At 49.3% G+C, this 144179-nt stretch overlaps 2 protein-coding genes across 6 annotated transcripts in view; both read right to left on the reverse strand.

Annotated features, from left to right (window-relative positions):
• The window catches only part of Tex29 (testis expressed 29), a 131818-nt gene extending 129761 nt beyond the window's left edge, over positions 1–2057 (reverse strand). Inside the window, exon 1 of the mRNA XM_057752357.1 lies at positions 2000–2057. Within this exon, the coding sequence (XP_057608340.1) occupies positions 2000–2057 (58 nt within the window). The remainder of the gene's footprint in view (positions 1–1999) is intronic.
• Positions 2058–7316: 5259 nt separating this feature from the next.
• On the reverse strand, positions 7317–113432 carry Arhgef7 (Rho guanine nucleotide exchange factor 7). 5 transcript variants are annotated; one of them, XM_057752165.1, is made up of 22 exons: positions 112916–113426; positions 86615–86701; positions 63533–63617; positions 62332–62462; positions 59135–59336; positions 53635–53723; positions 45725–45819; positions 45419–45514; positions 39750–39872; positions 35326–35464; positions 34607–34666; positions 33532–33678; positions 31332–31418; positions 29118–29196; positions 28836–28975; positions 26086–26310; positions 24352–24445; positions 21816–21905; positions 18791–18967; positions 12187–12286; positions 11882–11936; positions 7317–9534 (listed from the first exon to the last, which is right to left on the reverse strand). In XM_057752165.1, exons 1-22 carry the CDS (start codon positions 113282–113284, stop codon positions 9412–9414), a joined length of 2793 nt encoding a protein of 930 aa, XP_057608148.1. In that variant the 5' UTR covers positions 113285–113426; the 3' UTR covers positions 7317–9411. The 5 variants fall into 5 exon arrangements, with proteins under 5 accessions (XP_057608148.1, XP_057608151.1, XP_057608149.1 ...); XM_057752168.1 differs by lacking the exon at positions 26086–26310 and having other exon boundaries at positions 112916–113432; XM_057752166.1 differs by lacking the exon at positions 86615–86701.
• Positions 113433–144179: the final 30747 nt, after the last annotated feature.

Here is a 144179-nt window from a genome sequence, read left to right on the forward strand (position 1 = left end):
GAAAGATGGCTCTGTCCCTGGGTAGAGACGTGAACACCACCAAACTGTCTAGCTCCACCCATGCAGTGTACACTGATAAAAGACTCAGAATAGAGAAAGCGTCACTCCAAAACCTCACTGGGGTGAACTTGAGACAGCAGGGAACTAGGCCCATGAGCTTACAGGATACACCAGACCCAGGAAAGGGTATAACTTCCTCTCCTGCACCCCATGATGAAGATGACACCCTACACTACAGTGACCGTGGCCCACTGACCCGTCAACTGACATCAGTGTGTGTGTCAAGGACTGACAGGCTGAGAAACCCCACCTGCCAGCTTCTCTCCCTGCTGTTGATGTGGCCGACTCAGTTGGTGTCCTGTGGGTTCGGTGTCTATTCTGTGCCCAGACTCTCACCTGAACCTGGTCCTCCCCTTCCGCCTGTGCAGCCAGACAACTCCATTGCTAAGCTCTTGAGCTTGTGACCCAGGGCAGGCTGGCTCCCTGAAGCTGATTCGGGTTTGTTAGCCATACACACCCTATTTGCTATCCGTGATGCAATCCACATGTATACAACACGTAGAGCTACAGCGATCATTTCCTGAGGGATGTGTGGTACGAGGGGTATGATGAACCTGTATCCACCTCAGCCCGGTGGCCCAGGAAAGCTGGTATCTGGTAAAGGACTGCTTAGATCCACAGCTTGGAAACACCAGGAAAGCAAGACGCCAAGTGGGATCATTCCCTGCATGCAGCTCAACAGTTCATAGATAGACCGGCCTGCACCCCTAAGACAGCCTACTCCCCCAGAGCACAGCTTCCCTGTACCTGAAACCACTTCTCGCCTGACCCCACACACCTGGAGTGGGCCGTCCCAGCCCCAAGCTTATGTATTCAGGACCAATACCCAAGGGTTCTGGAAACCCCTTGAAGAAGTGGGTGGGTCCTGATCCCCACCCCATCCAGATAGCTCCCCGAGGCTCAGGGCCATTAGCAGGGCTGCTCATGAGGACCTTAAGGACAAGGTTCTCTCCTTTCTTCTAGCTACTGCTTTCCCACTGGACTGGGCGCATGCGCACGGGGCAAGGGGGGGGTGGTGAGGGGAAGGACACTCAATCCTAGCCAAGCATACAAGAGTTGGCCCAGCTGTTTCTGCTGCTTTCTGTGCTCCCAGTCTGCCTTATCTTGCTTGTTCTGAGTCAGAAATCACAAATAGTCCTCTTAGGAGTCTTCTGCCTGCAGAGGTGCCCGGCTCCAGCGTGACAGAGTGCCTCCCCAACCCCACCGTGGCTGAGCCTCCCACTAAACTCCAGGCCTATGGGGCGAGCTCAGTCCTGGGTAGACGCTGGCTTCCCTGCAAGGATTCCCTAGGAAAGCTCCCAGCCTGCCTTCCAAGGGAGACGAATGAAAGATGGACACGTTTCTTCTCTACTACCTCCACGTCATTTAGCATAACATCAATGCGTAAACACATGCACAACTGAGGCAAAAAGGTTTCAAACACGGAGACGGGGCAGGGAAGGCAGCGGTTCCGTCTCACCAGGCCCCAGCGGTCTGAGGTTCCTCTGGGAAGCCTGCAATTCTAGAAGCTCCTCCTCCTGACTTAAAGCAAATGAAATTCTACCGCGTATATTCAGTGTGCCGTCAAGAAAATCTCATTTTTTGAGCGGCTTCCATCCCCAAGGGTGAAGAGTCTAATGCCAGCTTACAGACCTAGTAGGGAGGCAAGGTGCGCTTCCTTGTTGAAAAATACGTTTGAGTAAATAAAAAACAGCTTCTGAGACAAGAATTTTAAAGTAACTGACGAGTATGGCTGGCAGAGAACCCTGTAATTCCGTTGTTCCTTAAACCAATGTGAGAGACCCCACGTGAGTTGCGCTGTACTGAAACTGAAGTCCTAAGAGATTTGCAGTGGCTCCTCGGGTCATTGGGAAACACATTTCTGTGCCTCCTGTGACCAGACAAGATAGTTAGATAAATCCTCCATATAAACAGCCCCAGCAGCCTCTCCCATGTTTACCTGCAAACTTCTTCAGGAGATGCGATGGGGACTTCTTGATTTCTGGGGAGTATCTCATGGTAGCTGCTGACAGCAGTGCAGGGATCAATTATGCCCGGAAGACAGGACACCTCAGCACGGGGGACCTCAAAGTATCCTCACCTAGAAGATGGGATACCCCAGAACAGAGGGCCCCAGAGCATCCACACCTGAAAGACAGGACACCTCAGCACACAGGGGCCTCGGAGTGTTCACACCTGAAGACAGGACAGGACACCTCAGCACACAGGGGCCTCGGAGTGTTCACACCTGAAGACAGGACAGGACACCTCAGCTCAGGGTGGTTCTGTAGCCATCTGCTGGGCATGTTGTGTCATGCTTTGAGGCCTCTTCCTGGCCCCAAAGAAGCAGGTGTGACCACCAACCTGTCCATCATTTCCAGAGCTGCGTTCTCTACACTGTCCCTCTAGGACCCTCAAGGTAGGAACAACGTTTTGGGTTGAACCAGGAACTGGCTACCTCTTCCACTCTGTCCACTGCACACAGCCAGTTGGGGGCGGGGGAGACAGAAGAAAACCAGTCCCTGCCTGTTGTGACATCATCTGGAAGCTCAGGTTACCAAGGTGTCACAGCCCTTCATTCTATGGCGTGGGTGTGGAGACAGCGAGCCATGTACACTAACAGGATGGAGAAGGATGCCGGGTGTGAGGTCCTGCCCAGAAGAAGAATCCAAGTTCCTTCTTCCCATGGGCTGCCTGTGCAGCATCCTGACCTTGGCTGCAGGATCAGACTTCTGAATCTCGCGTGTGATTCCCCCTGGGAGCGCCTGCTTTTGCAGACACTATGAGGGTATAACTGTGAACAAAACCAAGATCCCACCTGTCTGTGGAGGAGAGGGATCAAGGTGCTGTGACTTATCCCCCAGGGTGTCCCTTCTGCTTGCCACCAGTCAGATGTGTCGTCGGAAGGATCTGCAACAGTGGACAACTTCCTTTGGCCTCTCTGCTGGAAAGGGCCATGTTTCAGTGTTTTCCAGGTGTGGCGTGAATTTCAACACTGTGTAAGGCCGGGATCAGGGCTAGGGAGCGAGTGGCTGGACATGTGCCCCCCGCCCCCCGACGGCAAAGTTCTGCAAGGACCTTCTCTGCAGCACAGAACTGGAAGCTAACACAGGGCTCTGCCTGCGGGGGCCATGATGCTCTCATTACTTGCTAGCATGGATGCAGTATTTAATTAACTCGGTTTTATTTGTAAACAAATATGGTTGGCATTTAATAACCAAGAGGATGTGTAGCTCTTGCAAAAATGGCAACTTTACAAAATTAAAAGCCGGTGGCTGCACAATATGAGGGAAATTAATTACCCTGGGAGCTAGTGCTCCCCAGGGTGAGGTTGGTGATCAGCTGTCACTTAAGAAGGAAGTGCAGCCAGGTGCACAGGAACTGGCTGACTGTCTTGAGTGTGGAGGGTGGGAAAGTAGGGGTTTCCGTCAGGGATCCTCTTCTTTCAGTCTCTCTAATTGACCAAGAGCAGAACTCTGCCACAGGCAGAGCTGGGGTTGCAGAACTATCTGGGCTCTGTAGTAGAAACCCAAGTTTGAGAGAACCCAGGGCTCATGCCCCTGGCTGGCTGTGTTCAGAGGGAAGGTATATGCATGTTGTCAGTCCACAGCACCACGGGCACAGCAGGGAAACTGAGCCCATGGGGCACTCTGAGTCATTCCGCAGACTAGGTTTGTGTGGTTCCCCCATGTCTGTCCCTTTACTGGTGACTCCCCTATACCACGATGAACCAGCCCTCCTCATCTTCACAAGGTTCGAACCCATCCTTGGTCATTCCAATTCCCTCAAAATCTGCAGAACATTTGAGGTGTAGAACAGAAACAATAACAAAAACGCAGGGCTTTCAAGGCCTGGCATGAAATCAATAAGGCAGGTAGAGGAGAGCTGCCGCCCTTAGAGTCGCGTCTGCGCCATCACTAAGGGTGTCTGCTTCCACGCCGACTCCCTCCACAGCCTTCAGTTTCCAGGTGTTCATCTTTCACTCTATTTCTATTTAAGGTCGTTGTTACTATTAATAACAATTGAGTTTTTTGTCCCTGGCCTATGGGAAATGGGTTTGCATCTCACAGCATGACTTCTAACGTAGACATTTTCACATTCTGTAACAAAAAACGGTATCGACAGCAGAGGGTGTTTTGGTGGGTCTTCTGTGACCTCTGCATCCCTGCGCCTTCAAATGCCAGGTGGGTACTGGGACAGTAGGTGAATGTGGCTCTCCTTATTTCCCATAGAGAAGCTCGCCTATCCAGTGTCACTAATGTGGTATGTGTTGACAGTAAGTCCAAATCCCCGGAAGCCACACACGAACGCGCGCACACACACACACATGCATTGACTGATTTTGGTCATGTTCTCACTTGCTCCGTCCATCTCTACCACACCACTGAGCAGTGGTTTCCACCACTGGCATTCTCGAAACCCAATCCAGTGAGTAAGACTTTGCCTTCTGTAAAGGTCATGCCGAACCGTTGTACTTTGATGCCAGAGCTGGACCTTGAAATGAATGCAGCTGGGTTAGCACACAGCGACCCAGTACTTCCTTTAGCATTTTCTACATCTGTTGTTATTCATGCTCTTCACTGTTACCGTCAAGGTCAGACTAGCGTGGGAACAAAAATGTGCCCAGTGCTAGCTCCTTCCTGTCCTCTGGATTTGTCTTGAACATCACACTTGCCCTTGCTCATACCTGGGAAGGGCAGACACAGAGGAGGGGGCATCTTCAGATGGCACGATCAATCACTCGCTCATACCCAGGCCCACATGTGTGGGGGGCATCTTCAGAGGGCATGAGCAATTCCTATCATACTGCAGAAGGGCAGATGTGTCTGTGGAGGGGGGGCGGTCATCTTCAGAGGATGTCAACGTCTTTGATGAGTATTCTATTTTCAGACTGTCTTCTAGAAACACATCATTTCACCTTTACGTGCAAGCTCGCTCCTACAGAGACAGGCAGGGGACCCTGGGGCCACGCTTGCCACCTTGAGCACTGGCATGATCTCCCTCTTCATCTGACAGGGTCCTTGTCTTTTCATCTGCGCCTTGTGCTCCTGTCCTGATCTGCACTTTAGCGAGTCCTGTGGAAAACCAGATTGCACTCACCCTGATCTCTCTCTTCCCATCCCTGCCCTGAGCCACGGTCACCACTGCACTGCCACCCTGGGGACAGGGGTGGAGACCCTGTGACCTGACACAGTTACCGGAAGATGGGGAGCATCCAGACCAAAGATAAGACGTTTAGCAGCACGGGCTTGCCTGGCCATCACGGGGCCTCCCTTACAGTCTCCTGCCCTCAGGACTCCCAAAACAGCAGTGAGTCTTGGGGACAACTGTCTTCATCAGCTTCATTGGAAAGTCACTTACAGGACAGACCTGTGCCCATTTAAGGAGTGTGTTAATGGAGTGAACTCTGGCAAAGGCATCTTGAAGCCTGGCTTGGCCTGTTGTTAGCCACAAGGTAGAGAGAACAGGAACCTCAATGGGTCAATACAAACCTTCCAACAGCGTCCTAGCAAGGCTAGGAATGCAAATGCCCTTGCAAGGGAATGATAGACCAGCTGGCCTGCCCTCACCCACCGTTCTACTGTAACTAAGAGGGATGGGGAGAGGTCAGGAGGGGTGAGAGCAGAGGCAAGAGGGGAAGGAAATGAGGACTGGCTGGGCAGTTAAGGACTTCCCAGGAACAGGGACTCCCCATATCGCCGCAGGGGCAGATGCTGGGCGCAGGAGTCAGAATGGGAAGCAGGAGAGTGACTGGCTCCAGCACCTTTCCCCTCCACGTCTCCGAGAACCAAAGCCATTTCCTAGCATACTTTACCCCATAAAGCCACAGGGCATCCCTCAGGGGTGTTCATAAGCCATCAAGCCAGTGTGATCTTATCTAGGGGGGAAAGATGGCCCAATGCACACCCCAGCCTTTGCCCAGAGTGACCAGACCAGGCACTTGTGACTTGGGTTCTGACACACTGCTTATACTTCCTCCACAAGTAGGATTTCTAGAATGTAAAACCACCTCAAAAAAAGACCAAAGGTTTAATCCGCTTCAAACCAGACCAGTTCAGACTCCAAGTGTACAGAGCGCTCAGCCAATTACAACACAAGACTCCAGTCATTTTTGCCTGAAGTAATGGAAACCTTGAGATTTTAGCTTCTGACTTCCTCTGGGTTTTCTCATCTGAATGATGGCTAGCTACGTATTCTGCAAGGCTCCCTTAGTAAGACAGTACTGTCCATCTGGGTCCAGCAATAACATAGCACCCTTCTAGACAGGTCATCACCATGTCCCATCAGGGTACCCTCACTTGAGGACTTGCATTCCCCTTCTCCGCAGCCCAGCTCATGACTGGGCTGGGACTGAGGTCTGTCTCAACCCCACATATGGGGTGGGTGTCTGGCCCACATCTGTATCCACTGTGTGCAGGAATTCCTTCAGTCCGAGTTCCAGGGATGACCAGGTATGTGGGTCTAAATGAGAACGGTCCACAGTCTCAAAGGCTTGAGTATGTGGACCCCAGTTAGTGAAACTGTTTTAGAAGGGTGAGGCAGTGTGTCTTGGTGAAGGAGGCTGTTTGCTTTCCAAAGTTTCCAAAGGCGGGCAGTTTCTAGGGAGCTCTCTGCCTCCTGCTTGCGGTTAGACACGAGCTCTCGGCTGGTCCATTAGCACTGCTCCATTCTGCCCAGTTAAGCACTTTGCTCTGTGAACTTCATTGGTTCTGGTGTTTCACCAGCAAAAGAAATGTACCTGACACACTGGTGAGCTCAGTTCCCACGGGATAGAACTAGGTTTCTGAAAGAAAGATGACCCATGCAGCTTTCTAATTCTATCTGGCAGCTCCCTCTGAGCCTTCAATGTGTCTTCCGACCTCCTGGACTGGAGAGAAAGGGGCACCTTCACCAGGTACCCTCCTGGTGAGGTGTCTAAAGAGTCAGGCAGGCTCTGACAGAATGGGACAGTCATTTCCTTCTGTCCTATGGCAATTCTTATAGAGGCCCCACTGCCTTCTGTTCAAATCCACCCAGTGGACCATGTGCTAACACCAGTTATTATTCCAATGATGGATGGGGGGAGCGCTAACACTACAACTTCTTTTCCTAGAACTCTCTTCTTCCTACTCTTCCCATCCACAAATGCTCCCAGCATCAACTCAAAATGACATATTGTTTTCCTGCTTCAAACAAAACATGTCAGGATTTTCAAACCTGAACAGTCAAGACACACGGACGCGCGTGCATGCGCGCACGCACACACATGTCAAAGAAGATAAAGTGACACGTTTTATGAGATAAGAAAAATAAGTTTAATAATTCCGAGGGGATAGCACACACACTGCAGCAGTCAACGCCGGAGCTGTCCGCAACACCGGGTTTCCTGTAGTGTCTGGATGCCCTGGGCACCCCAGGGAAGTAGGAGATTGGCATGAAGAGCACACGGGCGGGCGTGAGGACAGCTGATGGAGAGTACAGTGGAGCTTCAGAGGCTGCTACATCGCAACTTGGTTCAGAACAGAAAGTGCTTCACATCTACAGGGTAGAAAATGGCTTCATCCCCCGCACCCCTTAGAGACACGGAGGAGTAACAGTTGTGAATGGTGCCCTGGGTTGCTGGTACCAAAGTCCCACCCGAAGAGACTCGAGGAGAGAGAAATGGGTGTTTACAACAGGGTCCGATTTTTTAAAAAGAACTGCTCTTGGATACAGACTCTCACTCCCTGGAGAGCCTGGAAGACGCTGGATCCACAGAAAGAAAATGTGCGCCCACACATACCCTGCAGCCACCCTGTCTGGGGTAGGGATGTTAGGGACATGAATACTCATGGAATACTCCAAGCGCATCATTAAGGCAGGTCTGTTAAGAAATTGTCCTGCGGCATGGACGGTGACCTCAGTGGTCGTGAGGCCAGTGGCAGATATGGTCTTCACTTACTCTTGGCGGAGGAGCTGCACCGCAACCCCGGACACCTGTCCCCAGCAGTGAGAGATGCAAGGAGCGTGGTTCCTGAGTTAAGATCTCCTGTGACAGCAACACTGTCTTTTGCTGCAGTGTCTTCTGCGTCAGCAGAGTGCTCGGGAAACAGGGCTTACCAAGAAGAACGAGAGCACCTCAGCTTCTCTCACTCAGCCTAGACGATGAAACGGTCTGAGTGAGGCTGGGTGGACCCAGTCAGAGTGTGGAGGGAGAAGAGACACAAAGGGCCTCTCAGCGCCTGCTCAGAAACTGCCACACAGGAGGGGCGAGGGGCCAGGTCCACACGGGATGGGAGTGGGGGGAGACAGTGCTGAAGCACCTGCAGCCACACTGCTACCCAACATCTTTCTACAGCAAAGTTCCACTGGCTTCCAAACAACCTCTTTGGAGGAAAGCAGCAGACAGCTAAGCTCCTGAGATCACTGTCACTATTGCCAAACCCTGGTTACACAGAAAACAGGGCTTCTAGTCCAGACCACCTGCCTTCCAGGGCCTGCCTGGGCCCAGGGAGGCAGCAGAGTAGGGCATGGGCACAGCAGGGCACAGCAGGGCACAGTCCTATGGGGCTTTCACTGTGCAGCTCAACTGCGGCTATGTATTGCTTTATTCTTGTTCAAGGGGGAAGGGGGGCTTTCAGTGGCCTGGACAGTGCCGACTGCAGCCAAAGCAGAGCTCATGGCTGATGCCAGCCTGCAGTCAAACCTGCCCAGCATGCACCGGCTGGAGAACATGGAATAAATAACGCATCTATATACATGGTCTAGTTCTCTCGGGGGAGGGCCACTTCTCCACACCTGTGACTAAGAGCCCAGCTAGGACAGGGCAGCAGGAAAGAGCGTCACAGGCAGATAGCAACGTCACCTTCCTAGAATCCATGACTCCTTGGGCACAGACACATGCCTGAGACTGGAATACTGCAGTTCAGAAGAGGACGGTGGCAAAAGTCACTGTGCCCCACGGGGTACTCCTGATGGCACCATGGAGCCTGCACTGCATGGAACAAGTCAGTCACCCAGGTATCTATTGCTTCACCTTGCTCCCAACACTTCGTGAACACAATTTCAAATCCCTGTGGCCAGAAAGGCTGAGAAGGAAATCCTAGCAAGAGGGTTAGCCCGGTCACATTGCAGGTATGCGTTCAAAGATCAGTATTTACAGCAAGTACACAGGTATGCTATTACAGATTCAACTCAAGTCCAAAAGCCCGAGGACTCTGGTCAGTCACTGCATGGAGAAGTCGGCAGACATTGCTCAGCCCAGGCCTCAGTGTCTGTAACTCACATGTAGTTACATCAGCCAAAGCCTGGTGAAGACCACCTGCCTTAGTCCTGAATGTCACTGTGCTTGGGCCAAAGACCCCAGCCTTGTCTGGGAACTGCTGGTCTTCGGCCTGTGAGAGTGAGGTCGGCCTAGAGATTGGTCTCGTCCCAAGCAGGGTCGTTCATGTTCTTTAGAACCTTCCTCACCAGCTTCTCCAGGTCCTTGCGGGCCCTCTGCTCCTCCTCTAAGGATTTCTTCATCTTCTTGTTATCCTGCAAGGCGAGCAGACGACAGCAGGTTCACTGCCTCGGCACCAAAAGTACCTTCATAAGCTGCATCCCCAGGTAGCCAGGTTGGAAGGAACGAGCCAACAGAGCCGAGGTAGGCTGGGCAGTCTCCACTTACACCCCCCAAAGAAACAACTTGATAAAACGTGCTAAGTCCCTTACCCAGTCAACTGCAAAGGGCAACAAGGGCACCCAATGGACCAAGTCAGGAAGGAAGAAAAGTGTGCCACCTCCAACACCCTCAGGATGGTCCTGCCCTATCCCTCTAAAGTGCCTGCATTGCACCCCCTCCTTCAAACCTGCCCACCAGCTGCTCAGATACACCACACAACAGCTCAGCAGGTGTCAGCGCTTGCAGTACGAGACAGACAATCTGAGCCTGATCCCCAGAACCTCTATACATGAGGAAGAAGAGAACCCTCTCCACACAGCTGCTCTCTGACCTCCACACATATGCCATGGCATGTGCCCCACCCCTCCCACACACAATAAATAATAAAATACAACTTGAAAGAAAAACAAAACAAAACACCATAGGGTCACACACACAGCGGGCTAGGCACCACTGTCCTGCTGTCCCGGATTTTTTAAGCCAAGTAGCCAGAGGCAACCATCAGGGTAGTGTGGTGGACAATACCATAGATTACTCCAGCACACCGTAGGTGGCTCGCACCCACAGAGCACCACAGAAACAAGTGTCTCCTGGTAGTGTGGTGGACAATACCATAGATTACTCCAGCACACCCGAGGTGGCTCGCACCCACAGAGCACCACAGAAACAAGTGTCTCCTGGTAGTGTGGTGGACAATACCATAGATTACTCCAGCACACCCGAGGTGGCTCGCACCCACAGAGCACCACAGAAACAAGTGTCTCCTGGTAGTGTGGTGGACAATACCATAGATTACTCCAGCACACCCGAGGTGGCTCGCACCCACAGAGCACCACAGAAACAAGTGTCTCCTGGTAGTGTGGTGGACAATACCATAGATTACTCCAGCACACCCGAGGTGGCTCGCACCCACAGAGCACCACAGAAACAAGTGTCTCCTGGTAGTGTGGTGGACAATACCATAGATTACTCCAGCACACCCGAGGTGGCTCGCACCCACAGAGCACCACAGAAACAAGTGTCTCCTGGTAGTGTGGTGGACAATACCATAGATTACTCCAGCACACCCGAGGTGGCTCGCACCCACAGAGCACCACAGAAACAAGTGTCTCCTGGTAGTGTGGTGGACAATACCATAGATTACTCCAGCACACCCGAGGTGGCTCGCACCCACAGAGCACCACAGAAACAAGTGTCTCCTGGTAGTGTGGTGGACAATACCATAGATTACTCCAGCACACCCGAGGTGGCTCGCACCCACAGAGCACCACAGAAACAAGTGTCTCCTGGTAGTGTGGTGGACAATACCATAGATTACTCCAGCACACCCGAGGTGGCTCGCACCCACAGAGCACCACAGAAACAAGTGTCTCCTGGTAGTGTGGTGGACAATAGCATAGATTACTCCAGCACACCGTAGGTGGCTCGCACCCACAGAGCACCACAGAAACAAGTGTCTCCTGGTAGTGTGGTGGACAATAGCATAGATTACTCCAGCACACCGTAGGTGGCTCGCACCCACAGAGCACCACAGAAACAAGTGTCTCCTGGTAGTGTGGTGGACAATAGCATAGATTACTCCAGCACACCGTAGGTGGCTCGCACCCACAGAGCACCACAGAAACAAGTGTCTCCTGGTAGTGTGGTGGACAATACCATAGATTACTCCAGCACACCCGAGGTGGCTCGCACCCACAGAGCACCACAGAAACAAGTGTCTCCTGGTAGTGTGGTGGACAATAGCATAGATTACTCCAGCACACCCGAGGTGGCTCGCACCCACAGAGCACCACAGAAACGAGTGTCTCCTGGTCTGTCACTCTTGCACTTTTACATGACAACTCAGAGAACTCTTCCAGCTTTTAGATTTGTTTTGCTCTATGTGTACGGGTGTCTCTTCCTGAATGTATGTCTGTGCATCATGTGGACACAATACCCAAAGAGGCCAGAAGAAGGCATCAGAAATCCTAGGACTGGAGTTAACGGAGGGTTGAGCTGCCATGCGGACTCTGGAAATTGAACTTGGAGCCTCAGGAAGAATAAGTGCTCTTAACTCAAGTCATCTCGAGCCCCTGCCTGCCACTCTGAAGTGAAGCTGGTGGCTTTGTCATTTGTTTTTACTCTTCAATGGACTTTATTTTTAAAACAATATTTTCCTTTTTCTCCCATTAAAACAAAACAAAAACAAACCTGACTAAAACTAAAACCTGGTTGGCATACCTGTCTTAACTCTTGAACTTCGTCCTTCAGTGCATACACCGTGTCCACAAGGCTCCTGGACAGGAGAGAGTAAGCACAGGAAAGTGGTATGTCAAGGATGCACAGGCTGGCAGGACCCCCAGGGCTACCCTGAGCAGCAGCGAGCTGAGCTCTGCCTACTGAGGGAGCTTAATTCCTAACCTCAGAGCAGCCCGCCCAGCCATCACCCATCAGTGAGAGCGCAGCCAGCCTGAAGCAGAGTTCAGGCTGCACCACCAAGGGGAGCAGGGGGAGCCAGTCAGTCATACAGAAAGGAAAATTCTTACTTTTCCTCTATCACGGTCTGCCCGTTGCTTTTGATTTCTTCGACTATAATTTTTTCTTCTTCTGGAAGCAACACTTGTGGTGCAGATTCCTTACGTGAACCTGTCATTAAAAAGGAAAGCCCCATGTGATTGCCGTGGCAGGACCAAGGAAGGGCATCTACTTTACTCCTACCACTTAGACACCCAAGGCCAGTGGCTACACATTAAAACCTTTGACTGGTTTTCTCCAGCTGTCTGTTGGGTGTAGCCAACCAAAGCATTACAGAGGAAAGAAAACAGCAACCGAAAAAAATGTAAAAGTACTCTTTTGCAACTTATTAAACTCTTTTAACTATGGAAATCTCTAACAGCAAGTACACTAAAGGTCTGACCACATCACACTTAATACACAACCAAAATTTAAACCATGCTATCATTCCAGCCCCACTGGAAAAGACCAGACCAGGAAAGAATGCGTAATTCTTGGCTTATAAATAAAAAACTCTAGAAATTACAAAAAGTTTAAGGTCTGGAGAGGTAGCTCAATGTTAAGGGCTAAAAATTAACAACCCAAACATCAAGAAAAGACTACATAAACAGTAATGTTTATAAAACTGTAACATTGTAATACATAGTTTAGAAAAAGTGGCATTTATTGTCTGGTCACAGTGAGAGTTCTATGGTCCTCTAGACATACACAGCTTTGAGTGCGAAGGAATGCACTGCCCACAGCACCAGAGGCACATGGTCCTGGCACACACGCTGACCGGTGACCACCTCATGTGACACGTACTGTGCAACAGACACTGGCCTTCAAAGGGTAGGTACCGGGAAGGAGGATTACACAACGCAGTTATGATCACTGGCTTTGGAGCAACCCCACCAGATGCAACTGGAGGACAGATGGGTCCTGCTGTGCGACAGGTGCACCTGCTCACGGCTGGGCTTGTCTGATCATGCTTCTGAGGAGAGCACGTGGCGTGAGGCAAGATGGCTGACTGTGGAAATGGGGTTAATTTGCTTCTGTGTTTCCGGGGTGCCCTTTGTGTGTCTTCCTGAAAGTACATCGGATTTTAAGGAGCACTCTTGTGCACCCTTGTTGGCATGGAAAACCCTAGAACAGTGTTTGAGAGGCGGCACTGTGAAGAGTAGCTTTGCGGGCAATTTAACCCAAGCCTGTGCTTCTCTCAACAAATCAAGGTGAACCACTGCTGTCTAAGCTGTGACTTACAAATCGAGCTAGCCATCCACCAGGGAAACTATGGGGCCTGGAAGACTGTGGCCTCGGGTCTATCTCCCTAGGCCATCTTCTGTGTATCTCCAAGTCTGTTGCACTGGAAGGTGCTGGGTCAAGTGCAGGATGACAGGAAGCTCAGGGGTGGCAATGCAGCCAGCTCTATGTCACGCAGCACAATTCTCCAGCAGAGAAGCGGTCAGAGTATGGTGAGGCAGCCCAGCCTGGGGTGGGTCCCCTGTGAGTAGCTGGAAGGCTGTCAACACCCTATGTGCTCTGAGCACACTCACAGGCCACTGTGTAAAAGATTACTCCAGAGATGGCCATCCCACTCTTGGAGGAGTCCACTGACAGGTAGACATCCCTTCTGGACGCCTCCTTGATACAGCAGGAGCCCACTCAGGCTCCTTTACTGCTGAGCAGAGAGAATCATGGATCACTTGGGGAAATATGAGAGAAGGCGCCAGGCGTGTGTGCACCTGTGCCTACCACAGGAAGGCAGGTGACAAGTGCATGCTCCCTGTGCCAAGAAAAACAAGGATCCCAACAATTCAGGTGTTTGAGCAGCTGGACCCACCCTACTTGGTGAAGAGAGGCAGCCAGGAACAGTACTTGGTTAGCTCCGCAGGTTCCCCTCTGGTATCAGCGGCCAAGCATACTTGCTGATAGCTGGTGACTGAGTTAGCACCAAATTAAGAAGCCTTGGTGACTACTCTGTCACATTAAATTCAAGAGGCCTGAAAAGGACCAGCAGGTGAGAACTGAGGCTTTAGAACCAAGTCAAGCAGCAGTCAACACACCTGCCTTCAGTTCTTTAGTCTTTTCTCACTGAACAATCTGTTTCTAGCGTTAAAGCGTCCAGACTGCGTAAGTGACACAAAGATGTCTCTACAAAGCAAGGAGAAACCATGACACCTACACCAGATCACGGAAGGGCAGCCTTCTCTACAGAGCTGCTCTTAAAGGCACAAGGTCTGACAGGCAGCTCCTACCAACAAAGTCCTAAGTACAAGTCCCCAGTTCCACTACGTAACAATGGATTTGAGGGACTAACATGTCACGGCTCCAGCTGTCAGCTGGAGACACCTGACAGGTCTAGGATGTACAACTGCTGCGCACAGGCACCCAAGAATTCGCTCCAAGTCTAAGTCTGTGGCCGTGTTCCTGGTAGGAGGTACCAACTGCTCCAGCTTTGACACAGGCAGGGGGCTGTTAATCTGCCTGTGTCAGACAGACACCTGCCAGCTCACCACGTGGCCTTTCAACAAAACAAGGAAGACAGCACAGCCACGTTTATGTTAGTAATTATTCTAAGAATTTTAAGTTTCCTAAAATACATTACTTAACACATAATATCTGAAACATTCTTAGTGGCATCACAGCATACTTCTTCTAGAATATCTGACTCAGAAAATCCTGTAACCACAGAACCAGAGAACAGTCTAGCACTTAAAAGCCCATCAGAGGAACGTTGAACCATCAGTGCACGGTGAGGGCCCTGCACAGCTGACAGCTGTGTTTTGTAAACTGCGGTCTCTGGGGAGATGGAAGTCACGATCTGCCGTCGCCATTCCCTGAAAGAAGGCTCACAGTGCACTTCTTGAACACTGTGGGTTTGGGGGAGGCCGGATTCACGCAGTCAGGCCACCCAAAGCTAACAATGTGAGAAGCCCCTGCAAAAACTACCACTCTGCCCTTACTGTTAGGATTTCCATGTGCAAGTGGAGGAAACCACACGGATAACAGAGAACAATTTACAGTCAGCCCCAACCTCCAAAACAAACCTATAGGTGTCTTAGCAACCTCAAGTCCTCTGAGGAAGGATTTTACAAGGTCACTCTTTGAGGACACTGGCATGCTGGGGATGCCAGCAGGCTCTAGGTCCTATGGCAACACTCACTCACTCACAGATGTGACTCAAGACTGGGAACATGCTCGCAGCAACAGAAAGAAACACAGGAGTCAAATGCTAGTGGTCTCTGAATCCCGCCGTGCATTGCTGAAGACCACCATGCTATGGGCCTCGATTGAGAAACACAGATCTAACCAAGGAATCCAACTCAGAGTAGACGGTGCCTAGGATGCACAACCAAGGATCACCTCACGGCACTCCTTATGCCAGGGACCATGCGGAACTACACTTGTGTGACTCGGCAATAACCATGCCGGCTGTCTACCTCATGCTGTGTGAGGTATGTGGACACGCACACTGTGTGTTTGCCTGCACTCAAAGCAATGACTAAGTCTGTCTGTCTCCAAAGAGCATCAGCCATCTGGCCAGTGCCTGACACACTGTGGCATGCTCCTGCATCATTTATACTCAACTGGCCCTCCCTGAGGATGAAACAAAGCATTGTTCTTAGAGGTCTCTTCAGTGGCATTTAAATCACATGGGCTGTACTCTACGGGTCTGAGATTTGGATTATCTTTTTCCATGCGAGGAAAGGAAGGGCTGTGGCCAGGAATGACTTTCTCTTCTGAACTAGGCATGCACTTCACAAAATGAAGGACTTCAAAGCTGAGCTGTTTTTCACCTGTGAGAAGGGCATGCTGCTTCTGAGGACAAGCTTTGCCAGAACAGGGACACAGGAAGAAAACAGCTGGGCCTGGAAGCGTGCCCTTTGGCTCCTCCCTTCTAGGGAGGAATAAGTGGGTGGAGCTGTGTGAGATCCAGGCCAGCCTGAGTTGCATAGAGAGACCCTACCTTGTGCTATTGAGAACACATCCCACCTAAGAAAGCTCCAGTCCTCTACCACAGCAGACAGAAGGCATGCCTATGGAAGATGCCAGCTTGGGAGAATGGCCATTGTACACTCAGCTTCAAACTAGGCTATTCCCCTCCCCCATGTAACAAATATAAAAGCCAAGGGCTAGCAAATGCAAAATTTATTTCAACTGTACAGAACAGATGTCTTTTTTTTTTAATATAAAACAGACACTTCATTGCCATAAGCAACCACAGACAATAAGCATACTGTACAATACAATGTAACATTCAGATATACATCCAAGTGAGTTTTCAAATGGGAGTCTTGTACTAAAATGGCTTTTCCCATTCACAGGTAAAGAGCACAATATACGGACTTCCCCAGAATCTTATACCACTATATACACATTATTGTGTTTCGGCAATGTTAGGCCAAACACAGAATTAATATAGTTTAGTAAAGACTTGTGGCAAGGATCAGTGAGACAGGAACACTGCTGGGCCACCTGCAGAAGGCCCGGGATGGCTTGGACCTACCTTCTCGCTCAGTCTGCATTCTTCCGTGAGCACACTCACTGTACACGGCTTTACAGAGCTGCAGAAACGTTAAATACTATCAGCATGACTACAGTTCCACATACGAGGAAACGATGGCCCCTCCAACGCTGTGTCCCTCTGCCACATGAGGACCATCTCCTGTGCCTGTGGCACTAACAAACTTCTAACCAGGGCACAAAACCAGGGTCAGACACTCAAAAACAAATGCAAAGAATAGTTCAGGCTGTAGTTCCACAGCATTGGCCTAGCAAAAAACAAAACAAAAAACCAACCCCGCCCAAATGGCTCTGACCGGTAAGAAAAGATGGAGGGCAAACCATGAGAACTTTGCTCATCAGTCCCGACAGTGACAGCCAGTGTCACTTCACTTGGTGACAAGAGAAAACCTCAAGTACAGCTGTGCCCCCCTGTTGTATCACACAGCTTATGACAGGCAAATCATGCTAAGGTAAGGCAGGGGCAGGCAGCCTGAGGCAGATCAGCAAAGACAACCACAGAGTGGGCTATGACAGCAAAGCTGTTTCTGTCACTGTGTGAAATCGAATAAATACTGACGTTTCGTATTTTGTTTTTCAAAAATCCCATTTGCTATCTGGATCTATGCAAACCTCCTTTCTACTGGAAATTAACACTGGGTGTAAGTTTTAAAAAGCTCGCTCCTGGACTTTCTTGTAAAAGTCCCAACTCTCACGGAGCATAAGCAGCTTTGTGGCCACTGAACAGACAGACTTGGTGTGGGGAGCTGTGCTGCCCAGCAGCTCCAGGCTGCCCTCCTGCCATGCACACGTTCCTCCATTAGCAGCAGCAGGACCCAGCTCCCAGGAAAGGGAGCAAAGGGCACACAATACTGTATACACGGGCGTGGCAAGGAGGGCTAGGGATCGGAGGTCATGACCGCTAGAGCTCCACCCCATGAAGATGGGGCGCTGTTTTTGAAGCAGATGTCAAGGAGCACTGTGAAGACAGTGCTGCCCCTTAAGCAATGGCCAGGTGTGTCTGCTGCTACAACTGAATGTGATGTCATTCAGTCTTTCTCAGTGCCAGTGAAAACTCCTTACAACAAACCCCAGGGGGCTAAGGGGTGCCTCCCAGGCCAGCGTGTGGGGACCTACTCAGTCCTCGAGACTGCATTGTAATCAAGTACAAGGTGACCTATGGGGCTGCTAGAAACGAAGCTTCACTGCAGCTGGTGTTCAGAGTAACAAGGTGCTCATGGCTCTCACAGACAGGGCAAGTCCGGACGTGGGGCAGTCAGGCTGTGGCCAAGCCAAGCACTCAACCAAGCACCCTCTGAATGCAGCTAAGCTGTACCGGCTGAGACCACAGCTTCTGCCTCCGAGTGCAGACTGGACAGTGCCTTGTACTAGCGACCACTGCAGTTGAGGGAACGGTGGTGTGTGATGGTAAGCAGATGTCTCAGTCATGGTGGTGAACTCACCTTTACAAGGAGAGCTCTCACCTCACAGCCATGCACACGGGAAAGGCACAGAGCAGTGGGTGGAGACAGATCCCAGACTCTGCTCTCAACACCCAATGGCGCCAGCCCTGGTGTGCATCTGCCAGGCACAGAGTCCATGCAGTGTTCTGCACCATTACCAAGGCAGCTATCAGCGGACTCGGTGCTTTGGTTACAGACACTCCTCTCAATCTCTCCACAGCTACTTGGTCAAGTGCATTATACAAAAAAAAAAAAAAAAAAAACTATTTATACTCCTATGTGTAAGGCTAGAGTCTCCTCCGCTGTGGCACTTGGATGCAAACCTATGCGGCTGCATAAACTAGGAAAGTATCCATACAGCTGTATCCAAAAGGAAGCCAAACAGTTGTTACATGGAGAATTAAAAAAACAAAACTTCTGGGACTTGTATAAAACACTCCCTAATGGGAAAAGGCCCTCAGGTACAGAACTCATTGGACCCACCACCTCCCTCCAACAGGCAGCAGTTGAGCCTTCCACTAGGTACAATGGGAAATACCAAGATACTCTCCAGAGTTGTTAAAATATCACATAAGAGAGACAAGGAACAGCAAGAAACGTCTAAGAAAAGCAGGCTGCGGTACAAGCATTGTTAAGAAAGGCTCAGTGCGTTAGTTCTGGTGAGAGATATATGAGCAGCAGCTCTTACGGGATGCAGAACCCATTCTGTAACTATGGGCTGTCCATATACTGTCATACTCAGAGTCTTCCGAGAGGTCTGAGGGCTCCAAACGAGAAAGGCTACTGCGACGACCCAAGGAGTCTAGACTTGATTGGTCGTCATCAGCCAAGACGTGATTATGCATCAGGTCAGTGCCTTGCCATGCTAAGACGGATGAAGTGACAGGTGCGACAGGCAGAGGGGTGAGGAGGACGGACAGGAAGAGCCACAACCAAACATGGAACAAAAGCAAAAGGTGATGGGAAGAGAAGGGAAAGAGAAAATATTGTTAAAAAATGGCAACATGTTCGTTTCTCCTTATTAACTGCTGGGTTTTTACAATGAACTTAGCACAACCCTCAGAACAAACCCAACCACTCACTTCAGTAAGCCCCATCATAGTCCTCCTTCAAAGGCTTCATTTAAAGATACCTATGTATCTTGGCTAAAAACTCCAGTACATTCATGTCCTAAATGTGATTGTAATTCTGTAACAATTGTCAATTAACCAATTCTATCAACAGTCTTATTTAGGGCATAATTTATAAAAATATACTAATTGTGTGCTTAACTAAGCATTATTCCCTATTCTGAAAATGTTACACTAAATAGAAATAACTTTCATCAGATTTTTGAGTTATTTCTTTTGTTATGTCTTTGCCGAGACAACATACATTAGCAGCAGGAGCCTAAACTTACCGTGTTGGTCTACAACCTGCCCAGGCACTGAAGTCTGAGTGCAGAGAAGGGACAGAGTAGGTCCCTGTCACCTGCCCTGATGTGGTTCTTTACCATCAGGAAGATGAAACAAACTGGCAATGCCACCATGTGGAAAGGGAGGTGACAAGAGGCAGGAGCAAGAGACCGGGGCAGAACTCCATGCATGGTTAGCAATGTGAGCATGAGCTAGTCAGCAGCTAGGTGGGCATGCAAGGCTATATGGGGCTCCTGCGGGGAGAATGCACAGGTAAGCCTCAGCAGCCAAAGCAGGCTGCGGCCCAAGTCTGTGAAGGCCATTTCCATTCCTTCTTCGAGACGGGAAACAATGCCAACTGTGTTTTGTTTGCAGCATCCTCTTGGCATCCAAACATGTGTTGAACAGAACGGAGCTTTAGGTAACAGTATATTAATTAGCCTTCTCAATATGTTTTGCTAGGCATTTAGTGTGGAAGTGTGTTCACTATGAACCCATTTCCAATGCTCTCATCAAACACGTCACCTGTCCAGCACAAACTGTGCACCTATCTTGTGTGTTAGATGCCAGGCGGTAGCCATGTATGACAGTAACTTCTGAGGCTCCAGGATGCAGGCTGGGACATAGCATATCAAAGAAAGCAAACTCAGCACAGTGACCACTGCTTTTCTTGCATGGAAAGAATGGACGTACAGAGCATCGGCCAGGCAGGAAAGAAAGGCTCTGCACAAACTACAGGTTGTCCTACTCAGGCAGCCGAGGCGGAAAGCCACAGCTCATCTCAGGGCACTGCCTTTTGCCCAGGGGGAATATGACCTGTGTCACATTCAGGAGTTCACAGACCTGCCGTTTACATCTGAGCTTGGGATACATAAGTTCATATAAAGCTTGGGAATTTCCATTTCAGTTTAAGCATTTGAAAGTGAGGTGACTAATGTAAAACCTCAAATCCGAAATCTCTGAAACTGCTGGCTTTGTTTTTAGCCTATCACAACACAATCACTGCAAATTATGAAGATGTAACACTTTAATCAACAAAATTCTATTTGTGAATTACCACTCAACCATCCCAATACACAGCCCACGACTTGCTAGGGTACCCAAACCTCCCACGGCTCTCCTCTACTATCAGTTACAATAGGTTCTTTCCCAGAGATGGCAGGGACAAAAAAGACCTCGCTGACCCTTGGCAAGACCATAATGCCATAAGCTGCAGCGGACAGTGCAGTGCTGCACTTGGAATGCTCAGCCTGCCATACGGGCTGGCACAGCAGCAGGCTACTCAACAAAAACTCAAGTGCCTGAAAAGTCCCTTCCCCACCTTCTGTCTTTTTAAGGCTGGCAAGACATGAATCTGAGCCACCCTGCAAGTGTTTTCAGAGAGCTGAAAAGGGGTCTCTCCAAAACCTGAGATGGAGAAGGGGCAAGACAGGAGATCCACAGCCACTGGTTTCTATGCCAAGCAGTCAGTTCCAAGATGAAGAGAAAAGGTGACTGCTAGGCTTCACCTGCCTCAAAGGGCAGTGGCCTCTGAGTCTGGCAGTGTCCCTGGATGCTGCCACACTGCAGATCCCACCTGTGGGGAGTTAAGAGAAACCACCTGGAATCTGCTAAAGAAATTAAACACAGCTGGGCGGTGCTGGCACATGCCTTTAATCCCAGACCCCAGGAGGCAAAAGCAAGTGTATCTCTGCGAGTTTGAGGCCAGCCTGGTTTACAAGAGCTAGTTCCAGGACAGGTACCAAAGCTACACAGAAAAACCCTGTCTCGAAAAACATCAAAAAACAAAAACAAAAGCAAAAAGAACAAAATAAAAATTTAAAAGATGATAGAAATATGACTCTAGATTTGAATTTTAGATTATTTTTAAAAGCTTTAAAAAAAAAAAAAAAAAAAGCCCAGCAATACCATCAAAGAACAAAAAAAATAGCCAGGCAGGCAGTGGTGGGACACAGCCTTCAATCTCAGTACTCAGGAAGTAGAGACAGGCAGATCTCTGAGAGTTCAAAGCCAGCCTGGTCTACAGAGCAAGTTCCAAGACAGGCTACAAACACTATAGAGAAACCCTGTCTCTAAAAACAAAACAAACAAACAAAGAAAAAGAAAAGAAAAAAAGGAAAGAAAAGAAACAAAGGAACTTCACTTCTTCTGCATGCAGCTTCACAAAGGATGGAGGCCCACAGTGGATGCTACCTAAACACAGCACCTGGGTATACTGATATGCCACTTGCTAAGCCCCCGAAACCTCCCTCCAAAGAGCAGCTAGGCCCGTGGAGCGGCTGCTGTAGACTGCCCGCCAGGGTGAAGAGTGACACTCACTTGAGTTCAGGGTCTGGCGTGTCTTCGCACTGGTGCAGTAGGCTTCGATGACCTTCAGGATCTGTGCATCTTCTTCCAGAGCAGCAGTGCCTGTTCAGAGACACGTGAGCCATCACCACCCCACACCCCAGAGCTCTGCTGGGCGGAGCAGATGCCAGCCTCACTGTCTCACTGGCTACTCTTTAAGTAGTTACAAATAGGTGCAACACAGAGTTTTGAAGGTCTGGAAACTAGCCCACTGCAAAGGGTTAGCATCACAGCTCTGCAGAGCTCTAGACCCCTCAGAAAAGCAGTCCCCACCCATACCCTGGAAACAGCATGAGACTGGATAGTAAAAAGACATCACATCTCGTGAAGACAGGAAGTGAGACTCAGAGCCAAGCACCCCAAGTTTCATAGACTGGGTCTTGGTACAGTGTGGGCAGAAGGAAAGCTGTGAGGAGTGAAGACAGGAAACTTCTAGAAAGGCACCAGTTCAGAGGCCTTCAAAGGGACATTCCTTCTGACCCAGGAATTCCCAGGCAGACACTAACATGGTAGGAAAGTCACCATGCCGAGCAGAGGTGCCTCAGAGCTCTGCCTTCAATGTGCCCTGGAGCCAGCTTCCTTTCCAGGCAGAGGCAAGAAGAACACGGGAGGGAGGCAGTGGGAGCAGCCACAGCTGCACCACCTCTGTGCTCAGAGAGGGGGACACACGGAAGAAAGCTGTTTGTTCTCGTTAGGTTTTTCTCTTCTTCAGGCTCTGTCCTAAGGTCCTTAGTTATGTTTTCTTTTGTTTGTTTGTTTTTAAATTCATCTACTCTAATAAAAACACAGAATAGAAGGCTGATATTCTCATAGCTATAAATAACTGTGCCTCAGTAACTTTTATGTATGTATTTATTTGAGACAAGGTCTCACTATGTAGCCTTGACTGGTCTAGAACTTGCTATGTAACTTACAGAGATGTGTCTGCCTCTGTCTCCTGAGCACTGGGATTAGAAGTGTGCATGCACCACCATGTCCAGTTCTCAGCAACATTGTAAGGGTGTAAACTGCATATAACGCATGTACTTCCAGACAGTGAGTAGCAGTCCTAAGAGTTGAAAGTCCTTGAAAACGCCTAAATACTTAAGAACACAGGAGGCTGCAACAAAAGCTTTGTTCCCTCTGTTTGGGCAGCAGAAGCCACCTTCAGTCAGGCGTGCTGTCTGGCTGCTGTGACCACTGCTCTGTTCACACTGGGCGAGAACATGTACACCGGACTAAGGCAGAGAGAGCATCCCTGAAGTCAGGAGCACAGGGCAGGCTCACTATGTCCTCAGCCATCCAGTCGTTCCCCTCACAGTAGCCATATTCTGCTGCCATTCGGTGTGGATTCTCACAGACTATAATCTCTGGGTCCTCCACGCTAACACAGCGTATCCAATCACAGAAGCTTTAGAGTACTGAGGTTTGCTGGGCACCAGTCAGGTCCTGGGTGCTGAGTGGGGATCATTAACATAACACTTCTTCAACCCTTGTCCTTGGTCTGGCATGTCATCCCTAACCCGTGGGGACTTCTGCCTCTCCTCTGAGCTCTGAGCACAGATGACTTTCAGTTAGCTAGCCCAGATCTTTCTCGTCATCAGGCCTACTATCCACTGTATCCTGCCTCCTGGCTATGTCTCGTAACACAGTCCACCCTGCCAACTGCACTCGCACCTGTGCACCAGCCGACAGCTGAGACCCCCTCAGCCTCCCCACCTCCTACCCACAAGGGGTGTTGCACCTAAAAGTTGGGCACTGCTGCTATCTGTGTCAACTCTTGAGCAGGATGCAGAATCCTCAGGCTCCATCAAAATACACCAGTAACACAGGCATCCGGATGCAGGATGCTCCACAGCACCCTCAGCCTCTATCAACAGGCACATATAACACAGGCATCCGGATGAAGGATGCTCAGCCTCCATCAAGAGACAACAACAACACAGGCATCTGACTGTGACAAGTAAAATGCTGTTTAGGCACCGACCCATGTCTCCTGGGGCAAATCCACCCACCTGAGGACCAGTGCTGTGGACTTGGTCTTCACAGCTTGTCTCACAGCTGGATGCTAAGCAGCATTAAACGTGTGCTAGTGACTCAAGATCTGACCGACATTCGTGTCCCAGCACCCCGTGGTGCCAATCACACAAGAGATACATGGCAAATACTTATTCAGTAAGGGTCAGCAGGCAGACCTGAGCCCAGACGTGCCATGGATGAGTGAGAGGGAGGTGGATGTGACCTGGTGGAGCAAAGGGGACAGAAATCCCGATGTGAACTGGTACTTTATGAGTTGGGGTGGGGCTGAAGACCAGGAGATGTAGGAGCAGAACTAAGGTGGGAACAGAAGTCTTACAAAGGACAGGGGGCTGGTGAGACCTGCTGTACCCTGCCACCTACTTGTCAAGGAGCAGGCCTGCTCTCCCCTGCACTCCATCAATATACACATACAGCACTCTGTGACGGTAACCTCTCCCACACGCGGCACTAGGGCCCATGAGTGGCCATGCTCACACAAGTGGGCACTTACTCTTGCGCACAGCGAACTCCTCGTCTGAAGGCTTCCGCTCAGGCTTCCGCTTCGGCAGCAGCTTCTTCATGGTCTTGGGGCTCTTACTAAGATCCTAGGAACACCATCGACAACACATGCTGACAGATTCTGTGAGCAGCCAGCCGGCCACCAACAAGCACCTCCACCCCCACCCCAGCTCTTCCACTTGTCTCTGCCAGAGGCAACACAAACCCAAACCAAGCATCACCATCCCTCCCTCTGTAACACTCCCGAGCTCTGATGAAAACCCCACCAACAGGACCAGACCCCATGAACTCCACAAGAGTAAGAGAAAGAGAAAGGACAGGTGGTCCACGCGCACACTCCCCATAGGTAGGGCAGGGCTGTCTATTCTGGGGTATGAGAGGAAAATAAGGTCACTTAAAAAGAATTTTGGAAAGTAAAGGTATTTTTGAGAAAATACACAAAATCCCAAAAATAAAAGCAAAGGGGGTAGGCAGGGAACCAATGGCTAAGCACAGACCAGTGGGAACAGGACTTGTTGGCTTCTCTGAGCAAAGTAGAGGCGGTGTTCAGCAACCACCTGAGCACCTCTATTTAAGGTATAAACGAAGTGTGCACACAGCAGGCCAGAAGAGGGCCCATCCAGGAGCACAGTAGGCATACAATCTGTCCCAGCTGCCGCCATTAAGAGTGGTGAAGCACTTCCGGGGCACAGCAGGCTCTTAGAGATACTTCTTCTGCTTTCCTGAGCTGCTGCTGCTGCTCTTTTGAGATGATCTATGTAGCCATAGCTGGCCTGGAGCTCACTGTATAATCAGGCAGGCCTCCAACTCACAGACCCTCCTGTCTGCATGTGGGGTGCTAGAATTAAAGGCATGTGCTATCACACCCTGGTTGACTTCATTTCTGAGACCTCTCTCCTGAGACCCATGCTGGCCTCAAACTTCCTATGTAACAGAGAATGACCTTAGGCAGAAATCAGTTCCAAAAGAACCATACTGGGGACGCAACAGAGCACCCCTGAAATACAGGAGCACCTACCAGAAAGACCCTGCGCATGTTCCAATCACTCTTCATCACACAAACCACCAAGCCCAGGCTTGCACCCACACGTCACCTGGCTTCTTTCTCACGCTCGCCAAAGCTGAGCCTCCACAGGTGAAAGCAGGTTAGGTGGAGCACATGAGACTGCAGACAGTGAGGACGCAAGTGCACTAGGGCTACACTTGGCATGCGGGCAAGAGCAGGAGTGGATTGAGGAAGGTTGCTGCAACTCCTCGAGGCCAAGAAGGCACTGCCTTCAAGACCACACCATTATCACTGGGGAACCTACTCTTTACCTCCAACAGCCTCAGTACTCTGGGACAGACCTTGGTCACAGCAGAATGGCACCCATAGGGTAAGGCCCTAGCAGCCAAGCGTTCACGAGCACCGCAGGCTTGGTGCCTCATGGCACCACCCCCTCAGGTATGGCACAATACATTCAGATCTGAAAGAGGTGCATGCCCATCCTATTATGTTTAAAGGTGCCTCCTGGCCCTTGCAGCAGAAGGGGATGACAGAGAGTAAGGACAGACCCTCTTCTCAGTTCTGAGGATTCACTGGGGGTCCTTGCCATAAACAAAAACATAAGACTTTCATTTCTAAACTCACTGAAATGACACGTGTAACTAAGTGCAGACCCTCACACACCCAGATGTCAAGACATGCTCACTGCAGCTGGCAGTCTGAGTGGCTGCAGGACCTCACCTCCTTGTAGCAGAGAGCAGCTGAGGGCCGGAGGGGAGGTGCAGGCCGCAGGCAGCTCAGGCTCCAAGGCTTGGGGGTCTTCGGAGGCTCCAGGGGTCCCCAGCTGATGGTGGTGTGTGGGGTGCCATGGTGAGAGGGGTGGGGGAGCGTGTGGTATGCAGGCGTCAGTGCCACAGGCTTGCTGTCCGCGTGCTTGCTGGATGGAGTGATAGGATGGGAGGGAAGCTGCCAGGCACAAAAGCAAGAGCAGAGAGCATGAGATGGGTGAGGCCACGGGAGGATGCCCTAACCACACAGCTTTAACCCTTGGCTGTACCGCGGGAGAATGCCCTAACCACACGGCTTTAACCCCTCGCCGTACGACGCTCCCAAGGGATTCTGGGCAGGACATGGGGCTGAGAGACCCACAGTCTACATAGATTACAGCTGCATGTCACAGCATGTGAGAAACTAGTGTAAGCATCATGACTTCGAAACAAACAAGTACTCCTGTACAGAAATGGTGGCTGATGGTGGGGCATCCTCTCCAGAAATACACTATCACCTGGTAACACAGGAGCAGGGCAAAACCGAGGCCTGTTCCCTGTGCAGAGAGGGGAAAGCAGGGCACAATTTTCTTGGAGCACAGCAGTCAGGCCCCTCCCATCTGGGGCTTTCCTGTTTGGGCACACTCAGTTGCCACAGAGCTGTGTGAAGGCAGGAATATGGACCACTTGGCCTTCATAAAAAGATGTTAATTTCCATAATAAAGGTTATTTTTCTCTTAAAAATCTCAAGCTTGTTTGAATAAAAATAATTTGAAATCTGATTTTTCAGTGCGGTATGTTATTAATAAGATTTATATTCTTATAAAACCCCAAATCAACCACACCGACAACGAAATGAAAATGTTAATAAAGTAAGCGTGACTCAAATGAGCCCCTGGATCTCACGCAGATGATGTAGTTAATGCACAGCTAACAGGAGCTGGCTGCGAAGCTCTGAACTGAATGCCGGGGCTGTGCCGGTTGTGGCACCACAGAGCGGAAAACAGCACCCTAAGCACCAGGTCAGCCACCAGTCGCTGGCTCATGGCACATTATCAACACTGTACCACTACAAACAAGCAGCCCACAGAGGAGAAAGCTGAACCCAGCCCCTTGTAGCAGAAACACTGGCTTATTTCTCTCTACTTGGAAAAGCGGAGTGGTGCCCGATGCTAAAATGAGAGATCACCTGGTGCCGGACCCCAGGGGAACGCAGTACTCCATACACAGCATGCCAGCCACCGCACCTTCTTCCCCCCAGGGCTGCACAGCGGTTACGGCTTCCACTACGCGTCACCAAATGCTGAGGCACCAGGCACGTACACAGCAAAGACTATGTGTCTGTCAGGTGTGGGGAGCCTGGCTTCACTTTGCTGTTCTGTACATAGTCATTCAAGCAACCTATATCCCTGAGATATACGTAACCCACAAAAAGTAAGTGGTTTTAATTTTTTTATTATGTTGGTGGCATAGGGAAATGATCCCGGCACCTTGCAACATCAGGGAAATGTTCTACCACTGAGCTACACCCCCAATTCCCAGCCTTCTCTTTAGGACCTTCTTAGTTTTTTTTTATTTAATTTTTTATATTTTTTGAGACAAGGTTTCTCTGTGTAGCTTTGGTGCCTGTCCTGGAACTCACTCTGTGAACCAGGTTGGCCTTGACTCACAAAAGATCCGCCTGCCCCTGCCTCCTGAATGCTGGGATTAAAGGCGTGTGCCACCACCACCTGACTCTCCAGGACCTTTTTGAAATAAGGAGAAAGTACAGTAGAGTTCAGCCATGGAGAGTGAAGTGCTAGCTACCACAGCAAGGCATCCAACACTCCAACTTCTGAGACAACAAAGCAAGCTCAGAAAACTGGACCCTGATGTGAGACCACGAGTGGGAGAGCTGAGCTCTTAGGTAACCATGGTGACCTCTACGTGAAGGCACTGATGAAAAAATGAGCTACCCAACAGAAGCTGTCATCATAAACTGTGTTAGCCAAGGTCATTTTTGAAAGGTTTGCTCAGGTGTTTAGTAAAAATGGTTATATTTTAAAATAACACCAACTTCTCAAGCGAAAAACATACAAAGTTTAAACACCAATGTCAACATGTTTCGAAATTTAAATCTCTAAAAAAAAAAAAAAAAGTACTGCTGAGCTTTTTTTATTAAGTAAAAAAAATAAATGTTTTTTTTTGGGGGGGGGTTGTTGTTTTCATTGTTTTATTTTATTTCTGTTTGGAGTCAGGGTCTCAAGTAGCCCAGGTTGGCCTTAACATTCAGCCAAGGATGACCTTGAACTTCAGATCCTCCCGCCCCCACCTCCCAAGTGCTAGGAATACAGTCATGTGCCACCATACCCAGATAATGCAAGGAACTGAACTTTGCACTAAGGAAGACCTCCGCAAGGGAGCCCAGGCCCAACACTGCTTGCTACTTTCTAGAGTAAGTCAGGAGTTGTGCCCAATGCCTGACTAAAACAGCTATCACTTCTCTTTTGCTTTGTCTGTTTGTGAGTAACATATGTGAAGTTTTAACTTCTCAGAAAAAGCCACTTACAACAGGGCCCGTGGCTCCTAGGTGCAGTGGGAGCTGAGCTTGCGCATGCACAGAAAGTCTGCGAGGCGCTTTGCTCTGTGATGACAGCCGCACAATTAGAACTCGTGCCACAAGGCGGGGTTTAAGACTCCTGCACCCACTGGTGGGAACCGAGAAGAGAAGCATGTGGCTCTTACTGTGTGTGACGGCACAGAGTGGGGCTTGATGGTGGGGTTGCTCACAGACGTAACCTTCGTCTGCTTCTGTAGATGGTCCACCCATTCATGCAGGTCCTGCTGGTTGTTGCAAGACACCAGAATCCGCTCGATCATGCTTCCTGAAGAGGAGGAGGTGGAATTACAAGTAAATGCACACGAGCACTATAGAAGCCCAGAGCCTGAGGCACCTTCACACAGCCTTTGAAATTGGCTGCTTCTCCTCACTGTGACACAGAGGCTGCACAAGTTGGGGCACATTACCTGATATTTCAAACGCATTCCTATGGGTCTCGCTGTCCTCAAGTTTTGTGATTGTCATTCCTGTCGTCGGTAGCTTCCCCTAAAAGAGAGCCCCCCAAAAAATTAATGCTTTTCTAATAAAGGTGCCATTAAACATTAAAAGATTTTACACATTGCAGAACCACACGTTCCAAAGAACTACCATCTTAAATAATGACCAAACCACGATGAAGAACCCAAATTGGCAATGGCAGAGTATGAAGCAAAGCGGGACTTTCATCCAGTTGGTGAGTCTGTGGAGAAGACAGGAGACAGGACGCCCCGCTTCAAAGGACGCCCCCAAGGAGAGCGCACACTGCCTTCCAGAGGCCCAACTGATGGACATGGAGACAAGAGTATACACTGAGAGGCTTTGCGCTATTCTCTGTCAAACGGAAAATACGCAGCTAGGACAGATAGCTGCCACAGGGTGCACACAGTGGTAGACATGCTGTCTGTAAAAATGGGAGGGTTCACAAGAAAAAGGAAATGTCAGCTGAGAAGTGGATAGGGATAAAGCTCATTTAAACAGCAAAGTCCAGCACCCAAAAGGTTCCTTCCAGCCACACAAACAGTGACAGCCAGTGGTCAAAGACCAAGTCTTTATAGTCTATGGCTTTGGGCACCAGGAAACAACTGTTAGCGAAAGGCAGGACTTTATCAGCAGGCAGGACAGCACCTGTGTCAACTGGACACAGCTACAGACACCTGGGAAGAGGAAAACCTAGGAGAACTGCCAACCTGCCAGTGGCCCCTGACAAGCCAGTTTGGCACTTTTCTTGATTACTGACGGATGCAGGAGCCCAGCCCGCTATGGGAAGTACTATCCTTGGGCAGGTGGTCCTGTAGTGTGTAGCAGTCAGTGCTCCACCAGCAGAGATGACTGGACGTGATGCCCATCACCAGGGCTGATCCAGGAACCATCTAGAGTACAAAGACAGCATCCTGCCGCTGAGATGCCGTCTCCAGGGACATGCGACAGCAAGAGATGATCCCAGTACAAGGACAGTCTAGGCTCAGGATCTGGGGTACAGGCACCTGTTAACAGGAGCTGACATTCTGGCCCCTCAGCTACCCAACCTCTCCTCAGGATGCCTCACCAATGGAGAGGTGAGTCTTTTCTGAGTCTTGCCACGCCTATCTGCTCGGCCATCTAGAAAGGGTCCTTCGGAACAACAGTGAGAAGCCCTCCCAGGGGCAGACCAAGCCACATCCTTCCACTCAGGACTCTACACTCCTTGTCAGAACAACATAAAACACAACACTCACATCAGAGAAAAGCCACTTGAAAGCGAAGAGCAACTGAATGAATGAATTGAACGAATGAATTGAACAAATGAATGAATGTCTCTCTTAGGTCAGTGTGGAGGCTGGACTCCAGGGCTCCTAGATCCTACCTAAATGTCTCCACCACTAGTCCCTATGGCAACAGAAAAGAGCCCCTCAAGCTTTTTCCCACAGTCAGCTCTCAAATTTTCTCTGGGAAATGATTAAAAAGTAATACATTAAATGATAGGTTACAAAAGGTCAAACGATCAGTGACACACCCAGTCTATTTATTTGGGATGTTCTACGCCTTACAACAAACAGCCCACAGCCCACAATACCTCGCTGAGCCTAGGCTGTGCACGACAGAACATGAGAGCCCAGAGAAGCACCGCTTTGCAGGGACAAAGCAGCCAGTGAGAGACTGACGTGCACTGCTCACAAATGCACACTTCTCTCCAGACACACTGAAAGGTGCAACAGAGGTGAGCACACAGAGTGAGCTAACCCAGACCCAGAAAGACAAATGTGTACTCACTCATAAGTGGCTTTTAGACAAAGAAAAACTAGACTACAGTTCACAATCGCAGAGAACCTAGACAACAAAGAGAAACCTAAGAGAGACACACATGGATCTAATCTACATGGGAAGTAGAAAAAGACAGTATCTCCTGAGTAAATTGGGAGCATTGAGACCATGGGAGAGGGTAAAAGGGGAAGGGGAAGGAAGGGGGAGAATGGAGAAAATATACAGCTCAATAAAATCAATAAAAAAACAAAGTCACAGATAAAAACAGAGTTATCACATTATGGTATCACATACTGTGCATATACAGGCATGTCCAATATGAATACATAAATTCAAAGGCATCCTGGAAGCAATTCTGACATCCACGATACGCCAAAAAGTGTCATTGTAACTGTGCTTACCTGATAGATGAAACCACTCATCCTGGGACTGGCAGACAACATGAGCAGAAGACTTGGGAAGAGCAGGAGGTATCGCTCATTCTTTTCCTAATAGCAAAAAGAATCTGTTCATAAATGTGTACACAAATCTTCATACAAGCCTCTATGAAACCATAGACTGTGTTTCCTAACTGACATTTCTACCAAATTATGCTAGCAGTATTGAATGCTGACCAAGTATAACCAAGTCTCCATTAGACACAAGCACTGAGTCTACATCAGACCTCAGCACTCAGAGAACTATAACCAGTGAAAACAACCACACACTATTAGATTTTTCAAGGCAGAAAGTAATGAAATGATTCAAGAGCCCTGGCTTGCAAGTTCCTGTAAGACTTTCTTTTTTTCTTTTATTAAGGTTTATTTAACCAGGTGTGGTGGCACCTTTGATCCCAGCACTCCTAAGGCAAAGACAAGAAGATCTCTGTGCTCCAAGCCAGCCAGGTACCTATACTGAGTCCTAGGATAGTCAGAGCTACACAACTGAGAGACCCTGTCTAAGAAAAACTACAGGTTTATTTATTTACTTATTTATACTGTTTATATGTATGAATGTCTTTCTGTATTGCATGTCTGTCTGTGTATCACATGAGTACAGAGCCTAAAGAGGGTGCTGGATCCCCTGAACCTAGAGTTATAGATGGCTGGGAGCTGCCATGTGTGCTTGGAATCAAACCTTGGGAAGAACATTAAGTGTTCTTAACCACTGAGTCATTTCTCCAGCCCTGTGTGGAGTACCTTTGAAAACTATTTTGTAACTTTCTGTTCATGGCCCGGAGGGGAAAAAAACTAGAAAATTTTAATGAGGGATGGAGACAGGTTGATTCTTCAAGATTCTACAAGAAAAATAGGGCAAAAATTAAGTAAATATTGCTACCATCTATCTGATTAACCTTTTGTGGTTTATATGGAAAACTTATTTCTTGTACATTAAATACCATTTGCTTCAAGGTAACGAAAGTCATGGAAAACACACACATCTAAAAGACAAAGGTCAAAGCAGCAGGCATGAGTCCTCCAGCATTTGAGCCACTGGCAAGTACAGCAAACAGCTTTCCCAAGAATGTTCTTCACAATGTCACACCCATCCACGGGGCAGCAGGGATGGGGAGGAGTGTGTGTCCTGAAGAAGGTGCAGAAACAGCCTGCTACTTCTCCTGGAGGCACACAGGCTGGGGAGTGCCAGCAGGAGACCTCTTCCCTCAGGGCAGGACAGCACCGATTGTCTTTGGAGGAGTAGCCACCACTGTTAGGGAGACAGCGCTTTGGGAAATGTTGCAAAGTTATCTAAAACAAAACTTAAAAATCACGAGGGTAAGGGGCTGAGGAGGGCTCTGAGTTTAAGAACATTGGCTGCTCTTCTAGAAGAACCAGGTTTGATTCCCAGCATTCACATGGCAGTTCACAACTGTCTGTAACTCCATTTCCAGGGATCAGACAACCTCTTCTGGCCTCTGTGGATTCTGCGCAAACATTATACAAAAACATGCATGGAGGCAACATACCTACACATATAAAATCATTTGATTAAGTGACAAATTTTCAAAAGATCTGAGTGTTTCAGGTCAGTGCAGTCAAAGAAGAAAGTGACAATTTCTTACAATACCCACACTACAATGTGGTGGGGATACTCACACAAGTTCTGCTTCCTCTCTCTCCAAATGGCTGTGTGTGTGGAGGGTGAAGCTCAAGTTTGCTCCACCATCAAATGGACTACTCCCATGATGACCCATCAACAGCCAACTGTCACTGTGGAAGGATGTCACTGAACAAGCCAGCAACAAAGCTAGACTCCCAGAAGTAGGCACCAGAATACACACATGCCAGTGCCATAAACACCAGGCTCCCTAAAATGTGCTCTGATGAGAAGCCTGAGCTCGGCCAGGCAAGTGTCCCTAGATGATACCTGTATAGGTGAGACACAGTCTTGGGTGGACGCCCTCTCAGTTCAGAGCTCTGGACCAAGCTGACCCTAGGTGGGTATGAACTGACAAGCCTGTCTGTTCTGAGCTTTCCACCCACACCGTAAGCTCTCCACATCTGTCAAGGGTAGAGAGTGGCCACACGTGTGAGACTCCTGTGCGCTAACGCAGCACATGCCATTATTCTAGGCCTGAATACAAAACTTGAGTGGGACAGGTGGGGGAGCGGGGCCCAGTACCTCGCTTCCTGCGCACTGGATCGTGACTTGGGACATGTACGTGACAGTGCCCAACGTCTTTATGTCATCCCCCTCCCAGCTGCGGATCGGCTCCGTCAGAATCTGCAGCTCCAGCTCTTTCCTTTTCCGAACCTCTTGACACTGGGCCTGTGGGACACAGCAAACAACTGTTTACAGACACAAACTCTCAGAATCTTGTTTTCACCACACCACTTGTGTTTTTACGATTACTGTTCTGTCCAGTCGAATAATGAATGGTTAACTGTACGGAGTTGCTGGAATCAAGGCAACAAAACACGCACGTGCTCCGGCACCTTCCACTCCCTAGGCAGTTGTCAGTTTCAGGAAGCCATGTTCAGAGTGGACTAGAAGAACATTTCCTTCTGGCTTCATCAGTGTCTGCCAGCAGGCAAGCCCCAGAGGAGGAAGTAGCATGTGCTATAATATAATACATGGAACATGTGTCTAAACCACAGCTGGGCAGTATGACAAGTGAGGACCTGTGTCCTGGGTGGACTTGGAGGCAGGGAGTTAAATGACTTCATCTACAGCAACAACTACGCCGTGTCCTTTCTAAATTTCATTCGTCCCAGTTCTGACTCTGGTGCTCAGGGTGCACTTAAGGAGGAGAGCTCACTGGTCATGGAGTGTTGCTACACACAGCCTCTACCTCATCCCAATACACAGTGCGTTCACTTCACAAGTCACTTGTTTACTGCGTCTTTTCCAGTAGGCTTTAATTCAACATGCATTTGTGGTGATAGTATCTGAGAGAAAATATAACAAGCATGTTGCATGAACCCACAAGAGTCTGTTAAAGGGCCTCAAGAATTTGCTTACATGAAAGGAGTAAACAACACTCATTGACATAGGGTAGATGCCACCTTGATCCAGCTGCTGTGTGAATCAGGGGGGCTGAGGTCCAACCACCCGAGGAAGAAAACAAGAGTGTGACCCCTCCCACTCAGCTTATTAAGGGTCACATAGGCAGACAAGACCATACCCTAGGGCTTCCTGCCCTAAAGGTCATTGGCTAAACAAATCGAAATCCTACAACATAAGCAAAATCACTCACTGAAAGGTTTTTGAAGGCAGTCATGGACTTTTGAATATCTTGTCTATCAGGATGATAATCCTGTGGATAAAAGACATGACAGTCACACTGGAAACATCCTGGAGACTATCCTAAAACTTCTGATACTGTTCAGCCCTTATTAGCTTCTCAGTGGCTGGGGGCTGCTCATCTTTTAAGGGATCATGGCACCAACAGATTTGAGGAAAATTAATTTGGAACAAAACTGCCAAGAGGGGTCAGCAGGCAATGCTGTTCTGTAAATAAAGCCTCATGAGAGCATGGCCCCACGCCTGCTTACAGCCATCTCTGACTGCCCTGTCCTCTAAGGGCAGAGCTGATCTCAACAGTTCCAAGGAAGGTCCACAGGGTCCCTGTCAGCTCTGTGAGCTGCTATCCCAGACAACAACAGACGTTCCCATTACCACCCTGCAACTCGAGCTCCTACTGCTTGTAGCTCAACTCTGACACAACACCCAGCACTACTTGAACATGACACTCTGCAGCTTCTGGAGCACTTGGGGAGCAGATGGGTACATGAGGGTGTTGGAGAAAAGAAAAAGACGATACTTTCTTCTAGAGCTGGATGAGGAGAAAACCTCCACACTTAACAAAGTCCCTCTGAAAACCACTAAGTTACAGACTCTAGACGAGCTCTGGGGTAACCTCACGGACATGAGGCCTGACAAGGCTCAGGGTCTCAGGTCAGGGAGCAGCAGCACCTCCATGTGTCTCTCCAGCTCCTTCAGCAGTGTTGGGTACTTGTCCAGGCGCATGAAGGGCTTGCTGAGGCCAGTGGTCAGCACCAGGATCCCAGGACTGCTGGCACCTTTTGATTCCATGAACTCACCCAGGTCCTCACTGAGCAGCAGGGGTAAAGAGGGAAAAAGAAGAGGCTCCAGTTAGGGACACAGGGCCAGGGCTTGTGTCACAGACAGAAAAGTCCAATGGCGATGGCTGCAGCTTTACATCCACAGATGCGCCATTACCACGCAATGTGAAAAGTCCCCGGCAGCACTCTCACCTCCACCCCACTGACAAAGGGCCCTGGGCATGCTGGCTTCGTGGAGCTTTCACCAGTCCTCAGAGGTATCCAGAGTACAAACTGGTAACAGCATCCTTCCATAAGCTGTCTCTGAACCTCAGAGATCTGTGGGAGGGGGCCACACCCTGATGTGAGGTGTGCCCCGAGTCCTAGTGAACTGACCTCATTCTCTAGGAGCAGCAGTGGTATGCAGAGCACAGCACAGGGCCGGGCAAAGGCTCTGGCATGGGGAGACTGCCACAGCATCACCCCACAGAATATGCAGAAAGCAGGTGGGGACTTACGGCATTCCCAAAATTTAGAGTGCATTAAACCAAGTCTTAAACACTCCCCCTTCACAGTGTTCTCACTGCTCAGCAATGTTTCCTATGACGAGTCCCTGGCGACAAGCAGGGTCTAGGGTCCTCAGTTTCCACTGGGCCCTCGACTGGGGTCAGTTTTCTCACGGCCCACATGCTGGGTTTGCTCTAGGTTCAGAGTCATGCTAAGAACAGTATCTCCACCCTTATCTGCTCTCCATAAAGCACCACGGTGAGTAAGAGAGACGCCCATTTTACCAGCTTTCTCTGAAACAAGCAGCTGATGAGGTACAGCCCATAAATCCATCGAATTCAGAGCCCTTCTCCACCAAGGTGTTCCAGGGTTTAGTGAGGTTGTCATAACACAATTCACAGCACCCTGCTCAGAAGTCTTAAGAACAAAGTAGACTTTAAACACGCCATGTGATCTGTACACAGCATTCTGCTGCTGCCAGAAAGACAACCACAGCCAAGAAAGGAAACAGAACTACACAAAACTTCCCAGGCAGTTTCACTTTGTAGCTTCTTAACATCATGATTAAGAAAATAATTCATTACATAATTCTGACAGAATGATGGTAACAAACCAGTGAAAAATGTGTTCTTAGAGAATAACTTAAAAACCTCCCTCAGAACACGTGGACCCTAGGATCCTGTGTCTACCATCAACACAACAAAGGAAAGGTTCCCATGGGCATACACATCAGATATACAGACAGGGCTAGGGCTAGGCTAGACTGCTTGCTGAGGGCCAAGTCTGACAGCTAAGAACACAGAACCGAAACCCAGTGTTTGCACATTCCCACCAGTGAACTACACCCCAGCTTACAAAAGCAAAGCTTTCAGATAGCTCAGGCATCAAAACACAACCTACTGGCCATGGTGTGGCAGCTGAACAGCCATCAGAGCTACAGGGAAGCAAAGACTAGCTAGCTGGCCCGGCAACTCAGTAGAGAGAACAAAGCAGAAACAAGTGATCAGACATGAGAGTGCATGGCTCTAAGCACCAACTTACGCCTCAGGAGGGTGATGGGATCTGTGGCAGACTGAGGGGGACCGCTCACAGCTCAGGTACCTCAGAAGAGCACACAAACACCACATTCTGCTATATCTGCTGGCTCAGAAGGACTCTCCTCTTTACAGCTCAGGATCCCACACCCAGTTGCTCCAGGCTGTTCAGAGCAGACCCCAAGGTCCCCACTCCACAGCCAGCATGCCACGTTGAACAGCAGCTAGGACACTCCCCAGCCAAACACCTCATCTGTGTCCTTCCCCCCTGCTATTTTGAGATACTGTGTTTGCCTTTCAGACGAGACCCAAATAGTCATTGGGGTAATAGCAGAGAGGAGGTGCACAACACTGCCCACTGCATTTCTCCTCAGCCCTGCTACTTTAACCCCCTCCTCCCACAAGAAGGACGTTAGACCAGACACTCTCCTGTGTGCGGGGGTGGGGATAGAACACCTCACTAGCTCTACATCTCCTGTCCCACTACATCATTAATTCTTACAGAACATTTACAGACACAAACTTGATACCTGGGTTTTGCTTTCGTAAAATTTATCATTTCTAAGCTCTAAGGGGTCAATGTAGCAAGTAACTGAATATAAGCTTCACACTAAAGAGAACAAGAGGCTGGCCCCATCCTACCCGGGGAGGAAGAAGGAGAACACGGGGCAGGCTTCTACTTTCCCTCTGACTATGAAGCACTCCAGCTCCTTCCCTTCCACTCAGAACTACAGGTGTTAAACAGACGGGGTCAGCAACACTGTGATCCTTGCATACCTGAGCACACCAATGAGCAGAAAACATCCAGGCCACTTAGTCTTCTTACCCAGTTCAGACAACAAAATCACAAGCCTCAGTGTGTGCTCTGGCTGACTAAGGCATGCGTGGTCCTCTACTACTTATCACAACTCCACAAACAAGGGCTCTGCCACGCTGGCCTCTGCTGCATTTCTAGGAGGCCTGCCAGGCTGGTTCACCCAAAGGGTTACTTGTTGTGCTCCACTATTTTAAAGCAGATCCAGTCGGGAACCCACGCTGGCCTCTGCTGCATTTCTACGGAAGCCAGGTCGGTCCACCCAAGCTATTACTTGCTGTGCTCCAGTTTTAAAGCAGAGTCCAGACGGGAACCACTAAAGCCGCTGGGATAAAAAGCGCACACATCTTGATGCTGATGCACACTTTCCAGTAACAGCTCTGAACACACTGAACTGCCGTTCACAACAGAAACCACATCATTTCTTTCGATAACAACAAAGTTGCCGTGATAACAAAAATAGAAATGTAGAGCCTCTTCAAGCAAAAGAAGCCAGTCTTGAGTTTGCTAGACATTTGCTCGGTCTCCTGGCATGATACCAGCACTCACCATGAGACAGCTCAGAACACCTGAAATACTCAGCAGTCTTTCCTCCCGACTCTGTAAAGAGGGGAACCCTGCACGTTAACTCTGTGTAGACTGGAAGGCTCAAGACACGGTTGCAACCGAATGCTCTGCCCGCAGACAGTCCTCACCTCCGGCAGCCGCTGCTCCCACAACTGCCCAACCCAATCCAGTCTCCAGCACTCCCACCAGCCCAAGAGAAAGCTAATTTCTGAAGCCTCTAGGTGGCCGGCAGCAACTTCCTAAGCACTTACCAGTTCCCTTCAATGCTAAGGAAACTTCAGAAGGACCCTCTTCTGTTCTGTTTCTCTGTTTAGTTGTTTGGTTTGGGGTGTGTGCGTACATACGTGTCTGGAGATGAGCACACAGGCAGGCACACATGAACAGTCCAGGGAAGGATGGTGGCTGCCCTGCTCTATTACCTCCACCATAATCTTGGGACACAAGGTCGCTCATTTAACCTACAGCCAACCTGGCAGTCAGCAAGCTCTAGCAATCCTCCTGTTTCTGTCATACCCATCTGCTCCCCAAGTGCTCCAGAAGCTGCAGAGTGTCATGTTCAAGTAGTGCTGGGTGTTGTGTCAGAGTTGAGCTACAAGCAGTAGGAGCTCGAGTTGCAGGGTGGTAATGGGAACGTCTGTTGTTGTCTGGGATAGCAGCTCACAGAGCTGACAGGGACCCTGTGGACCTTCCTTGGAACTGTTGAGATCAGCTCTGCCCTTAGAGCAATGGGGCTCCAGAGTTAAACATGTGGCCACGTTGAGCATTTTTAACATGGGTGCTGAAGTCTACACCCAAGCCCTCGTGCTGTATAGCAGCACTGTTACCCATGAACCACCTGTCCAGCCTGTGGTGGCCTGGATGAATATGGTCCCCATAGACACATAGGGAGCAGCATTATTGGAGGTATATCCTTGTTGGGGTAGGGGTGGCCTTGCTGGAGGAGGGAGAAGGAGAGACAGAGACAGAGACAGAGACAGAGTGTGTGTATGTAGGGCTTTGAGGTCTCAGAAGCTTAAGCCAGGATAAGTGGTTCAAGTCTCTTCCTGTTGTTTGCCAATCCAGATGCAGAATCCTCAGCTCCTTCTCCAGCACCATGTCTACCTGCACACACCACGTTTCCTGCCATGGTGATCATAGACTAATCCTCTGAACTGTAAGCCAGCCCCAATTAAATATTTTCTTTTATAAGAGTTGCTGTGGTCATGGTGTCTCTTTATAGCAATAGAAACCTAAGAACAGCCCTAGAACCCTTTTCTTTCACAAACACACTGACCAGCCTTTCAGATTTTTAAACAGATGTTCAAGCACTTATTTTGAGGGCAAAATAAACTTATCCTTGTTTAGTCTGAACATTGTTACACGGGTCCAGAGCTGCCCGCCTCCCTTCTGGCCCAGATATCCCAGCCAACAAACCTATGTTCTGTGAGGACGCTCACAGCAGAAGGATGGTTGGCACAATAAGCGAGGTACAGGGTCCTCATCTGTGGCATCAGGCTCAGGAAGCAGCCGCCAACTCTCTGCTGGGCCTCAGGAGACCTGGAGGTATGACACAGAGACACCATCAGACAGGAAGAAACCATCAAGGGGCAGATGCACCAAGGTCTTCCCCTCTGTCCAGACTCCATACCTTTCTGGCCCTGCCCACTCCCCTACAGGCTGAGGGACTAACCAACCTTTGACAGTGTCCAGAAGGCCAAGTCTGCCGTGCTTCATGACTAACCAATCTAGCCAAACCTATGTTCTCTGTGTGGTTAGGAAAATGTAAGTCCTGAAGTCTCAAATACTGTATACAAAGTTAGAAGTGACTACACATGGCTGCCTAACTAAGATTTTTACACAGGTAGTAACGAAGTATCACAAGTACTAAAGACACCTGTCACCACAGGTGAGAGGGGCTAGAGATGAGCCACTTCTTCCTACCTCTAGGCAATGGCAATAGGTCACAGCATTCTAAAGTTTAAAGTCAAGAACAAGAAACAGTCAACTGGAACCCCGTGTGGAGATGGAGTGCAGATGACAGTGAGACCGGGCATCAATCAGCAGGACACAAGTAGGCTACATTCAGGGGTCACTGGGAGCTTGAGGGGCTTTCTTTTTTTTTTTTAAAAAAAAAATTGTTTATTTATTATGTATATAATATTCTGTCTGTGTGTATGCCTGCAGGCCAGAAGAGGGCACCAGACCTCATTACAGATGGTTGTAAGCCACCATGTGGTTGCTGGGAATTGAACTCAGGACCTTGGGAAGAGCAGGCAATGCTCTTAACCTCTGAGCCATCTCTCCAGCCCCTTGAGGGGCTTTCTTTACCCATCTCTCCAGACTGTAGGCCTAGGACAGGACATCATGCTACTAACAGGGAGCCTGAGAGGATACCCCCAGGAGTCCACATCCACCAGGGTCTCAGTACACGGTAGGAAAGAGGACTTCCTACTCTCTGGGGACTCTGACCCAGAGAAAATAGGACCAAAGCTATTCATACCAGAACTCCTCACCAAAGCCAAATCAACAAGTCTTGACCCAAGTCAGTGCTGCAAAAGCATTTTTATGTTAGTCTCAAGTGTAAGCAGCTGTGCTGGTCAGTTTTATGTCAACTAAACATAGGCTAGAAACATGAATGACAGAGGAGAACCTCAACTGAGTAACTGCCTCTACAGGAAGATCTGCAGGCAAGCCTCCAGAGCGCTTTCTTAACGAGCTGACCACGGTGGCTCGTACCACCCTGGGACTATAAGAAGGCAGGCTGAGCAAACCAGTAAGCAGCATTCCTCCACGGCCTCTGCATCAGCTCCTGCCTCAGCCTCCCTCAGTCATGTGATAAAGGATATATAAGTCAAAATCTTTCCTCCCCAAGATGTCTTTGGGCACGATGTTTCATCACAGCAGTGGAAACCCTAACTCAGACAGTAGGCAGAGGACTGACAAAACTTCTGCCTACAAGATGGAAGAGCCAAAAGGAAGACACTGAAGACAACAGCTTCCATGAACATTTGTGACACGGGGCTGGGGTACACATGGGCCATGGACAGAGCAGGCATTAGACAAACGTAAGGCTCCGAGACCAATTCCCTGCAGTGCAAATAAACGTAAATGAAAACAGCACAAAGCAAGGACAAGAAAAATGAAATAGTAAGAGAATAGAGTTCTAACCCCCCCGCCCCACCAAGACTAGAAAACAGTTTAGACAGCAGAGGGATGCTGCCCTGCACCAGTAGAGTTCCAAAATGGAAGAGACAAGTGCAGGCAAATTAAAGAAATAACCATGAAACTGAGCAGAATGCCTGAACAAGATGCCAATGCCCATATAGGAAGTGGCCCCCTCCCATGTGCCAGGGTAAGGACTAACCCAGACAGGCAGCACAGAATCTCAAGTCAGATCCTAGCAAGAGCCACTGGAAGCTGAAACAAGCCTCACAGAGGGCTGAGTAGCTCAAGGGTCCCTCAGCACCACACAGACTCAACACAGCAACATGAAGATGGGCTCAACTATATCCACTGCAACCCAAGCCTATGCTGACTGCCTGCCCAGAGCACACACACCGTTAGAAACAACCCAAGCCTGTGCTGACTGCCTGCCCAGAGCACACACACCACTAGAAACAACCCGAGCCTGTGCTGACTGCCTGCCCAGAGCACACACACCGTTAGAAACAACCCAAGCCTGTGCTGACTGCCTGCCCAGAGCACACACATCACTAGAAACAACCCGAGCCTGTGCTGACTGCCTGCCCAGAGCACACATACCGTTAGAAAGAGAATCAACCACACAGAACAAGAGGGCCACCACAAAGGAAGCATGGGACCTGAGGAAGAGGCTGGGACTACACCAGTGAGGGTGTCATCTCTGCTCTGCTTTCCCTCATGAACCAAACCCTAGAGCACAAAAAGTGCTCTCAGCTGCTGAGCTGTCTCTCCAGCCCCAGGTTTTATTTCTTGGTGTGAATATCTTAATTATCTTTCCTATAAAACAACAGGATTGGGAGGTCATGTATTTTTAAGCAGCATTCTACTCTCGGACCACCCGTGGCACTATCTGGACTGTGGAGAGCGAGAGCAACCGGTGTATTTTTATCTTCCTTTCATTAGACATTCATCTGTTATTTGGAGGCGGTTACACTGCACCGCACAACCACTGTGAGGATGAGCCTGAGAAGGTCTGGTTCCCAGCATTCACATGGAGCCTCACAAGCCTCTGTAATTCCAGTTCCAGGGGATCCAATGTCCTTCTCTTACCTCGACTGATACCAGGTACACACCTAGTATGTATACATACATACATACATACATGCATGCATGCAAGCAAAGCACTCATACACAAAAATAAATCTACATTGTTTTAAATAAAACAAAAACCTAAGGACCAGGCGGTAGTGGTGCATGCCTTTAATATCAGCACTTAGGAGGCAGAGGCAGGCAGATCTCAGTGAGTTCAAGGCCAACAAAGTGAATTCCAAGATAGCCAGGACTGTTACACAAAGAAATTCTGTCTCAGGGGAAACAAACAAACAAACAAAACCACTAAAGCAATAACCTGAGTATCACACCCAAGTCATTACATCACTCAAGAAATTCACTAATTCAGTCTCTGCCTAACTGACTCACTGGCTAGACAATTGCCTGTCAACTGTGTTCAACAAGAGAAAGACAAGGAGAAAGGAAAATCAAGTGAAATGCTCCGTTTCCTGCAGACGGTATCTGGGAGCAGAGGCGAACTGGGGTGACAAACCTGCAGGCAGAGGCCAGAGTGGACTTCCCCAGCACAGGACGAAGACCTTCCTTCACAGGCCAGCAGGCTCACTGGCCCTCCAAGGTCAGCTGTATTTTGCTATGGCCTCACAAGAGGGACAAGGACCAGGAAACTACAGGAGCATGAACCACAGCCATAGCCACCTGCAGAGTCTGAGAGGGCCCAGGGCTGCTGCAAACAGGCAAGGGATGGTGACCCTAAAACTCTAACTTCCAGAGGCTGAGGAAGATGGTATAGTCCACACCTCCCCAATCTCTAGTTTTACCCTGCCTTGGGCCAGACTGCAGGACTAGCCAACTGTACACTTGACACCCTGCCTCAAGATATAAGCAACTCAAAACTGGTCTTGTGACCTTATCCCCAATCTCTGCCTTGCCTTCCTAAAGTAGTTGGCACCAATATTTCTCAATCAGATGGACTAAAAAACCCATGTCCATGTCGCCAGAACACATGTAAACTTCAGCTATTTTACCAGGAGCTAAGTAACCAGAAGCTACCACACATCTATGATGCTACTCACCAGAGAAACTGAGGCAGAAGGAGCACAAGCAGAAGGTATGCCTGGGCTAAGGAGAAAACTCAACACCAGCCTGGTACCTTATCAAGAAATTCCTCAATTTTTTTTTTTTTTTAATTTTATGTGTATGGGTGTTTTGCTGGCCTGTACATCTGTGCACCCAATAAGCCACCTCTCTGACCCCAGAATTCATTTTTCTGTAGAAGCAATTGGTAAGCCATGTCCTACATTCCCATCACAGGTGCTGTGAAAGAATGCCATCCAATAGGAATACAGTCAATCTAAGGAATTGTCACCTGAAACAGTATGCCAAAGGAAGTTTAAAGTCAAACACGTTCAAGAGTACTCAACACCAAAAGTGAGTTGGAGGCAGCCCAGAAACCCTAGGGGGTGGGGAGATCATCTCAGAACCAACCAGTATTTCACCATGCAGAGAGGGATGCGTGCTGTGTAGAGGTTGCTGCATTTCTTTATGCTGCATTTGCTTAATGATATAAAGATGTGTTATTGTTTCGCCTCGTCTGCCTAATGTACCTGATTGGTCTAATAAAAAGCTGAATGGCCAATTGCTAGCAGTAGAGAGGGAGGCAGGGCTGGCAGGCCAAGAGGAGGAATCTAGGCTCAAGTGAGAAAAAGAGAAAGATGCCTGGGGCCAACAAGGCAGCAGACAGACAGACACAGAAGAAGCAGGAAAAATAGGACATACAGAATGAATAAAAGGTAAAAAGCCCTGAGGCAGCCGGGCGGTGGTGGCGCACGTCTTTAATCCCAGCACTCGGGAGGCAGAGGCAGGCGGATCTCTGTGAGTTCGAGGCCAGCCTGGTCTACAAGAGCTAGTTCCAGGAGGGGGGGGGGCGCGATGGGACAAAAAAAAACTGAAAAGCCCTGAGGCAAAAAACAGAGGAAGAGAAACAAGTTAAATTAAGTTATAAGGGCTAGTGGAATGGACTAAGATAAGGCTGAGCATTCATAACTAATAAGAAGTCTCTGTGCCATGATTTGGGGACTGGCACTTTGAGAAAGCCTGCTACAGATACAAGTGTTGCACTAAAGTCCACTACTCCATCTCTGTTGTCCCAGTTTTGTCTTAAATCCTAATCCCTCAATAAGGCATGTAAAGGAGTTAATGAATTAACACACCTCAATACTCAGAATGGTGCCTGGCACAAGTTGGAACTTAATAAACAAAAGGCATAATGAAAAGTAACCCTTCATGGCTATTTCTAATGACATGTTGCCCGTGTGTGACAATCTACATTTTATCAGCTCTTATAGGACAGAGCAACACACAGCTACAAGACAACAGGGGGAAAAGCCACCCTTCCCAGTACATAGCACATAAACAGTTCAGCTGTGGTTTACCTGTACCTCACTCAGCTTAAATCATCCCTCTCCTGAAGTCTTTCCCTATCTAAACAGTCTGTCATGAAAACTCACAGCTTTAACACACACACACAAATATGCCCTGGCAATGCTGAAGCATGCATGGGTAGCCAGTACATAGCGGTTCTGCTGAACTTGTCCATTTTGGATTTTGTGATCTAAGTTGATAAGGATGACTGACCAGGTCTCTTCCTCAAGAGGGCTCCAGATCTCATTACAGATGGCTGTGAGCCACCATGTGGTTGCTGGGAATTGAACTCAGGACCTTTGGAAGAGCAGGCAGTGCTCTTAATCTCTGAAACTTTACCCAAAATAATAATAAAAAAAATAACCTAGCTTCTATCTTCAGAAATGTTAACTCTAAAATTATGTTAAACTTGATGCTTTTGATACCAACCAAGCCCATACAGACTTGTAAGCTTTTGGCAGGTCACTTACTTGGTACATTCTTCTAAGGACTGTACAAGCACTTGCTGGAAGGAAGATATTTCCTCTAGATTTCCCATTAAATATGAAGTGTTTGCTGAACTCAACCTAAGGCCAAGAAAAACAAAAGCAGAATTCTGTCATTGGTCTAACTTTGCATCCTGGTTTTGAACCATGAAGCCTTACTGTGGGCCGTAACCTAATGACCATAATGCTGTGTCCAAGGCAAGATGGCACTGTGACATCCCCCTCCCTCCTCGCAAACAGCAGCACTGACTGAGGGACTGGCTGGCACTCAGCACTCTGCAGTCAACTTACTTCTCGCTGGTCTGCAGGGGCCGCAGGTAGGTCGAGAGCATAGACTGCAGCTCCTTAGAATAGTCATGCTCTGTTTCTAGGATATTCTGTAGCACCTGCAACAATAATAACCACCATCATTCACACTGCAAGAGTTATTTGCCATAATTTATAACCTTTAGCAAGTTCATCACCATTGTTCAAGTCATATTTTGTTACTAATACATCTACTCCTCTGTGGTTATTAACTACTAACCCTATGTAATGAATTATTACCGCCAGATGTCTGACTTCACCGTACTGACAACAGGTATGCCTAGATTGAGTGAGATCACATTCAGTCCTTGGACAAGGAAGGCAAGGTCTGCTTAAATCACAAAGAACTGTGACAGTCCCAGAGCACTGATGAACTGACGTGTCTCAAAAAAGCTACCACCACGTATCGCACACAAAACCACCTATGTAGTCTACAAGCAGGAAGCTAACTACAGTAACAGGTTTCAGGGGGTGCAGGGTTACACATCAACACACTTGCTGACGCTCCCTGAACTAGATAAAATCTGTTCTTTATTGTATGCAGCTGAACATCCCTACGCAAAGCAGCCCAAATCCAAAGTCATCAAGAATCTCGAGCTTTTGAGTTCTATCAGGATGCTCTAAGTTTTAGACTTTGGACAACTGCAGAGTTTGCATTTAAGAATGTTCAACCAGAGCCGGGCGGTGGTGGCGCATGCCTTTAATCCCAGCACTCGGGAGGCAGAGGCAGGTGGATCTCTGGGAGTTCGAGGCCAGCCTGGTCTACAAGAGCTAGTTCCAGGACAGGCTCCAAAGCTACAGAGAAACCCTGTCTCGAAAAACCAAAAAAAAAAAAAAAAAAAAAAAAGAATGTTCAACCAGTAAAGTCTATGCAAGTATTCCCAAACCCAGACTCCAAAATCTGACAAAAGTTCTGGTTCCAAGCATAAAAACAATGGACACAATCTGTCTGTAGGACATATCTCAAATACATGGACATCACTTTTTAAACCAATGGGTTGCAACCTTCTGGGGTCAAACTACCTTTTCACAGGGGTCGCATGTCATATATCGTGCATATCAGATATTTTACATCACAATTAATAACAATAGCAAGATTATAGTTATAAAGTAGCAATGAAAGTAACTTATGTTACCACAACATGAGGAACTGTATTAAAGAGTCTCAGTGTTAGGAAAGTTGAGAACCACTGCTTCAGACTGAGTGAGTCTAAATAAACTTGTGGGAAACAGCGACTTGCATCAGAAAATACAATGTCTCAGATCAACCCACACACAACAGTACTGAAGATGAAAGGCCTACCCAAGTAAAGAACCTTTAAATTGACATTTTTTTAAAGACAGCACAGTAATTATAAACTAAAGGTAAAATAAAATCTTTCCAAACTTAGCAAAAACTAGTGAGCTTCTAATATTTCTAGATAGATAAACACAAAGTACCAAACAGATGAGCTTAAACAAATGCTTCCCGCCAGAACCCCCCCACACACACACACAGCCAACCAAGCATGACAGAAGGTGTGGACTTCCCCAGGGCCAGGGCTACAAGCGCTGACTCCAACACACTGTCACCTGTCCTTGCACCTAGCAGTAATCAGAAAACAGCAGTCTTTAACCCCTGAAAAAACACATCCTTTGTTTAAGTCATCTCGGCCACTCAGGAAGCCAAGACAGGACAATTACAAATTCAAGATCTGCTTGGCCTATGTGGCAAGTTCAAGGAGAGCACGAGCAACATGGGCAAACCGGATAAACTGTTTCCAAATGATTCAAGAGGGAAAGGAAGAGAGGATGAACTGGGGACCTAGTCCCTAGCAGCCCAAGACCTGGGATCAAGACCTAGGACTAGGACGTCCCCCCACCTCCCCATCCCCATCCATACATATAAAGTTTCCTTTTCTGAGCCATTAGTGCCTTCCATGTTAGACACCTGGTGAACTGCAGAGCCAAAGAGTAACTGTCACCAGCCCTACAGGGAGCTCCAGACCCAAAGGGGAGAAATCAGAACTCTTCAGGGTCCCTCCCAGCCTTTTCTATCCCGCCCTTTAGACAGCCGGGGCTGTTTGAACTAGGCGACAGTGTAGGCCTTCGGAGCACTTCCTGAATATTCTGTACTACCTGCCTCACAATGCCCCCACACACCTACCAACTCAACATACAGACTGCACGAGGTGGCCAAGACAGCAGCACTGTGTCTTTCTGACCATTCTGAGGAATCTCAACTCAGGTTTAAACACTTCAGCCTTCATAGGCACCATCTGATTGCTCTTCAGGGCAGCACTGGCTCTGTGAGCTCGGAGGAGATGAAGTACCATGAGCAGCTTACACACTCAACCCCAAGAAGAAACACCACGGGCTCTGTCTCTGCTGATGTCCAACTCCAGCTTCATTATGAATGGACTTATTCATGGGGACAGCTGGGAGACAGCCAGGAAGGGGAAGGACCAGGCAGAGAGTTCATTCCTTTGTGGGGAAATCTGGATGCTGCACCCACAATGACAATGTCCTCCTAACACTCAGTGAACTCAAGTGTCAAAGGCCTGGTGACAGCAGCACACTGTGACTCCAGACACTGCTCCAGAGACAGTCATTTACACCAGACATGGTTCTCAAAAAGCCACAAGAGAGGAGGGCAGCCACCACCGCCCCTGGGTCTAAAGAGAGAGAAGGCTCTTCCCAGGGCATGTGAGAGGAGGAGCTCTAAGTCACTGTCACAGCACAGGGAGAAGAGACAGCTGGAGACCCTAGCAGGACCCACCCTCAGAAAACCAGCACATTCCTGAGGTGCTGGGAAAGGGAAAGCTCAGCCAGTGTCATGGTGCAGAGAACCCAGGACACACCAGCCTCCCTTAGCCACAGCCCTGAGCACAGACACACGTCAAGGCTTCCCCAGAGGATGCCACAAAGCGGCCCCACAGAAGCCAAGCTCATTCTACTGCTGTACTCCAACTACTGCCTACTACCACATACCAGACCATTCTGTAGCCCTCTCCAGAAAATCAAGCAAGATGCACTGGTGTCTGCAGGAGCACAGACAGTCCCGTATTTACTCACCCGCTCACACTGGTGTCTGCAGAAGTGCATACACAGGCACACACCCACTCACCCGCTTACACCAGTGCCACTAACCCCTCACTCAGGAGGCTTATGTGCTTTTTGACCTGGGCAGCCTCATCACCCTACCTGGCCTGAGTCTGCCAGTCATTAGCCTCACCTCTCCTCCTCTTTGTGCCTCAGGCACACGGTGGCTGCTGCAGGACCCCATGGACCTCACCCCAGTCGCCACGGCTCCATCACACCATGACTGGGAACCCAGAACATTGCAATGTTCAGGGAGACACAGACTTCGTGACCCACAGTGCTAAAGAGGCTGAAGAAAAAAACACTCAGGCGGCATGGCTCGCTCTGAGTCACGAGACATAGAACTGTCCAGTCACACAATAGTGCCACACAGGAGGGCGGGCACCCTCGGCAGCCACACAGATGTTCCTAAGGCTTTCCGCCTTCAAACAAACCAACTCCCACACTGTGCAGACACAGACACTTGCCCTCGGCATCTCTGCCTTGAGATGCCCTGTGTATCCACTGAAAATAACTAATCTACAGGGCTAGAAGCGGCACTCTGTGGCAGAGTGCCTGCCTAGCACGTGTGGGGCCTGGGACTCTATCCTTACACTGTAAAGTTCAGAGGTATATAAAATAACTGACATACATGTAAAAGCCATAAATATTCGGTCACTTTTGTCAGGCAGTGGTGGTGTACACTTTTAATCTCAGCACTAGGGAGGCAGAGGCAGACAGATCTCTGTGAGTTCAAGGTCAGCCTGGTCGAGAGTGAGTTCCAGAACAGCCAGAGCAACACAGAGAAACCCCGTCTGGGGGTCGGGAGAGGCAGGGAGAATTAGGTCACCTTTTCAAAGATCGCCATAAACTAACCCCAAATATCTGCAATACAACCCTAGTTTATGCAAACAGGGAATGGAAAACAGCATAACTATCCTAACTGTTCGGGAATATTATTTCCAGGCGTGTGACTTTTGTTTACGCTGCATTTGTTTAACTCTGTGAAGCTGTGTTACTGTGCCTGTCTAAAACACCTGATGGTCTAATAAAGAGATGAGGAGCCAATAGCGAGGCAGGAGCGAGGGCAGGCAGAGGATAAACAGAGGGAGAACAAAGGAAAGGGAGGGGCAGTAAGAGAACAAGGAGAGTAGGATGCCAGGCCCAGCCAGATTCAGAGTTAGGTGGGAAAGTAAGATATGCAGAAATAAGGAAAAGCCCAGAGGCAAAAGGTAGTGGGGATAACGTAAGGAAAGTTGGCTAGAAACAAGGCAAGCTAAGGCCAGGCATTTAAAACTAAGAATAAGCCTCCCTGTCTGATTTATTTGGGAGCTGAGTGCCCCCCCAAAGTCAAAAGACTAAAACACCATAAACATTAAACAGTGTTCTACTTGCCAACCTACACCTGCCAGACAGCACCATGACTTTAGTCTTTTTCTTTGTATGGGTATCTATCTATGCATGTGTGCCTAAGTGTGCATGTATATACAGGTGTGCGAGTGTGTACATGTGTGCATGTGGAGGTGAGAACTCAGGAGTTTTCCTCAACTACTCCCATCTTGGTTTTGGAGATGGAGAGCCTGGATTTTACTGATTCACTTGGTGAACTCTAGGAATCACCTGTCTCCTCCTCCCTGGCACTCGCCTGGGTGCCCTCCTGCGTCCACAGCACAGCTGGACTCCACCCCAGCCCAGCACCTGGCGAGCAGTGTGCGTGCCCTGTGAGCACAAGGGCGGTAGTGAAGGACGCAGGGGCAAAGCTCCTATGGCTAGTTACTCTCCGGGTCACTGATTCAATAGTATGACGGCTCATCTCAATCGCCATCCTGAGAGATGAGCTTGGTTGGTTAAGTGCAAAGGCTGCCCCCGTGAGTGGCACCATACCCTGAGCTACAGTTCTAGGCTGCATAAGGAAATGAGCTGAGCACAGGCACTCGCTTCTCGTCCTGAGTGAGGACACATGACTAGCTGTTTCTAGCCCCTGCCTTCTCACTGCCCCACCACACTGGACTGTGACCAGACACTGAGAGCCAAAGTAAACCCTTCCTCAAGTTACCACAGAAACACAAACCAGGACAGTGTCTTCACTTGTGCTTGCCTTTAATAACCCAACATCTAGAACCTACTTAACCAGCAGACAAGTGTGATATAATATAATATAATATAATATAATATAATATAATATAATATAATATAATATAATATAATATACCTTTTAAAACCAATAGTTCACTGCAGTATAGTCCTGAGTTAGGACTACTAGGTTTGGGAGCTTAACATTTCTTCCAGATGTTAAAGATATACCAGATAAGGGGCTGGAGACATGGCTCAGAGGTAAGAGCACTGGCTGCTCTTCCAGAAGACCTGTGTTCAATTCCCAGAACCTACATGGCATAAATTGTCTGTAGTTCTGGTTCCAGAGGACCCAACACCCTCACACAAGCATATATGCAGCAGGCAAAACACCAATGTATACAAAATAAAAATGAATCATTGTGGAATATTCCTTTACTGGTGTGAATGTATGCTGCTATAATTGGTTTAATAAACGAGCTGACTGGTCAACAGCTGAACAGGATAAAGCTGGGTGGAGAGCCAAAAAGACTGCTGGGAGAAAGAAGAGCGGAGTCAGGAGTCTCAAGCAGATACAAGATGGGTATGCCATACTGAGAAAAGGAACCAAGCCACATGGCAGAGCATAGATAAGAAATATGGCTTAATTGAAAATATAAGAGTTAGCTAGTAACAAACCTGAGCTATTAGCCAAGCATTTGCAATTAATACTAAGTCTGAGTAGTTATTCAAGAAGAGCCAGCACTGGAAAGCTCCACCTACAAATTATTTTTAAAAAGCAAAATAACATTAAAAAAATTCACCAAACGAAAAGTAGGTCCAAACAATCCAAAACATCAGTCTGCAGGAACTCACACCCCTACACCCACTCTGCACTCATGCACACCTGTACTCCTACCCTTCTCAGCTACTTACTGTCTGGGACTAGACAACTCTGCTTCCTTCTTTTATAAAAAGGAATCTTCTTGAGCTGTGACAATTCTAACTTAGGAAGCAGGAAATGCTACATACCACCTAACAGTGCACCCAGCCCACCAGCCCACCCACCTAACACTGCACCCAGCCCGTCAGCCCACCCACCTAACACTGCACCCAGCCAGCCAGCCCACCCACCTAACACTGCACCCAGCTCGCCAGGACTACCATCAGAGCCGATCTTTGAGGGACTTTTAGTCAGGAGATCTTGCATCCCCAGAGGTTAGGTAACTCACTACTCACTCGCCCACCAGACACTCAGTTCCTCACTGTCTCGAGCTTGGGCTGCCACCACAAACTACAGCCTGTGTCATCCTGGCCTACATCAAACAGTAGTTATGTAAGAACAAGGAGAAAATCTGAGGAGCTGGCAGGTAGCCCACTTCCACAGACACTGTAGATAGGGCACAGGAAGTAGGGCACTCCCAGAAAGTCAGGGAAAAATCATACTGGATGATGTGGGATTTCCCTCTGTATGCTGTGAATACCATTGGTTAATAAAGAAACTGTCTTGGTCTATTGATAAGGCAGAACTTAGGTAGGCAGAGAAAACTAAACTGAATGCTGGGAGAAAGGAGGTGTAGTCAGGGAGAAGCCATGGAGCCGGTGCCAAAGACAGACATGCTGAAACTTTGCTGGTGGGCCACCATCTCGTGGTGATGCAGAGATTAATGGAGATGGGTTACATTAAGATGTAAGAGTTAGCCAATAAGAAGCTAGAACTAATGGGCCAAGCAGTGGTTTAAATAATATACTTTCTGTGTGATTTATTTCAGGGCTGAGCAGCCGAGAACCTACAAGCGGCCTCCACCAACAACTGGAGGGCTCCCCAAGCTCACCTGTCAGACTTCAAAAGTCACAAGATGAGAATATCCTTCGCTGGCTTATGTGTAGATACTTAGACCCCAGTGGGTGAAGCTGTTGAGAAAGGATTAGGAGGTGTGGCCTCGTTGGAGTGGGTATCACCGAGGGGTGGGCTTTGAGGTTTCAAGAGCCCAGGCCATTTCCAGTCAATGTCTGTCTCTCTCCCTTTCTCTCTTAACATCCCCATCCCTGTAGGAGGCGGCTGCTAGTTTGCTCCTGGCTGCTTAGCCCCGAAATAATCACACAGAAACTGTATTAAGTGTCTCCATAGGAAGCTGACCTGCTGACACACTTATCACAGTCCACCCAGGCAGCAGAAGCCTGGCAAAAATGGAGCAGGGGAGTCAAGGGCACCACACTATAATACCTGTCTTTCCTGTTCAGAGTCTAAGCCAGAGGTTCTCAACCTGTAGGTCATGATTCCTTTGGGAGTTGAAGAGCCCTTTCACAAGGGTTCCCTGAGACCATCAGAAAACAAAGATATTTACAGTACAATTCTAACAGTAGCAAAATCACAGCTACAAAGTACCAACAAAAATGATCTTATGGTTGGGGTACCCACAAGGATACAAGGAACTGTATTAAAGGTCAAAGCACTAGGAAGGTGGAGAGCCACAGGTCTAGGCCCTGCCTCTAACTCCATGTAAGTCGATACAGACACAGCTGTCTCAACAAAGGCAAGAGCGAGGGACAAAATAACCCAAAAGCCGTAAAGCTGAAGGCCATCTAATCCACTCCAAGCAGTCCAATGGGCACCTGAAGCATGGAGACTTTCAGTCGCACACCACCCCTCTGACGGTCTCTCTTAGACGTCTACCACCAGAGCATCACACAGGGACAAGAAGTGGAGCAATCCCAACAGGCTGGACACTCCTCTAGAACCGGAGTTGGGCATCTGTGACAACTGCCCTGCAGTTACTCACCACGTTGTAATAGCTCTTGTTGATGGCAGTTGTGTCGAACCCTTTGGGGGGGCTCTTCAAGGTTCCTGATTTGGGTGACACAGGCTTCTCTGGAATAAAAAACAAAAGGAAGCTTTACTGATCAAAGTTATGATGACAGAACGCACAGCCTTCTCACACCAAAGCCTCACCTGGAAACCAGCCCGAAACAGTGCAGACCTCTCTCTCAGCTGGTGTCCAAGGTCACAGGGTCATGGGCTTCATTACTGCATGCCCGCCACCCAACCCATTCTCCCCGAGCACCTGAGAAATAACAGTTAGGGTTTGACTGCACGTACATACAGACTCAGAGTCATAAATACAAAATGTTACTCAAGCAGAAATTAGGGAATGCTAGCTGGTATATAAGGGCATCAAAGAACCAATACCCACAATTCTGGGGAGTTCCACATGCTCAAATGGTGACTAGTGACAGATTAAACAGCTAAAGAGGAAAGGAAAGCTGAGCTAAGCAAAGCTAAGATAAACCTCATGGCCTGACCTCTGCCTGGGCCTGCAGCGCACCTCTGAATTATCTAAACTGGCACTGCTGACATCTGACAGTACCCACAAATCCCTACTCTCTAAGGGGAAGTCCTATAAGCAGTAGTGGTTCTGAGCAGTCCATCTGTCTAGCAGTGGTTCCACAGGTGTGTCTGTTACTTCCCCTGTGGGGTGGGTGGATCTACCTACCACAGTTTCTATTGGTGTGTGTGGTAGGAGGATTCCACTGGGTCTCAGGGATGATGGGCTGTGAGGGGGGTGGGAGGCAGACTCATCTTGGCTCAGCACAATAACAAAAGCAGGACCTTTTAGTGACAAGCAATGCTGAAAAGCAACCTTGATGCTTCCACTAGCCCAGAAATGACAAGGAGACTGAGCACACACAGCAAGGGGGGGTAATCAATCACCTCAAAGCAGCTTGGGCAAGGATGCAACTCCAAGCAAAACTGGGCTTGTAAGCACTTGAGCCAAGACTTATGTTCCAGTAGCCCAGGTCAGCATCTGTGATGGTCATCTGCGGCCACTAGCACAGTCATGATGACCACACACATCTTTGGCCTCCATATTCATTCAATAACAGGAATACCAACATCACTAGGCTAGAACTTCCTGTTTCTCTCTTCCCTTATCCCTTGAACCGAGGGAGTTAGACACCTGTGTGTGTTAAACCACACATATCAATACGATAAAACACAGTAAAAATCTGTACATATTAAACATCCAAAATGGCGCACAGGAAATAAAAGCTCCATAACAACTCTGTACCTTCTGTAGCACTGTACGCACCAGAAACTACAGACAGAATGCTATGCCAATTAAATGCCAATTAAAGAGTCTTCCAAAGACCCCTGGAAGGTATCTGTGCTAGTCAGTTTGGGTTTCGTTGTTGTTGCTGCTGATGTTTGCTTGTTTGTTTTGTCGACTTGAAGCAAGCTAAGGTCATCTTGGAAGAAGGAATCTCATTAAAGAAACTACCTCTCTATCAACAGGACAAAATAGCAGCCTACAGAATGGGGAAAGATCTTTGCCAACACGACATCCAACATAAATAAAGAACTCAAGAAACTAGGTATCAACAAACCAAAAAATTCAATTAAAAAATAGAGTGCAGATCTAAACAGAGAAGTTTCAACAGAAGATTCTCAATGGCTGAAAAACACTTGAAATGTTCAACATCCGTACCCATCAAGGAAATGCATATCAAAACGACTCTGAGGTTCCAGCTTACACCTGTGAGAATGGCTAAGATCAAAATTACAAGAGACAGTTCATGATAAAGAAGATGTGGAGCAAAGAGAACACTCCTCCATCGCTGGTGGGAGTGCAAACACGTATAGCCACTTTAGAAGTCAGTGTGGTGGTTTCTAAGAAAACTGAAAATCAACCTGCTACTATTATACTATATATACAGACCCAATTATACTGCTCTTGGGCATATACCCAAAGGATGCTCAATCATTACACAAGGACACTTGCTCCTCTATGTTCCTAGCAGCTTTATCTGCAGAAGGCAGAACCTGGAGACCAAGATGCCCCCTACTGAGGAATGAACAATGAAAATGTGCTAAGTTTACACAATGAAACACTACTCAGCTGTTAAAACAAGGACAGAAGCAGAAAGAAATCAGCCCAACTGAGTTAGCTCAGACCCATAAAGACAAACATGGGATGTACACACTCATCAGTGGCTACTAGCTGTAAAATAAAGGATAGCTATGCTACTACCATCCACAGACCCAGAGAGACTCAGTAACAAGGAGGGTTTATGAGGGGATACCCAGATCTCCCTGGGAAGGGGAAATAGAAGAGATGTCGTGAGTGGACAGAGGGCAGGTAGGGCTAGGACCATGAGTGATCAGGTGGGGGCACAGAGAAGGGGAGTCCTGAGAGGGACTGCTGGAGGGGGCATTTCAGGTTTGGGCAGAAGCTGGGCGAAGAGGAATCTCCTAGGAGGAGAACTCCAGCTTACATTCCCAGCAACAGTGGATAAATAGCCTGAACTGGCCATCTCCTGTGACCAGATTGGTGCCTGGCCCAATTGTCATCAGACAGGCGCCATCCAGCAACTGATGAACACAGATGCAGAGATCCTTAGCCAAACATTAGGTGGAGTTCGGGAATACTGAAGAGTAAAAGAAAGGAGTGTAGGAGCCAGAAGGGTCAAGGACACTGCAGGAAGACCCACACAATCAACTAACCTGGGGTCATAGGGGCTCGCAGAGACTAAACCAACAATCAGGGAATCTGCATGGGAATGACCTAGGAACTCTGCTTGTTACCGGTGTGGAGCTTGATCCTCTTGTGGGACTCCTAGCAGTGGGAACAGGAGCTGTCTCTGACTCTTTTACCAGCTTTGGGACCCTACCTTTCGTACTGTGTCACCTTGCCCAGCCTTAATTCGTGGGGGGGTGCTTAGCCTTACTGCCACTTGATATGCCGTGTTTTATTAATACTCATAGAGATGTGCCCTTTCCTGGATGGAGACAGAAGAGGGGAATGGGGAAGAGGGACTGGGAGGGGAGCGTGAGGGAGGGAGACTACAACTGGGATATAAAATAAATAGATGAAATAAAAAGAAAAAAGTGCTTCCACCCAGTAAGTTGCCTCTGCTTCAGTCCTGCCGCCAGGTCCTTGCCCTGCTTGAGCTCCTGCTGAGTTTCCTGGATGACGGACTGTGAGGGGCGTGTGAACGCAATAGTCCTTTACCTCTGAGTTGCTTTTGGTCTTGATCTTCATCACAGTAATAGAAAGCAAACCAGGATAGAGCCTGTCTTCAATGAAACAGGCCAAAAGCATCAACACCAAATGTGACAAGAACATTTCCAAGTCCCACCACAAGAGGGAAGCAGTCGAAGGCTACTATCCTTTCCTGGAGACTCAAAGCCGGTGGAGGAGAGAAAGCCCCTTTCAGAAGCAGCCTGTGGCTTTTTGTTTGCACAAAAGCTGTAAATCAAACCTAAATGGAACCCAAAAGAAACAGATTCGGGCAAGGGGATGGACTCCGGAGTCTGTTCAGTGAGGCATGGCCCTCAAGGGATTTCAGAGGTGCTTTCAAACGGGCAGCTTTGTCCTCAGGAAACTAAGCACCAACTGCTATAAACTACAAAGAAGAATCTCATCCCACAATTAGCATACCACATAAACCACTAGAAAATATACTGCCATCCTCGGATTTTATCCTGAACGCTGGCTACAAAGAGACTGAATTTCTTTTTAAACGTTTCGCACCTTTATGCTTGAGCTGCCAACATTAGAATTAGACTGGCTTAACTCTTCTCACAGTCGGCTCACATTAAGAGGATACTGTAGGCAGGCGCTGTTCCCAAGAGACTACTCCCGTCTCACTGCCAAATAGAGGACATTCAGGATAACACTAATAGCAAACTGTGGTATTTCTTATTTAAAAAAAAAAAAGTGTGAAAATTTTCCAAAGCAAACTAGGTCTCATTCTGGCACAAAAACTATGAAATCAACTTGCCTCCTTACAAAGAATACTCTTGAAGAGGGTATGCTGCAGACTAAAGCCAGGAGCCTGCGTGTCAGGCACATGGTCCCACACTGAGCCCCATGGACACAATCTTAAACTGGCACAGAGACACATACGCAGAAATAAAGAACAAACACAAGAGCTGAGGGTGGAGTGGGGGAGTTGGCACTTACACACACAGCACTGGCCCTTCCTAGAGCTTCCTCTCCTAACACACTCCACGCCCAAAGTACAACTCTACTCAGCATGCTGTCAACAGACAACATTAAGAACATTTGTAGTTGAAAGTCTATCCAGAAGTCATGGCCACCTCGGGGCATTTCCTAAGATAAGTGAACTGAAAAATACCTGAGAAGTAAACTTCATGGGACACCCCACCACATCAAAGTAGAACAGAGACGGTCACATGACTTAAAAAGACCAGACCTAACAACAACCTCTCACAGGGCCAGTCTCTACACCCAAGGGACCTTGCTTACAGCATGAGGGAGCCCCCCCCCCCCAACAGCCTGCTTATAACATATTTTTACTTCTCTTATATTTCACAAGAACATCTTAACCAAATTCAACAGGAAAACAAGAAGAAACATGCTCTCTCTCTCGCGCACACACATGCACGCGCGCGCACACAACCTGCTCTAAGTCCCTTGAAAACGAGCGTGTGACACAGCGGCGACACACTGCTGGAGCATGGCCAAGCAGAACCTGTGTCAGAAAGACAGCATCGAGTCTCATCAACAAGGAGCCTCTGCTGGGCCCCAAGTTGCTAGACTACAGGACTTCACAGCCTTGCCCTGCATGGATCAAACCATTAGCCCCAGAGAACCTTCAACTCCAAGACACCAATCACAGCAAAGCAGCATCAAGTGGGCTGAGGCTGCTGTGCACTTCCAGGAGTACACATCCCTGAAAGGTTGGTCCTGAACAAAGCGTCAGCCACAGGAAAACCAACACACTTCCCCAGAATCAATGACAGAAATTACCTGTCTGTGCCTAACTGGAAAGCAAACAAACAAACAAACAAGTATACGGTAGTTAAAAAAAATATAGCCTAGCATAGGCCATAAAAAAGCGTTACGCTTTATAACATAAAGCACAGCAGTCACAATGAAATGAACAGATGGCTACGGGGCACATACTCATAGACCTGGCTACTCAGAAGGTTGAGGCAGGAGGATCACTTGAGCTCAGGGGTTCCGTGATCGCCTGGGCAATACGTCCAACAGACTTTGTCTCGAAAGCAAGCGATCGTCACTAACAGACCTAAGAAGTTTTTCTCAGGAAAATGGCATGATGTAATGCAAAGTCAGTTTACAATGATGGGGCCTTTACCCAGCACTCCAATGTGCAGGAACCGATGAAAGTCCATTCAGCTGAACTGAAGATGCCAACCAAGACCAGGATCTTTTTCTGACAACAGGCACTCAGGACCCTAGAACAATCACACCCTTTTGGCTCCTCCTCCTCCCACAGAAAAGTTTAGCCACTCACCACTTGGCTTGATCTCTCGCACATAGTTGCTGGGGAACCAGCCGGTCCTGCCACTGTGCGTGCCCTCCCACCAGCCACCTTCCTCCACTCGTGTGACATGGATGACATCGCCCTTCGTGAAGGAGAGCTCATCTTCATTGGTCTGCTGGAAGTTAAACTTGGCTCGGACCACTAGCTGGCTGCTGCTGTTATCAGTCATGTCCTGGAAGACAGGAGGGAGGGGTGGGGGAGATTCCCATGAAGCACGGTCTACTTTCCTATAAAAGTTACAATTCACTGTCACAAAGAGCCAAGACATTATTATAAATGTTTCACACATTCAAACATGACAGCACCGGGCATGGTGTACACACCCTTAATCCCGGCAGAGGGCCAGAGGGCAGAGAGGCAGGTGGATCTGTTTGTCTACACAGTGAGTTCCAGGCCAGTCAATGCTAAAAAGTAAGACCCTGTCTCAAACAAACAAAAATCAGAAAAGTGTCTTAAATACAGAAATGTAAAGCTTCCCATCTCCCTGTGCACCTTGACCACTGTCAGATTGCAGGCCAAGAAGACACTCTATGCTACCACTCCTACAGGCTCCCTCTCATGCTCGCGCTCTCTCTCTCTCTCTCTCTCTCTCTCTCTCTCTCTCTCTCTCTCACACACACACACACACACACACCTGGATGCAATTAGTGTGCCTGTCTCTACTTTGAAAACTAATCTCTACACTGTGGACGTGTTTCTGACTACATAATGTCACACTGGACACTTGTGCCACTAATTTTTAGGTTACGCCCAATGTTTGTCTATGTACTGCATGCAGTATTTCTCTTATTTTGCAAGGGCTCCACTAGAAACAGTCACACATCCATTTCACTGTCCTGGGACATGTGTAACACATTTAAACTTTAATAGATATGCTTAAACAGATTTCCAAAAAGCTCTACACATTTATACCAAAGTAACACATCCATCAGTATTTAAGAGACCTGATTTCATCAAACTTGTACTTTCCGAAGATGCTAACAAGTATGCGGCCACAGTAATGGGAAAACACAACCTCACATCCTGGAGGCTCGGTGCTCAGAGACCCCGCTTTCAGTTCTCTGAGAAGCAGGAGAGACCTGGGCATTCTCTCTTCTCCACTCAGCTTAGATGAGGCTGTGGAGAAGCTGGGTGATCATTGCATGAAACCTGAGACAAAAGGAAGCTAACACGGGAGAAAGCACATCTCACGCTCAAATGCCCCATGTGGTTTAGAAAATGGACCCAGGAGGATGGCATACAATGCACTGAAGTAGCAAAGCATCCTCCATAGCTACTGAACTAATACAATCTGCATGGGTAAGCTCTGGTAAAATTTCCAACCACACAGTTTGTGAACTCGGAGACTGGTACCAAAGAAGTGTCAAGAGAGCACCAGAGAAGTCTTGGGGTCGCTGGCTCCAAGAAATGAGGAAATGCCCTAAACCCTAACAATCTAGTCATTCCTCCCAGAGAAGGGGGACGACAGAAGCAAGGCTTACACTAACACAGGCCCAACCCTGAGAGCCATGCTAAGACCTACAGCCATACTTTCTATCAGACCCAGACATTCTAAAGGCATCAGTAGAGTTCCAATGACGAAATGTGACAGCACATCTCACACGTGAGAAAACCCCAATCCAAAGCCCACAGCACATGTGCATCCCCACACTCGGGGTTTAACTTGCTGCTGCTCCTCTGCTGAGAGGTGCCTCACAAAGCAGTATTTAAATTAGCTTTTTAAAATGTGAGAGGGCCAGGCGGTGGTGGTGGGCCTTTGATCCCAGCACTCCGTAAGCAGAGGCAGGAGGATCTCTGTGAATTTGAGGCTATCCTGGTTTACAGAGCAAGTTCTACGACAGCCAGGTCTACACAGAGAAACCCTGTCTCAAAATACAGATAGATGGATGGATGGATGGATGGATGGATGGGTGGGTGGGTGGGTGGGTGGGTGGGTGGGTGGACGGACGGACAGACGACAATGGATGATGGATTGATGGATGGACAACGGATGCATGATGGATGGATGGGTGGATGATAGGTGGATAGATGGATCAGTGGGTGAATGAATGAACGAATGAGTAAATAAATACATAAGTAAGAGGAATATGTTAGAAATCTACACTTAGTAAAGAAATACCTGCTGTCCCCTTCACCAGAAATTTTGGTTCTTCTGAATTCTACATCTCCTCGTGGGAAATCAGGACTGCCACCTCCACCAGCAGGGGCACTGCCCAGACATCCCATTGTCACTCTCTCCTGCTGTCCTGTTCCTTCTCACTACCCCACTCCAGCCTTTATTCACAGGTTCTTCTTCTCTGAGGAAGGCTGCTCCCATCCTCAGGTCCAGCCCCCCAGAGCAAAGGTTCCGGCTCTGTGAACAACCTGACTTAGGAAGGCTTGGAAGGCGGGCTTTAGGCAAAGGAAGAGTTGCCTTCCATCTTCTGCTCTAAGAGAGCTGCACCCTGCTGACACATGCCCACACTACACCCGCCCTCTGTTGAGCTGGTGGGACGAGTCGATTCCCCAAGAGGAGAGGTGAGACTGGCAGTACTCCTGCAGGGAGTCTTGAAAAGTCCTTACAAAGATTTAACAGGACCACCGTTTTCCATGTGCTCTAATTCAAAAAGGAAACTGTCAGGTTTGCTAAGGGTGAGTCTCAAAAAAGAGTTGATTGGATTGAGTTGTGTTTCATCAAGAGAACTAAGTTTGAGTGGCCTCACAGAAATGTTAAAAACGAAAAGGTATGGAGGGTACAGCTGACCACACTCACGAGCACTTCTGAGAGACATGCACCTCTGAGCACTGCCTGCTCCACAACTTGGGTCCCACTCTGCAACTCCTGGCAGCAGGCTTCTGCACCATCCCTGTGTAGCCAGGCTTATTCTTACACTCGTGTGCACAATGAGCACTTACCTAGGGATGACTGTCAAAGCATTCGCCTCTCTAGATGAGCAGTTGCAGCCTTCAACAGAAGCCCGAATAAACAAGCTTCTGAAAGCACTCAGTCAGTATCTGGGAGAATCGAGTGAGAAGCAAATGCTACCACACACTGCAGGAGCCGCCCGGGAAGGCCTGAAGGTTACAATGCTCCACATTCCATCTTCATGGGCACTCGGATCTCCCAAGGGATCTGCAGACTCTCATGCCCAAAAAGGCTTTGAATCAAAATAAAACATCTTACTTACCAAGCTTCGGTACTGGCTCTGAAGCAATTTTGAAGTTCTACTATGTGAAGACTGGGATCCCAGGGAATCAAAAGACTTTATCCGATGTGAAGAGGGCCGAGCACACACCGAGTCACTTCCTAGTCCAATGTCTGAGAGAGAGAGAGAGAGAGGGAGGGAGGGAGGGAGGGAGGGAGGGAGGGAGGGAGGGAGGGAGGGAGGGAGGGAGGGAGGGAGGGAGGGACGGAGGGAGGGACGGAGGGAGGGAGGGAGAGAGGGAGAGAGTGAGAGAGCGAGCTGAAGACGCCTGTCACCATGTACCCTCCACACATACTGGCTCTAAAACTGGGCCAGCATGGAGAGACACACCAAGTCCCACAACAAATCAGGCCATTTACAGAGTAACAAAGAGCAGATTCTTTATTCCCCAATTACCTCTCCAGGAACAATCTGGGGATGACTAACTTATCAGTTCTTCTCTAGTGCAATCCTCAACAGTTTATAAACCATTTTACAGGTGTTTGTAAAATGTTCCCTTCATCTAGAAACACAATGTAACTGCTCAGCGAGGAACTCCGAGGCTACATGTCACACCACCACCCAGGAGACAGAGAGGCACAGTCCTATGCCACATGTGCTAAGCTAGCACTTCTGAAGACGGCACTACGAATGTGTCAGGTGCACTCTCACACACAGAACCTACTGGCAGAGCCTATTACTGTGCAGCTGGACTACACAGTACGTGCTACCACAGCACAGGCCACTACTGACCAATCATCACTGTGGGACTCAAGGCCATACTAAAGAAGGAATGTGAGTACCAACACTGAGTCTGTCACATCCTTTAAACCTTCACCGTGTACCAGTGAAGTCAGCCCATACCCCAGTGGCACACCCCAGTGCTCTGAACCAGCAGACCCTACTCTTACTGTATAGCTCCAGCTAGTAGACCCAGGGCTCAGGAAAAGGGCAGTTTGCAAACTACAATCTATGTGCTAGGGAGTGGCTCGGAGACAGCCACTGTGCTGAAGGCTCCAGCACCAGAAATTGCTTCCCCAGCACTCACAATTCAGACTCACAAACCACCAGCAGCAGAAGGAACAACTGCACATTCATCACCCAAGAAGCTTCTTTCTCAAGGCATAATGATCACTTTGCCTTGCTATGGAAACCAGACGAGCCTTTACACTCTCACCCTGAGGACACCCAATCAGAGTCTTACCTGCTGTCACTTTATTTAGTGTCACCAAGGAGCTGAGGACCTTGTTAAAGTTCTGCCCCTGATATAAATCATTTGCATCAAAAGTCTGAAAGAAGAAAATGAAACAAGAACGTTAGTACCATGTCATAGAACAGGATAAATGGAACTCTCCCGATGACAAGTAGTTGCACATGGCCAGCACCCTCGGTCTGAAACTCTCAAGAGGCAGAGCAATCTCCACGCAGGTCCCTGGGGAAGGAATTCATTGGAATGTCCTTGTGAGGCATTTCCACACAGGTCATCCAGTCCTTGGAGGACCAAACCAGCTCTGCTCCCTTCTCCACCCGGGTCAGGCAAAAGCAAGGTGTGAGCCAGGGGCCGCCAGTAAAGGCTCATGATGAGTTGTAGTCCTCTCTCCTTAGATTGTACTGACTACAGGACAAGACATGCCAAAGATCTCTTCTAGTACATAAGGTGAATTAAATGCACCCCATCCAAGACAATAGCACACAAGGTACAAGCAGAAGACAACAGGAAACAGATGGAAGACAAAGCAGCTCCCAGGAGAGAGACAGGCAGGGTAGCGAACTCTGGGTAGAGAGCTCTGAAAAACCTGAACTGTAGGCAATCCAGTCTGATCCAGGGCCACTTAACTACTCTGATGCTGAGTCAGTCACACCACAAGACTGAGCCAGGAGAGACGGCACATGAACTAGCCTGGGTTAAAATAACTGGAATCCAAATGTGTGTGTGTGTACCTGTGTGTATGCATTTGTGTGTTATGTGGATGTCCACCCAGATAAATCTAGGAGAGAACGGGCAGATGCCTGGTTAAACCCATCTGACTTTTGTTCGGAGGAATGTATGCACACATATGCCTCTTACAGATACGCTAAAACATGCACAACTCTTTCCAAACACTCTCTAAAGACTGTGTGTCACTTTTGATCACTAAATAACCTCTTTTACAAATAATTTTGATAACCAAATCATACAGTACTGTTATTCTAGAAAAAGTGAGACAAATATATAGAATAGGTGCAAATTATAAAAAGAAAAGCTAAATGCCAAAAGTTAAATATCAAAATGCATACCAAATTAATACAGTCTTGAAGCAAAATAGAACAATCTTGATCTCAGGCCCTGGGATAAGCACCTGTGGGGTGGCCACTAGAACCTCTCCCCTCCTCCTCTTCTGCAGCCAGGGTCAGGAACTCCCTCCTCCACCCCTTCCTGCCTTCCCACACCCCACCTCCTTCCTGCTGAGTCTCACTCCTCTTACTTCCTGAAGCCCTGCCTGAGCCTTGCTGAGCTCCCAGAAATCCCCCAAGTACATTTATCCCACGGAAAACTTGGACCAGTGTCGATGTGCGCACTCAATCCTCGGGCTTAGAGTTTAAAGAGGATGACTACCCGTCTCCACCACTCAGACTTGGGTCGGGTGGATTTGTGGGTCACCCATCCAGAGTCAGATGTACCTTAAGAAAGAGGCTGGGGGTCTAAACAGTTCATCGCTGAAAGCTCATGAGAACCAAACCAAAGGACAAAACCCCAAAAGCCAAAAGACGACTGCCTCGAGCCCCACTGGCCTCGGAAAGCAGGTCTTCCTCAACCCCTTCCGGCGGGGCCCTCGGAACTGTCTCATGGGGTGCAATTTGATTCCCGGGCTGTACCACCTGTAACTTACAGAAAGTCAGCCCAAATAGGAGCTCCTTCTAGGCTCACCTCCTTGCTGAGATTTTGAGGATCACAACAGGTTAAGTTGCATCTTTTTAAAGAATAAAAGGTATTGTTCTGCCCAAGCCTTAGTTTCCTCAGGCAAAATGTGAAATCCCCTTAATTATAAAATGTCACAATGGTGATCTGTCCTTCAGCTCTAAGGTCTAATTCCACAAGAGACACACAGACAAATGTCCACTAACCTTCATTATGGCAAGGCAGCAAGTCACAAACCCCAGCACAACAGGATGTGAAATATGGGAAAGCTTCCTGTTATTCCCAGACTACATAGTTTTCCTACCCGGATACCACGGAGCATCTGACTGGCTGCAGCTGCCTGCCAATGGGCTTCGGCTGACGTCAGAACTCAGTGAGCCTACTGCTGCCTTCCTTCCTCCCCAGGAAACCCAAGGAGAAGATGAGACAAACCAGGAGGCCCATTCTAAGTAAGGCCCAGAGCGTTCAGTCAGGAGTGTTTTTCCAAGGAGCAGGATATACAACTTCCCCAAACAGCAATCTAGACAGCAAAAAGCAAAACCAAAAGGCATTCATTCAGAGGCCGTTCTCACTAAAGAAACTGGAGAAGAGGCCTGGAGCCTTCCCTGGAAGGTCAGTTCCCCAGAGCCATGAGGAGTCTAAAACAGACCGCACAGCCTGGACTCACTGGCCTTCACCAAGAAGACACCACCATAGGCTGGCAGGAAGGCTGGCCTTCATGGCACACAGAAGTAGAAGGAGGCCACCACCACACAGACCTGAAGTATACATGTGCTTCAGGGGAGCCTGCCCCTCTCCCGCCCTGATGCTCCTTCTACCCAGGCACAGAAGCCCGTGACCCTGCTGGCCACATTCCCAGATGGGCTAATTCTGATCCCCAAAGACTTAGCATTCTGGCCTTGATGCCCTTTCCTGCCATAACCTCTTCCACACCTCTAATATGTGCATATTCCCTATTTTAGGGTTCTTTATAATAGCCAATGTCAGGCTTAGTTCTCGTATGAATGCCTGAAACAGGAAGAATGTGCACTGTCCACTGTACCTGCCTGGCAAGCTGACACCAAAACGGTGATCCTCTGTGCAGGCATGAACGTGCCTGGTCACCTGACCAAACTGTAACACTGTCTCAATCAAAAGAACAGCGGGACAACAGAAGCCTACAGAGCATAGCTGGTGAGGCTGACCACTCAGAACTTTCCTATCAGGACAAGTTTCTGATCTCCTTTGTTTCTTTAACCCAGACTTACGGCAGATAGCCTTTCCTCACTGTACTTTCTGGGGAAGCCTGCAATCCAGGGCACATGAAACTGGCCACCCTACAGCCTGGCTGTAGCCCATCACATGGAGCTTAAGTTCCAGGAGCCATATGGAGTGTCAACAAGCCTCTGACCCAGTTCTTCAAATGGGAAGGGCCAAGGCCCAGTGGAGCCGCTGTTGATGACAGCTACCTGCAGCTAGCAGGCCTGGCCGGAGAAGCCTCTGCTGTGAGGCACAGGGCGGGAGAGTGATGCAAAAACAAAGTCCCTCAGCAAAGAGCCTCATCTTCCTCCTCCAACACAAGACTTGCAGAAGCACAGGCCATCCTGATAACCCAGCAGCTCCTCCTCTCAGAACATGGAGACTCAGAATAAAGGTGACTCTGAGCAAGCACTTCCTTCCACACTCCCTAGCAAACAAGGACCCCGTTCCACCTCAAATCCAAAACACAGTAATTATAAACTGTTGGCAGTTAAGGCTTCACAAAAACCTCAAGAGAAAAAAGATGCTGAAATGTATACAAATCGGTTGTAAGGGAGCACATTCCTTCCCAGAGGGTTCCACTGGACCCTCAGTAGATGACAGACCAAGGCACAAGAGGACACACCCCAGGAGGACTCTTTTACGCTGGCCTGTACCACACCACTACGCTGTGTCATCTCTGGACACCTGAGCAACCACACATTTATATCCTCTAAACCCAGCAGCCTGAACTGCGGACATCTGCAGTGCTCTCGTCTATGTCCAGAAGCAGCTCTGCTGCGTGAATGCGGTGCAATCTCCAGGTGGAAAGCCATCAATATGCTGGCTGGAGCTGCAGGCATTTGGCAGCCCAAAGGACTCAATAGGCTAGAAATCCTGATAACAAGAAAACACCGCTGCAAGGCTGCTGGAAGGAGACCTGGATGACTGTGTTCTCACTGCAAGAATAAAGCTCCCCAGTGCAAACAAAAGGAAGCCAGGGCCTCCTCTTGGAAGCTGTGTATATCATGTAGGCAGGAGAGTACATCTCCTTCATCAAGACACAAGCCACGGCAAGGGAAGGTGAGCCATGCAAGGAGCCAATGACTAGACATCATGAATTTAGACTCAGCACCAGCACTAAACACGAACAGAGCCCATCCAGACACTTCACTTGCTGATATCCGAGCTCCACCAACTGCTCCCACACCATGCCCATCTGTCTGCTCTGAATCAGAGCAGCCTGGCCACACAGCACAACCATCATCGGCCACCGTAACTGATATGGCCCTACTGACCTAAAAGCAAAGCAGAATGACTCATACGTACATGACATTCCTAGGTGGCTACACCCAGAAAGCACCTCCTCCCCATCTCATGTCCACAACTGCTGCAGCAGAATGACCCCAGGCTTCAACTCCCCAGCACCCTGGCATCAGCTCCACTACCAAGGGTGTATGAGGAAGCTCTATTTCACAAACACATGAGCATGCACAAAATCAGGACTCTTGGCAGATATTTCTGGAGTGTTGCTTGCAAAGTTTAAAAATATATTTTTGTCTTATCATATTGTCAAATGGAATCTGTGATTTCAGAGCAAGAATGACAATGAATCTTAAGTAAGTAGTGCTATTTAAGTTTAGTGCAAATGCTCCATACTGTTGAGACAGTAAACTCCAGTCCTGGCTCCTCATCTTCTCGGCTTCTGCAGATTTTGAACTTAATTCCACCTCCTTCTGCTCCCAGGGGTAAAAACAGAGTTTCCTAACAGGTTCCAGCAGTAACAGTCCTCTCACCTAACATGCCCCTAACAAGCTACTTCCCTTTCAGATCAGACTCAAATCTTACTGGGTTTATTCTATCAACAACATGCAAACACCATGGCAGAGAAGACATATCCATAGAAGGTAATCAAGGACTGTCAGTAACTTCCAAGAGGGCCTACAGAGAATGGGAGGCAGTCGAGAACTCAGTGACAGGAAGGCAGGAGACAAGCATTTACACAGCTGTACACGTTCTTCCCTAGTCTAGGAGAAACATTCAGAGAGCAGAGCTGGGACAGTGGACAGAGCTCCAGTCAGGAAGAGTGGAAATAAACACACTGAGGAAAAGTGTCACACTGATGTGGGCACAGCCCAGACCTCCCAGTTTAGACCATGTGCCAACTGTGCCTTCCACACAGGGAAAGGAAGCCTCCAAGGGCAGAAATAAGTCCTTCACAGCACACTGCCAGCCAGGAGAGTAGGTGCAGTTCCATCCACACAGGCATCCCAGACAGTCTGCTCCCAGCCCCTTACCTACCTGGCAAAGCACTGCCTCCCTGTCCCTAGAACCTCAACAGGACGCCTGACTGGGCTAACCTAAGGAAGTGACAGCAATTGCAGCTCTAAAAGGCGATGAGAACATCACACTAACATCAAAACTAACAGCAATTACAAACCCCAGGCTTAGGGTTTCCAGACACTGCCAAGAGTCCTCTCCTTCCTCCCACAGCAGGCGGCAGTGAGAAGAAAAAAAAGCCTGAAGTAGGGTGGGGGCAGAGGCCGGGAGCAGTCGGGACAGATTTTACAAGACTGCTGTAGGGAAGCAGATGGGCCCTGAAAATCCAAAGAGTTGGGAACAGCCCCATGAAGCCACGTGACACCAAGCAACACAAGCAACTACACCCACAACCCTTTTCCTCGGACAGAAGCTGGACAGCACCCTGACCCCTCTCTGAGGAGAAGCAGGAGCTCTACACTGATCCAAACAGCAGACCAACTTGAGATGTCTCTGGACTCACAGGACAGACACTGACATGAGAGGAAGAGGAGACAGGAATCCGGCCCCAAGGGCAGTCCCCCAGAGCTCAGCTATGCTGCTGCACAGGAGGACTAGAAGCATGAGGCTCTAGTCAAGGTACTGCTCCTACAGAGAGCTCCAGACTCTCCCTGCCTGCTACTCAGCAAAGTACCACAGTAAGCCCCTCCCACCCACATAACTGCTCATACATGCTGGCTACTGTCACAGGATGAACTGGAGGTCTAAGAATGTGGCTCAGTGGTGGAGTACTTGTCTGTCAAACCCAGGGCAATAGGTCGGATCACCAGTACCACATGAAAAATGATGCATGAGCAAGGTGCATCTATGAGAAACAAAAGAGAAGATGGAGAAGACACACCTACGTGCAGCTGAAAGCCCAGGACACACCAGAGATAGAGAAGATGACCTAAGCACAGCTGAAGCCCAGGACACACCAGAGATGGAGAAGATGACCTAAGTACAGCTGAAAGCCCAGGACACACCAGAGATAGAGAAGATGACCTAAGCACAGCTGAAGCCCAGGACACACCAGAGATGGAGAAGATGACCTAAGTACAGCTGAAAGCCCAGGAAACACCACAGAAAGCAGCACAAGGCCCGGAAGGCCTAGAGGCCAACTGGCTACTGGAACCCCCCTCACTTGCACTGGCATTTATGCTTTAAATGACACAAGTACAGCAGCCACCAGTCCAGAAGCACACCCATTACCAAAGCACCAGGAAGGGGCCGCCCGATGCAGTCCTGCTCCTATGCAAGCCAACCAAAGAGCCTGGACTGCCACCCTTAGCATGCAGCAACTCCCAGGCCCAACAACATCTTCAGCAGGCAGGCAGGTGCGTGCCTGGAGCAGCAACTGAGAGCTTACATCTGATCCACAAGCAGGAGGCACACACACAGGGCAGGAACAACTGGGAACTGCACGGGATAGCTAGTGAAACACAAAGTCCACCCGCAGTGACACACCTCCTCCAACAAGCCACACCACCAAATTCTTTCCAAGTGGTTCCACCAACTGTGAACCAAACATTCAACCATTCCTTCCGGTACAGGGAAGGAGAGTCTCTCCCTCAAACAAGCACACTGTTGAACCTCACAAGCCAGCTGCTGAGCGCGTGCCCACCGCTCCTGTGGGAGCAGATATATCACTCCAGACAGCGGCTCTGGAAACACACTAACACGTCAATGTACCGCTGGGTATACACCATCCACAGGCACAAGATCACATCTCTGCCCTTCAGCACGCTCACATGGCAGAGTAGCGGCATCGCCACACAAGTCCAGCAGCAGACCTGGTCCTGAGACACAAGGAGGAAGCAGTGGTGCCCTGTCCTCAGCTGCCAGGATGTTCCTCCCATGTGAAGCACATGCCTGCCCTGTGTCTTCCCTTCCTGCAGGTCAGCAGTTCTCCTTTTACACCTGAGGCCACATGAGTTCAGAGCTCCAGTCTAGGTCAGACTGATGTGCCCAATAAAAAATCTGCATAAAAAGAAAAAGTAACACAGAGATCAGAAGTGATGAGTGTGTACACAGACAACTGGTTCTGGAAGCAAGGGTGTGTTTTCTCCTCTCCCACACAACCTTCTAGCCTGATGTCACCAGCTCCACTCACCAATGTCTGATGTACTATACAAGAGCAGACTAGAACTTAATATCCCAAGGGCAGCCTCAAGCCTAGGGGTCTGATTCCAAATAGCAACTACCAAAGTGGAAGACGACAGAAGCACAGGTGGCCAGCGGGGTCAGACAGACACCTGGGAAGAACACAGGTAGAGTGCTAATAAGATGACATGCACAGTACCAAGGGAAAGGCTCCCGCACCACAAAAACTCTGAGTGCTAACTCAGCACCCCAGAGACAGAGGGGCGGACAATAAATGTCCTCTCACAAATGCTGTGGGAAATTAGAACACCTTCATGCAGAATTCTTGCCAAAATTATTTAACTAGAATCAAATGACACCCAGGTATACATCTAACCAGACATAATGACACACAACTGTAATCTGAACCCCTGCAAGGGGAAGGGAGAGATAAGGCAGAAGCACCTCAAGTCAAGGCCAAAATGGGCTACACAGTAAGACTCTTGTCAAAAAAGTAAAAGTAAGCCGGGCGGTGGTGGAGCACGCCTTTAATCCCAGCACTCGGGAGGCAGAGGCAGGCGGATCTCTGGGAGTTCGAGGCCAGCCTGGTCTACAAGAGCTAGTTCCGGGACGGGCACCAAAGCTACAGAGAAACCCTGTCTCGAAAAACCAAAAAAAAAACAAGTAAAAGTAAGTGACAGAAACCAAGCTGGAACTATGCAGAGGTGTCTCTCCTCCTGGCTAGCTTACACAGAAGATGCTTTCCAGTCAGCTAACAGAGAAAAGTACCAATCTACAGGCAGAGCAGTAACCAACTCTTGTCTGCCTAGGTTTTAGGCCTTTTCCACAGGGGGATATGTGCCTGGTACTGCAAACCTCGTCCAAAGCTAGGGGTAAAATGAGGAGAGGGAAATATGGGTCCTCCTTCTGCTGTCTTGTTTTATGAGCGTGGTAAAAACCTGCCCTATAAATATTGGGTTTGTACCCATAGATTAGTGCTGTTCTCAGCCTATTTACAGCAGCCGACCACGAATAGGGAGACTCGTGGTAGGAATCAAGTGCTAAGAATGCATGGCGACCGAGTGCTCAGCCCTAAACGGAACATCTATACCATCACCTCCAAGGCCCAGGGAACACAGCAGAAGAGGAGAGGGAAGAATTAAGAGCCAGAGAACGGGAGGAGTGCTGTGACACGGTGTCTTCTGAACAGGGCCCGAGTGTCTACATCCATGAAGTCACAGAGGCAGCTATGTGTGCATTCCGTCGTGGATGAAAGGAGGGGTGCACAAGGGCCCAGCCCTCCCGGAGGAGGTGAAGGCAGAATAGTTGCTAGGGGAGGAAGAGTTGTAGTTCCTTGTGGTTTGGTCAGTGTAAGCCACCCTTGCTCACATAACTCCCCACCTACACTATGCAAGCAACCCTAGTTAAACGCAGTCAGACACAGGGAAAAGACATCAGAGGAGGACACGGGACTTGCTGGGAGGAAAAAGAGATAAGAGAGGACAACGGGGGAACACCGTCAAAGTATACTATATTTATGCATAAAATTGTAAAGAACATATAAAAAACAAAGATTCCATGTCATAAATGATAAAGGTGAGGGAACAGTTCTTTGTTAAACTGAAGAGGCATGACAGGGTAAATGATACATGACCTCTACTCAGACCCTTCCAAACAGGAACACAGCATGTCCCTTTGAGAACAAGGTGCACATCTGAACATGCTAAGTGGCTTGGAAGCAACGAAAGCCACATCCATAGTCCAACACATGCACCAAGTACTCAGAAGCATCACTGGGCCTGTAATGTAGTGTGAAAGCTTAGCAAGATAAAATGAACCAGCACGTAGAAACTCGCAGAGAGAAAACAAGATGCAGAGCACCAGCACCAGACAGGCACTAAGGCCCAGGGCCATAGTAAGGCGTTCCAGCAGCTGCTCGAGCTTCTGCCGTGGAGAACAGGGCAGGAAGCATCTAGCATCCCCTTACCACATCTAACCTCTCGAGGTGGAAAGGAAAGCACCTATCCTCCCACCGGCCTCGGCAGGGAGCCATCCCAGAAGGTCCAGCAGCCTGCCCGCCCAGGATGGCAGAGTCACAGCTCACCCCCCTACAACTCACGCTGGGCAGCCAGGTGGGCCCAGTGCTGTGGAGCCACAGCTGGGGGAGAAGCGTGTTCCTCACTCCTGCTCTTGGCCACCAAGCCGTGCCACTCTTCGGTACTCCTGTGAAGTCAGTGGGTTCCTCCCTAGCTGGGTCACATGTGCCATCTATGCCCCTCAGCACACTCAGGTTTAAGAGACAAGTTGGTGAGCTCTAAACACCAAACACATCAGTGCTTTCCAAGACTTCAGCCTCTGTAAAGCCCCACACACTGAAGCCCACCAGGCTATGAGCCTCCCTCACGTGTAAGCCCCTACAGAGGAGTGAGCCTGCCATTCTCTGGGGGAGAATAGTACAGGCCACAGGAATCAATGGCACACCATGAGGGTCCCTAACTACAAGAGAAAACATTAATACAGACGATAAAAATTTGGGCAGACACATATGTTCTGGGTAGTTATTTTTGAGACATACTCATCTAGACTTCACATCCAAACACAGTGCGAGGGTTTGGCTTTTGTCTCACTTACCCAGTGGGAACCTGTCCTCTGCTGGTTCCCAGAGCACAAAGGACACTCAGAGACAAAAAGATGCAGGACAAGGAGCTGTCAAAGAGAGAGAGGGTTTCCCCATCCAACCAGACAATCGCCGAGGTTTGTTTCCAAAGGCAAACAGCAACGTGACGACAAGAAACCCGTCTGACCAGACTTAGGGAAGGTGGGAGGGGCTGAGGATCGAACTCTGTGAGACAGCAGCATCTACCCAGCTTGTGCACAGCTCTGCTCTGCGTTCCATCCCCACAATGGGGGAGGGTGGTGATAAGATATGATAAGAGACAGGAAGTAACCAGAGGGACAAGGTGAAAGGCCACCGTGAGTATCTGCAGGGTTCCCACAGAGACAGCAGTCACCCTATTTCAGGGCTCTCAGCCACGCCTGTGCATCTAAAGCGTCATCTCACAGCCACCCAGCTGTCATGGCTATCACTGTTTCATTTGCCACAGGACCGAGGACGAAAAAAAGCACAATTCTCACTGAAGCATTTTCCTACTGTTTAGCCAACCCTGAGCATCCCTGAAAAACACCCAAGTGACCTAATGTAGCAGGATAAAGCATGTTTCCCATACAAACGCCTGGTCCACCCATGTGATCTAATGTATACAGGATAAAACATACTTCACATATGAATGCCTGGTTCTTACCTACCCTGGTGCAGTGACACCGTCCAAGACTGAAAAGCTTTCCCAGGCCCACGTGGTCAAATGAGCCAGTCCAGACAAGCCACCAACATAGAGCAGCATTACCTGTGACAGCCACAGCCTGGCCTGAAACCTGCACTCCTACCTGAAGGCTCAGAGGTACAACCCACCCCATGCCAATAACTGCCTACATGTCCACTGGACACCAAACTGAGCTCAGCTGAGCTCCCTATGAGATGGAGAGACAGTTCAGTTCAGAACTCTTTGTGGACTTCTCCCTTTTGTATGTCAACCTTCCCAGAATTCCCCCAAGCCTCCGACAGTAAGGACTGAAGGGGCACCTTGCCCTGTACAGGACCTGAAACGGCTGTAGGCATTCCCTAGTAGCTCAGAGCAGAAGCAACAGGTCAAAGAAAAAGGCTGCACAATGGGTAGTCCTCCATCCTGCTGCTGCCTGGGACCTCCTCAGTCCCTCTTCCCCTAGAACTGCAAAATGTGCCAGGTACAGTTCCTAACTATGCCTAGGGCCCTCCCTCCAACTCTGAAACTTCTACCATGTCTCAATCTGCAGGACCTCAAGGTCGCTAGGACCTAGGCATCCTTCCACAAGGAAGCCAGCACCAAAACCAGGGCTCAGTACCAGTCAGCAAGTGGCACAGAGCCATCTACCAGCCATCTGTCCTCTCATACTGATGCCATATGCCAGGCTGACAGCACCCACTGGAGACAAGTCAGAGTTCACACAAACCATCTGACAGACACCTTTGATCTGCAACCGTTTATGCAGCAAGGCTCTCAGAGAATGAAACTAAACTTCTGTAGTTCTAAGGACAAAATAAAGGAGTGCATGGGGAGGGAAGAGGAGGAAAACTGAGGTAACACAGGCACCATGCAACTGAGCCCCCCACCATTTGTCTCAGACAGCACCTTAAGGCCTCTGGATGGCCCCTACGGTTCCTGAGAAATGCCCAAGGATCCCAGGCCCCTAGTTGGACACCCTAACAGTTCCAAAAGACTGCTGGAAGGACACTTTGTGGAGTTTTTGCCAGTTCAACAAATGTCTACTTAGTGATCTACAAGCAATGACACATGTTCAAGGACCCACAGACACACAGATAGCCTAAAACACCCAGAAAGAAGGGAGGAGTGGCACTGGAGACAGTCTGCATTCGTCACAGAAGACAGGCTGCCCCAAGCACAGGTACAAGAAGGCAGAATAATCACTGGCCGGGGCCACAGCTCTGTCCCCGACCTCTCCGTGTCTCAGTTTCTAGGCACTAATGCCACTTCTCAAGAGCAGGGGAGGTGTTAAGGAGCTGACACTGTGAAGCTATGACTCCTAGCACAGGTCACAAGTCACTGATCATCATGGACGTCTCCAACAGGAGGACACTATTAGAACTCAAAGGTCCAAGAGGACAGAAGCCAAGAGGTGATGGTCTTTACAGAGACCAGTCCACTCAGGCCAGCTCTTGGATAGGCCCAGCCCGACAGAACTTCTTGGGTCACAGGCAGGAAAGTGGCCCAAGTCACAGGTGTCAGAGCAGCAGAACAGCCAGCACAGAGAGAAGGCAGGGAGACAAGCTGGGGAGAGACCACTGAATGGGAGGTTGTACACTATGCAGACCTTTCCAGGGACAGACACTGTCCTGCAGACCTCAAAGCCAAAGGCAGGACTACAGCAGCTCATCTGACACTGCAGCAAGCCACAGAAGACTAGGAACTCAACTCTAAAGGGCCAGGAGCGTGGACTACATTCCAGCACCCCAGTTTCTCAACAGTTAGAATAAACCCACACCTCACCCCTGCCATGGCCCTTAGAGAAGAGGCATGAATCCTAAAGAAAAGCAAACCCAAAGCCAGACTCCCTACCTAGCCTTGCATGCGTGCCTCATGTTCATCCACAGACAGGGACAGCACCCTTTCTGCTAAAGGCTGCAATGGGAGGTCTACAGCCAGGGAAAGGTCTAGAGAGGCCAGATCAATGCACCTGCAGCAGGAAGGATGCAAACAGAGCAGGGAGGCCTTCCCAAACTCACACACTCACTCAACACTGAGCCGGCTTCAGACAACAGAACAGTTCCACTGGGCCGTCTACACAAGCCACCCTGCAGTGGGCGCTCCCTTTCCTTCTCACAGAGTTTTCTGAGGCAAAGATCATGGAAAGCTCCAATCCTTGGGTCTTACCGGAACCTCTCCACTCCCAGAATGCTCTGTCACCCCTTGATCCCCACTGTCTTCTCCTAAATCAGGCCATCATCAGGACTCTCCCCATTGGTTCATGTAATGTAGCAGTTTTCTCTGGAGGAAAATTTGTTAAGGCATGGGACAGAGAAGGTGAAACAACAAGGTACTTTAGGACAGAATGTTTACAAAGAGGTCCAACAACAGATGTTCCAAAGAGGGGTCAAACACACCGGTCCTACAGCAAAGCTCAATTAAGACAGAAAGTAAACAATTCAGAATAGCTTCAGGAAGTCCCTGAAATTGACCACATTCACTAGGCTCCTTCCTCCCATATTAGCGTATTAGCAGGAAAGCAGGTGGAGTCACTCTCAGACAAGCCAAGCTGCAAAGCTGACCCAAAGTGGACAAGGCTCAGGCCAGCTAAACTACCTGGAAAGGATATTTATTCTCCAACTTGCTGAGCCATGTGCAGGCTGTACAATGTGCTCTAGATTTCTATACAGGAGTGGGTTTTGGTGATGCAACATTCTTTTTTGAGTCATTTCTGCTCCTGTAAGTAACCCCTTGCCCATATGCCTATAAGTAACCCCAATAAATTCACTGGTTCACCAAACTGGACTTGTGACTGACATGAAAACCTTAGCTGGGGTGAATAAACACCTGTGTATGTTGTATCGCTCCACAACAAGTCTGTCACACAACAGCTGCTGTGTTTACTGTGAATATCCGCATCAGTGTGGACTTTGTAAAGCTAGGACAATGGGCACTCACAACAAGCAGATGACAAAGTACAGACCTCTATAGTGGCTCTCCACTCAACCTCTTTATTTTAACTGTGAGTGTCTGACCCGAGTATGTGTCTGGAGTGCAGAAGAGGACATCAAATCCCCTGGAACTGGAGTGGCAGGTGGCTGGGAGCTGCCTTGTGGTGCTGAAAAACAGACCTGGGTCCTCTGCAAGAGCGGCAAGTGCTCTAAACACAGCCATCTATTCGCTAGCCCCTTTCCACTTCCTATTTTATGAACTGAGAAGCTGGGGTCAACAGCAGCCCATGTATAATAGTTTCATTTCTGCTGCTGGGACAAAATATCCTGGCAAAAGCAACTTAGGGGGTGTGGCAGCTTGAGTAAGAAGGGCCCACAGGCTCTCAGATTGGAGTGCTTGGTAACTAGGGAGCAGCACTGTTAGGAGGTGTGGCCTTGTGGGAGGAAGTGTCTCACTGGGGTGGGCTTTCAGGTTTTAAAAGCCCAAGCCAGGCCCTGTGACTCTCTTCCAGCTGTCTGCAGATGCAGATTTGGAACTCCCAGCTTCTTCCCCAGCACCATGTCTGCCCGCATGCTGCCGTGCTCCCCTCCATGACAATGATGAGCTAAACCTCTGAAATGTAGGCCAGCCCCAATTAAATGCTTTTCTAAGAGTTGCCATGGTTATGGTGTCTCTTCACAGCAATAGAACACTGACCAAGACAAGGAGGAAGGGTTTATTTGGCTTACAAATTACAGTCATCCCTGAGGAGGAAGTCAAGGCAGGAACTCAAGCAGCTAGCCACATCACATTCACAAGGCAATAGAAACACATGGAACTGCACTCCCTAGTTATGCCCAGCTAGCTTTCTTAGTCGTGAGTTCAGGGCTCATTCAGGACGCTTCTCCCAATTAATAATCAATATAATCAATCCCCACAGACATATTCCAGGTCAGCTTAACGTAGATAATTCCTCACTGGCTCTTCTCAGGTGAGTTTTTAGGTTATGGCAGGTTGACATTTAAAACCAAACCAACCACCATGCCACAGATGACCCAAATACTCTGCACAGCCACAATCTAGTAACATTCAAAGCTCACACAGAAAGACGGGTAAGAGGGAAATGCCTGGACTCTAGAAATACACACACGTCCTTAAATTCCACCAAAAGCGCAGACGTGCTGGGCCTGTCACTGCTCTAGACTACCTTCAGCTCTCCTACACCACCGGACACAGGGAACCAGACGCTGGCTGAGGTTACTGTTCCGGTGGGGGCTACACCCCAAGCCCCCTTCCCTGGAGCTGTCTCAGTCCAGACTCTGCCCCTACCAGAAAGCCTGTCCTTGGTGGCTCCACCCCCGAGGGCATTAAAAGACCCTACCTCATGGGTTCCCCTTGTGGTCTCTTCAACTTCCCCTGGGGCCGCCAAAGAATGCTTTGCTCAGAATAAACCTGGATTTACTAATTCAGTTTGATTGGCTTATTACATCAGTGGGGGTGGATTCCCATTAGCCAGGAATTCCAAACTTAATGAGTCATACCTCTCACTAGGTGGAAGAATCAAAAGATAAATAAGAATTAAAAATTACTTTTCAAGGAAATATTTGAACTTTGCGCATTTAACTTTGAAACTTCTTAGCAGGCATGGTTAGTGTCTTGGTTACGTTTAAATCGCTGTAACAAAACACCATAACCTAACTTACGAAAGACAGAATTCAAATGGACTTAAAATGTCAGAGTGTTAAGAGTCCATGATATCGGAGCTAAGCCATGGAAGCAGAAGAGCTGAGACCTCGTGTCTTGATCCACAATAGGAGAGAGAAGGGGAACACACTTGGAATGATACAAGGTTTTTGTTTATTTTGGGCTAGTTTTTTGTTTGTTTCAAGACAGGGTTTCTCTGTGTAGTCCTGGAACTCTCTGTAGACGAGGTGGCCTTGAACTCAGAGTCTATGCCTACCAAGTGCTGGGATTGAAGGTTTGAGCCACCAACCAGGCAAGACTTTGAAACCGCAAAGTCCACCCCCAGTGACACACTTCCTCCCACAAGGCCATGCCTCATAATGCCTTCCAAACTGTTTCAACAACTGGGGACCATGAATTAAAACATACATATGCTTGGTGATTATGGGTGATAGTTTCATTCAAATAAATGTAGTGATATTTTGTTTATAATCTTAACAAACAAAGCTTACCTGAAGACTAGAGAGCAGAGCTAAGTCACTAGTTAAGTCACAGAGGCCAGACAATGGTGGCACACACCTTTAATCCCAGCACTCAGGAAAGAGGCAGGTGGATCTCTGTAAATTCAAGGTCACCCTGGGCTACAGGAAATTGAATCAACCTAAAAGAGAAACAGAGCTCACATAAAGGTGATCCCAGCACTAGGGAAGTAGAGACAGGAGTGATATGGCTGGGCAGAGAGAGGACTATAAGGTGGGAGGAGACAGGAACTCAGATGTAGTCTGAGGATTCAGCCTGAGGTTTTGTAGAGACAGCAGCAGTCTGAGGATTCAGAGACAGGGTCGCCACTGGTCCAAGTATTAGTAGAGGTAAGAACTCTCTAGTGGCTGGGCTCCGCTTCTCTGATATCTGACTCTGGGTATTTATTATTAAGAACCATTAGAATTCGTGCTACAAACCACCACAACTAGTTTTGGGAATTCACAGAAACAGAATTATTGTCGGCTCTGTCCAGCATCCCAACCACCCTCTCCCTCCCAAAGAACAGGTGAAGTGACAGCATTATCTCTCCGTCAGCTCTACTACCTAAAACTCAGCTGCATGGCAAGTTCCTTGCATCTACAGACTTACACAGGCCACTCATGAGTTCACTCTTAAGGAAAGAGGAATCAGAGATGAGTAATCCCCTTCCGAGACCCTCACTTTAACTTCCTAAGTCAGCCTGGCCCGTTATAGCACTGGAGACTGAAGTCCTTTGGAACTCTTTCAACACGAAGTCAGGGAAAAAACCTCACTTGAAGGAGCCCAGCCTTCCACGCTTGAAGCAGCTGCAAGCCTGTTTTCAGCTGGGGCTCTGGACCTCCGCCTGTGCAGTGCTGGAAGGAAGCGCTGCAGAGTTCCAGCTTCAACCTGGACTTCCCAGAGCTGCTCTTCTTCCAGGTCTCAGTCTCAAGTCAGCCACGGGAACTGACGGTGCCTCATTCTTGCCTCGGTTTACCAGATTCAAGCCAGACATACAAGAGAAACCACACTGTACCATGGAGGCCCACTTCTCTGGAGGGAAAGAGCCTCTAACAGGTACGAGGAATCACAGGGCAGCCTGAAGGCACTCTCACTCGCTGCTGACAGGTCAGTGCTGTGAGTCACCAGAGAAGGGGTGGCGACAGCTGTTGAAAGTCTGCATGAATTCCCACCTACCATGAGAGTCAAGGCTAATAGAACTAGCACAGAGGAAAAACAGCTTTTCACGTGAGCCACTGTCCACAGCAGTGACAACCGAAAAGCATGTCCACACTCGACAAGGATTACTGGCCTCCACGAGGCAGTCACTGAAATCAGGAGACAAACGCGAGGAATGAGGAGATGGACACACTGCCACCATATCATGCTAAAGTATATTACACAACATATACGCTGCTGTGTCAGGGGTCTCTAAAGCTATCTGCATGTGTGCAATGAAAAAATTACTAAAACAGCTAAATTACTAATGAAAGATTACTAAGCCATCTCTAGATGGCAGTATCATGTATTTTTTTCTGCATTTCTCTATTTCCTGAGCTTTTTGCAACACACACAGACTGCTAAGCAATTTAAAAGCACAATATCCACCACGGTTTAAAGCACAGAAAATGCTGGCGGTTGTAACCGTCCCTGCTCTTACTCGGCTCTTTGGGCCTGCCTGGCACTCTCCACGGTGCTGGCTGCTATCCCCTGTGCTTCTAGCAGCACACACAAGAGGCTAGCATCAGCACACCCACTTCCCAAAGGACAGAGTAAGAGAGAGAGCAGTAAGCCATGCATTTGGAAAGGAGCTGATGTCCACAACACACCAGGAAGTGAAAACGGCCACCTAGAACATTTTCTCTATCGACATTTCTCAAAAAGCATAAGGATAACCAATAGCTATTTTTTATAACATTCAATATCGCTAACAGCAAAGAAATGCCAAGGAAAACCACAATAAACTATCATCTCTCACCTCTTAGAATGTCTATCAAAAACATAAAAGCTAACTGCTGGTAAAATGTGAAGAGCTGGAATCCTTGAACACTGGTTGGTGGGATGTAAGCTAGTCAGTGCATTACAGAAATTGATAAGAAACGTTCTCCAGAAAACTAAAAGTTAGCCTGTGGCCCAGCAATCCCAGTACCAGATGTATATCCAAAGACACTGAGAGAATGTCAGAGAAACACGTGTGTTCCCTATATACTTCAAGAGTGTTCACAACAGCCACAAAATGGAAACCACCTGAGATGGACAGATGCACGAAAACAAGATACTTATGAGCAATGGGACATTGCTATTACTATTAGTGTAAAAAGGAGAAATGAAACCGTATCACAGTGACAGCACGGATGACCTGGAGAGCCACTAGTAAAGCCAGTCACCAAAGACCAACAAAGCACGGCCTCACTCATATGAACTAATAAAAGTACAAGATGGCAGTCACCAGGGGACGGGAGAAAGGACAGAGCAATGGGAGGATGTTGGTCAGAGGGGACAAAGTCTAAGTAGGACAGAGAGTCTTGGTGGGCACTACACAGCATGGCAGCAACTACTGACGGCAGACATGGGAAGGTGCTATAAAAGAATTTAAAATGTTCTCATCACAAAAAACATCTGTGGTGCTGACAAATGGCAATTAGCTTGACTTAATCACCCCATGACAGTCACATATCTGAAGCACCATGGTATACCACACACACACACACACACACACACACACACACACGTAATAAGAAACTAGCTTGTGCCAGGTGGTAATGATGCACGCCTTTAATCCCAGCACTCAGGAAGCAGAGGCAGGCATATCTCCGAGAGTTCAAGGCCAGCCTGGTCTACAGAGAGACCCCCCCGACAGCCAGGACTGTTATACAGAGAAACCTTGTCTCAGAACTTCTCCCTCCCCGCCCCAAAAGAAAATAAAACAAAAGGAACTAGCCAGTGAAGCAAACTTTATGCCAACAGATAGTCTACATTTTAATCTCTACTGATCTGAAAAACCAAAAGTACTAACCAAAATGTCCAAGAGTGAGGAGGGAAGCCATGTCTGTTCTGAATCTCCTAGGCCTCCAATGACTGATACATTAAGATTTTAATGAATGTTTCTGTCTATAGGAACAGAATCTTATATTCACAGATATGTGAAAAAAGTAGGAAGGTTAACAGCGGTGGGTCATCATCCCTTCCAGGTCCCACACAGCGGAGCCAAAACTGGCTGGAGAAAAAAAGCGCGGTGGCAGGCCTCACTGGACAGTCTCCCTGAAATCCTCTTTGGCCACCAGGAGAAATCACATCTGAGCCTGATTTTCCTTTCCAGAGCAGACGCTGTACTGGAAGTAGTGTCAGTTCTCCAGGAGCGCCCTGGTGACACACTGCCTATCTGTCAATTCCTCTTTATAATCCAGTTCTCCCTATCTGTCAATTCCTCATTTATACCCAGCTCTTTCTGGCCTTGGAAAGGCCAGTGCCATCTGGGCAGAGGACTCTGCCAGGGAAGCTCACAGCCAAGCATAGCTCCCACTTCCTAATTTCAACTTGGACTTTAGAAAATGACCTTAAATATGTCTATTTATAATAGTGCTAAATTCCAACTTTTCAAATTCCTAATAAAAAGCAATGCACATTAAACACTGGGAACACTAGCTAGTCCTCTGATGAACAACTAAATCTGAGTTCACTGTTGCATTTTGTAACTTTGCTGTTAAAATCCCTGACGCTGTGTATTATGACATGGACTAAGCTATATAAGATACCATTAGAACTGGATTCATATGGCCTTAACTTTAGGGTTTTTTAAAGTTACTATTTCATGTTCATGGATGTTTTGCCTGCAGGTATGTCTGTGCACCATGTATGTGTGCCTACAGAGGCCAGAAGAAGCATCAGATTTCTTGGAACTAGAAATGGTTGTGAGCCACCCTGTCGGTGCTGGGAATTTAACCTGGATCCTCTGAAGAGCAGCCAGTGCTCTTAACCACTGAGGCATCTCTGGTGACGGAGAAGCCACTCTTCCTGAGGAATTCAGCCTCTGCTCTGAACAGCTGCAGGTTATCTGTCTCAATACATTTTGGGTGCCTAATTAAGTAACGTTACCGGGTAAGAAAATCTTGACAGCTAATATACTGGCATCAACAAATACATCTAGCACATTTGGGACCACAATCTGAGAACAGAACAAAAAAAAAAAAAAAAAAAAAAAAAGACAGAGAGAGAGAGAGAGAGACAAATTCTGTACCTCTGCAGTTGTTTCATCACCTGCGGAACTGCAGTGAAATGCGCTACGACGTCATGACTTGTCTCCCGATTCACTGCAGTGTTTCTTATCACAACACCGAATGTATCACAGCATCACCATCACTTTTTTTTGAGATACAAATAGAAACTGGCATAGCTGTGACCAGTTTTCTGTACAAATCAGAAAAAATGTTATGTGTGTATGTGCATATGTCAGAGCATGTTAACATATGCAAGTTCACACACACACATGTACACGTGTGGAGGCCAGAAATAAACATTGACCATCTTCTGTCAATCAGTCTCAACCTTATTTTTTGAGACAAGGTCTCTACCTGAACCTGGAGCTTGCCAAACTGGCTTGACTATCTAGCCAGAAATCCCCAGGGAATCTCACTGCCTCAGACCGCACCTCTATGATGCCGAGCACACCCCCACTCCTGGCTTTTTCCCGGCTCCTTGTGCTTGAACACCGAGCGCTGTACTGAGTAAACCATCTCCCTGGCAGCTACCCCAGAATTTTTAAAGTATATGGTTGGTGGAAAAAGAAGATGTAAAAAAAAATAGAGGCCAACAAGATAGTAAGGGAATGACCACTAAGCCTGAGACATTCCATCCCTGGGACTCAGATGATGGAAGGAAAGAACCAACTCTCACTAGCTGACCTCTGACCTCCAAACAAGCACCGTGGCACACTGGAAGACGTAAGCAAATACACAGAAATAAATATATGCAATACAAGCTTAAAAACAACCAATCTGGTAACAAAATGTTCAATTTCTTTTCCTTAAAGAAATCACTAGAAGCTTAAACTGGAGTGAGCTACACAGTCTTTCTTACTAACACGAGTCAGCCTAAAACAACCTCTTGAGGAAAGAAAGAAAAAAAAACCTTGATATTTAGTATTAAGAACAAAAGCTAACTTGGAAATTTAAGCTGTTTTGTTTACCATTTGCAATTTTAAAATGTTTTCTGTCTCCCTTCTTTGAGAATTTGGTGGAAATTAAATGTGTAAGTCCTAGAATTGCTCAAGGGCACAATCCTGGGTCTCTCCCTGTGTCTGTGTGCAGGGCACTAGGTCTCTCCCTGTGTCTGTGTGCAGGGCACTAGGTCTCTCCCTGTGTCTGTGTGCAGGACACTAGGTCTCTCCCTGTGTCTGTGTGCAGGGACTAGGTCTCTCCCTGTGTCTGTGTGCAGGGCACTAGGTCTCTCCCTGTGTCTGTGTGCAGGGCACTAGGTCTCTCCCTGTGTCTGTGTGCAGGGACTAGGTCTCTCCCTGTGTCTGTGTGCAGGGACTAGGTCTCTCCCTGTGTCTGTGTGCAGGGCACTAGGTCTCTCCCTGTGTCTGTGTGCAGGGCACTAGGTCTCTCCCTGTGTCTGTGTGCAGGGCACTAGGGCTCTCCCTGTGTCTGTGTGCAGGGCACTAGGGCTTTACCTGTAGAGGCCTCTGCCCTCAGAGAGTTACAAACAGATGGCTGAGTTAAAGCCATTCTTTTCTCCAGAAACTTCCTTTAAAAAAAAAAAAAAAATTAGGGTTTTTGCATATGTTGTTTTGTTTTTATTATCTCCTGAGGTAATTATAAATTTGAAGTGTGATACATTGACCTTGAAAGAATCTTGTATTTTCCTCTACTATACTATTGAGTAACTGGAAAAAAATATTTACTCTTCAAAGTCAGCACAGAATGACATAATTGGTCCTCCCTGCCCCATCAAGGGGAAACTCACTAGCTATCCCAAGTGCAACTTCAGGCTCATCCCCGCGGTAACTAAGGCTTAGCAAGGACCTGCTTTGTCTCAAGTGATGTTCTAGGTGCCTGAGCCAGGTCCAGGTGTGGCTGTGAGGCATCTCTGGGCAAATTCAGAACCATAAAGTCCTCACAGCAACCCACCTTCGGAAAGTTGAAAACAAGAACGTAACGTCCGATTCCTTTACAGCGATTTCTTACAATTTACACTGGTACCCGGGAGCGTGGCGGGAATGAACTCCCCCGTGACAAAGGTCAAGATGAAGTAAAAAGTGCTCTCCAGTCCAATAAGGAAGTTTCATTAAAATGACAAGGGTGGTACCCGAAGGATGCCAATATCCCATCTTTAAAGAGCTGTGAGGCTTTCTGAAATCATCTCAGCCACTACCCAATTACCTGCAGCAATTTCCTCGAGTACATCAAAGATAAATTAATAAAAACAGGGACACTTTAATCACCAAAAATCGCTGTATGTCCAATTTCAATTAAATACACTTCCCAAACGTAATTGGGATGACTTCTGCAATTCCTCCCAGGAAAAACAGAAGACTGTCCTACCCAGAAAGGAAATCTATACTGGGTCATCACCGGGTCGGGGTGCCATGTGGCATTACCACCCTTTCACACGGTGAGCTTGCAGAGATAACAAGATTTTAACACAGAAGTGGCTGCAAGCTCATCCACCTGAGCGTTCCTAGCAAACGCTCTAAAGCAAAGCCAGTTTTCTACAGCTACGGCACTGCCCAGGAAGAAAAATAAGGAAAGAGCGACATCCCTGGAGTGCGGCCACTGAACGACCACAAAGAGTGTTCAGCACGAAGCAGCAAGCAGAACGGAAAAGACAACCCCGAGGAGTTACCCCCAGAAGCAGGCTTTACAAACCCCAGTCTCAAACCTCATGAGTTTTCTAACGTAAGCATTTCGGTTCGAGAATCCAGGCAACCGCCTAATTTCGGGCCTGCAGAGCAGCAGACGAAGGCGTGAGATCAGGAGGGGGTTTGGCCCTCGTCCTCTGAGCCTGGACCTGGCCTGACCACCTACTGAGGGCCGAGTCCGACCTGGATACGACGCTGGGTAATTCCGAAAGGCAGCTTTCAGGACTGGACAGGTGTCGCCGGCCAGCGGGGATGACCAACGTGTGCCACCTGCACACGAGCCAGAGAACCCACTCGTTCTCGTAGAAACCATCACAAGGTGTGGTGGGATCCACCCGCCGGCCACGAGGAGACATCGAGACGCTGCTTCCCGGGACCACGGGCAGGGAGCCGGCGGGGAGGAGCGGTCGCCCCAGACAGCGACAATCGCCGAGACTCCCGACCCGACCCCCGGCTCGCCCTGACCCCGGCCTCCCCTACCCCGCCCCAGCCCGGCCCGGCCACGCGCTCACCCACCTCCAGGCGCAGGGACGCCCCGCAGGCGCGCAGGAACTCGCGGATGTTGCTCAGGCACTCGCTCTCGTTCCGCGGCTCCGGGTAGACCTGCAACACACAGCGTCGCTGAGCCGGCCGGACGCCTCATCCGCTCCCTACCTTGGTCTGCACCAATCTCCGCCCCCTGCCCGCACCCGGAAGTGCGCCCGCACCGGAAGTGACGCCGTCAAACCGCGCCCCCGCGGGTACGGAAATCTTCCGCCGCCGCTACGTTTTCCCCAGTCCTGCTCCGGCCCCCACGCGCGCCCTCCCCCTTTCCCGCCCGACCCCCCACACACACACATCCGCCTCCCGCGCCCTCCACCCCCTCCAGCCCCTCCAGGCCCGGCTTTCGCCTCACGCGCGCCCCCCTACTCCCTGGCCCGGCTTCCTCGACCACGCGCGCCACCTCCTGGCCTTGTTCCGGCCCTGCCTCCTCCAGACCCCCGCTCCGACCCCACACGCGCCACCTCCTCTCCCCCACGGTGGGCTCCCATCCCTTGTGTGCCGCCTCCCGACCTCGTCCTCAAAGTACAGAACTCTGCCTCTGCTGCTCCAGCAGCCCCAAGGAGGTTTAAAAGGACGTCTGCCCTGTCCGACCTAGGCTCCTGGAAGGTGTGCTTTAATTCTAAAGCCATCGCTTAAAATAACGGGCAACGAATTCTGCAAGTCGGCACGAAAGTGCCATCTTCCTAAGCACAGGCCGTGTGATTTGTGAATGATGTGAATGATAGCAGGCTAGTGTGGGTGAGGCATCGGAGAAGGCTGGTGTCCCTAGCCTGCACCCTGAGCAGTGGCCGGCATCCTGCCACCCTTGCCACATGTGTTACCTTATGCACCCTACCGTGCCTGGCACCAAGGGAAACAGGAGCAGAACCCGTGACTATGACCAATCGAAGGAAGACTCAAATCCATCAAAAAGGTTTCTAATTCTTAACGTTTTTAAATCTAAGGATTTAGAAAGTAAGATTTTCTTAAGCGGATTAGAAGAATTAAATGTTGGTGTTTAAATCATCATCCAGAATTTTCGCACTGAAAATACTCAAGATGGTTTTTTATAAGAAGTCACAACCTCCATCCACTTCTCTCGGGAATACAGTGGTCTCTGCAAAGTGCTTGGGTAAAAATTGCCAGTGTTCAGAAATACCAAGTGATGAGTCCCTCAGCCGAAATGTTCTTAGGAACAAAAGGCTCTCCACATTGTCTTCGTTTGTTTGTTTTCTTTTGCAGGAGACCCATCCATAAAGTCGAAAATGCAGCACATTCTCATTGACAAGTTGCTTTCTGTGCGCATTCCCTGCTCCAAATGAGCAGAGCCATGCTCGCTTGCTTTAATTCTCAAACTGTGAGCAAATGCCATTTTTTCACGTCTAGTGCCATGTTTGTCTGCTTACGTACTTTAGCTGGCAGCTTCACTGTTTTAATGCCTCCAAACATGCTAACGTGCTACCAGAGTCCAGAAGGTCACAGGGATAGTGACGTGTTTTACAGAAGAAGAAAAAGTCTACGTTAGATTGGGCGTGAGTTACAGTGCTGTTGTCTGTGAGTGAACAATACAGAATGTCCACACAGAAAGCAGAGATGTGTCGCTGGACCAGGCTGTTCCAGAATGCGCTAAGCCAATATCGAATGTGCCTGATGAAGCTATGGAGAAGAAGGAAAAGCAGCAAAATGTGGATCCTTGAGATGATGACCAATAAAAATGATTAGATAACATTGTGAGTCTGAAAGTTGTTTCCCCAGGAGAAAACATATCCACAAAAAGCCCCAAGTAAGAATGTTCACACCCGGGGGCTGGAGAGATGGCTCAGTGGTCAAGAGCATTGCCTGCTCTTCCAAAGGTCTTGAGTTCAAATCCCAGCAACCACATGGTGGCTCATAACCATCTATAATGAGGTCTGGTGACCTCTTCTGACCTGCAGACAGAATACTATATACATAATAAATAAAAAAAATAAATATTTTTTTTTTTTTTTTTTTTTTGGTTTTTCGAGACAGGGTTTCTCTGTGGCTTTGGAGCCTGTCCTGGAACTAGCTCTTGTAGACCAGGCTGGTCTCGAACTCACAGAGATCCGCCTACCTCTGCCTCCCAAGTGCTGGGATTAAAGGCGTGCGCCACCACCGCCCGGCAAAAAAATAAATATTTAAAAAAATAAATAAATAAATAAAAATGTTCACAGCCGTTTGTTTCCTAAGCAAGGCCACCAAGCAAAGGGCTCTGCGTGCACTCCAGAACAAGAGACCTAACCGCTTGCTCTGCCCTGGTCACATCCAGATTCTCCACGATAATAACTTGCAAGCTTTTTACCAGGAGCTAATCAGAAATCATCTCGAAACCTCTGGTTTCCAAAGAAATGGCTTTTATGCTCAATATTTGGTTCAAGTGTGTCTGATATTAAAACTGGCCACCAAGTAATGCTGAAACCAGAGTCCAGAACCTCTGCAGCTGTCCAGAGTCTCCTCCACTCTTCACCAGCTGCTTCTGGCTGGGGGCAGCCAGCCCCCTCCCCTATAGTCTCAACAAAGTGCCAGCAAAGGCAGCTGCCTCAGACAGAGAGTTGGACAGTGTTTGAAGCGTTTGTGAGCAAGCTGTATGAGAAGGCAGGACAGGCAGTGAGCAGCCAGGGGACTTGCTGCCTGAGCAACCAAGATCAAAGGAAAAAGTTGCCCATGCTGCCACAGCAACAACCCATTACACAGCTTTCCCGGTCTAGGGGTTCTCACTGCACAAAGCCCCTACCTGACTCTGATACCCAGAACACTTGGTCATAGGAACTGCCAGAGGCCTGAAGTTCCTGCGAGGTGCTCAGGACACCAGGACCAGGACCTAGAGAGTGAATTAAGCTGCCGGAGAAGGAATGTCCCGTTTTCTCCGACATGGAGAGTCACTGAGGCTCCCTAAAGCTCCCAACTCCAGAGCAAAGGTCCCGCTCCGTCATCAATAATCTTGCACCCAGTGGGGAAGATCACTTCTCTGAGCCCTGTTTCTCTGTGCCTTCCACCAAAGGGCAGGACCTGCTGGAGCACACCTCAGCTCTGCCAGACATTCAGCCCTAATGCCAAGCCACTGCCATCTCTCAGTAAATAGCCGATGAGCACCTGTGAACCTAATAACTTAATCGTGTGGGTTGAAGTGAGTGCAGAAACCTTCCTGAGGGGAAGCTGGACAAAACAGCAGAGGGAAGGAGCTCTTATTTCACTCAGAGGTGACACGCCCTGCCTCAAGCTCTCTGCTGCAGGCTTCATCAGCCAGCAATGTGTCTCTCAGGCCCTGCTCTCTGACCTTGAGGGGGTTCAGCCAGTGGAGGTCCTGGCAGGAAATGGACAGTGGTGGCACTGGCTCCATGATGTACTGGTGCTAGGTGACAGAACTGGGAGCATCTCACCCAAGTTCTGCACTTAGTAACATCACATTGGTACCCAGGAATCAACAAACATAACGCAGGGTCCCCATCCCTGAGAGCCTCTTGCTAAGCATTCACACCACATGCTGGGAATTTTGAAGCCCAGCTCTGGAGTTTATTTCATGCTCACTCCAGGAACCCTGCTTCCCATTGTCCCTACAGGCCTAGGGGAGTAATGGCCTCTTAGGTACTCACTTCACAAACGGGCTCTTCCAGCCTTATTTGTCTAATGTAGCCCGTTTTCTCCAAAGACCCTAACTGGAGAGCTTCCGGTGGCCGCTGGAAACAGATAACCAGAAAACAAAATCAGTAGACACTATGGTGCTTCCGTAAGATGGGCCACCACACAGCACCTGAGACAGTGCAGTGACGCTGAAGCCTGTGGCGGCAGCACAGGAGGGAGGGGCAGAAGATTTAGTTTAAGGTTAGACTGGGGTACAGAGCAAGGCCTTTACCCCCAACCCTAACCGTCTTTATATAACCAACAAGAAGCAGAGCGTACTGTGTGGACAGCACTCAGTTTTCTGATAGAGTTGTGTGTGAGTGCCCAGGAAAACATGCATTACCTGCAAGCGGTGCCCACAGCTGTGCCCCCAGGAATGCAAGGCAGAGCCTTCTTCTGACTGTGCACTTACTGTACCTCATCACTAAATAAACTAGGGAGTGGACAGTGACAACCCCAACCTGCCACCCTTCCCTCAGGTCAGCACGCCTTCCCCGTCATAAACTGCCTTCAAGTACAAAGCCACGCCACACAGGGAAGGATTCTTGTGGAGCAGATCTGTCACTCCAGACTGAGAAGGGAACCCTGCGTTTACCTCTGGAGTTCGTTTCATACTTTCCAGCTCACTACTCCATCCCTGCAGCTGCCCTGTTAGCCCAGCTAGGCTGCATCAGGGTCCCACTCCTCCCATCCCTCTCTGCTTCCCCTCCGGCACAGCATGGGTGAACTGCATGTGAGTAGGGCTCCAGGCAGTCTACAGACCATTCTCCCAATTCCACTGCAAAGCCAGTGAGTGGAGAGCTCCGAGATTTGGTGGCTAACTACCAATAAAGTCCTTCCCAAAAATATGTGCTGTGGCAAGAAAGTTTATTGGGAAAAGTGTGAGCCTTTCATAATGTAATTTTTCTTTTGCTTTTTGTTCCCAATATATTTCAAATCTCGGTTCCCAGATGGAATGCTACCTCCACCATCAGGAAGACTAAATCTTTTCCGATTGTATAAAACTGGCCAGACTAAAGCGAGTGATAGCAGAGAGAAACACACAGCCTCCAGTCCCACCCTAACTCAGAAAAGCCAGAGATGTGACACACTGGGGGATGAACCATTGCACGCTGCTTAAGTTAGCCACATTCAGAGTGACCTGGTTCCCCCAACCCTACAGCATGTCCAGCCCCTCAGAGAGCTGGCTACCACTAGGCATGCCAAAAATGGATAAGAAAATATTTAAAGATAAAACACTGATCACATGACTCAGAAGAGCATTCTCACAGACATGCTATGTAAACAGTGCACAGAGTGTAAACTGTCAAGTGAAAGATATTTGGGAAGGACAGTTTCCTACCTTAAGGTCCATGTGGCCAGATAAGCCATTGTGAGGGGTCACTCCACTCCTCCGTGGAAGCCACTCTTGTTCATTCAGAAATTTTTAGGCAGAAAAGCTGAGAGGAGTCATAGGTCAAACCAAGTCTGTGGTCAGAGGCTTCCCTTGAATGAGGCTGCTCATACTGAGTAGTCCTATCTTGTCATCTGTCCTTGTGGGCGTGGCTTAGTGGATGCCCATAAGTGATGGGATGGCATATGGGCACCTAAGAGGCTGACTGCTTCCTCTGTTTTAAAGGGTGCATTTGTTTAATTGGTGTGTATGAGTGTGTGCCTACATAAGTTTATATGCATCCTGTGTGTACAGTGCTCTCACAGGACGGAGGGTATCAGGATACCTTGGAACTGGAGTTACAGATGGCTGTGTGGGTGCTGGAGAACAAATCTGGGTCCTCTGCAAGAGCAGTGAGCACTCTGAACCTCTGAAGCATCCTCCAGCCCCTACTTCCTTCCTCCATGTCTATGCTATTTGGGGTCCTTTAATGTCTATTTCTTCTCTTTCTTATGGTATCTTAAAGTGGCACTGATAAACCTTCTAAGTCTCCTTGTGATCTATAGTACAAAGCCATGGCCACTTAGAGAAAGATGTTGTGGTGATTAACCTGGTTTGTCAACTTGATGACATTTAGATTCACTCACTATTCAAACCTCTGGACATATACAGAGAGGTGTTTCCACAAAGGCTACCCTGAGGTGAGAAGACACCCACCTTGAACATGTGCAGTACCAGTCTGAGATGTCAGACTGAGTAAAAAGAGGGGGAGGGGAAAAGGAAAACCCACATCCATCTCCCTACTTCCTGACTGCAGACACAGTGTGACCAGCCGCCTTCTGCTCTGACCACCACAGCCAAAGGGCTCCTGCTCGCATAACGTCCGCACCACGAGGAACTGTGGCCTTAAACTGCAGACCAAAACAAACCCTTCATCACTAGGATTGACTTTGTTTGTCACAGTGATGGAAAAGATAACACAAGCTCACTTAGCCTGCTGGGAAACTCCAAGAAAGTGAAGGGACTAAGCGTGCAGACACATCTCACCAGTAACCCAACGACCCCTTGGTCAAGCACACCAGGGCAGGCAAACACCTTGTCCTCAGCCATCCTCAACAGTGTTTGGTGTCATGTGGTTTGCCTCGGCTACTCACACTTGCTCTGAAGGACTGTCCCGCCATTATCTCATAGCAGGGGATTCCCACAGACTCCTTCATTTGTTCCCATTCCTGCTAGACGAATAACCGTCTTTGCATTTATTATCATCATTATGATTGTGTGTGTGTATATGTGAGGGGGGAGAGATGGGGTGTTGCACATGTTTTGAAATTGCTCAAGAAGCTTCATTTATAGCAAGTAGACATCGGAAAGTCACATCTGAAAGGATTGATATCAGCTCAGGACCCCCCCCCCCAAGACCAAGTTCTCAGCACAAAGGAGATTTGTTTGCCCCAGAGCGACAGAGGAGAGGGAATTATAGACAAAAACAGGAGACAGAGGATGAGGGAGAAGGAGGAGGAAACAAGGGAGAGGGAGCAGACAAGGGGCTGTCTCTGCAGATAGAGAGAAGACAGACATGGCCCTATGCAAATGGCAGGTTATAAAGGTACAAGGGGAAAGCCCATGTTAAGATGAGGCCCTTAACTTTAATTGGGCATGTTAATTAGGTGAGTGAAAGGGGGCTCTTGGTAGTCAGCCTCAAGAGAAGGAAGTGGCAAAATAAGGGACTAGACTTTGGTGGCTAGTTTTAGGAATGTAATCTAACAGTTTTTAGCAAGGCATAGGGAACTAGGGAGAAGGGCAAGGCCTGTCAGAGCCGTATTTGCCATGCTCAGAGTACCTTCAGCATCCAAGGAGGCAACCTCATTGTGCCTTTGCTCACAGGGACTTTGAAGGGCCAGGCATGCAACAGACAAGAGACACTGAGATCCACAGAGGTCCTCAGAAAGATGGCTGACCAGGAGCTGGCAACAGCTGAGGGTGTGTGAAGTAAAGCATATCTCTATAAATAGCTGAGGGGCCCTATCCCGGAGGAAGGCCAGGATGAGACAGGTGGGAAGTGACACTGGCCTGGCATGCTTGGAAATGAACCCCCCCGCCCCTTGCAGGACAGAACCAAGGCCAGCTGGGACTTCACTAGTGTCAGGGGTGACAAAGGACTGATTAAAGACCACTGGCTCCTGAACCTCAGGTCAGCACAGCGTGTCTGAAGTAAGAAGGGCACAGCTGGGAGAGAACCCGACGGGAAGCATCCTAGAGGGCTGATTTTTCCAGAAACGCACTTAGAAAAATTGACCTTCATTGGTTAAAAATGAAGTTGATCCCACGCAGTTTAATTAAAAGCCCGCACCTTTAATCCCAGCAACTCGGAGGCAGAGGCATGCAAATCTGTGAGTTTGAGGCCAGCCTGGTCTATAAAATGAATTCCAGGAGAGCCAAGGCTGTTACACAGAGAAACCCTGTCTTGAAAAAACCAAAAAAGTTCAGTTTAAAGAATAAGGTTGCCAGGGCACACACGGGCCGTTTCTTCTGACCATGTTTCCATTACTGAGACATCCCTTGCTTATCACTTGACTGTCACCAACTTCAACCCTCTGCCCAGAATTCTTCAAAGAACCCACAGCACATAAAGAAAAAGCCAGATCCTTAAGGAGAATGAAAGACAAGCCACAGGCTGGAGAAGGCATTTGCAAAACTTGCATCCAATCAAAGACCTATACCCTGGGGTTGGAGGGATGTCTCAGCATTGAAAGCACTGGCTGCTCTGGAAGAGAACCGAGGTTTGAGTCCCAGCACCTTCATGGCAGCTCACAACCATCTGTAACTCCAGTTCCAAGAGATCCAATACCCTCTCTGACCTCTGAAGGCACTGCACACAAGTGATGTACAGACGTCTACGCAGACAAAGCACTCAAACCCATAAAATAGCAAAAGATCGATATCCTAAGTATACGAGGAACTCTTAAAAACTCAGCAATTAGAGAATAGCTCCAGTTAGACACGCATCGTTTGTGGAAGACACTTTCTCTTTTCCATTGTATATTTCTGGCTTCTTTGTTAAAAGAAAGAAAGAAAGAAAGAAAGAAAGAAAGAAAGAAAGAAAGAAAGAAAGAAAGAAAGAAAAGAAAAGAAAAGAAAAGAAAAGAAAAGAAAAGAAAAGAAAAGAAAAGAAAAGAAAAGAAAAGAAAAGAAAAAGTGTCTATAGGAGTGTGTGGTCTACATTTGGGGGGGTCTTCAATCCAACTTCAATTCCATCACTCAACATGTCTGTTTTTATACCAATACCAATGTTTTTATACCAATGAGGGCTTTTTTTTGTTTGTTTGTTTTTACTATAGCTCTGTAGTATGACTTAAAATGAGGGATGGTGAGACCTCCTGAAGTTCTTTTATTTTTAATATTGTTTTAGTTATCCTGGGTTTTTTGTTTTTCCATATGAAGTTGAGTATTGCTCTTTCAAAGTCTGTAAAGAATTGCGTTGGGATTTACATGGGGAGTGTACTGAATCTGTAAATTGCTTTTGGTAAGGTTGTCATTTTTACTATGTTAATCCTACCTATCCATGAGCATGGGAGATCTTTCCAAACTTCTGATATCTTCTTCAATTTCTTTCTTCAAACAACTGAAGTTCTTGTCATACAAGTCTTTCACTTGCTTGGTTAGAGTTATCCCAAGATATTTTATATTATCGGTGACTATTGGGAAGGGTGTTGTTTCCCTAATATTTTCTCAGCCCATTTATATATATATTTAGGAGACCTATAATATCTTTTTTGAGTTTATATTGTATCCACTTCACTGAAGGTGTTCATCAGCTGTAAGAGTTCCCTGGTAGAATTTTTGGGGTTGTTTATGTATATATACTATTATATCATCTGTTAATGGTGATTCTTTGACTTCTTCCTTTCCAATTTGTATCCCCTTGATCTCCTTCAGTTGTCTTACTGCTCTAGCTAGAACTTCAAGTACTAAATTGGAGAGAAATGGACCGGACAAGCCTTGTAAGCTCCTGATTTTAGTGGAATCGCTTTGAGTTTCTCTCCATTTAATTTGATGTTGGCTGTCGGCTTGCATCAAGCCTACAGGAGATGCTGAGATGGAGAAGGCTGTGGGGAACAAAGGGAGACAATAGGAACTCTCTGTACTTTCTGCTCAACGTTTCTGGAAGCCTCAAACAGATCTGAAAAGGTCTGATCACAGCCGGCCCCTCCAGCTGGTGTGGTCAGTTCAGGCTCCCACCTCGATGACATCAGCCAGCTGCTGTGTACTCAGGCTGGCCCTGCTCTTCCTGGGCCTGACCAGGCCCCTGCTACTTTAAGACCTTTAGGCTGACTATCCTGTCTGCCACATCACTCTCCTCTAGGGAATCCAGACAAGTTTCTGTTCAAATGACACATCTCAGGAACAGCTACCCCGACTTCCTGGTGCAAACTGCCCTGTTACCCACACTCCCTGCTCTCCCTCTCCCCCTCCCCTCTCTCTCCCTCTCTTCCGTGTTCCGTTTTCCTCCTTAACACTGGTCACTGGTAAACATGTGATGCAGGGACTTTACAGGGTATCTCCATGCACTCTACAGTCTAAGCTCCATCAGCACAAATAAACAGTCTGGGGGACTATCTTAGTTACTATTCTGTTGATCTGAAGACACACCACGGCCAAGGCAGTTTACGAAAGAAGGCATTTGGTGGGAGGGGCTTGCATGCAGTCTCAGAGGGTTAGGGTCCATGGCCAGCATGGTGGGGAGCATGGTGCTGGAACAGTAGCTGAGAGCTATCATCTTCTCCCCAAGTCAGATTACTGAACCTCAAATCTCACCGCCACCCCCAGTGACAACACCCCCTCCAATAAGGACACCCCTCCTAATTCTCCCTCAACAGTCCACCAGCTGGGAACCAAACATTCAAATACGTGAGACCGTGGGGCCATTCTCATTCAACGTACCACAGGGACAAATACAACTGAACAGAATACAGGCACATTATGTATTTTTTCAGCTGACCTGTGTCTAAAAGCTTCTAAATAGCACAATCCACTTGACTACAGCCCCCAAATGTGACACTGATGGCCCAGAGCCTGAGAAACACGTGCTTGGGTGACTCTGTCATTGTCTAGACATCAGTGTGCACCCGCACCCAGCAGCTATGACGGAACCGGGCAACGGAGGCTCAGCGGTGGGTTCACCAAAACCATTCTGACGTAAGCATTAAAGCATCCTTAAACTATCTCCTCGGAAACACAACTCTACGGCAAATGACGCACAGAATGAACCAACCCCTTGGTTTTGTCTAAAGACCGCCACCTCATCCGTAGTGACAGGCATGCTTTTCGCTGGAGGCTGCTGTCCCCGGTTTCCCAGCTCTCAGGCATGCGGTTGTGCAAGTTTCCTCTGAGGCTGAAACACTCCATCCTGCAGGGAAGCTCCTTAAACAGAAGGTAGATAACTCAAAATAGCTTCAGGAAGTTCCTGAAACTGACCAGATTCACCAAGCCCTTCCCTGCCAGAATAAGCAATAAAAAACTGAGAGTCGGGCTGGAGAGATGCTCAGCAGTTAAGAGCACTTAAGAACCTGAAGTCAAAGAACCTGACTTCAATTCCTAGCAACCACGCAGTGGCTTACAACCATCTATAATGAGATCTGGTGCCCTCTTCTGGCCTGAAGGCATACATGCAGGCAGAACATTATGTATGCATATATGTAAGAAATAAATAAATCTTAAAAAAAAAAAAAAAAGCCGGGCGGTGGTGGCGCACGCTTTTAATCCCAGCACTTGGGAGGCAGAGGTAGGCGGATCTCTGTGAGTTCGAGACCAGCCTGGTCTACAAGAGCTAGTTCCAGGACAGGCTCCAAAACCACAGAGAAACCCTGTCTCGAAAAACAAAAACAAAAACAAAAACAAAAAAACCAACCTAAGAGTCCCCCTCAGATATGTGGACTCAAGCTGCAAAGAAGACCCTTGGAGAAGCCAAACTGCAAAGGAAAAAAACTAATGCCTGGAAGAGGTCTGGACTAACTGAACCACCTGGAAAGGACACACTCCGACCTGTTGAGCTGGCTGTGCAGTGTGCTCCAGGTTCCAGCTTTTGTGAGCTGTCACCCATGTGGGGTGGGCTTTGGTGATGCTGCTGTCTTTGAGTCGTTTCTACTCCTGTAAGGAGCCACAATAAACTGCCTGGTTCACCAACTTAGACGTCAGGAGTATTCGTACTCTGGTCTGTTGCGGGCTTCCTATCTTCAGCTGTAGACGTGGATGTTGTGTCTCCCCAGGAAAAGTTCTGTCACACGACCCATGCCCGCACTGGGTCTGGGGCTCCATTTCCTGCAGGTGCATCCAGGCATGGCTGCAGCCTGCGCCAACAAGGGAGCTATGGTTTCAGCGCTCGTCCGACTATCACTGAGGAAAATCGCTGGCTCCTTGCAGGGTCCCCTGCCAACTGGCCTGATCACCTGGCCTGGTCCAGCTCCTGTCGCTGGCACTGTATGTGGCTGCCCTGGGGGCTGCATATCTCACCACGCTGAGTTCCAGGTGGGGGTCTCCATGCAGACCTCAAGTCTGCCATTTCAGAGACCAGAAAGAGTACAAGACAGCAGGAGAGAGATGTGGATTTAGACAGTAGCAATGAAGAGCCACAGAGGCAGGCTGGACCAGAGGCAGACACAGAGAGAGAGGGAGAGGCGGGCAGGACATCTGCCCACGCTGCCCTGGGCATCTGCTCCCCAGTACCCGCTCAGCTCACGGCATCTCTAGGAGGGGACAGCCTGGCTACTCTCTCATCTCCCCTCAGGCCACATTCTCTGTCACACTGAGACACCTGCAGACGTGGCCTCGGTTAGGCAATTCTGCCTTCAGTCGCCTTGGCTCCACTTCTGAGCCCACGCTGGGAGATTTGCTTCAGTGTTTCTTTCTTCAGATCTGTAATCTCCACTGGTTCCTCATTCTGCAGTCTGGCTTCTGTGCTGAGATGGTCTTTCTCGTCTGTTGTTTCTCAAAGTCAGGCTCCTCACGATGCCCCTCTTGGAATTCCCCAGACATGGCTCTATAGAATCATCTCAGTAGACAAAAACTGACCACAGGATCTTCACAAGGCCCCCAAAAGAATGTCCACGCTGACCACAGCTAAGGCTAAACGGCACCTGATCGTCCTCTGCATGACGGTGTTCTCCTGTGGGACGATGGGAGAGGCACTGTCTAGTGTCTTTGTTCATGGATTTCCAACAGAGCAGATGGGGTGACCTCCAGAGAGTCTCGGGCTTGGTGGACCTGCAGAAAACCAGGGCAGCCCAGAGCAAGGATGACCACCCTCGTGTCCCTAGAGGTGGAGGACAGATAAGAAGCCTGGCGACACATCACAAACAGGAACTTGTCACGGGGAGCAAAGCTGACTGGTAGAGTGGTACGAACCACAATCAGACCCTTCGCAGGGTGTGTTCATTTGCCCCCAAAACCCCATTAGGAGAATCTACCTACACAGCTGAATCTGTCGAATCACACTAGTGTTAATGCTTTCAAATGGAAGAATAATCCCTGAGAAAATTGCTTATACTGATTGCATGGAATTCAGCCGTGCTGGTTCGACAAACAACCCTCAGCTCATTTCCCTCCCTGACTGCCATGATGATATATTATGGGATGTGGGATTCCTCTCTGAATGCTGTGAATATCGTTGGTTAATAAAAGAACTGCTTTGGGCCTATAGCAGAGCTATAAGGAAACAGAGCTGGGGGGAAATAAACAGGTTGCTGGGAGAAAGGAGGTGGAGTCAGAGAGAAGACACATAGCCCCTCCGGAGACAGACACCGAAACTTTGCCGGTAAGCCACTGCCACGTGGCAATAGACAGATTAATGGAGATGGGTTAAATTAATATCTAAGAGTTGGCCAATAAGAAGCTAGAGCTAATGGGCCACACAATGATTTAATTAATACAGTTTCTATGTGATTGTTTTGGGAACCAACAAGCAGCCTTCCTCCTACAGGGTTGTGCCATGAAAAGAGAGACAAGGCTTGAGAATCCATGGGGAGACGAAATGATAACAAATGACCCTCGACTTGAACCTGAACTTGGTGGAAATGCTGCACTGGCACCCTGAAATGCCTGACTGATCCCAGATCTGGACTTCAAAGTATCAGCCACAAGGCACACACTGCAGAGTCACAATGTCATTGCCTCGTAAGTTAAGACCCAATGCTGATGTCCTTATGAGCTGGAGGTGGCAATCCTGAGCATTCCCAAGATGCAACTGTTTGCACTCAACACAGCTCAGCTGGACCTAACCCAGGGACTCTTTCACTGTGAAGAAAAGAACAGACTTTAAACGCTGAGGTTTCAAAGAAACTCGTCCTAGGTAAGTACGGCTTGCTAGAGCTCTTAAGTGGAGAAAAGCCATGCCTGAAGGTCCACTCTTGTACCAAATTCCCAATAAAGTTTATAATGACGGGACCTCCAGTTGGGTCCCCCAAAACTACTGTAAATTCCTGCACCCCACATCCAGCCTCTCCACAGGCATCCAGCTCTTTGAACTCTTGCTCAGTGAGGCTGTCATATTCTGCAACTCCCCCTCCATCCTTCAAGCCCAGCAGCCTCCTCTCTCCCTGTCAGCCCACTATCACCACAGGGCCTTGGCTAAGGTCACCAAGATAAGGGGAGAACTTTAACCTGGGTGGCCCTAGCCAGTCCTGCTGACATTGGGTGGTCACAAGTGGGGGATCCTTCCCTCACGGTGATGAGTCTGTAGGTAGCAAACCCCAACATCCCAGCATCACTGGGCTTCATCAACCTTCCTGTCATTCTGCCTTCGCCTAATGTGCCTTGCAAGCCACGTCCCTTGTCTCCTGGTCTCCTGGGCATTGTCTAGTCACCATCTTCTTCACACTGCCAATTCAATATCACCTGCCTACAGTTGCAAGCCTTCTCTAAACTGCGATTCTCTAATAATAGCTGGTCACTGTCCCCCACACCTCCAGCACTCCACAGACACCTCTACACCATGCTCCGTACCGTACTCGTGACCTCCATGGACCAGCCAGGACTCACACCCAGGCTTCCTCAGAGACAAAACCCTTTCTCCTGCTGAGTTTCCAGAGAGCAGGAGGGATGGCAAAGGCCTCTCCCAGGTATTCTGCATAGAACCCGCCACCATTCTCCCTTGTCACCCTCTCTGCCCCACTCCAGCTTCCTCTCCTTAGCAGCCCCCACGCCAGCTCTAACAGCTGCCCGTGTTTTCAACCCTCTAAGCAAAGTAGCATTTTCTAAACACTTAACCAGTCATGGCCCAAAGTCTTGAGAACAACTGGCCCACCAGGCCCTCTGCTGTCTTCCTATTCTAGCCCTCTGAGACTTTCGCTTCAGTCCTAAACCATCCATGCACAAGTGTAGGAACCAGGTCACTCACTACTCTTACCCCAGGCCAAGCAGAACCTCTATCCAGCCCATGCATCCCCTCCTCCATATAGCCGCCATCTGCCAGGGCTCAACTCAAATATCACTGTTACACTATAGCCTTCCCTAAGCATCCTCGGTCCCATCTGCCAAGGGTCAGTCAGGTCCTGGTGCTGCCCGTATTTGGAAATCTGTCTCCTGCCATCAGAGCACGTTGCTCCTTCGCAGTTCAGTCAACTCACATCGTTTCCTCGACTTTATTCTCCTCCCCAGTTCTCGGAACACAGTAAGCACTCAGGCAGGGTTTGGTGAGAAACAAACAAACCAATAGGGAGGCTCTCCGCAGTTACTCCCCCTCCCGTGAATACATTCGGTACGTCAGTCATCCTCAGACTTCAAAATTCCACGCATAGACATTCACAGGGAGGCTCAAAAGTAGGAAGCAGCCAGTGTGGTGAGTTCAAGTCCCGCTTCCCTCACAGAAGGAGACGGAGTATCCTGTGCAGCTTGCCGAAGCATCCATGGGCAGCGTCAGCGAGGACACGGATCTTCCTTTCTCAGATTGATCAGCCAAATTCGCTCTTTTGTTTTCCTTTCTTTTCCCTTTTACTGTGGCAACTGGTAGTTTTTATTTCAGCCTCAAGTCTTTTTGCCGATACGCAGGAATGCAAGCGTTTTCTAGAGATCCTGCTAAGGCCACGTGTTTGTTTGCTGTGCAGTGGCATGCATTTGCTTATCTACCTGGACAGCTGTGTACTGTGGGGGCTGCGTAGAAAGGAAATCCTACCTTCTTACGGCACTTCAGTTTCTCTGCCTCTCAGACATCTGGGGCAAGACTGAGCAGAGGTGGGAACAGCTGTGTCCCAGTCTGGCTCCCAATCTTGAGGAGGTCCCATCTCACTCCTGGGCACACCCATGGCTGTGAATTCTACAGCGGCCACTTCAGCGTGCTGGGTGACTTTTCTTCCTCATCTGAGTCAGTGACAGAATGTCTCGGGGATGGGTGCTACATGGTCCTGATGAGTCTCTGCATCACCTGAGACAACCCTGCGTTTTTCTTTTGTAGTTTGTCAACATAATCGAATATATTGATAGATTTTCAACTGAGAAATCAACACAATTCTTGAGACTGATCCCCCTTGGTAAAGAATGGTACCATTTTCTTTCTTTCTTTCTTTCTTTCTTTCTTTCAAGATTTTATTTATTTATTATGTATACAACATTCTGCCTCCATGTATGCCAGAAGAGGGCGCCAGATCTCATTACAGATGGTTGTGAGTCACTATGTGGTTGCTGGGAATTGAACTCAGGTCCTCTGGAAGAGCAGGCAATGCTCTTAACCACTGAGCCATCTCTCCAGCCCGAACGGTACCATTTTCATGTAATGCTGATAGACTAATTTTTCCTTTAAGTGCACCTGGTTGTTTTGTCTGCATGTGTGTGTACCGTGTGCATACTGTGCCTGCAGAGGCTAGAAGAGTACCAGATCTCCTGGGACTTCAGTTAGAACCAGTTATGAGCTACTATGTAGGTGCTGGGAATCAAACCTGGGGCCCCTGGAAGACCAGCCAGTGTTCTTAACCACTGAGCTATCTCTCCAGTTCTCAACAGACTAATTTTTGAAGCTTTACCCCTAAGTTCATGAAGGCCGTCATCAAGTTTGTCCTCGGGATAAGGTTGACTGCCAGGGACAGTGTGGAAAATATTCCTCATTTCTAAGTTCTAGAAGACGTCGTGCAAAAGTGGCATTGTTGTCCTCCTCAACACTCAGCAAGTGCTCTTGGGAAATGACCTGGCCTGGGATTTTCTCTAAGGGAGGTGTTTTCCCCTCCAAATCTAATTTCTACACTAGATAAAGGACTACTTAGGTTATTGATTTCCTCTTGAGTTAGCTTTGGAAGTTTGTGCTTCCCAAGGGATGTGTCCACTTCCTCTGAGCTGTAGAATTTACTGGCAAGGAAACAGAATCCACTGAGGAGGCTCCCCTCCTGGCAGCTCACTGCCAACACATCCCCACCTGTGGACTCTGCTTCACGGGTGCAGCTTCTGGCTTTCCTGGTTTTCTGTGGGGCTTTGGTATTTCATGGATTCCCATTCTGCTCCTCCTCACTGCTCTGGGGTGAGTCGAGACTTCCTCTAGTCTCTTCAAGTAGAAGCTCCATTAGCTCCATCACAGACACCTGGAGACCCTCCTGTGCCTTCGGCCGTGCTGCGTCCACCCAAGCATTGCCCACAATCAGGAGCCCAGGAGGAAGCTCTGCTCCATCCTTGGAGAGCTGACCCAGCGTGGCCGAGTCCGTGGACATAACAAAGAGGAGCTCCCACCCTCCTTCAACTTGTCACCTGTTGGTGGCGTCTGGAAGACACTGATCCATTCTCCTGTCCACGGAACATGCGGTCTCCGTGGCAGAGTCTGGCAGTGTCACCACACGCTATGGAGAAAGCCTGTTTTCAAATGAGAGCATGAGCTGTGTAGGAAAACCCTGTGACCAGCACCGGCGTTCTTAAGATTAATTATACATCACAGATCTTAAGTAAAGCAAGCTCTTCAACACCGCGGGGAGATGGCTCAGGAGAAATCAGGGCAGCTGGGATGGAGCCTCACCCTCCTCCTGTGAGCCTGCGGGCACAAGCCGTAAAACCTGAAACCTCCTTCCCAAGTTCCTCCTTTTCTGTCACGATTATTGTGACACTCTTGCTCAAAGTGGCTGGCAAGGTCACTCTTCTGTCAAGTGCTCAAAAGGAAACTGGTGTTCTCTGAAAATCTGAACTCCTAATCAAAGGGTTTGGTTTTAGTTGGTTTTTTTGAGACAGGGGCTCCTGTAGCTTAGGCTGGCATCAAACGTGCTATGTAACTGAGGATGACCCTAAATTTCTAACCATCCCGCCTCCACATTCCTTGTGCATGACCACACCCAGTTTTATGTGGTGCTGAGGATGGAGCCCAAAGCTTCAGACACGCTAGAGAAATACTAGCAGCTGGGCCACATCCCCAGGCTGCACCTTGCAGGTAGCCTTGACAGCCTCTATCACACCCAGATGTCTGCTCTGCATGGACCAGCTATCTCACTGGCCCTAGAGGGATGGGGCGACCTCGGTGAGAACTGCTAAGTTCTTTTCCATGTGACTTGTCTTCACAGTAGGTCAGAGTCCACAAGAGTGGATGAGCACAGAACTACTGATGCCCGGGCTCGGCGCCAGCACCAGATGTTACCGTCATCCAGCCGGCCACACATCAAGGCCAGGTTCAGATGAAGAAGTCAAGACCATCTCTGGGCCTAAGTCATCCCGATGTAAACACTGGTTGCAGAGAGGGCTGGGGAATTAAAGTCGCTTCCTAAGTCAACCACATCCGTCCTTACTTTGTGTCCTGAGAAGTTGTCCTCTCTCTTACACGGGAGCCCCTCCCAGCATAGTCCTGTGGGCACCATTTACTCAGACTCCAGTGTGAGCAATTTTCCTGAGACTGAAATTCACAAATATACCCAACCCTCTGCGATGACCCTCGGTTAACCTGACTGTGTAAGAGGACATCTGGGCTGGGTGACATCGGTACCCTTCACACTAGGGCTCAAACACTCTACGCCAAAGAACGGAGCAGGTCTACTATGCTGTCCCTGAAGTGTGATCCCGAAGGCACAAACGCGTGTGTGTGTGTGTGTGTGTGTGTGCGCGCGCGCGCGCGCGAGCGTGCGTGTGGTGGAGGGAGGTCAGCCAGAGGTCAGCACTGGCTGTCTTCCTCAATCATTATTTTTTTGTGACAGGGTCTCTTACTGACCTCGGAGCTCCACAGAACCTCTTGTCTCCAACCCTGACTCAGCCCTGGGACTACAGACAAGCCCCACCTTGTTTTTACCATATTTACTGTATCACTGCAGGTCTGAACTCGGGTCATTCTGTGCACATAGCAAGCACGTTGCCCACTGTGCCACCTCTCCAGCCCCTGGATTAATTTAAAGAAGCGCATTTGGGAGGGACTTTGTCCATCCCATTGCTCTGGCCGCAGGACCAAAGCAAATGAGCAGCATCGGCCTGGTTGAGAGCGCAAGAGAACCTCAGGGCAATGGCTGGAAACTGTCTCCTGACCGGACCACAGTGAGGGAGGAGAGAGTAAGGCCTGAACAGCAGGAGGCCACAGCAGCCTGGAGGCCTCTCTCTGCAGAACAGCCAGAGCTGCCTGCCTCCCCTCCCATCTGTGACTTTTGGCCTTTAGCCTGCAGGAAACTGGACCAGGGAAGCCTGAGCGGCAGCAGCTCAGCCCTCACACAGCCTGCAGCTGTGCACCCAGCAGATGTACAGGGCCCTGGAGCTGAGCCTTATGCTCTGCCCCAAAATGACAGTGGTCTGTCCAGGGAAAGGGAGGAAGGCAACAAACTCCCCCCCCCCCAAAAAAGAAAGGTTATCAGAGTCTATCCCACTTAAGAATAAAACATTGTTTCTGGCTTTGGGTGGTTCTGGGGTCACACCCTAGCTTCTAGCTTCAGGGTCAGAACAGTGGCTCCTCAGCCCAGCAGGTCTTCTCACTAACCCTGGAGACACCCTGCTGCCCCATAAGGCCACTCCTCCCAGTGAGGGCTGCATAAACTGGGACTCAGAGAAGGTGGGCGGGTGACCCAAAATCACCCAGCAAAGGCCTGCAATGTGAAGCCAAGTGTCCCTGACCCTGGAAGACAGATCTCTAGGAAGCGACGAGAGATCTGGCTTTCATGGCCGAGTTGCATACACAGAGGAAGAGATGAGTGTTCTCCCGGGTACAGTGGCTGACACAGGGCGATCCCCATTTTACATGGAATTCCAGTTTGAAAGGTGAAAACACACAGCTCTGCCGGGCCCCACACAGGAGCCAGTTGTCGGAATAAACTGCCCACTCTCACACTGCTCTGTCACCTGATCTGTCGCTCACATCTGTGTGCACGCCACATTTCTTGGTACAGAAACTCAGGAGGCACCAACACAGTGTGCAAGTCCCGGGTTCCACAGTGAGACAGGACAGAGATTGGTTTCTGCCCCGTAGTAGTGTCTACCCACTGATGCCCATGACAAGGGGAGCCTGGGAGGACTGGCACAGGCTAGCCTTGGAGAAGGTGCCTCTAGAGGATACTTCCACAGCCAGCCTAGGGCTGCATGCATGCAAACTGCAGGAGAAGCCAGAATGCTAGCCACTGCTGCCATAGCCTTCTGTGCGCTTGCACAGTGTCCTTCCCTTCCCTGACCCCTAGCTGAATGAGGGCTGTGCCACATGACCTAATCCTTAGGACATACCCAGACCACTCTCCAGTGTTCCAGTCTGAGTGGAGGTCCCTGAAGGCTGTGACTATTGATCTTCCCTCAGACCCAGGTGAGACTCTCTCATGTCCCCTGCATTTGGGTGACCTGGGGAAAGATGACTGCCACGCCCCAGTGTCCTGTGCGACACAGTGAGCCTCTTGTGAGATGTGCTAAGGAGTAATCAAGACACTGACTCTGGGCGGGAGCTTTCTTTGCATGTATTTAAAGTTGGGCTGTAGGGAGGTGCCAGTTATTTCTAATGATAGAAGGAAGGACCCTGCCAGCACAGCACATGCTGGGCTCAGGCTCAGAGCTCTCACGCTGCTACCCTGGGGACACTCGTGGCTATGCCTCCTACTCCCCTGTCCCACGCTGGCTGTGTGCACCTATGTATGTGTGTACTGTATACACATGAGTGTATATGACCTAGTAAATGTACATACAACACCTTTATGTATATGCACAAGTATATTATGCTGCTATGTGCTCAGCTGTGCATGTGTGCACATGTATGTGCGCATCTATATGAACATACACTCATCCAGTGAGCATGTACACACCTTTATGCATATACTGCATGTGTACTGCTGTGTGCACTGAGTGTGCACATGTGTCTACTGCATGCATTTATGTGAGTTTACATGCATGCTAGTCAGCGTTGATGCACCTTTATGCATATAAACGTGTAATCTGCATGCTTCTGCATGTACCTGCATGTGGACATCTGTGTGTGCACCTGAGGATGTACACAGGCACATCAGCAAGTGCACACACACCCTGTGCACGAGCACATGTCTATGTGTGGCTGCATGTTCACCTGCGGGTGGGAGTGCATGTGTGCATGCGTGATGCCAACGTAAACCCAGATGTGCTTTCAGTCTGGCCCTCAGGAATCTCTTCAGGGTTCCTGAGTTAAACTGAATTCAGGTGGTTTTTGGTTTTGTTTTGTTCTGTTCTGTGTTGTTTTGTTTTTTGAACAGGCCAACAGGGCAGATCCAGTTCACTCTTCTTCAGGCCTGAAACCCAAAACCACTTGCTGAACTTGGCAGGGTCCCGGCGGAGGTAGAACCTTGCAGTCCCATGCTTCTGAAGGAAACAAAATGAACAGTCCAGATTCTACTCAGGGTGTACCTTGTGCTTAATGACGACCTGGAGAAATCCTGTTTTCTAGCTTTCTCCAAATGAACTGTCACTCAACTGCTGTGTCTTCCTGAGAGCCACTGCACTCACCCTTCCTACACAGCCCACTCTGAGTGACGATGTCATCAATACCGTCACCACTGCCAACACTGAGCACTGATGTGGGAGTCCCCTCTGTATGCTGTGAGTATGTTTTATTATCATTATAAAGAAGTTGCTTTAGTCTGTGGCAGGGCAGAATATCGCCAGGTGGGAAAGCTAAACTGAATGCTGGGAGAAAGAAGGTGGAGTCAGGCAGATGCCATGTAGCTGCCCAAGAAACAAGATGTGAGGTAACAAACCCCGAGCCTCATGGTAAAATGCAAAATAATAGAAATAGGTTAATTTAAGATGTAAGAACTAGCTAGGAATATGCCTGAGCCACTGGCCAAACAGTTTTGTAATTAATACAGCTTTTGTGTGATTATTCAGGTCAGAGCATGTATGGCCGGGTGCCCAGGACCAGAGGAAATGCCGCTCTTTTTTTTTTTTTAATTTTTGTTTATTATGTATAGTGTTCTGCCTGCATGTATACCTGCAGGCCAGAAGAGGGCACCAGATCTCATTATAGATGGTTGTGAACCATCATGTGGTGGGAATTGAACTCAGGACCTCTGGAAGAGCAGCCAGTGCTCTTAACCTCTGAGCCATCTCTCCAGCCCGGAAATGCCACTCTTAACTGGGCACTTCTATCTTCTGCCCATGTGCCATAGAGACTCCTTTTCTGTTTCCATCCCAACACCGGCTACCCAACCTGAACCAAACGTGAGTCTGCATCTACTGAGAGAGCAGGCCTTTGGAGGGTGTCCCATGGCAGAGAAACATGAGCACAGAACGAGTCATGTGTCAGGGAGGTCAGTCCCGACTGCTCACCTCAAAGGCTGGGTGGGCCTCCTCTCCGTCCCACCCCAGATCTGCAGGGTCTTTCTGTCTCACACTGTTCTGGCATTTAGAGTTGTGTTTCCTCTTGTTCTAACTCCCTAAGAACCTGCCATTTACAATGTCAAGCTGGTGCCTATGTAGAGCCTTCGCCCCTACATCCCAGCGTCTTTGGTAGAGGAAGGTTTTCAGCATACTAACAAAGAGAAAAGTAAATGCCAAGCCAGCCGTGAACTCTTTGATCTACAACGGTGTAGTGCCTACAAGATATGCAATGGTGGCACAAAGCTTGGGGGAGTGGTCAGTCAGTGTTTGATTAACTTAAGGCCCACACCAGGAGATGGAACGACTCTGCTTGGGTGACCAAGAATCTGAGACTAGATAGTCCAGGGACCTAGAGTAAAACCAAATAAGACTGGTCCAGAAAAAGAGGGGGAAATGTAGTGATGAAATGACTCCTAATGACATTCTGCCATACTCATACATCAGTGCCTTACTCAGCCATCACCAGAGAAGCTGCTTTTTCTGGTGGGTGGGAACAAATATAGAGACCCACAGCCAGACATGCAGAGAGAGACAGATACAGACTTTGGAACGCTCATCCCTAAATGGGATGTCTCCATCAAATCCCTCCCCTGAAGACAAGGGACCCCTGCTGAAAAGGGGCAGAAAAAGTCTAAGACCAGAGGGAATAGAGGACACCAAGAAAGCACGACCCTGGAAATCGACACGAGCAAAGCTCGTATGGACGGACAGAGACTGAAGCAGCATGCGCAGGGCCTGCAGGGGTCTGCACCCGGTCCTGTGTACACACTGCATCCCTCCGTTTTGTTTTTCTCAGATTCCTGCGTGTGGGAATGAGTGGGTCTCTGACACGTGACTTCTCTCGGGTTCTTTTCCCTCTGTGGGTTTGTCCTGTCCAACTTCGATGTGTTAGTTTTTATCTTATAATATTTTATTTTGCTGTATTTTTTAAAAATAAATGAATAAATGAAAGCCTAGCCACTAGGCTGCAGGTTAATGACAAACTGTCATTTATTCCCGCTGGGAGAGAGAAGATCAGTTCTTTGGTTCTCTCCAACCGTGTGACACGGGGTGTATCCACCAGTCTGGGGCAGGCCTCATGTTCGGGAGCAGTTGGTCAGCATATAATGGTGTCCACAGTGTCATTGTGGGAGCTTCACTTGTTTGCAGCTTGGTAGGGTTTTTTTTTTTTCTTCCTTTAGGAATGTTGTTTTATTTTATTTTCTTGGGTTTTGGGAGGGGTTGTTGTAAATGGGTTTTTGGTGTTTTTTTTTTTTTTTGAAAGAACTTAAAGTTGGGTTGGGGAGAGGACCTGGAAGGACTTGTGGGGGGGCAGAATATGATCTAAATACATTTAAATTTAAAAATTGTTTGAAATAATAAAAAATACAACCCAAAAAAGAAACGCCGGAAGTCAGCTAACACAGTGTCAAGTAGGCAATAAAGTTCTTAATAAGCTGATTTAGCTCAACTGCTGTAGGCTAAACTGTGTTCCACAAAATGTACACATTGGGGTCCCAGCCCCCAGGGCCACAGGATGTGGCTTTGCCTGGTTTTGAGGTCACTCTGGATGTGACTGGGATGCCGTCTACAGTGGATCTGTGCAGAATGGAGGCCACAGTGAGAACGTCATATAAGCCATGAACAAGCACCCTAGCACATGCAGTAAGCACACACCATACCTTGATTGTGAACTTGTGGCTTCCAGACCATGAGACAGGGGGACCTTTGATTCAGTTGCTCACCCCCAACCCCTGGCAGCCCTAGATCTCCCACAGAGAATGCCATGTGGACTGCAAGCAGCTTCCCTGTCCCATTCTGGGACACCCAGAAGGGACAAAGTTCCTGGAGGTTTTCATGGTAACTAACAACTTTGTACCCTGCATTCACGAGGCAAATTGAAACAGCATTTGAGCTGTTATTCTTGGCAATTTCCTATCCTCTAAAATTGCTACATCCGAGGGTGCCTCCTTTAACAAAACAACCTAGAGATGTCTGAAGGGGGAACTTGCAGGGATGGTGCTTCAGGGCTCAGGGACATGATGGCTATGGAAGGTTTGGGATCAGAAGACAGCAGGCACAGGACGGGGGCCCAGCTCAGGGCCTGGCTCTCCCTAGGACAAGCAAAGGGCAAGACCTGCATTCCCAGAGCTGGGGAAACTGCCAATCCCAGCTCCCATCTTCCCTGCAGCAGAAAGCCCATGGCCAGCAGCAGAGAGTAGCACCTCTCACTGCCAGTCTGGAGCTCCCGCTTCTCACCTCCAAGGACCAAATACAGAGGCTCCAGGAGAGGGACCCTGACCCGCCATTTTCTTTGCCTGAGCTGAAGCCCAAGGAATGTCCCTGCCCTGCTAGCCAACCCCATTTTGAAACAGAGCAGGACGTGTTCTTAATAAAAGACACATGGGAAGCCTTCGCTCTGCGCTCCTTCCCAGGCCTGAGCCTCATTTTAACCGTGAACTTGCAGAAGGGAAGCCCCATGCTGCTCACAATTCTCCAGTGTCAGCACTTCCATGTGGCAGTGTGTCCAGCTCGGAGCCTTTCCGTGCTACACAAATGTTCAGCCCCATTTCCAAGCATTTCCTTTTTAAGGAGAAATGGCCTCGCTTTCTTTACCCCACTGAGGTGAAAGTTTCTCCACACACGCGCTTCAAGACAAGTGTGATGGCATGCCGGCACTGCCCAACACTGACGACTTCACAGCAGATGCAAACTGTGGAGTTCAGTATTCAGACAGTGGCGGAAGGTCTACTCCCCACACCTACCTTTGACCCAAAGAGCCAGGAACTCTCTGGATGGTGTCATCAGCCTTCACAGTCAGATTAAAACAAACCAGTCCGGTCTCAGAGAGACAAAACAACATCAACCCAAGACATCTGACTTGAGTGTACATTCTTTTGAGTGTAGTTTCAGAATGTTTAGGGCCAATCTGGCGGCCAGAAGCTAAACATCTTATTCATTCCTCCCTTTGTTCTTTCAGAGAAGAAAGGGCCGCCACAGTTTGTTAAGAAAATCTTTGGAGAAGTTAAAACAGAATATGGCTACTGAAGTTTGCCTATCCATATTAATGCAGCAAACATGTCACATAATATGTGTATTGATGTCCCTGCTGGAATAGCATAGGAAGCTTTTCAAGGGGTTTTCTTTAAAGCCTATTTTGGAAAACTTAGCGTGTCTCATTGGGACATCTGTCTTTTATATTCTCCACACCAAGGTCCAGATGACAATCCAGTTCTCTCGGTGCTTTGAAAGTCAGGCCCTGCTCTTCAGTCTGTAGCATCTTAAATCATAACTTTATCGATCCGCCTCATTTATAAGCATCATTTTTCACACCAGGGAGCCAGCTGTTCGTTCTAAAATGCATGTCATTTTTCGTAAATAATGTTCAGGAAAATACCCAAAACCTATGGTATGCCTGCAGAATTCATGTTAACCGTTTTCCGATTAATACTGCAACATGCCAACTTATGAATAAAATTAGAATGCTTGCGTTTTCTGGTCATTTAATCCGCATTTTGTTAGTAATAAATTGTCCTGCTTGGAGTCGTGTGTACACAAGTGTACGTGTTCGTGTGTGTGAGCGTCTGTGTGTGCATGTACACGCCATTAAGAAGTGCTACTTCTTCCTAATTACGGGGCAGTTTGATTGCCTCATTTAACACTTTTTAAGTAACTAAGGATCTTAAGGTTTTTTTGTAAACTGTGTATTGGTCAAAATCTTGAACACAGGACTTTGGTATTTTTTTAACATATAAGAGCTGACTGTCGTTAGAAGCGCACTCAACGCTTGACACTGCTCTGTGTGCTTGCGGATGAAAACAAACTTTGGTCACCCCCAGCTGCGGTCAAGGTTCACACTGCAGCGCCGCCGGGAGCCACCAGCCAGTAGCAGCAAGCCGACTGCTCCGAATCCAGCACGCACTGAAGATGAAAATTCGGAACCATCCCCAAAAAGCCGGGGCTTCTAGACCGTGTGTGCGCAGTTCTGTGGGCTTGGATGAGTGAGGAGTGTCTCGGTAGGGAAAGCAGTAAGTCATTTCACAGCTCAGCCCTCCCTCCGCATTGATAGCTGCATTCGTTAAACATGCCCAGCCACCGGTCCATTCAACGCCAGGGTGAGACTGCAAAGCCAACGATGAAAACCGCTCAGACAAAGCCATTGCAGAAAGCTGCGCGGCGCTGAGCCGAGGTTTTCTGATCGGTCACGGCGAGGGGCGAAGCCGACCTCCCAACTTCACGTTAGGGTGGAGCAGAACCCCGCAGGCGCCCGCACAGTCAACTCTCCTTCCCGTGACCCCGACCCCGCCCCGCGCGTCGAAGCGGCCCCCTCCGCTGCCCCTGCCTTCAGGGCGGGTCCCCTTCCCGGCGCCCCGCACACAATGGCGCCCCGAACTCCCGCCGCCGGTCCCCGCGCCCGGCGCGCCGCCGTGTCCGCGCACAAAGGAGGAGGGCGCGCGGGCCCCGAGCCGGCGCGCGCCAGGTGCTCCCGCGCGCCCCGCCGCCCGCCTCCCGCCCGGGCCAGGGACCCACCCGGAGACCGCGCCAGGGCTACTTACTTTCTCGATGGTTCCGGGCAGCAGACGTTCGAGCAGTCGGCACAGGACCACCCCGTCCTTGAGCGAGGCTTGCAAGAAGACCTCGGGGTCCGAAATGGTTTTCTTGGGCGACTCCAGCACGCCCAGGGTGATGAGCCACGTAACGGTCTGCTCGGCAGAATTCATCGCTGCGGCGGCTCGAGCTGCGCGCACGGAGGGGGCGCCGCGCGCGATCACCTCGGAGCGGCCCGGGCCGCGGCCACCCGCGCCCCCGCCGCCTCCGCGCCCATGGGCGGCCGCGCGCCGGCGATTGGCCCGGCCGGCCCAGCAGGTCCCGCTAGGCTCCGCGGGCTCGCGCGCGCCCTGGCCTGCTGTCAAGTGCCTTTTCATTAGCGGCGCAGGAACCTGCGGGCGCCCGGCACCGCCCCCGCCGCCGCCCCCCGGCCGCGGCCGCCGTCGCCCGATGACATCACCGGAGAAGAAAGACGCGGCGGCCGCCCGCGCGCGCCCCGCGCCAGCCCGGGCGCACGACAGCTGGCGCGCCCCCCGCTCACCTGCGCCGCCCGCGCGCCCCGGGGCTGCGCGCCTTTGTAGGGAGGGCGGCGCGCGATTAGTAAGCGCTTCCCAGAATGCTCTCTCGAGCCTGCCGGCCGACTGCGGGGCGCGGGCGTCCCTTCGCCACCCCGGCAGCCGGCGGTGACGGCACGCACATGCTCGTTAAATCTGGGACCAGATGGGTCTCACTCGGGAGGAGCGAGCCTCGGGGACGCGGGCGCGCGGGCGGAGCGGCTGACTGCAAGGCCACCAGCGGGGGGCGGGGGACGGGGTGGGGGTGAGGGGCGCGGGCGACCTCAGCAGCCAGAAACCTTGCGTGACTCCGCGTGAAATTGATGGTGACGTGTCCAGCCGTCAAGAGTACAGCGCAGCCTCGGGTGGGTTTGCGCGAAAAAGGGGGAACAGCGTCCGCCGGGGAGCGTGTTCACCACGATCAGGCCGGGACCTCGGGCGTCCTCTTCCAGCGCGAAGGACGTGACAGGAGCCTGGGGGTGGGTGGTGCTTACCATCAACCGACTTGGATTTCCACTTACTCCAGCCCCCGGCCCTATGCTTTCCCTGCTGGCTGACACCCCGCGATAGTTTAAAATAGAGCTTGCAGTGTCCCAGGAGACCTTCCCCTGGGCCAGGCACGCACATTCATACTGTAATGGCTCAAGACTAGAAGCCTTGCGACGCTGTCAGAAAACTATTAGAGGTTCTACCCTCTCCCCTATGTTCTCCCAGGAGCTTCCATCACCACCATAGATTGCATTTAATAGCATCTTCTGGCTAAGTGGCTACATTTCTGTTCCAAACACAAACAAAGCATTAGAATAGTGTGAAATCTGTTGAGGGCGAGCTCGCTCCCCTGTGATGGCAGCTGCCTTTGAAGGAGCACTAACCAGCCACTGCTGCGATTCTGGTGTCTTTGTCACCAACAGACCCGAGCCTCTTTTTTTTTTTTTTCCCATTTTCCTGGTTCCGTGTGAGAGGTAGCCTCAGCTACCCTTCCCTGGGAACAGCAGCCCAGCCAGTTTCCCATCCTGCTGCCCTATGTCTGTCCAGAAAGGGGCAATGCAGCTGACCACCAATAAGCAGGAGTCCACCAACCACGCTTCTCAAGCCAGAAGTAATTGCTTTCCTTAGTGCTGAATTGAAAACGAATGGAGAACACATTCCTTACGATTTTTAAATCCTGTTAGACCAGATCTGGGCTTATCAGTAGTACTAAAGATAGTTATGTATATCATTTGTCCTAAGGAATCCAGGCCTAGGCAGACCTAGGAGATCACAGAAGTGGGGAGCTCATGGTCAGAAAGGAGATTCACAGTCCATAGACTACACACCCTGTCGTTGTGGCAAAAGCCCCTGGGCTGCTAAAAGCTCACTTTACGGATTGTGTTCTGTTTACCTTGAGTACGAGTTAACTTCAAGCAATCATTTGGAGGAGGTCCTACTAAGAGCGTCACTCACAACTGAGTGTTTTCTGCTGCTTCACTGAGCACTTCTGGCATCCACAGTGAGCGCTTGGTCACATTTCTTTGACATTTTGTAAGTCCCTGCCTAAGACTGAGTAGAGGAGATGTCCTTCTCGTGTGGGTGAAGAAACATCAACTGGACTGTCAGCATCTGTCACTCCAACCTCAGTCACCTGGAGAGTGGACTGGCCAGCCTCCCTACTCACCTAAGCCAGTACTCCATAATGGATCTCCCCTTAGACAGGCAGGTGGTTGACTGAGATCAACAGATAATAGATGGTAGACGTTGGATTGATAAGTGTTAGATAATACATACGGCTATCTAGGGATGTACAGGTAGATTAAGACCCTATATTACTATTGAATATTCTGTGGCTCCATTCCTTTGGAGAACACTAACACAGCACATGATACAGTGTGGCCTCTGACTGGTGAAACACATTTTCTTTGGCTGCCTTTGGGCTTCCTTCCTGTGTGGCTGCTTTCCAGGGTCCCCTCAGAAATACCTGTGTCAGTTCGGCTTTATAGGGCTTCAATGCAGGCTGGAGATTGGTCACAATAAGTCAAAAGGAGATGGGAAGCTAGTGTGTGGCTGCAGTGGTGAGCTGGTGGTCCCTGGGCATCGATGTAACCCTACTGGGCTTGGGTTCATTTCCTGAGACTGCTGTGGTCTTCAGGAAATGGATCAACTCCAAACAACAGCAGAAATGTGTTCTTTCACCGTTGATAGGTTTATAAAGTCTGAGGTGGAGTGTCTGCAGTACTGGTCCCTCCTAGAGGTGTGGGGGGATCTGTCCTGCCTCTACTAAGGCCACTAGTTTTGGGGCACCCTTCCTTGGCTCACACCTCAACTTTCCAATCTCCATCCTGCCTTCTCGTGGCACACACTTCCTTTCTATGCCTAGATCTAAACATCCCTCTTCTTGTAATGCCAGCCACAGGGTTTGGAGCCATCCTCTCTGATCCAGGATAGCTTCATCTTGACTTGATGGCATTTTAAAAGACACTACTTCCAAATAAAGTCCCGCACATGGGTACTGGGAGTAATGGTTTGAACATGTTCTCTGGGGTATGCCAGCCCACAGTCAGACCATTTGAGGAGCCTCCAGGACCCCACCTCGGGTATGTCCCACTGGAGAACAGGACAGAGCTTCCCACCATCCCTCAGAAGAGTACGGTGCCTAAGGCCTCTCTAAGATGTGCCTACAGGCTCTGGTGTGGTCATTGGGTGGATCCTTCAAGAATCCAGCCATCACCCTCTGTGATTCAGGGGCCATCAGTCACCCTCCCGGACTCTGGAATTTTCTGGGTATGGTCAGTCTCTGTTGTTTGTCGGTTGAAACTTGGAGAGTCTTGTGTTGTGGTTCCAGCAGAGAAATCAAGGTGGGACACCCACTCCTGTTTGCCCACCAGTTTCAGCATCACGACCTGTAGAGGATTTGTGGAATCTGAAGGACACGTCAATGTTTCCGTTGTTATTCCTGCTTTTATTTGTGTCTTTTAATGCCTGCTCCGGGATGCTCACATTTATGGACATCTGGTCACACCTTTTGTACCTCACCTGCCTTTCAGAAGTATACCTGGGCATGAACCTCTAATCCTAGTTTTAGTGGGAGAGAGGCAGGAAGATCCCTGGTTCAAAGGCAGCCTGGCTACACAGTAAAGCCGTATCTCAAAAAAAAAAAAAATAAGGATATTTAATAGCAATTGTCTAAGAAAAGAGAAATCTTTTGAGGGAGGCAGTGTTCGAGACAGGATTTCTCTTTAGCTTTGGAGCCTGTCCTGGAACTAGCTCTCTGTAGACCAGGCTGGCCTTGAACTCACAGAAATTCACCTGCCTCTGCCTCCCACCCAAGTGCTGGGATTAAAGGTGTGCAGCACCACTGCCCGGCAGAAAATAGAAATCTTCTCTCCCAGACAAAGAACAAATTTTTCTGATTGGCCAGCAGATTAAAAACCATGTCTTCCTGTGGGACAAAGTTTGGGCAGGTTTGTGTATCCTATGGGGACTGTTTCCAGAGCTCAGGGTACCCTCATCTGTGGCACAAGCCCGCCGTGTGCAGCATCGACCTGCGCAACTCCAGCTCTGAAGATGCAGCGGGGAGGGGCAAGATGCACATTTGAAGCCCCTGCCATCTACAGAGAATGACTCTAAGGCCCTCTGTCCAAAGCCCTCTGCTCCTACTGATAGCTAGAGTGCTGGGTAGCTGTCTGGATCGACAGGGAGGCTGACCTCTCAGTCCCCTGCAGCTTCTCGCGGTGCCTTATCTGTTCCAAGAATAGCACTCCATCCCTTCCCCCTCCCATCCTGCTTCCCCTCCCTCTGGAGAGAACCCCACTCTGTCCCAGGGGTTCTATAAAAGAACGCTTCCTTTCTTACTGCTTCTAAAAGGAGTTATAATTTCCCTCTGATCATCTCCTTCACCACAGTGCTACAGAAGAATGTACTTCATAATAGCCAAGAACCCGATGTCGCTGGCCACCAACGTGATCCGGCAACAGAGCCCGTAAATACCATTTCCAAACCTGGTCCAGGAACACACGAGTGCCTGCTCACTGTCCGCGAGAGTGCATGTTATATAAGCCTTTGTGCCTAAAGAAGAAAAGCTCTTCTGGAAAACACTTGTGCACTCACAGTATGTATCAAGAATAGTTTCCATGCACCCCACACCCAGGACGTCCAACCAAAACCACCCACGCCAACAAAGCACACTTTCAATACACGCCTCTGACGGTAGGCAGCTACTAACTGAACCAAGTGTGTCATGCGACTCCCCCCAGACTTGGACAGATAGCTATGAAAGGGGGAGTAGAGAGAGAGGTAGAGAGATGTGTGCAGTGTATAGTGTGTGCACGGTGTGTGGAGGCGGGCTGTGGTAGGGTATGTGGGTGCAGTATGGGGGATGTGTGCGCATGCTCCTATGGTATGATGTGTGTAGTATTGGTGCATGGTGCGTGCTCTTGGGTGTGTGTGTGTGTGGTGTGAAATGTGTGTGGACTAGGGATAGGTATTCTATGGCTATACCCATGCAGCCACCACCACAAATGTGGCTGTAGCCCTGTTCCAAATCACACAGGCTCCCTGGAGCTCAACTCTAAAGTTGTGCTCTGTCTACTGAGCTTCTGAGTCCTTTCTGGTCCCTGCCTTTTAAATTTTCTTCCCTATGAGTTCTCAAAGACTTATTTTTCAATCAAGTTCTCTGTAAATTCCAAGCTGCTTTAGAGAGTTATGTATATTTAGCATGTAGTTTGTCTGCCTTTTTCATTTGCTACACCATGAGTTCATTCACAATGCTCACTTCTATCCTGATTTTTCCACCTTTAGCTTCAGCAAACCTGGTTTTTTTTCATCCTGAGTTACCACACCTGATAACTCTTGGACCAAATCATAGTGTTCAACCTCTCTCAACACGGAATTAGACTGATTGGCAGATTACTAGAACTTTCTCAGTATGCCTAATTGACAGCTTCTGATTTGGTTTTTATGTTTTTAATTTTGAGACAGGATCTCTCCATGAAGCCTTGGCTATGTAGACCAGGCTGGTCTTGAACCCACAGAGATCCGCCTGCCTCTGCTTCTCTGGTGCTGGGATTAAAGGTGTGTGCTACCATGCATGGCCAGTTTCTTAAGATTTATTATAGTTGTCGTTGTTATGTGAGTGTTCATGAGTGTAGAGTCCACAGAGGCCAGAAAAGGGTGTCAGGACCCTGGAGCTGGAATTACAGGCGTTGTTAACTCCCTGACGTCGGTGCTGGAAACTCAACTCTAGTCCTCTACAAGAAGAGCAATCTCTCCAGACAAATTAATGAGAACTTCTATCCTTTGTCCAAGGCGGCAATAAAATTAGCTATGTGTACGAAGTTTCCCTTCGTAAACACCTTCATTTACTCGGATGTGATTTCACTATGAGAAGCACATTTAAATGACCTACCATCCATCGCCATGACACATTCTTGAAAGATCCATTCAATGAGCAATGGGCTGGGAAACTCAGAACCTGGTTTTAGAAATCATAACTTAAGGAGGGTCCAACACTCCCTTAAAAAACATGGCTTCCTAGGCTTGTCCGAGAACTACATTTAATTTCAAGTCTGCCGTGTGTAGTGCAAGCCCTGCCCTCCCAGAACCACAGAACCATCCACGGTGGGCGGAGTTCCAACTCAAGAGACCAGGGGACACAATGAGACGGAGAGTTCAAAGAAGAGACAAGGAAACGGGGCAGGATGACCTGGCTATGAGATGGTCACTCATCAGGACCAGGGAGAGTGTGGGACCCGGGGTGCTGTTAGGGTGACGCTGACAGTAGCACAGAAATGGAATGCAGGGACAAGTGAGCCGCGTATCTTCAAGCAGCATCGCTGTTTTTATCCTAATTCACTGCTAGGAACCAAGTCCAGGCCTTGCGATGCTCTGCCACTGAGCTACACCCCGGCATTATTGCTCAGCATGAGGAAACGTTGTTGGACAAGAGCTTGGGATATGAAAGCAGTGATCTTATGGGTCATGGTGCAATCGATAAGATACAGAGAGTGTTAAATACATGTGTATAAAACCAGGTCAAACTGTCTATATTACAACTTCAGCCACGTACAGAAGAGGGTCAGAAGGGACCATGACCACAACAATGAGTGTCCCGTGAAGGATGGAGAATTGGGCTATCATCCTCTCTCTCTCTCTCCCTCCCTCCCTCCCTTCCACTCACCTACCACATTCTGTTTTTCAGTTGACAACCTCTTGCTACAAAGTTCAAGACCCCTCCTGCTCTCAAGCGCTGGGTCTGCAGGCATGCGTCATCATCCCAGTTCTATGCAATGCTGGATCAAGAACACAGAACTCCCTGCTCACCAGGCAGGCTCTCCTCTGACTAAGCTATGTCCCCAGCTTCAATGTGTGCTCTTATAAAACCTGGTACAGATAGCCAGACAGTCTCTTCAGAAGGTCCGTGTGCCCTGCAGGTCCTCCAGCCTAGGTAAGGTGCTGACAAGTTCATAGACAGAATGCCCCCCACCCCCACCACATTCCTGTGTCCCACTGAAGCTTTAAGATTTACCAGAAGTTTTGTTGCTTCCGTGGGTGATGGTGGTGGATAGTCTCTCAGTGGTGTCTGCAAACACAGAAAACCCCAGCGCTGAGCCTGGCCAGGGCAGTAAGGCTAAATCACTGGGACCATGTCAGCTGTCTCCCTGCCGCCTCCTAGGTGCTCAGCATCTGCTCCAGGGCTATAGTCCTATTAACACAGAGCCCCTTAGGGACCCACGCTCTAAAAACAAGGTTTGAGGATGCTACACATGAGGCTCTGCCAGCCTCACTTGTACCGACCTCCGGGCCAAACAGAAACCCAGAGAGCCAAGACAGCCCTGATCAAAAGGTCTACACATCACCGTGGTCCCCTTCTTCCACATCAATGCTTTACCCTAGCCAGTCATGGGTGGGTGGTGGGACACACCCCAAGAACTGTATCCTGGTGGGGTGTAGTGACGGGTACCTTGACGGCCTTGGGAACAGAACAAACCATGGAAGGTGAGGCCAGGATGACAGTGCTCATGACCCAGGGACTTGACCTGACCCTGCAGAGGATTCACAAGAATCACCTCTGAGGAGGACACTGGGGGCGTCTCTCACACCCTGAGACTCCCTGACCCGGCGGGGTTCATCTCAATATCACAAGAAGAACCCACCCATGCGGACAGAAAGAAGGCTCCAGGCCCAGTTAGCAGAACATTCTGATTGGGTAAGGCTCAAGGATTTGGATTCCAGGACTGGGACACAGCCAGGAGCACAGGCACAGCTTCTGCGTACTGTGGTAAGGGCAGTAGGAACACCTGCCGAGGACAGATCTCCAGATACTAGCTAGCGCTGCCTCGGGGAGAGATCTTCAAATACCTGCCCCACGGGAACCCCCATCCCGAGGTCAATTCACAGCATCTCCTCCCGAGAGGGCAGCTGTGCTGGAGAAGGCTCCGAATTCTTTAGAGGTTAGTGGTCCAATCATCCGGATGGTGCAGAAGTCTCTTGCTGATTTGGCGCACAGCGCCCACCTCTTCCTACACTCCATCAAGTTCTAGTTCGCAGCATCGCGGTCGGGCTTAGAAAACGTTTCAGCAGTAAACTACAACTTGCATTGCTTAGCTGAAGCAACCACAACGATGTGCCACAGAGGGCGGAGCTTAAAAACAGCATGCTTTCTCCCACATCCTTCTAGAGGTCGGAAGTACAGAATTAGATGCCAGCACGGGAGTGGGCAGAGGGATTCGGGTAAGACCCATCCTGGGTGCAGATGGTGCCTTTGCACTTTGACCTTTTGTGGTGGGCTTCAAGCTGCAGATCTGGGCTATTGCCCAGCGCTCACAGCAACCAAGAAATACAGCTCCTGTAGCTGTGGTCTGAAGCGCTCCCACCCTCCCTTCCACTTCGTCATTTCCATCACCTTGGTAAATGTGCGGAGTGACCACAAGCTGACCTGGCGCTTGCGTCCCCTCTGTCTGGTGGCCAACACTGAGATCAAGAGAGATCAGATGTCTCCCGTGGGGTTTCAGCTGCTTCTGATGTTTCCTCATTGGCTCATGGACGAGGGACCCAGGCTGGTTCTCAAGTGTCATAGCCAGGCACGAGCGGGGACAGGCAGCAGCGCCCAGGTATCCACCTCCAGCTTGGTGACTTTGGAGGCTGGGGAATCACTGGGAAGAGAAAGCGTAGCCAGAGACACTGAATGCAGTGGTCTTGACATTGCTCATTGCCATGCATCAAGAGGCGACCAGAAGGTCTGAGAACAGACCCCTACTGACGGCTGTCCAGAGTTCAGACATGTTCTGAACAAGGGGGAAATATTCCCTGTGACGGTGATGAAACGATCACCAGGGAGATCGTATTCCACGGCAGTAAGGGATCACGGGTAATTCCCGAAGTAAAAATCCAAGGGATTAAAAGACATAAAGATGGGAAAGGCGGAAGCAAATGCTATCTGTGACTGTCTGTGTAGGAATATGTACTCCCACAAAAAAAGAAAAAAAATCATAAAATAACAGGACAACAGAGTAAATACAGGATATCTGTGGAGGGAAAAACCATAACAGATCAACTTTATTTGTAAACACCAATAATAACTTAAACAAAAGGTGTTATCATTGTTAAAATAAGTATAAAAGATAGGGATACATTATTAAAAATACACCACAAAACAAGCTGAAAGTAATCTTTTTATTATGTTTTCGTGTATAAATGTTTTGCCAGTACATATGTCTGTGCACCACATGTGTCCCTGGTGCCCTGGACAGAAGAGGGTGTTGGATCCTCTGAGACAGGAGTTACAGGCAGCTGTGAGCCACCTGGTGCTGGGGATTGAACCTGGGTCTTCTGTAAGAGCAGACAGTGCTCTTAACCACTAAGCCATTGTTCCCACCCCACACACGGAAATTAAAATGTGCCTAGGCGCAATCAATATGACTCAGTAGGTAAAGGTAGGTGCTTGTCAGCAAGCCTGGTGACTCAAGACCAACTTCCAGGAACCACACAGCGGAAGGAGAAAACTGCAGCTTGAAGGATGCCCCTATGGCTTGTATGCAAACATGCACACACACGCACACACATGCACACATGCGCACTCATGCACACACACAGAAAGGGGAGGAAGGGAAGGAGAACACAGATGAGGTAGGGATTGAGAATATATCTTTAAAAAGTAATAAAAATATGTCTCAACCGAGACATACTGTCAGACTGGCCCACATAAGCAGTGCAGCTCCAGAAGAATTCCAGTTGTCACACTGAAGAGGAAAGGGTAGAACAGCCATAGCACCAACGGAGACCATGGTGGGTCAAGAACTGACCCAAAGCTAGCGAAGTAGGACTCAGGCTTAGATCAAGGGGACAGGGTGGAGGTCACAGAACCACAGCCACAAATGACCCCTGGCTTACCACAGAGCCATATGCAAGGTCAGTGAAGAAAGGAGGTCCCGACTGCTCAGAACAGTGACCAACAACAATGATATGCTATATGCAATCAAGCCCCCACTTCATTCCTTATACAAAAGTCAAAATTCCTGATGGTTAAGAGCCCACCAGAGACAGGAAGATCCAAAACTCAATGAGTGAAGTTGACTGGCTCCAGAATTAGAAAACAGCTATAAAAAAAAAAAAAAGACATTTGGGAAGAAAGAAGAAAAAAAAGACATTTGGGAATAATCCAGGAAAATTGAATATGAAAAATACATTATATAATGTTATTGAACTAAAGTAATTTTCATCCTCCTAATGGTGTAACTGTCATACAAACAGCCTCAGGAAAGGGTATTCTTAGAAAATGTACCCTTGGAATGTGGCAGGGAGCTATGGGTGCTCATGTGCACTTTGGGAACCCACTCCAGGAGGATGGTCATAAAGTGATAGCATGGATTCTGAAATCTAGGTGGAGGGTATGTATCATTCATTGTACAATTCTTTTGACTTTTCTCTGCCTTTGAAAGTTTCCCATAGGGAAAACAATACGGACGTTAAAATGGATTTTTATAAAACTGCTCTGCTCCTGTGCTAGAGCCCTTACAAAACAATAAAACATGGATGAGACGCAGTCATTATTTGTGGTGCTGCCAAGTTTCACGTCAGCTCGACACACGCTAGAGTCATTTGGGAAGAGAGAAGTGCAACTGAGAAAATGCCCCTACCAGACTGTCCTGTAGGCAAGCCTGGGGGGCATCTTCTTCATTGATGTGGGAGGGCCAAGCTCAGCGCGGGCAGTGCCACCCCAGGCTGGTGGTCCCTGGTGTAATAAGAAAGCAGGCTGCAGGCCAGGTAGTGGTGGCTTGCACCCTTGATCCCAGCACTTGGGAGGCAGAGGCAGGTGGATTTCTGTGAGTTTGAGGCCAGTCTGGTCTACAGAGTGAGTTCCAGGACAACCAGGGCTGTCACACAGAGAAACCCTGTCTGGAGGGTGGGGAACAGGCTGAACAAGAGAATGGTAGGCACTAAGGTCGGAGTGGGGTCACCCTAGGTGTGGTACCACTCATCTCCTGTTCACTGGCTTCCCTTTGCTCTGTAATTCTTCTCATGACTAAAACATGGGCCAAATACACTCCTGTTCTCTGTTACTTAGTGAACCTCCTTAAAAAAAAAAAAAAAAAAAAAAAAAAAAAAAGGACTAGGAAATGATAGACCAGGGCAGCTGGGCGTGACTCATTGCTCAACAGAGAGCAGAAGGACGGCACTGCTCACTATCAGATCTTCAGAGCCAGAATGTTCTGGAGGAGGCCGTGGCTCTCACTGCAGACACTCCTAGCCTCGGGCTGCTCTGGGCCCAGCTGCTGCGACTATGCTTGCCTGTCCCTTACGGGAAGCACAACAGAAACCCAGGCTTAACCTGGACTGTGTAGTACTGAGCACGCTAGCTCCAAGGCTCCAGGGACCTGCTTTGTCGGCCCCATCAGAAGAACATTCCGAGTCCAGACCACCTAGCGGAGGTGCCCGGTGGCAACGACAAAACAGGCATCAAGCCTGCTGTGGCCCTTGGAGCTGGTGTCAGAAACCCTTTGGGACCAGACTCTCCTGTGAAATCAGCACACACGCAGGGAGTGGGTTCTGTGCTCTTTCCTCTTCCACTTCCACTTCTCCATCTCCACTCAGCATGCGTGCGTGCGTGCGTGCATGCACACACACTCACACACACACACACAGGGGGGGGGAGAGGCACTTCTCTTAAGAATGGCCTTGCCACCCAGGCATAGGGGTACAAGCCTTTGATTTCATCACTGGGGAGGCAGAGGCAGGTGGATCTCTGTGAATTTAAGGCCAGCCTGGTCTACAGAGTGAGTTCCAGGACAGCTGAGGCTACACAGAGAAACCCTGTCTTGAAAAACCAAAAAAGAAAAGAAAAACAGAATGGCCTCGCCAACAGGCCTCAGAGAAGGTGCCTGATGCCCTGATGTCTTGACTGACACAGTTCCCTGAGATGTTCTAGTCGCCGAGTGGTGGAGCCAGCCCTCCACCTTGACTGAGGTTCTGTCACAGGAAAGCAGGGGAAAGTGCCACCTGTAGGTGACCACGCCTGGCAACGCCTTTGAAGCCTTGGTTTGAAAGATCCTGTGGGTTTTGTTTTGTGGGTTCTTTCTTTCTTTCTTTCTTTCTTTCTTTCTTTCTTTCTTTTTTTTTTTTATGGCTTTTAAGAGAAACTTGGCTTTTAAAACCTAACCCTTGAGGCCAGGCGGTGGTGGCGCACGCCTTTAATCCCAGCACTTGGGAGGCAGAGGCAGGTGGATCTCTGTGATTTCGAGACCAGCCTGGTCTACAAGAGCTAGTTCCAGGACAGGCTCCAAAGCCACAGAGAAACCCTGTCTCGAAAAACCAAAAAAAAAAAAAAAAAAAAAAAAAAAAACCTAACCCTTGACCCAGGAATGAAAGTTCTGGGGAAAGGCTTTGGGGCAGGGGACTGGCGATGGCGCCTGATTGGGAATTGCTTCCTGGTGACTCAGAGCAAAGGAACGGATCTTCACTGTGAGCACACACACGGGCTGTTAGACCAGGTCCTCACTGTGAGCACACAGGCCGCTGGACCAGAAGTAAAATGGAAATGTCTTCGTAACCAGAAGGACTCAGCTTTTCTCCAATCCACCCTAGGGACGGGGAGATCTTAGAGGCACGTGACGAAGGTGTTTTGGAGCGACTGGCCTCAGGGACAGAGCTGGGGGGAAAGATGAGTGTCCTGCTTCCTGAAGTTCTGCCTTAGCCAGTGCTGGTTCCGAGAGCCCCAGGCTCCAGAAAGGTAGGTCACACCTTCCAGACATGGAAATGACTCCTGCCTGTCTATCTTGGATCTCTCCCTCCAGCCCTGGAGTTTGGTACAGGAGAAAACATGAATCTGGCAGGGTTTCAACCAGAAAGCAGAAGTCGAGTGAGCTAATACGCTTACTGAAATCCATTAAGTAAGGCCTTACAAGAGACACACGGTATCTGGGTAGAACACAGAGTCCATATTTAAAAAGTTAAGTTCCTTGGGGCTGGGGAGGCGGCTTGGTTGGAAGAATGTTGACCATGCAGGCATGATGACGGGCATTCAATCCAGCAGAAAAGGCTGGGTGTGGGGGTGCAGACTCAGATCCCCCCACAACAGGGGCAGAGGCAGGCAGATCCCTGGGCTCTTTGGCCCATCAGCCTAGCCTACCTAATGAGTTGCAAACCAGTGAGAGACCTTGCCTCACAAACTGAGGTGGATGGTGACCTGAGGGACAATATCCAAAGCGTGCACACACACACACACACACACACACACACACCTACATACATGTCTACACATATATACACCCCCACCACAGGAAGTCCCGTTTTGATTCAGATAAACAGCAAGCAGACAAAAGTCAGTTGTTTCAGCATCTGCCCCAAAGCCCTGCTCCATGAGTTTAGATGGCTTCTACTTAACAGTCTGTTTACTCATGGCTTCAGTATCTCTTCCAAAATCCAGACAATGGAACTTCACAGACAGTGAAAGAAGTGGGAGGCAGAGCTTACGAGAGTGACCAGGTCATGCGTGCCCCCTTGTGAAGAGATTGAGTCTCTTATATGAGACTTTGTGTCAGTGCACCTGCCACTCTTCCTGCTGAGATGGGGTGCTCCACCCGTGAGGACGGGGTGGAGTGCTCTTCCCCATGAGAACAGGATGGGATAGGGTTTCTACCGTGAGGACGGGATGGGGTACTCTTCCCTGTGAGGATGGGACAGGGTGCTCCACCCTGTGAGGATGGGATGTGGTGCTCTTCCCCATGAGGACGGGAGGGGGTGCTCTGCCCCATGAGGATGGGACGGGGTGCTCCACCCGTGAGGATGGGGTGGGATGCTCCACCCGTGAGGATGGGATGGGGTACTCTTCCCTGTGAGGATGAGACAGGGTGCTCCACCCATAAGGACAGGATGTAGTGTTCCTCCCCGTGAGGATGGGATGGGGTACTCGCCCTGCGAGGACAGGATAGGGTGCTCTGCCCTGTGAAGACAGGATAGGGGGCTCCACCCATGAGGACGAGATGGGGTACTCTGCCCTGTGAGGACACATTATTCCAACGCCATCTTGTGCAGGGCTGAGCCTTCACTGGCTCTCAGCTTCCCAGGCTCCAGAGCTGTGGGTAGCAACTGTCTGTTCTTCATTGATTATGCATCTGTCCTATTTTGTCATAGTAGCACAAATAGACTAAGGCACAGTGGATGCTAACTTTAGAACAGATGGCAGACTGTCTGCTAGCATCCACAAACCCTAGGTCCCATCTCTGCTGCTGCATAGAGCACACATGGCAGCACATGCCAGCAAGCTCAGCGCTCCAGAGTTACAGGAGGAAGGACCCAAAGTTCAGAGTCATTCTCAGACACAGAGTAGGCCAACTTTGTTCCTCAAAGATCCGAAAAAACACCAGGTAACTCTGAAATGATTTAATAAAAAAATTCTCTAATACCTGCCTATAAAATTATGTGAGAGAACATTTGACTTTATAAAATGGATATCGTTTCTTAAAATAATTCTGGCTGATAAGCATGACGCCTTGATCAAATGTTCACCATCGTCTAAAGCCCCTCATCAGTCAAGTTACCAGAGAAGCTGTGGTCATCCTCAGCTCGGCAGATGGAGAAGGGAGGCCTGAGGGGAATAATGACAGACACAGAACACAGGAGGCTGGGGAAACTGCCAGGCTCCTGACACCCTGAGCTTCCACAGCCTGACTGTGTCTCTGCCTCCCCACGGTCGGCTGCAGGAAGGGACCTAACAGCTCACGGGGAGGAGCTGGAGAGAGCTATGTCCCAACTAAAGATGTTTCCCTGATGTTCCGACTGTGGACACCGCAAAGATCTCCACACAGACCTATCAAATAAAACAGGGCGTATACAGCTGAAACAGATGATGCTTTTTAAAAATCCCCAGGGAGGCGGGGCTTGGAGAGAAGGCTCGGGGTGCCGCTCTTGCCGAGGACCTGAGTTGGGTGCTCAGCACCCGTGACAGGTAGTTCACAACTGTCTGTAACTCCAGCTCCAGGGAATCCAACACCCAGGGACCACCCCGGCCACATACACATAAATAAAAATCAGCCTCTAGAGACAGAGCAAGCATACAAAAATTCTGAAGTGGGAAAAGGTGCCTGCCCCCAAGGCTGACAGTCTGAGCTGAACCCCAAGACTAACACGGTGGAAGGCGGAGCCAGCTCCCACGAGTTGGCCTCTGACCTCCACGTGAGGCACAAACATACACAGAACAAATAAAAAATCTAATTAAAAAAAGAACCATTCTTCAGTCTGGAAAGTAGCTGTCCCACCTTTCCTGCCGAAGCTGTGGGTCTTTCAACCAATCAGGGCTGTGGGTGCTGCCTGCAGCTGTCCGCAGGTGGCCTGCATCACACCCTCTGGCCTGTTCTTCCATAGGGCCTCATCTGACATTAATCGCTATAATCTTCATTTCTAGACACTTGAGTCTGGTCTTGTGCAATCATGCCATGCTTCCACGCGTCCATTCTGTCCTCTGGCTCCTTGAACAAATAGAAGTCAGTTTGTCCATCAGTTCTGTCAGGAGGATCAATCAGTTACATACTTGTGTTTTTACATTTTTATCACACACACACAACACACTGTATGCACCAGAGTATGTGGTTGCCCAAAGACCACAGAAGAGGGCCTCTGGCACTAGTGTTGCACATGGCTGTGAGCCTCCTGACAGGGGCCCTGGGGTCAGAACTCAGGTCCTATGGAAGAGCAGCACACGCTCTTCCCCCACTGAGCCATCCCGCCTGCTAGCTCTTGTTTATTGTTTACAGATCGTTGCCCCTCTCCCCTCTCTCTGGCTCACACTTCTCTGTCTGTTTGGATCTCAGACATCCAGCGCCGGATGTTTTTGAACAACTGTCATCCCTTGTGTCCTGGGCTCTGCCTTGCAGTCACCGTCGCTTTGGGGCTGCTGGACTTGGCTTTCGCTGTGGTCACACGTGCATTTGTCCCACCTTTGTTAGCCTCCACTGCTAGAACCAATCCCACGATGCCTGCATCTCTCCCCACAGATGTCCACTCGGACAGAGCAGGAGCCTAGAGGTCACTCTGAGGACCTCTAGCCTCATGGCTCCTCTCTCCAGCGCTGGCGTGGGGGACATTTCCTCCCCAGCACATAGTGGCTGCTGCACTGGGCTGCATTTCCCATGGCGCTGTGTGGTCATTGCCTCCCTGTACTATTTATCTCCCTGTTTTTCTAGCGCCTTGTTCCTTCCAAAAATTCTTGGGCATGAACTCTCAAATATTTCCCATGCCCTATTTTCTTTTCTTTTGGAATTCCAATTCCACAAATGTTAACCTTGGTATTTTCCCATAGCTCTTGCATACTCTCGGGTGGCTGGCTGGGTCTAAGCCCATGTCATTCCCATGTCCTGCCCGTATTGGTGGTCCTGATTCTTCTCTGTCTCTTCAAGCTCTCCTGATAAGCCTTTTAGGGCATGCCCCCTCCCCACCCCTATCGCTGTTCTGCCCAAACCTGGCATTTTAATTTCTCTGGAATAGGGGAGTGGGATGGCCACAGAAGCTGGTGAGGCCTTATTTTATACACCTGTGTGCTGCTCCATGCATCTATGGCTATGGCCATGAGATTTGGCTCTTCCCACCTTCCCAAAAGACCCCAGCAGCCACAGGAAGGCTTTTACCCCAGAAACACAAAAGTAATTCTTTACCACTGTGGGAAATGGTATGGCAGCTGCTCACAAGCTTAGCATGGGAACATCGTGCGCCTGAGAGTCCCACTGGTGGGTGAAGAGCTGGTCACTCCTGTCGCTGTGAAAAGTACCAGCCGGGCGGTGGTGGCACACAACTTTAATCCCAGCACTTGGGAGGCAGAGGCATGCGGATCTCTGTGAGTTTGAGGCCAGCCTGGTCTACAAGAGCTAGTTCTAGGGCAGGCTCCAAAGCTACAGAGAAACTTTGTCTCAAAAAGACCAAACAAACAAACAAAAAGGTACCTGGGAGAAGCTGCTTAGGAGAGGAAGGGGTTATTTGGGCTCAGGGTTGGAGGGTTCAGTCCATTGTGGCAGGAGGGAGGCTGCTTGTGCACATGAGCAAATCAGGAAATGGAGAAGGGCGTGGCAGCACCCAGCTGTGTTCTAGTTTGAATTCTGTTGCTATGAGCAACATTATGACCAAAAGCAACTTGGGGAGGACAGGTTTTATTTCATCTTACAGCTTACAGTCATCCACAGGGGGAAGCCAAAGGAAGAACTCAAGGCAGGAGCTGGACGGCTGCTTCTGGCTTGCTCCTTGCTCTAATTCACTAACCATCTCATCCGGCCCAAGCTCCCCTGCTCAGGGATGGTACCACACACAGAGGGCCCCTACATCAATTGGTAATCAAGAAAACGCCCTCACAGAGAGTCCCACAGACCAGTCTGACTGGGGCAACCCCCTAACTGAGGGTTCCCACTTCCAGATATGTCAAGTTGACAACCAGCATTGATTGGCCATCACAGCTGTCTTTCTCCTTTTCCCTCTTTATTCTGTCCAGGACCCCAGGCTATAGGATGGTTCCATCCACAGTCAGCACAGGTCTTTATCCCTCAGACAGTCCTTTCTAGAAAGTCAGACCTGCCCAGAGATGTGATTGATTGCTTGATTGTTTTTTTTTTTGTTTTGTTTTTTTTTTTTTGGTTTTTTCGAGACAGGGTTTCTCTGTAGCTTTGGTGCCCGTCCTGGAACTAGCTCTTGTAGACCAGGCTGGCCTTGAACTCCCAGAGATCCGCCTGCCTCTGCCTCCCAAATGCTGGGATTAAAGGCGTGCGCCACCACCGCCCGGCTGCTTGATTGTTTTTTGAGACAGGATCTCTCTATATAGTCCTAGCTATCTTGGAACTCGCTATATAGACCAGGGCGGCCTCAACTCTCAAGAGATCTTCCTGGGTCTACCTCCCAAGTGCTGACATTAAAAGTGTGTGTCACCACACCTGGTTAAGTGTAATTTTAAGTTTCACTTTATGTTTGTGTGTGTGTGCGCGCATGCATCCGTGCATGTACAAGTTGGGTGGCTGTGGAGGCCAGAGATGCCCCTTGGAACTGGAGTTATAAGCAGTTGTGAGCCACCCAACATGGGTTCTGGGAATCAAACTCAGGTCCTCTGGTAGATCAGTATATGCTGTTAACGGCTAAGTCATCTGGTCCAATCTTTTGTTTTCCTTTTCTTATCAATTTGCAACCTTAGGAACTGTGATCAATGAGCCGCGCTGCTAACTAGCGCCTACTGTTGGTCGCTAGCGGTAACTGCACGGTTGAGTCAATAACTGCTTGCTTTGACACGTCTTTGCTTATGACATCTTTATACTGGCAGTGAAATTTAGCAGAAAAAGTGAAATTTAGGTGGAAGTTGCCATCTGCTGAGTGATGTGGATCTGCACCAGCTTAATCTTTGTTTCACGACATTTTACTGCTTCGTTCTTAAGAAACCGAGTCACTCCGGCACCCACCTAGGCCCAGGCCAGGGCAGGAGGGGAACCTTGCTCTAGAACAGTAGGTATGGCTCAGGGTGGCTGCTTCCGTGTGCATCCGTGTTCTAGACAAGCAGACATGCCCAGAGAGCAATGGGCACTTGATAGGTTCAGGATGCCTGTGGAAGGAATCTGGGTTCTCCCACTCCACATTTTGTGAAAGTGGTCAAGCTTGCTCCTTTCCCCAGCATCTAAATGCTGGGTTTTTCTGCTTTGGTAAGCATCCCAGCAATGTGGAGAGCCAGAGAACCAACTCTCTGCAGCCCTTCCCACAGGGACACACTGGGTCATCCTGCTGACTGCCATAGAAGGGTGCTGGCAGGGCCGCACAGTGGGTCCCTTTATATACGGTGGTTTTCTATCCGTCTGCCTCTGACATCTCAGCACATCTGCAGGGGAGGCTGCCAGGCGGACCTCATCCCCAGCGCCCAGGTCTCAGGGGCCTCTCTCTAGTTACTGCAGGAAGCCAGTCTCCTCCCCAGGGCCTCCACCATGGTTCTTTGCCCCTAAGCACTCACCTCCTGGGAGAGCCATCTCCCTTATTAACTGACTGCCAAATGGTCTTCTCCCTAGATACCACGTTTCCCCTCCCCCAAACAGTATCTCTCTCCAAGTAGGCTCCAGATGGCTTTTGGATTCATTCCCTCCATCTTAGCCCATTCTGGCTGCTATCTTTAGATACCAGAAACCCCATAATTTATGAAGAAGAAAGGTTCCTTGCTTACAGTCCTGGAGGCTGGGATTTCAAGGCCAAGGTGTGAATACATTTCATGTGTATGGTGGCATGATCTTACAATGTCCCCCAAAGAGCAGAAGTCAAGGGCCAAAGAGGTGTGTACCCAGAGGCACTGTTGTGGTAGCTTTTAACTGGTCTACACAGGTCATATTGCTAGAGGTATATGAAAAAGAAAAGGAAAATAGCAAGGAAAAAAAAGAGCTGCCGACTGACTTAAAAAGTGAAGGAACTTGTCACTAAACCTGATGACCTAAGTCCCATCCTCAGGACCCACAATGGCAGAAGGAAAATAGACCAACCTCTACAAATTATCCCAGAGTGTAAATATAATATTTTAAAATTTAAAGAAAATAGTGGGGCTGGAGAGATGGCTGGGCTGGAGAGATGGCTCAGTGGTTAAGAGCATTGCCTGCTCTTCCAAAGGTCCTGAGTTCAATTCCCGGCAACCACATGGTGGCTCACAACCATCTGTAATGAGGTCTGGTGCCCTCTTCTGGCCTGCAGACATACACACAGACAGAATATTGTATACATAATAAATAAATATTTAAAAAAAAAAAGAAAAGAAAATAGTGAAAAATAGCATGCAGCAATGGGGCAGCTTCTCTATAGATTTTCAGAAGCGGGAGACAGTCAGTTCTCTGCAGAGAAGTGGGAAGGACGCCCAAGCTGGGGCGTGCCTCCTCAGTGCCCTGGGGATGTGGGAAGTGACCACAGAATATAGAGCAGCACAGGTGAAGAGCCAGCTCCTGCTCTCCTCCAGGGACCCCTTCAGACTCTAGCACCTGCTGTGGCTGATGGGCTGAAGTCAGGTGAACAAGGAGCTGCAGAGTTCCCAGGCTCTGCAGCTGTGAACATCGGAGCCCTGGCCCCCAAGGTAGACCGGCCCTGGACTGTCTCAGGGCTTCCCAATGCCAGGGTCACTCCCAATGGATGGAGTCTCCTGGCCAGTCGTGGAGGCAGGGCCATCTTTCTCTCTGCCCTTTTCAGCTGTGCCCGTCAGTTCCTCAGTATCTGGCTCCTCCCTGCCTTACCTCTCTGGGCCTTTCTTCACCCTGGGACTGTGTCCAGATCTCAGAACCCCTGGGAAGCTGTTTCTAGATTTTCTCACAGCCTGGAACCCAGACACTGCCCTTCAAGTCACATAGAGCATCACCTTCCATGGTGTCTAAGGGATACAAGTGACACAGGGGCTTGTTCTAGAGACCAGCGCTGTCTGGAGGGCTAGCCCTGAAGTCTAGTCCCAGAAGAGAATGGGAACACCAGGCAGTTTCCCCTTCTAACCACAGGGACCCAGTTAGTCTAGACCAACCCCGTGAGTACACTCACATCGGGTCCTTGGTGTGATGCCATTCCCAGAAGGGCCTTGCAGGGCCAGCTCAAAAGCACATGGCTGAAATCAGGGTGGCCACCTCGGTGGATGGTGACAGGGAGCTAATGCTGCTACCTTTGCCTGGCTCTCAGACTCTTTGTCCCTGCTATGACCAGCAGTGCTCGGGGCCAGCACTCAGCAGCACTGCCCTGGGCCCGCACCCTGGGACCAGCCACCAAGTACTCCCTCACATCCTGAGCTCAGGCATCCCCAGGGAATGTGAACATGACTGGCAGGCCTGCGCGGGCATTCCTCCCCTGTGAAGCTCTTCCAAGACTCCCGGCATTCTCACAAACCTTTCCATAAATAACGGGCTCCCTCGTCTCTGTTCCTGGAATATGCAGACACTCGAGCGCCTGCTGACTGGCTGACTAAAGCAGCCAGTCACTAAGGGCAAAGGGCCTGGAGACAGCGTGACCGTCCAAAAATATGTCTCCCAAAAGGCCAGGCGCGTGACTTCCCTAGTTGCTCCCTCGAGTACACTTAGTGAGTCTCTATCAACACTTCCAACATCACAGGAAGACAGGGCCTCATCATATAGCTTTGGCCATCCTGGAACTCACTTTGTAGACCAGGCTGATCTCGAAGTCATGGAGATCTGCCTGCCTCCACTTCCTGAGTGCTGGGATTAAAGGTGTGTGCCGCCATGCCTGGCTGTAGAGGTGCATTGTTTAAAGTTCTGCATTTTATACAGAGATTCCTTCCCTCTCTCCACCCAAACTCTGGCCCAGAGAAACCACAGCATTGCACACAGACACAGTCACATATAGTGTGGACCAGAGGACCCATGCATTGCACAAAGACACGGTCACAGACAGTATGGACCAGGGGAACCACGCATTGCACACAAACACAGTCACATAGTGTGGCCCAGGGGACCCACAGCATTGTACATGGACATGGCCACATAGTGTGGCCCAGGAGGACCACGCATTGCACACAGACACGGTCACATACAGTGTGGCTCAGGGGGACCACACATTGCACACAGACACGGTCACATACAGTGTGGCCCGGGGGACCACGCATTGCACACAGACACGGTCACATACAGTGTGGCCCGGGGGACCACGCATCGCACACAGACACGGTCACATACGGTGTGGCCCGGGGGACCACGCATCGCACACAGACACGGTCACATAGTGTGGCCCGGGGGACCACGCATTGCACACAGACACGGTCACATAGTGTGGCCCGGGGGACCACGCATTGCACACAGACACGGTCACATAGTGTGGCCCGGGGGACCACGCATTGCACACAGACACGGTCACACAGTGTGGCCCGGGGGGACCACGCATTGCACACAGACACGGTCACATAGTGTGGCCCGTCCCCAGTCAGGAATACAGTACACTGCATTGCCTTTTTCTCTCTTCATTTTCATCATTACTCAAATACGTTTTCAATGCTGAAAAGTATAGAGAATATTAAAAAATGTGTCATTGTTTCCATTTTGCTTTTGAAAAAGTGCTGTTTTGTTTTTGAGAGGGTCTCACGTAGCTTAGGCTGGCCTCCACCCTGCTCTGTAGCTGCGTTCGACCTTGAATTCCTGGTCCTCTCTTCTCCACCTCCCAAGAGCTGGGATTACAGCTGTGTGAGACCAGGACTGGCGCACACAATTTCAGCGACAAAACAGGTTGTACAGTGCAGCTCTGTTTCCCTTCCCTTCCTCTTTCCCCAAGTGCGGATGCGTGAACAACAAACACACTTTTATCTTTACATCCTATGAAGACGGCCAGTACTTCAGGCTCTGCGGTTAGATGTCTTCGCTGCTGTGTATGAACAAAGCACAGACAATGCGTAAGTGAGCAGACAACATGGGTGTGTTCTAATAAAACTTTACTTAAAAGAACAGGCAGCAGGTGGGGTGGTCCTCCAGCAGTACTTTGCCAACCACCAAGTGCACAGCGTTATAAACTAAATGATGTCACAGTGTTGACTCGGCTCTAAAAGCTCTTCTATGCAAAGCAGTGTCCCGGGGACTTAACCGACAGGCACCATTCTCCCTATTTCAACTGCCCTAGAGGGGACGGTGAGAGAAGGTGCCCAGCTTATTGTTCTGTTCTTTCACTGGGGGAACCTGGCTTATCCTCACGGGAGCCCTGCCAATGTACTTCCACTCTTCACCCAATTACTCTTACCGTTTTCAGTCTTCGCGTCTGTAGTTCACAGGTGGGGCTCCCCTTCAGCCGGGCTCACTTCACGAAGGAAGAGAAGCTGGGGGGCAGTGGGGAGAGCTCTGCTCCCTCTCCTCTCAAGGCACAGCTCTTTGGAGAGACCTGCTTTAGGACCGGACAGAGGCAGTCTGGCCTTTGGCCACTGTGTAGCCAAGGAGAGACCACATTCCAGGGCAGCTCCAAAGGCCCTGAGGTGTTGAGACTTCTCAAAGCAGGAAGTAGCCCAAAGGGAGACATTTCTAAAAGTCTCTGCCTCAGGGACACAGTTCCCTTCACAGTAGTTACAGGAATGTAACCTATGCAGGTTGGGAATGGGGAACAGAGTGGGGCTCCTCCAGTTCTACTGTGTTGATACAGAAATCCTTTTTCTCACCAGCTTTTACCAGAGTTTGTTCAGTTGGGTCAATTTCCTATCTACGAGGCTAGGAGTGTAGGATGCACGGTCAGCCAGCAGAGGGCACCCGCGGCACAGCAGTTCTGGTCTGTCTTCCCCGCTCCCGCCCCCCCCCCCCCCATGGGTTCCTCTGAGACAGCAGTTGTCCTTACGAAAGGTTCCCCGGTCCACCTTCTCTGTCCAGCGCTGGACATTCCCACCTCCGAGCGTCCCTTCATCATCTCCACAGCCCAGCTGCTCCTTGCACCTCCATCTGGGGTATGCGGAGCAGGGCAGCCCAGCTTCTTTTCAACAGGCAGTCTGTCTGTCCCTTCTGCAGCGCCCTCTGCATCTTGCTGCCACAAGGAGGAGCGGCGGATGCAGCTATGTTGACGGCAGGAGAGTCTGATTAGGTTTGATTCCCCAGGTCCTGCCGGTGTTAAGTGGCCAGGAGAATCAGGGTTGCTGACAGCCCTGCTGACTCAGGCTTGTGTGTGGTTCTGGCTTCAACTCACGGCCATCATCTGTCTGTACTGTAAAAGGTTCTCAGACCTTAGCACAACTGACGCTGTGTTAGAGGTATCTGACCTTAGAATCCCATAAGCTCCCAACCTCTGCCAAAACAGGAACAAAGACTCAGTCCATCAAAGAGTCCAGTCCGTCTATAGTTCCAGGAAAGCCCCACATATATGACCCTTGCCTTTCGCCTTCTGTAGTTCTGCTTTCGTGCTCGCAGAAGTGGGACAACAACCAGGATGTGATTTCTGTGCTTCAAAGACAAAGGGATATAAGGCTCACGGCTGCATGGTTTGGGCAAGTTCCCCGTGCAGTCGCCAGCAGCAATGAGTGTTTGTGTGGCGGTACCTCACAATTGCATGCCCAGGGTCCAGCTGTTCCTGTTTGAACCCTTGAACCCTCAAAGGCCTCACTGACTTCTCAGACTAACACACGGCACCTGTCACATCTCGGCTATAGGCACAGTAGTGACACTGGCCAGATCCCAGGTCCTGTTCCTTCCTCCACCACACATGTCCCCAGACTTCTGCCTTAACCAAAAGAAGAACTTCCACCCTGGGGGAAGCTGGTCCTGCTGGGTCTGAATCAAGTTCCAGGGTTAGAAGCAAAGTCGGGCCATCGGTGGGCTCTGAAGGGAATCCGTCACTCCCTCAGAGGTAATGGCCTCGAGGAAGGCCAGGCGGTGTTGGTGGGCAAAGGTGGCTGCGTGGGATCTCTAGCTCCACATTCGCAGAGCCATCGGAATCTGGATCCAGCTTTCCCTCGTTTTCAGGATGCCCTCCGTGGATTGCGTGGGTGCAGTGTGGAAGGAGCCACTGTCAACCCTGGAGCGACCGTTAGTTCCCTGCTCGGCCCAGCTCAAGGCAAAGGTGCTTGCTGCGGATGAAGGGCTGCTAAGAGACGGACTCGAGGATGTGGGAGATTTCCCAGGGACGGGAGCAGAGGCAGCGTGTGTGTACGTGCATGTCTACTTGTGTTTACAGGCGTGGTGTGTACATGTGAGGTACATGTATATGGATGTGGATGTGTGAGGGTGTTTGTGTGGCAGTATAAACATATGTGGAATGTATGTACATCTGTGTATACGCACATGCATGCTTATGTACTGGGACACACATGGGCCTGTTTAAACTGTGAGGCACGAACTCAAAAGCAGCAGCTTTTGGCTCACACTGTGAACTGCTGCCAGAATTGAAAGGCACCCATGTGATACTTGTTTGTCACTCATAGAACTCTGGGGTGTAATTACTGTGTTGTTATTGTCACCGTATTCATTAGGCAGATGAGAAAACGGAGGCAGCAGAGGGAGGGGTCACCAGCCTGCCCCTTCTGGCTCTGCTCCAGGGCTTCCACAGCAGAAGCCAGCAGGAGGCACCAAACACCCCGGACCAGCAGGGGGCACTGCACACCCTGGACCAGCAGGGGGCACCTCACACCCCGGGCCAGCAGGAGGCACCACACACCCTGGGCCAGCAGGGGGCACCCCGCCACTGGCCGTGAGGGACCATGCTGGACCTGGACCTCATGTTGAGATGATCCCAGATAGAAGCTTCCAGCGAGGGCTGAGACCACAACATGGAGAAGAGGTCTCGCCTGTTGGGGAAGCCCGTGCTTCCAGGACCAGGTAGCCTTCTGAAGGAGGAGATAGACACTAGACGCTGGGTCAGAACCCACTAGAATCTGAAATGGCTTGTCTCCAAACTGCTAGCTGACCGGCTAAAAGGCTCTCCAAGAATCCTAGATGTGAATTTCAGTGGGACACTGGTGGTTTGAATGAGACTGTCCCTTAAAGGCTCGTGTTTTTGAATGTCTGGTCCCCAGTTAGGGGACTATCCAGGAAGTATTAGGAGGTGCGGCCTTGCTGAAGGAGGTTAAGTCACCGGGGTGGGCTGTGAGGTTCCACAAATCCACACCAAGTCCAGTCTTTCTTTTGATTTGTCTGTTGTTTGCAGATTGGAATGTAAAACTCATGGCTACTGTTCCAGAGCCATGCCTGTCTGCGTCCCGCCTTGATGATGTTCTAGAGCCATGCCTGCCTGCCTTGATGATGGACGAACCCTCTAAAACTGAAAGCCAGCCCCCAGATAATTGCTTCGTTTTTGTAAGAGTTGCCTTGGTCATGCTGCCTCTTCAGAGGAGCAGAACAGTAACTACAACAGACACCTTTCAACCCAGCTCGTGATGTAGAAACATTGGTCTTCTCAAGGCCCTGGGAGACTGTGATTGTCTCTCAAGCTGCTGCCATCAGCCAGGGCTCCTTTAAGAGATGGTTCTAGAAAGACTGGAAACACATCCCTACTGTGATGTGTGAGATCCTCCTGATGGAGGTACATATTCACTGTTGTGAGCACAAGATGTCAAAAACAGATGGTCAGATTTCTGTCCACAACATCAGTTTACTGAGTAACAATAAATCCAAGAGCTATGTCGATGTCGTTGGCTTTAATTCACCAAGTGCCACTGGTTGCCCTTGACAGATGTGGCCCAGCAATCATGGGTTCTTCCACTGCACTCTTAATTACTAAATGCTCACAACATACTTTACACAATCGTGTTACAGATTGCCAACAAAGGGTGGCAGAGACTGCAGGGCTCAAAGGATCCTTGTTGCAACACGATCAGAGCGCACAAGGAGGCAGCCAGGTGGCTAGATGTCAAGGAACCTGTCGAGGAGCTGGTTCAAGGACACACCTGGGGCCGGGTGAACTGCAGTTTAGGAGGGTCGTGGAGGGGGCAGGTCTGTGTGGGTTAGAAGATCCCACGCACGGGTTCTGTGTTGGATGCCCATGATGAGCTGATGACAGACACAGGAAAGGATTGGGGCCCACTGTCAGGTGTCCCACATTTTTTTTTTTTTTTGTTTTTGTTTTTGTTTTTCGAGACAGGGTTTCTCTGTAGCTTTGGAGCCTGTCCTGGAACTCCCTTTGTAGACCAGGCTGGCCTTGAACTCACAGAGATCCACCTGCCTCTGCCTCCCGAGTGCTGGGATTAAAGGCGTGCGCCACCACCGCCCGGCAGGTGTCCCACATTTTATGTGACTCTGGAAGAGCACTCATTGCATTGCAGCTGAGACGGTGTGTTCACGGACCTGGTTTTCTGAAATGGCTTTGATAGTCCCATGCTCACACCTGTTCCTGCTTTATTTGGCTTTATTTGTGCCTCGTGGTCTGTGCAGGACAGATGGTGGCTGCCTGCGTGTGCAAACAGTGTGCAGAGTCGTGCCTCAGCATTTGCTCCTAGGGGAACAAACTACTGCTTTATAACGGGGAATCCCAGCCTGAGAGCCACTGTCCTAGGTACAGCGTGACACAGCCTGAAGCTGGTCCCAGCCTGAGAGCCACTGTCCTAGGTACAGCGTGACACAGCCTGAAGCCAGTCCCAGCTTGAGAGCCACTGTCCTAGGTACAGCGTGACACAGCCTGAAGCAGGTCCCAAGCCTGAGCTCAGCAACCCACCTCTCTCCACGACTGTTTTCCCATGACTGGAGGTGTCTCATTGGGCAGTGGTCATTGGAGGAAGCTTTGGGTGACTCAGGTGGAACGTAGTATAAATAACACCAGGCAGTTCATTTTCATGGGTGCTAGATTAGGTTCAGCTGCAAAGGAACAAAAAATGGTACTCTGTGAATGCCTGCTGCTCTGGCTATCCCCCCACACACCCGACCAAGCTCTGCTTAGCTACCCATCCCCCAGACGGAAATTTTGAAGAGAAAACTGCTCATAGCCAAGTTTGCCTGTAAGGTCCTGCAGCTGATAGACCTTGAATAAATGGGATGTAAAACGTAAGAATGAACCCAAACATCCCTGGGTGGAGGGATAAGACCTAGGTGGCTGCTCCTTTCTGATGCCTCAGAAGAGGGAGGCAGAGCCATATGTTAGGGTCACAAACCGTCCTCTGCTTAGTCAGTGCATCCACCATGCTAGGCGGAGGCCCAGCCTTCCACGGTGCTCTTCTGAAGTGGGAACTGTTTCTCACGAGGTCTGTTCTCAAGCTGAACTCACCAGGGACGAACTGTCCCCACCTTTAGGAGAAGCCTGTGTGCATCTAGGGTTGGAACTGAACGGAGGCAACAGAGATGCCAAGGAACCCTCAACAGCCATTCGGTCGGTCGTGGGATGGACTGAGTAGGTTATGAGGCAAGCTGGCAAGGGGAAGCTGGCAAGGGTCCCCAGCCCGAGACTACCGAGCCCGGGCTACTCCCAACACCCATTCTGAGGGAATGGTGACATCTCACCTAGGGAGCAGATGAGGGTCAAAGCCAGGGCTTCTAAGCAGGTGTGTGTGTCTGAGGGTGGGGAAAGGGTGAGCATTGGGAGCATGGACTCCCTCCCCCACACACACACACCACTAGAAGGTGAAGCAGAGAGAGACCTATCCAGAAATCCCACTGCGTCCCTGGCTGCACATGGACTGTTCTCTGTCTCAGAGAAGCAGGCCGGGGTGAAGAGGGGTAGCTGGGAAGAGCTTGGGGTGTCCCTCATTCTCTGAAACACCAATGCCTAGGAGTTGCCCAGCCTCAGGGAGGCCTGTAAGGCCTGGAGTCATTGGTTTACACATGGAAAAGAACCGCCACGAGGAAGGGGAAATCAGAAAGCATCGGTGTGTGTATGACAACTTCATACACACACCATGTATGTGAGGAACCAGTAACATGTACATTAACTTTAAAATAACAATCTTAAAAAAGAAGTGCACAAGAACAAACAGGCCAGGGCTTTGGGCAGCCCAGTGTTCTCCCACTGAGACAGTGCCAGGTACCTCTCATCTCTGGGCACAGCCAAAGCTTTAAAAGGACAGGTGTCAGGATGTCTCCGTGGGTTCAGATCAGGACTAGGGACAGCTGGGCCCTCTGCCTGCCAGAGGATCTGGGTTCACATCCGAGAGTCAGATCAGGGGGTGTCTGCCAGACTCCTGTGAGCAGGTGTTCCTGTCACCATAGTCCCTACGGAAAGGCCAGAACAGGGGCTGCATATGGAGGTGTCACCTGTGATTTCCCAGATTTGGGAGGTAGAAGCAGAAGAATCGGAAATTCAAAACCAGGCTCGACTATATAGCAAGTTTGGGACCGACCTGGCTTACATGACCCCCTGACTTAAAAAGAAAAATAATGACGGAGAAAGGAAGAGAAAGAGGGAGGGGGGAAGGAGGGAGGGAGGGATGCCAGACTAGACTGGGACCAGAGCAGGAGAGTTCCGTCATCCTGGCATGAGGCCAGCAAGGGTTTTACTCTGCACAAAGCCGCAGGGATGCAGGTTAGTCACTCAGCAAACAGACACATGGATGGGACAGCTGCGGGTATGTATAAAGATTCTGAGTCAGAGATGACAAACCCAACTGGAGCAACAGTAGACCTCTCTGTTAACAGAGCCTGAGTCAGAAACATTCCTTCAGCCTCGCTGAGAGGGGGCTGAGGCTTGCTCATGTGTAGCCTTCTGAGAGACACAGGCTAGGTGGAGACGCAGGGTGCACTTAGCTCTCAGCGACAGTGTCTAGGAGCCTGGTTATTTCACATGTCCAGGTATTTCCACAGCAGGTAACATCCAAGCGTTTACCTGCACCATCAAAGCGCAGATTGGCCATGTCTGGGCGACACTAGGAGCAGTCTGTGTTCATCACCTGATTAAAAACTTCACATATAGAACTAAAATTTGAATAGTCAAGAAATTAGTTGGGATAAAAATAAACTTCTTAAAAATCGATTTTCTGTCTGGGCTGGATAGATGACTCAACAGTCAAGAACACTGGTTGCTCTTCCAGAGGACTGGGTTGGATTCCCAGCACCTACACCATGGCTCACAACTATCTGTCACTCCAGTCCCAGAGGATTCGATGTCCTCTTCTGGCCTCTGAGGTCACTGCACACACACGGTGCACAGATTCATATACAGACAAAACACCCATAGACATAAAGGGGGCGGGGAGTTATCTCACCATCTACGATAATGGACTTAAAGTCTCTTGATTTAGTTCATGATTGGTTCTAGAGTGGCTGACATCAGTAGCTCCCAGACGTCAGAATCAACTATTTTATTCAAACGAGCTGGGCTTTCTAGGAAAGCCAGAGCTGTCCTGTGTGTGCATGGGGAGAAAGGGAGGTGGACTTATGGGCAAAGAGCAACATCCACACAAGGGCCGATTCTACAGAAGCCACGTCAAGGGTGCTTCAGAACTCCTCAAAGGTGGGGTGAAGATCTAATGGAGTCCAATCGGGGGTTGGATGTGCTCGCTTGTCCTGAGGCAAGGACAAAAAAGCAGCGGCTAAAGCCCCCTTGATAACTATCCAGAGACATTGGTCCCAACACCCCAGGCTCAGCTGAGGACCCTGGCAAATGCTGTCAGCACAAGACTGTTTCTCGGCAACAAGAGGTGGAAATGGGAACTTTGCAAGGCAGGGAACTGAGACCTGAACCCCAAGACCAGGTGAGGAGGACGGGGCTAAGGAGGAAGTGTGAAAGAGAAGCTGGAGGAGCCCGGGGAACCCATCCGTAGGCTTTCCTACACAGAAGCATTTTAAGATTTATTTATTTATTTATTATGTATACAGTGTTCTGCCTGTGTGCATACCTGCACCCCAGAAGAGGGCACCAGATCTCATTACAGATGGTTGTGAGCCACCATGTGGTTGCTGGGAATTGAACTCAGGACCTCCGGAAGAACAGTCCATGTTCTTAACCGCTGAGCCATCTCTCCAGCCCCCCACAGAAGCATTTTAAAGGTTCTTTTATTTATATTACTGTGTGCTCACGAACATGCCTCAGGCGAGGGCTTCAGATCCCCCTGGAGATGGGAGAGCTGGGATTATAACCCTAGAGTCAGGTGTCAAGGAAAATTACCACGTCTTGGCGTCAGAAGAATTCTTCAAAGAACAGTTTATGAAGAGAAAAAAAAGAAAGAGAGAGAGAGAGAGAGAGAGAGAGAGAGAGAGAGAGAGAGAGAGAGAGAAAGAAAGAAAGAAAGAAAGAAAGAAAGAAAGAAAGAAAGAAAGAAAGAAAGAAAGAAAGAAAGGTACATCAGGTGATGGTGGCTCACACCTTTAACCCCAGCACTTGGGAGGCAGAGGCTGGCAGATCTCTGTGAGTTCGAGGCCAGCCTGTTCTACAGAGTGAGTTCTAGAATAGCCAGGGCCACACAGAGAAACCCTGTCTGGGGGTGGGGGAGATGACAAAAAAAAAAACGCCTTCCCTGTTCTGTGACTGTGGATATAAAAATGGGGAGTGAGCAACAGGCGCTAATCCTGGCTGGCCGGCCCTCCCCCACCTGCTCAGAGCAGCACTGGAGCCCAGCCCCCCCTCCCACCTTCCGGGCAGCTGCAGGAGGGGAAATCTCTAACTAGGGACAGCTGCTGCTTTCTCAAGGCCATTTCCGGGCTGTCTGCCTAGTTCAGGCAAAACGCTATGAAATATCAAATATGAATCTCATAAATCAGTTGGGCCACATGGATGTGTGCCTTAATCCATGTGGAGAAAGAGCACGCAGGCAATGGCCAGGTCATGCATTCAAATGAACTCTTTTCTTCTTTATTGTTTTTATTGAGCTATACATTTTTCTCTGCTCCCCTCACTTCCTCCCCTCTCCTTCTCCCCTCTCCCATGACCCCCATGCTCCCAATTTACTCCGGAGATC

This window comes from Chionomys nivalis, chromosome 20 (assembly GCF_950005125.1).
Source record: "Chionomys nivalis chromosome 20, mChiNiv1.1, whole genome shotgun sequence".
In the NCBI taxonomy this organism is placed as follows: Eukaryota; Metazoa; Chordata; class Mammalia; order Rodentia; family Cricetidae; genus Chionomys; species Chionomys nivalis.

Coding starts and splice junctions, on each gene's coding strand:
- Arhgef7 (XM_057752165.1), bottom strand. CDS start 113,284: ATGAAAAGGCACTTGACAGCAGGCCAGGGCGCGCGCGAGCCCGCGGAG. Junction 45,515..45,724: donor CCCCTGCAGACCAGCGAGAA/GTAAGTTGACTG, acceptor TCTTGGCCTTAG/GTTGAGTTCAGCAAACACTT. Junction 26,311..28,835: donor ACTCTGTGCCGTCACACACA/GTAAGAGCCACA, acceptor TGTGCCTGGCAG/CTTCCCTCCCATCCTATCAC.